Source organism: Bos indicus x Bos taurus, chromosome 7, assembly GCF_003369695.1.
Source record: "Bos indicus x Bos taurus breed Angus x Brahman F1 hybrid chromosome 7, Bos_hybrid_MaternalHap_v2.0, whole genome shotgun sequence".
Classification (NCBI taxonomy): domain Eukaryota; kingdom Metazoa; phylum Chordata; class Mammalia; order Artiodactyla; family Bovidae; genus Bos; species Bos indicus x Bos taurus.
The window spans coordinates 48,877,257-49,020,395 of record NC_040082.1 but is presented as its reverse complement, the minus strand read 5'-3'; the positions used below and the strand labels follow the sequence as shown (position 1 = coordinate 49,020,395).

General features: G+C 47.8%; 1 protein-coding gene and 1 long non-coding RNA gene across 3 annotated transcripts; one reads left to right on the top strand and one right to left on the bottom strand.

Annotated features, from left to right (window-relative positions):
- The first annotated feature begins 31,991 nt into the window (after positions 1-31,991).
- NDST1 (N-deacetylase and N-sulfotransferase 1) lies at positions 31,992-120,127 on the top strand. Of its 2 annotated transcripts, none has more exons than XM_027545947.1 (16): positions 31,992-32,184; positions 33,051-33,109; positions 61,464-62,350; positions 70,708-71,202; positions 74,060-74,147; positions 91,493-91,647; positions 92,304-92,489; positions 94,247-94,375; positions 95,198-95,380; positions 99,400-99,496; positions 100,888-101,011; positions 103,134-103,308; positions 108,181-108,351; positions 108,940-109,049; positions 110,416-110,518; positions 115,421-120,127. In XM_027545947.1, exons 3-16 carry the CDS (start codon positions 61,838-61,840, stop codon positions 115,538-115,540), a joined length of 2,649 nt encoding a protein of 882 aa, XP_027401748.1. In that variant the 5' UTR covers positions 31,992-32,184; positions 33,051-33,109; positions 61,464-61,837; the 3' UTR covers positions 115,541-120,127. The 2 variants fall into 2 exon arrangements, with proteins under 2 accessions (XP_027401748.1, XP_027401749.1); XM_027545948.1 differs by lacking the exon at positions 31,992-32,184 and adding an exon at positions 32,519-32,616.
- On the bottom strand, positions 41,026-44,883 carry LOC113895155. Its single transcript, XR_003511768.1, has 2 exons — positions 42,985-44,883; positions 41,026-42,247 (listed from the first exon to the last, which is right to left on the bottom strand). It is a non-coding gene; the product is annotated as an uncharacterized LOC113895155 (long non-coding RNA).
- Positions 120,128-143,139: the final 23,012 nt, after the last annotated feature.

Sequence of the window (143,139 nt, the reverse complement as noted above, 5' to 3'; positions counted from 1 at the left end):
GGGGCTGCTCTCTAGCTTCAGTGCTCGGGTTTCTCATTGTGGTGGCTTCTCTTGCTGGGGCGCACAGGCTCTAGCGGGCATGAGCTTCAGTAGATGTGGCTCCTGGGCTCTGGAGCACAGGCAAAATAGTTGTGGCACATGGGCTTAGTTGCTTCATGGCACATGGGCTCTTCCCGAATCAGGGATCGAACCAGTGTCCCCTGCATTGGCAGGTGGATTCTTTATCACTGAGCTGCCAGGGAAGCCCTACTACTTCTTTATTCATTCCCCTGTCAATGGATATTTGAGAGGCTTCCACATCTTGGCTGTGGTAAACAGTGCTGCAGTGAACACTGAGCTGCATGCATCCTTTTGAACTCTAGCTTTCTCCAGATACATGCACAGGAGAGGCACTGCTGGGTCATATGACAGCTCTGGTTTTAGTTTTTTAAGGAACGGCCATACTGTTCTCCATAGTGGCTGCACCAATTTATGTTCCCACCAACAGTGTGGGACGGTCCCCCTTTCTCCACACCCTCTCCAGCATTTATTGTTTGATGATGGCCATTCTGACCAATGTGAAGTGATACATCATTATAGTTTTGATTTGCATTTCTCTGATAATTAGTGATGTTGAGCATCTTTTTATGTGCTTTTTGGCCTTCTATATGGCTTCTTTGGGGAAATGTCTATTTAGATCTTCTGCCCATTTTTTGATTGGGTTGTGGTTTTTTTTGACATAATTCCTTGTTGGTTACTTCATTTGCAAGTGTTCTCTCCCATTGTATCAGCTGTCTTTTCATTTTGTGAATGGTTTCTTTTGCTATGCAGAAGACTGAATTTAAGGAGGTGCCATTTTAAAATTTTTGCTTTTATTTTCATTATTCTAGGAGACAGATCCAAAAAGTATTGCTGTGATTTATGCCCATGTTCTGCCTATGTTTTCCTCTAAGAGTTTATAGTGTCCAGCCTTACGTTTAAAGAAGGCGATTTTAACTGAAAATACACATTTGTGGGCAATTTGGAATTCTGACTTCAAAGTCTGTGTTTAATAACAACTTCCATATATCCCTCTAATAACACCATTGAAGGACCCTGAAGGATTGGAATGTATAGATGGAGACATGAAGAAGGGACAAAAAGTAGGCCATGGGTTGTGCTCTGTGTGTGTGTATATATGCAGAGGTGTGTGTATATTAATATATCAATACATACATGTACATATAAAGCCTACATAGAGAAATATATATATAATTTTTTAACAAAATAGCAATTAGTAACATAGCACGTGGCTCTTTGTGTACTGTAATTGATGCCATTGAACAACTTGGGCTTGATTTCAGGAAGAGCTTTTTTTAAATTTATTTATTTGTTTCTGGCTGCACTGGGTTTTCGTTGCTGCACATGGGCTTTCTCTAGTTGCAGTGAGCAGGCCGGCTCTGTAGTTTTGGTGTGCGGGCTTTTCATTGCGGTGGCTCCTCTTCCTGAGGAGCGCAGGCTCTAGGGTGCTCGGCCTTCGGTAGTTGCGGTACACCAGCTGAGTGGCTCTGCTGCATGTGGAATCTTCCTGCACCAGGGGTCAAACCCGTATTGGCAGTTCCTCTTAGCCACTGGAGGAAAGCCCAGGGAAGAACTTCTTTTTAAAAATGTAATGCCCTCTTTCCCCTCTATGAAAAGTAATTAATTAAAGAAAACCCATAGAATAGAAATATTCAGAGTGGAGAGCAAGAAGAAAAAAAGAAACGACAGTCTTACCCACCACTGTTAATACCTTGGTGTGTGTTCTTTCCAAACACCATCTCTGCACACGGGTTGGCCAAAACATTAGTTCAGGTTTTTCTGTAAGATACTGTGGAAAAACCTGAACAAATGTTTTGGCCAATCCAAGCATACAGAAGAGGCACATTTAAAAAAAAAAAAAATTGGGGTATAATTGATTTACAATGTTGTGTTAGTTTCAGGTGTACAACAAACTGAATCTGTTATACAAATACATGTGTCCACTCTTTTTTAGATTCTTTTCCCATATAGCCCATTGCAGAGTATTGAGTAGACTCCGCTGTGCCAGATAGTAGGTCCTTATTAGTTATCTATTTTATATACAGTAGTGTGTATGGAGGTACTTCTTTTTTAAAAGAAAATAACTTTACAACATTTTTCCCTGATAGTATTAAAAAAGCATGCTCATTATAAACAATCCTCACACTGCAGAAAAGAAATAGCAAAAAGTAAAAATCGTCTCTAAATTCTTTCTTCTCTAGATATCACTATTATCAAACTGGAGGATCATTCCAGAAATAATTTTGTTTACTTGTATCTGTACCTATAATATACAGTCTTATGTAAATGAAATTGTGTTCTGTATGCCATGTGGTGACTTTTTTTTCTCTCTCAACATTGTGGACATCCTCCCATAACAACAAATAGAGATCTACAACATTTTTTCACAGATATTTAATATTTCATTTATTATTTTGAATATTAAGTGCATTCATACAAATTAAAAAATTAAACATACCAGAGCTCTTCCCCTGGCATCGCCCTCTCCACTCTGTCCTAGGGCCCAGGGGGCTGAGCTGTCCTGAAAACCTCAGACTATGTCCCTGCCCTCTGGTTCTGGTTAGAACTCAGAAGAGACCAGAAGGGAGAAGCAGAGGGCAGACTTATTTCCCTGGTCTCTGTCTGCAAGCTGGCTGGGTCCTGTGACTTGGGCTTCTGTGGGATACCCCTTCTCTGTCTTCAGGTCTAGAAATACTCCCTCCATTCTCAGGAGGTGACATTACCTGCTGTTAACATCCCAGGGGCTTGTGGTTTCCCTGCATTCAGGCTGCTACAACTTTATGCCTAATTTGAATATTAAACTCTTCTCCCTTTGCTTAAGAAAAACCCTACTCCTCTCCTGTCCTGAGAAACCCAGTTCTCTTCTTTGCAAGCAACCAGGAATCGCTGTAGGTCTTCTCTGTAGCTCAGTTGGTAAAGAATTGGCCTGCAATGCAGGAGACCCTGGTTTGATTCCTGGGTTAGGAAGATCCCTTGGAGAAGGATTAGGCTTCCCACTCCAGTATTCTTGGGCTTCCCTGGTGGCTCAGCTGGTAAAGAATCCACCTACAATGAGGGAAACCTTGGGAAGATCTCCTGGAGAAGGGAAGGGCTATCCACTCCAGTATTCTGGCCTGGAGAATTCCATGGACTGTATAGTTAATGGGGTCGCAAAGAGTCGGATACGACTGAGCGACTTTCACTTTCAGGAATCCCTGTATCACATTTTTTTTTACTACCATATGATATTCCTCTCTATAGCTGTCCCACTATTTATCTAACCAGTTATGTATTGTAGGACATTTATTTCCAGAATTTTGAAATATAAATAGAAGTGTCACGAACACACTTGTGATATTCTTTCGTCGGCGTAAACTGCCAGCAGTCAAAGGCAGTATGTACTTTAAGTTTTGATATTTGTAGCTAAACTGCCCTCCAGAAAGTTGTTATCAATTTTCACTTCTGTTAAACTGAGACTCTAAATCTACCTCCTTACTGTATTGTATTTCTTCTGTAATTAGTAAAGTCAGACATGTCTTTATGGATTGTTTTGCACATTTGCATCTCTTTTGTGATTTGTCTGTTTATATCCTTGGAAAGAAAGAACCATTTTGTTCTGTAGTATTGAGTTCCCCAGTGGAGGAGGTATGTTAGCAGAGACTGGAGCATTATTGAGTAAGTTTCTGCTTTGGATAGAGTTGTCTTAAGCATGTCCCTGGTGGTCCAGTGGCTAAGAATTTGCCTTACAATGCAGGGGACATGGGTTCGATCACTGGTCAGGCAACTAAGATCCCATCTGCCGGGGATCAACTAAACCTGTGCAGCACAGCTACTGAGCTTTTGTGCCACAACTAGAAAGTTTGTGCCCTGCAACGCAAGATCCTGCATGCTGCAACTAAGACACGATTCAGCCAAATAGACAAATAAAAGAGATGTACTGAACAAACAGATCTCTAAACCTCAGTGAGGGAAGGCTTGATGAAGGGAGCACGGCTTCATATTGTGGCTAGAGGCAGCCCACAGTCACCTCAGGACAAATCTTTCCACAGGAAAGTGCCAGAAGCCTTCAAAGTCACTGTTTTCAGATTCCACTGTCATTTTATAATCAACATGTTTATTACTTCAACAGAGAGTTATTGGTTGTGGGTCCTTGGGCAAAAACTGTAACCTCTCTGGGCTTCAGCTTTGTCATCTGTGGAGTGGGATAATAACAGTATTTTTTAAAAAAGAAATGTATACTGAGACATATTTTTATAGGGGACTTAGTGCCAAGCTCTGAAACACAGCAATAATGGCTCTAAGGTAAGACTTGAGAACAGAGTAGGAATTACCTAAATGAAGGCAGGAAGAATGGCCTGAGCATGGACCCCAGTATATGAAAAGGTCCTGGGGTGGGAAGCATTTCGAGAGTTGAAGATTTAAAAACAGCTAGGCTGTTGTGTGTGAGGGCAGACGGACAGGAGGTCAGGCTGGAGGAATGTCTGGAGCCACTGTCTGAGGGCTCTCACCTCCCTTCTGCCGTGTCTGTTTTCCCCATCCCAGCCCACCCCACGTGCCGTCAATACTGTGAGCACAGGGGCTATGTCTGCCAGCACCTCCCTTGCTGATTCATGCGTTCGATGAATGCTTATTGATCACGTAGTATGTATCTCGTCCTGTTCTAGATAATGATCCATTCTATCTTGGAGTTCACCTTCTGGCAGGAAAGGCAGACATACTGTCTAAGGTAATTTTCTGTTGTGTTAGAAGATAACCAGCACTATGAAAAAAGAAGTCCAGCAAGGAAAAGTGTGTCAAGGTGTCTGAGGAAAGGGGGTGGGACAGGTAGGAAAGCGGATGGGGCATTTGCAGAATTAAATAGAGAGCCACTGACTTCCCAGGTGGTCCAGTGGCTAAATACTCCATGCTCCCAACGCAGGGGGCCTGGGTTCAATCCCTGGTCAGGGAACTAGATCCCACACGCTGTGACTAAGACCTGGCACAGCTGAGTAAGTAAAATTAATTTTAAAAATATTTAAAAAAAAGAGAGAGAGAGAGGGCAGAGTAGCCTCGTTGAGAGATTTGAGCAGAAGCATGAAGGAGGACAGGGGCAGGCCTTCCCTTTATCATCAGTAAACTAAGGGAAGATCATTACTGGCAGAGGGAGCAGTGTGTACAAAGACCCAGAGGTAGAGAAGTACCAGTGACGTACTGAAGGACGAGCAGGGCCAGGTGGCTGGATTTGGAGTGAATGAGTGAGGGGAGGTGGAGGTGTAACAATGTAACGATGAGGAAAAAAATGGTGGAGGGACCTCCCAGGCGGTCCTGGGGTAAGAATCTGCCTGTGGATGCAGGGGACATTGGCCCCCTGGTCCGGGAAGGTTCACATGCCATGGGAGGACAAAGCCCATGCGCCACAACCAGTAAGTCTGCACGCCGCAGCTACTGAGGCCCCCACGCCTGGAACCTGTGCTCCTGCAACAAAAGCAGCCCCCACACCTCAACGAACAGTAACCCCCCACTCACCACAACTAGAGAAAGCCCTTGCACAGCTATGAAGACCCAGCACAGCCAAAATTTTTTTTAAAAAACTTAGAAAAAGAAAAGAGAATGAGTGGCAGGGGCAGATTATATAGGCCTTTAGGTCATTGTAAGGATTTTGGCTTTTGCTCTGAGTAAAAGCACTGGAAGGTTTTGGGCAGAGAAGTGATGGAATGTGACTCATGTTTTAATAGGATCAGCACGGATGCTCTGTGGAGGCTAGTCTCTCAGTGGGGTGGCGTGAGGGACTACAGTGGAAGCAGGGGTCGCGGTTAAGAGGTGAAACATGGTTGGTCGGTGAGACCAAAGTGGCATTAGTTGAGATAGAAGGAAGTGCTCAAAATTTGGTTATATTTTGAAAGGGGATCCAACAGGATTCCCTGGCAGATGAAACCCGGGCCATGAGAGAAAGGGCTGGCAAAGCTGCCTCCAGCGTTTAAGGCTGGAGGAACTGGAAGGACAGAGTCGCCATCAGCTGGGATAGGGAGGCTGCATGCACACATGCTCCGTGGCTCAGTCGTGTCCGACTCTCTGTGACCCCGTAGAGTGTAGCCCGCCGGACTCCTTCATCCATGGGATTTTCCAGGCAAGAATACTGGAGCAGGTTGCTATTTCCTTCTCCAGCAAATCTTCCTGACCCAGGGATCAAATCCACATCTCTTGCATCTCCTGCATTGCCAGGTGGATTCTTTACTACTGCGCCACTTGGGAAGTCCTGGGGAGGCTGAGGGTGGAGTAAATTTTGGGAGGAATATTAGGTGTTCAGTCTTAGGCCTGAGTTTGAGATGTTTGTTATATATCTTAAGTGGAGATGTCAAGAAAGTTTTGGGGGTAGATGAGTCTGGAATTTAGGCAAGGCTTTCGGATGGAGGTGTACATTTGGGAGTCTTCTGCATCCTGATGATATTTAAAATTATGAGACTGTTTGTGACCACTCAGGAGCTGAGTGTAGATAGAGAAGAGATCCAGGGACTGAACTTCAAAGTGTGGGGATGAGGGAAAGAGATAGCCAAGGAAGAAGCAGCAGGGAGCAGTGAGATGGGAGGAAAACCCAGCCAGGGAATGCCCAGAAAGCTGGGAGAGGGAAGGGAGGCCAGGAGGAGGGAGTGGGGGCTATGTCCACATGAAGAGAGGTTGAGGGAGATGTGGACCGAGAGTGACCACTGGTGTAGCAGCTCGGAGGCCACTGGGGACCTTGGCGAGTGGTCAGGGTGTGTGTGGCAGGGGCAGGGGAGGGGAGTGCAAAAGCTTGAATGGAGTTGATTGAAGAAAGAAAGAGACGGAGGTACAGACGGTGCTTAAATTTTACTGCGAAGGTGTGCCGAAGGGCAGAATGAACAAGCAGGATCAAGAGGTTCTTTTTCTTCTTCCTACTTTAATAAAACAGAAAAATATCAGTAACAGATATTTGTATGCCAGTGGGAATGGTCTAGTAGAGAGTGGAAAAAGCTGATGGAGCTGTGTCCCTGAGTAGGAAGAGGTGACCGACTCTAGTGCACAGATGGAGGTAGCAGCTTTAGAGAGGAGCGTGGATAGCCGATCTGTGCAAACGGGGAGAGGGGTGGGGCTGGAGGGTGAGCACGTGGGAGTGGAGCCTGACAATGTTCTAGTCAGGGAAGTGGGGCGAGAACAGATGTGAGGCTGGGGGTGGGCGAATATTGAAGTTTGGTGGTGAGAGAAGGTTTGAAACTTCACCAAGAGCTAGAGGGAAGAGAGGGTGATTCTGGGCCTTGCTTAAAGGTCCACTCGATGTTTTCTCAGCCATGTTCAGCTGCTTGGATGTAGGCAAAGGGTCAGCAGAGGGTTGGATTTCACTGGGGTTGCAGTTTTGCCAAGAGAAGACAACTTGGGAGAGGAACAGGGGATTGGAAGGTGAATGTATCAAAACTGTGACTGCCACTGAGCAGGTGCTAAAACTGGGGTAACTGGGGTAGAGAGAGCATCAGGGGTGAGGGACAGCAGGAAGATGGTGGGAAAAATGGATTTGAGGGCCCAATGGGGCAAGGGAGGGCTGAAGTCCAGGTACCAGCTGATACTTTGAGATGGAGGTCAAGGATGGGGGTGCGGGGGGCATGAGATTGAGATAACAGTTTGGGGCGGAGTTTCAGACCTTGGCAGTGAGTGGTTGACATTGGGGCGGAGGGGATAATATCCTTAGGGACAGGTCAAGGGACCAGAGGCCTGGGTGATGGCAGCAGCATCTCTGTGAATATTGGAATAACCAGGAACTACAACAGGAACAAACTGGTTGAGGGTGGTACCGCGGCCAGGGGCAAGCCCTCAGAGACGGGAGGCTGTGGCCCAGAGGGTGGAAGACGTCTGCCCCGAGGTGGAGGCCTGGGTGCTGCAGTGCGGAGACAGGATTCAAAACGGGCATCCTTTGGGGAGGAGGGACAGAGAACGGCCTGAAAGGGACAATGAAGAGCAGGGAGAACAGCCCGTGGTTTCTCTCTCCCCTCTTCCCTTTTCTCTCCTGTCCCCAGGCTGTAGAAGAGAAAGCCACTGGGAGGCCTGCAGGGGAATGCGTTGTCCTCAGAGGAGAGCAGACATCCCAGGGCAAGACGAGCGCTTTCAGAGAAGGGTTCCGCTGTAGGTGTTCTGTCGACGGGGGCGCTGGGGAGGGGCTGCCTAGGGCCCATAGGGAGCAGAGTGCTGGGCCAAGGGAGGCCCTGGGTGCCAGGTGGAGGAGAAAGGCAGCGTGAGACCAGTGACCCAGCACTGCAGCTATTCCATGAATGACGGCGGCACCAAGCCCTTCCATCAAAGACGCACTAAAGTCAGACCCCGTGCCCATGACTTGCATGTATATTCTCATTGAATCCTCCCGATAACTCTGCGAAGCAGCAATGTTTGTCCCCTCATTTTACAGCTAAGGAAACTAGTTAGCAGCCAACAGCCGTCAACAGTGGTACTGGGACTGCGGCCCAGACAGTCTGACTCCAGAGCCCCAATACTTTTAATCTCAGATCCAGGCTTTTTTTTTTTTTTTAACGTATTTGTCGAGTGGATGAAAGAGGAACTGGGAATTAACCTCGAGAAATCCAAGCCTATTCCTGCACCCTGGAGCACAACCTGGAAGCCCCCCTGCTTCCCTTTCTTCGCAGCAGAGTGTATTTTAATTTGCCCGTGGGCTTCATTCTTTGGAGGGAAGTTCTGCTGGAGGGAGCAAGGGGGATAGTGGGCAGAGGAAGCTGTGGCCCAGAGAGGGAGTGTTAGCTCACCAGAGAAACATTGCCGGACGTCAGAGAGTAACTGCAGCTCAGTGGGAGCTGGGGCTCAAAGATGGGGCCCAGCCTGAAGCAGCACCCTGAATCCTTCCTGGAAACCCTCAGTTTCCATCTTCCACCGGTTGTGACCCACCTGCTTTGGATTTTTACAGAACTCACCTGAGCTTATGGGACTGAACTCTGCCAGTACTTAGCATACAGAGGGGAGAGTTACAGGGTCTGCTATCATTGTCTTTGTCTAGGACTTCCCAGGGGGTTCATTGGTTAGGACTCCATGATTCCACTGCAGGGGGCCTGGGTTTGATCCCTAGTCAGAGAATTAAGGTTCCCACAGCACAGAAAAAAATATTGTACAAAACAAATGCTAAAAAAAAGTCTTTGTCTAAGGAGGAATATAGATGTGAGAGTTGGACCATAAAGAAGGCTGAGGACCGAAGAACTGATGCTTTTGAACTATGGTGTTGGAGAAGACTCTTGAGAGTCCTTTGGACAGCGAGGAGATCAAACCAGCCAATCTTAAAGGAACTCAATCCTGAATATTCATTGGCAGGACTGATGCTGAAGCTGAAGCTCCAATACTTTGGCCACCTGATGCGAAGAACTAACTCATTTGAAAAGACCATGATGCTGGGAAAGATTGAGGGCAGGAGGAGAAGGGGGCAACAGAGGATGAGATGGTTGGATGGCATCACTAGCTCAATGGACATGAGTTTGAGCAAGCTCCGGGAGTTGGTGATGGACAGGGAGGCCTGGTGTGCTGCAATCCATGGGGTCACAAAGGGTCAGACACGACTGAGCGACTGAACAGTAACAACAAAGGATAAATACGGGCAAGAAACAACAGTGTGTGCATCAGGTTTAGCAACAGGCGGTGAGGGGGCCTATGGGGTCCCCGGGGGCAGCTCTGGCTTGGTCAGGGGCCTCCAGGCAGGTGCCTAGAGTAGGGGTGCAGAGGACGAGCAAGGGTCAGCCAAGACAGAAAGAAGAAGGTGGGGAGAGCTCCCAGGCTGAGATAACAGCCTGTGGGAAGCTTGAAGTGTGGGGAGGTGGGCCCTCAGGGCTTCGGGGTTAGGCCTCTGTGCTGTTGGGGAGAGGCTGAGGGCCTTGACGGGCAATGAGCAGCTCCTCCACTCCTAGGCCTAGCCATTTCTGCTGGGTGAGGATGGTCCCAAAGAAAGGCAGTGCCAAAGAATGCTCAAACTACCGCACAATTGCACTCCTCTCACACGCTAGTAAAGTAAAGCTCAAAATTCTTCAAGCTAGGCTTCAGCAATACGTGAACCGTAAACCGCCAGATGTTCGAGCTGGTTTTAGAAAAGGCAGAGGAACCAGAGATCAAATTGCCAACATCCGCTGGATCATGGAAAAAGCAAGAGAGTTCCAGAAAAGCATCTATTTCTGCTTTATTGACTATGCCAAAGCCTTTGACTGTGTGGATCACAATAAACTGTGGAAAATTCTGAAAGAGATGGGAATACCAGACCACCTGACCTGCCTCTTGAGAAACCTGTATGCAGGTCAGGAAGCAACAGTTAGAACTGGACATGGAACAACAGACTGGTTCCAAATAGGAAAAGGAGTACATCAAGGCTGTATATTGTCACCCTGCTTATTTAACTTGTATGCAGAGTACATCATGAGAAACTCTGGGCTGGAAGAAGCACAAGCTGGAATCAAGATTGCCGGGAGAAATATGAATAACCTCAGATATGCAGATGACGCCACTCTTATGGCAGAAAGTGAAGAGGAACTCAAAAGCCTCGTGATGAAAGTGAAAGAGGAGAGTGAAAAAGTTGGCTTAAAGCTCAACATTCAGAAAACTGAGATCATGGCATCTGGTCCCATCACTTCATGGGAAATAGATGGGGAAACAGTGGAAACAGTGTCAGACTTTATTTTTTGGGGCTCCAAAATCACTGCAGATGGTGATTGCAGCCATGAATTAAAAGATGCTTACTCCTTGGAGGAAAGTTATGACCAACCTAGATAGCATATTAAAAAGCAGAGACATTTCTTTGCCAACAAAGGTCTGTCTAGTCAAGGCTGTGGTTTTTCCAGTAGTCCTGTATGGATGTGAGAGTTGGACTGTGAAGAAGGCTGAGCACCGAAGAATTGATGCTTTTGAGATGTGGTGTTGGAGAAGACTCTTGAGAGTCCCTTGGACTGCAGGAGATCCAACCAGTCCGTTCTAAAGGAGATCAGTCCTGGGATTTCTTTGGAAGGAATGATGCTAAAGCTGAAACTCCAGTACTTTGGCCACCTCATGCGAAGAGTTGACTCATTAGAAAAGACGCTGATGCTGGGAGGGATTGAGGGCAGGAGGAAAAGGGGACGACAGAGGATGAGACGGCTGGATGGCATCACGGACTAAATGGACATGAGTTTGAGTGAGCTCCAGGAGTTGGTGATGGACAGGGAGGCCTGGCGTGATGCAATTCATGGGGTCACAAAGAGTCGGACACGACTGAGCGACTGAACTGAACTGAACTGAGGATGGTCAGGGTGGGGTCCCAGGGAGCTGCCCCGCCCACCGTGAGGACTGCAGAGGGCTGGAATGATGTCTTTCCCCTGGGTGTCCACTAGATGGTGCCCGATCACCAGGCCTCTGGGGGGACAGAAAGGCTTTGGCTGGGGCTGGTACACTGGAGTGAGGAGTGGGGCGGCGGTAAGCTTTGTAATATCCGAGCCCCGAGCTTGCTTGGGGAGTGTAAACGTAAGTCAGCGTGTGTGTAAATCTTCACGTTTGTCAGGATATCTACTTGGGACACGGCTGTGATTCGGCTTTGGTGTACATTCTCCCTTAGGGCCTTGTCACAGCTCAGGAGCTCAGACTATTACTTCTCCAAAGTGGAACTGAGACAGAAGAAGGTTAGTGCCATGCCCAAGGTCACTTGGCTGGTTCAAAGTGGAGTAAATAGTGATTGCCACCAGGCGTCCTAGGACAGATACCAGCCACGTGGCAGGACCCACTGGTGAAGGACTTGCTCTGAGTCACTCTGAATGGAAGAACAGAGTCCAATGGGTTGGTGGTACCGGGATACGAATCCTGGGCATTTATCCATTTAGCATGTTTGTTGAACACCTACTACCATGTGCCAGGCACCGTGCTGGGCATTGGTGAACAATAAAGCAACTGGTAACAGACATGGAGGCTGTCAGGGAGACAGCCGGAGTTAGCCAGCTGATAAGCAGACCCAAGAAGGTTGGGGGGTTGGTGAGGGAGCCTCAGTCTTAGAAGGGCAGCAACAGGACTCAGGGTCAGAAGGTGCAACCATGAGGCGGGCAGAGAAACAGTTGAAGCAGAGGCTACAGCTCATGCAAAAGCTGCCAAGGCGGAAAAGTGTTGAGCGACTGCAGGGAGATGGGGGGCTTGGGGGGAGAGGGGAGGGAGGGGAGGTCATCCCTGGGGCGGAGTTGGGGGGTGGGGGGAGAGGGTGTCTGACGACTCTGGTGAGGGGTGTGTATTATCATCTACATACCGTAAGAAGGGAGAGGAGCTTTAAGTAGGGCTTGCACAGTGTGATTTGCGTTTCAAAGTCCACTCTGGCTTTGTTTAGGATTCGGGTGAAGATGACCACACAGGTGAGAGAAGATGGTGGCTCAGAGCATGCTGGCAGCTGCAAAGGTGGAGGACAGTGTCTAGGTTTGAGAGGTACTTTGGAAGTAGAATCAGCAGGATTTTCAGATGGATTGCATGCAGGGGTGAGGATGATTCCAGGTTCCAAGCATGAGCAACGGGTGGACAGTGGGGCCATTTCCCAAGGTGGGAGAGCCTGGGGGAGGGCCTGAGCTGGGTGGAAGATGGGAAACAAGGTCAGGCTCTGTTATTTTTGAAGCCATCCCTGTGAAATCCTAGTAGAAAGATGGGGCAGGCAGTTGGGGCTCGTTGGAAAGGTTGAGGCCGCTGAAATAATCTCCAGAGCCTCTGTTGTTCATTGTTCAGTCGCTAGATAGCGTCCGACTCTTTGTGATCGCATGGACTGCAGCACACCAGGCTTCCCTGTCCTTCAGTATCTCCAGGAGTTTGCTCAAAGTCATGTCCCTTGAATCAGTGATGCCATCCAACCATCTCATCCTGTCACCCCCTTCTCCTCCTCCTGCCTTCAATCTTTCCTGGCATCAGGGTCTTTTCCAGTGAGTCAGTCAGGAGTCTGTATATTGTGCTTATTACTTATTAGTTTAAAAATATTTATTTATTTGGCTGCACCTAGACTTAGTTGCAGTGCTTGGGATCTGTCTTTGTTGCAGCACGCACACTCTTAGTTGCAGCATGTGGGATCTAGTTCCCTGACCAGGAATTGAACCTGGATCCCCTGCTTTGGGAGCATGGAGTCTTAAACACTGGACCACCAGGGAAGTCCCTAGATTGAACTTAATGTCAAGGGACTGGATGAGCTCACTCAGCCCAAAGTCCAGGCAGCTCAATAATGGGAGACTGTGAGGAAAGCCCCATGGCTTCAGGTGTGATGGGCAGCCTTCTGGATGTATTGATGACTGGTGGAGAGGGGCGGCCTCTGTGAGGGTGGTGCAAGGAAATGGCCCCTGAGGATGTGAAAGACCAGGATTCAGGTGGCCCTGGGGCCACGTGGAGGAGCCGGACTTGCTGACTCTGCCTCTTTGTCTGCTGAGACCTTCCTTCCCAGGAGCGCTTCCCCCACCACCATCTGGCAGATGGCCCCGGGGACACAGACCCTGGTCCCGGGCTAGGGGGGAGGGCGGCTTCTGGGATGGGGCTGTAATTTCAGTTGGGGGCCGGGCTCCTGGGTTTCAGTGCCACCTGGTGTGAGGTTCCTCTTTCTGGCACCTCCCCCACGACTGTCTCTGCTGACCGCCCCACCCCCCTGCTGCAGTTAGTGAGCCTCCTGCAGAGGAGGGGAGGCGGGCCAGGCCCAGTGAGTGCTCCCACCTGGAAGGGGCTGCCAAGTTTAATTAGTGCTTGTGAAGCCTTGGTATCTGCCTCTGAGAGCACCACCTCCCTCTCCCTGGACTTTCATCTTTGAAATTTCCCCACCAGCCTGGATGAAAGGGCCAGGGAGGGGCCAGGTATTAATAGTAATTATTAGTTTCACAAATAAAGAGGAGAAACGGGATTATCTCCGAGCCCAGCCAACTCGTTCGCCCCTCTTTGTGTGCCTGTCTCTCCTTCCTCTGGCTCCATTTCCTTTCTCTTTGCACTTTTCCTCCTCTTCCCCTCTCCTCCCTGCCTCCGGGCCTTGCCTCTTCTGTCTGTCCCCATCTCAAGGCCTCAGGATCCGCTTGCCCCCCTCAGTCTCTCAGCTCTCTGTGTTGGGATATCCGGAGCACCAGGACATTCAGGGAGCACTCCTGTGCTTCTCTGGGGTGCAGAGGCAGAGGGAGAGGCAACGTAGCGGGGAGATGGGGTAGAAGGGTGTCTGTGTCCATTCATTTATTCACTCACTGTTTTCCAAATAGCTACTGAACATCTGCCATGGCCAAAGCACTGGACTGGGCCCTTAGGACTCAGTGCTGGACAGGACAGACACGGCCCTGCCCTGGGGATCTCCCGGGGAGGCTAGGTAGTAAACAGTAAGCTGACAAGTTACACTTGAGGGCATAGATAGATGCCTGCTAGGAAGGGATAAACAGCAGCTATGATGCAGAGCTAAGGGTGGGGGCCCCGTGAGGCTGGGGGATGAGGGACGCATCCCCCTGAGGAGGTGGCGTTCCAGCTGAGAGCTCAACAATGAGAAGGACCTCATGAGAGAATTGTTGAGAAAAGTGTTCAGGGCAGGGAGAACAGCCTTTGCAAAAGCCTGGGGTGAAGACCTCAGAGGTGGACCTTGTGAGAATATGAAAGGAGGATGAGGTGGCAAGAGGTGGGGTCCAGAGAGCGAGGCTGAGGTGCGCTGGGGCGGGTGGGCCCACAGCCGGGCCCCTGTGCACTAAGCGGGGCTCTGTACCTCACTGAATGTCCTGCTGTCCCTGGTTTGGAACTCTTAATTTACTAATTTATTTGGCTTCATCAGGTCTTAACTGTGGCATGCGGAATCTTTCACGTGGCTCATGGGCTCCGGAGTGCTCAGAGGCTCAGTAGTTGTGGCACGGGGACTCAGTTGCCCTACAGCATGTGGGACCTTAGTGAAAGTGAAGTCGCTCAGTCGTGTCCGACTCTTTGCGACCCCATGGGCTGTAGCCTATCAGGCTCCTCCGTCCATGGGATTTTCCAGGCAACAGTGCTGGAGTGGATTGCCATTTCCTTCTCCAGGGGATCTTCTCGACCCAGGAATTGAACCCGGGTCTCCCGCATTGCGGGCAGACGCTTTACCGTCTGAGCCACCAGGGAAGGCCCGTCCCCGACAAGGGATGGAACTTGTGTCCCTTGCATTGGAAGGCAGATTCTTAACCACTGGACCACCAGGGAAGTCCCTTTGGAGTTCTTCATTTTTAAGCAAGGGGTTCTTCTATGTTTGCATTTTGTACTGGGCCTCATCAATATGTAGCTGTCCCTGCTTGGGGAGGTCAGCAAAAGAAGTGACTTAAAAAAAAAAAAAAAGTAAACGTGTATAGAAATATGAAGGCTGGTGGGCTGGTGTTTGGTGAATGAATGAATGAACGGAGGAATTTGGGTGCACATGTGTGTGAGCTTACCTATGAGGCTGTCACCGGGCCATGTAGGCCTGGCCAGGAACGCTGCTGACACACAGCCGTGGCCCTGTCGTGCTCCCGAGTCCTGCAGCGCCTGCTACATTTCTCAGGGCCGTTGCCAGAGAGGCTCCAGGGGCTAAGCCCAAAGCGGCACCAAGCCCAAAGTGGCACTGTGAACAGGGCTGGTGTGGCCAGGCTTCTTCCAGGCCCCGTTTGGGGAAATAAGGTGACTCCTCTACCCCAGCTGGAGGCAGCCCTGTCTTCCCTGTGAGACCCGAGACTTTGGAGCCAGAAAGATTTGAGTTCAAATTGCCTTCACATCCTCACAAGTGGGTGTGTGGATGCAGATAACTGGACTTTGGGCAGGTGATTTGCTTCTTCAGTCCTCAGTTTCCTCATCTGTAGCATGGGGATCACTACTTAGAATTTCTGAGACGATTCAATGTGGTAACGAAAGGGAAGATTTTGGCAGAGTCAGAGCTTGGTGAATATTTGTAATAATAATAGTTTTTATACCCATACAGTCTCTGGAGACTTGGGTAAAGATTTGCTTCTGCCGCCAAATGTCTGCATAATCATGAACAAGTCTCTGAATCCTCCTGGTCCTCAGCTTCCTCTTGTGTTAAAATTGGGGTGATAACAAGCTAACTCGTCTCTAAGCAGGGTGGTCAGGACGATCCCACACATTCACTGCGGAGCTTGTTTGAGAACTGATGTGCCCATATGACTTGTTGGCACATTCCCGACCCCTGCCTCCCCCATCTCAGGGCAGATTTTCTCCAAATACGCCCCTTCCTCGGAGAGAAAAGTGTCCCCCCTCCCCACACCTCACCCAGTTCTTGGCAGTGCATGGAACCCAGTCCCTGGATTCCCAGCCCCGAGGGTGGTTGTCCTCAGGCTAGAAAGTCTGCCCGGGAGTGACCCTCCAGGTCAGGGTCTGAAGTTGGGCAAGGAAGAGGAAGGTCCACAGCTGGGGCAGTGTTGGCTCGGGGGAGGGGGCGGGGGGGTGAACTAAAGGCAGACAAAGGAGCTGGAGCCCCAGTCCCCGCGGTCTGGCTTCCTGCCTGCCTCTGGGCAGGAAGCAGCCAGAAAGCTGTGAGAATCAGTCTCTGACTAAGGGCCCAGGCGACAGTCTTGGAGTGGGTAGAGCCCCGACTTCATCTCCCACGTTCACCACCAAAGGCTGATTTTGGGGAGCCTCCAGAACCCATGGGAAGCCCTGAGCAGCACCCAACACCAGCCTGGGAAGGCGAGCCTCTCCTGATAGGAGTCCTGGCCAGAGGAGACAGGAAGGGAGAGCTACAGGGTCCTTGGCCACCCGCGAGTGCAGACCCGGTGGGCGGGAAGGTTGGGTCCATGTCCAGCTGCTGCGGTGAATCAGCAATGTGACCACAGGGTCACTGAGCCTCTCTGTGCCTCAGGCTCCTCATTGGGAATGTGGGGGTAATAGTCACGCCTTCTCAGAGTGTTACTGGGAGAACTAAGTGCCCTGAGGTTCTTAACAAAGCCTGACACATAGTGAGTGCTTTGGAGAGGGTAGTTATTATTATGGGCTTTTAAAAAATGAGGCCATGCCGTGAGCCACGACAGATTCTGTCGGATCTCTGGATGGACTAGTTTGATGCCTTCCCCATTTTGATTTTGAGTTTTTGGACGTGCTAGGTCTTCCTTGTTGTGCACCGGCTTTCTCTAGTTCTCTAGTTGTGAGTGGGGGCTACTCTTTGTTGCAGTAGGTGGGTGGGCTCCTTGTTGCAGTGGCTTCTCTTGGAGCACAGGCTGTAGGTGCACAGACTCTAGAGCGCGTGGTCTTCACAGCCACTAGAGTTGTGGCGCATGGACTTAGTTTCCTCGAGGCATGTGGAATCTCCCCTGACCAGGGATCAAACCCGTGTGCCCTGAGTTGGCAGGTGGATTCTTAACCACTGAAGCAACAGGGAAGTCCAGCCTTCCCCTGTATTTTGCTCTACTCTTCGCTGGCAACAGTCATTCATTCGTTTATTCAAGAAGAATTTATGGAGCATTTTTGTGGCAGCAAAGTGATGGGGGACCCCAAAATGGAACGGTTCCTGGACGGGGCATTTGAGCGAGAACTAACTGTGGGCTTAGTTTCTGTATACTCAGACGCCCACTGCCCTGGAGCTGTGTGTCAGCCAGGTCACAGAGCAGGGAGCCCAGGGGAAGGCACGGACACACGATCACACAGCTACTGCTAGCAGTAATGGAACCGAACCCTGGCCCACATCAGTCCAAAGCCAGTGCCTTTCCAAATCAAGGTTCCAGGGCTGCCTCCCTGCAACACCCTTTGACTGCTGCATCTGCACCCCCACTTTGGCAGAGCCAGAGGCCACCCCCACTCCCTGGAGGCCAAAGGTTGGGCTGTATTCTGCAGCCCTCTCTAGCAGGATTTTTGTCATTTCCTCCCTGGTTCTCCTGACCATGCAGAACAACCTTGGGGCTTTCCCCAGAGGGGAAACCCAGCCTGGAAGCAGCCCAGCCTGGAAAATGTGGCTGTGGGTAACTCCTGATCTCCTTAGTTGCAGAGCATCTGAGTGCCTGGGAGTGGAGCAGGACCAGGGGCGGGAGCACGGTGGGGGGTGCTCCCTGAATGGGTGCTGAGCCAGTGATTCCCCTCTGGCTCTGTAGCCTAAGACAGGTCACAGCCCCTCTCTGGGCCTCAGTTTCCCCACCTGTGAGAAGTGGAACAGTAACAAAGCTACAGCACCAGGCCCTTGCATGGCCTTTGTGCTGGGAGTTGACAGGCTGATGGCAAGTTCTCCCGCCCATCTTTCCTCTTGGGCTTTTGTGAGGATAAAGAAGGCTGTGGCTACAAAAGGACTTTGAGACAGAGGACAGAACTGGATACCAGCTGATGCAGAAGCTGATGGCTGTTGACGGAGACCCTCCCCCACCAGGTCCAGCTTCTGCCTCACCCAGACTCTGCCTATGCCCAAGCTCCCATTCCCCAGATCCCCTGTAGAACCTGGGGCAGGAGGAGCCTGGGAAGAGCCTGGTTGGAACCAGGAAAGCCTGGGCCTGACACAAGCATCCACAAGCTATGGGGTCACCCACTTGGCTGCAACCCCGCCATGGACCTTCCAGCAGCCTCACTGACACCTTGCCATGCCGGGTTTGTACCTTGACTTTCCCACAGGTAGAGGTGGGGCAGGGAGAGCAGGAAGAGGAGGCCTGTGGCTAAGCAGGAGGCCACCTTCTGGCAGATCACCACACTCACCTTATGCCTGGGTGGGCCTCAGTTTCTCCACCTGCATTGTTCAAACATACATCACAGGACCTCACAGCCTTCTGAGGTGCAGTGGGTGGGTCTCCGACTTCTGCCGTCCTCAGACCTCCAGGCCCTAGCCTCGAACAGATGGAGACCAGTTCCACCCTCAGGGCCTTCCATCTGGGATCTGAACCACAATTCCCAACCCCATCTGCTTGCAGCAGCCTCCCAAAGGCTCTCCAGAGTGGACGGAAACCAAGGGTGGGGAGGCAGGGGCATGCCCCCTCCCCAGGAGGACTCAGAGGCAGGAGTCTCACTGCCAGGCTTGTGCACACGGATGGAGAGCTGACGAGCCGGAGGGATGGTGGGAGAGGCAGCACCATGTGGAGAGGCCAGCGCCCTGGGCACACAGGCCCGCCCACCCCCGCTTCCTCCGGCTGGGCCAGATGGTGGGGGCGGCCGAGGAGAGGGATCCTCGCTCCTTTCTTCCCCCACCCAGGGGCTCTGCAGGGGCCTGGATTTCTTTCCACATAGAAGACACATGGGGAGAAGCCTTACCCACACGCAGACTTGGGGCAACACATTAATCTGGTGGAATCACATTTGAAGCGTTACAGAACCTGAGTATGCTGGAGAATTCTAGAATCTCAGAGGCACAGCATCTCAGAATTTTAGAAAAGTGAGTCATAGATTGTAGCTTTCTAAACTGTGCTGTGCCAACATTGTAGCCACTGGCCACGTGTGGTTATTGAGTCCTTGAAATGTAACTAGTCTGAATTGAGATGAGCTGTACATTTAAAATACATAGTAGATTTTGAAGACTTGGTACAAAAGAAAGACTTTTAAACATCTCATTAATAACGTATTAATTACATGTCAAAATGATAATATTTTGGATATACTGGGTAAAATACAATATTACTAAAATGAATCTCACTTTTTTTGTTGTTGTTGTTTTTAAAACATGACTGCTAGAACATTTTAAATTTCATGTGTTTCATTTCAGAATTTTAAAGAGATGGAATTTCAGAACCAGGTCTCCAGATCTTTACATCACCAGCTGACTTTGAACCTTAGATATTAACTCCCAGAGCCTGGGAGAATCTGAGAAGAATCCTGGTCCTTCTCCCAGCACAGGGATCCTCTAGCCCACCCTGACCAACACTGACCAGCCTTTGCCTACCCATTCCCTCCTCCAGCAGAGAACTCAACTGCCACCATGGCTGCCGGGCTTTTAGAATGGCTACAGTTTCCGGGTGTCGGGTGGCATCTACTTCCCACAGCTTTTTCCACCCTCATGGTTGGTTTCCAGAGCCTCTTCCAGGGCTTCCCAGAACAGGTCTGCATCCTTCTTCCCCGTGAAAGGTGTGGAATTTGAGTTCTGACCCTACCCCCCACCCCAGGCCGCGTCCTACAGGCTGCAGGGTTTACCTCGACCCCTGTTCCCCTACAGGTGAGCTTCAGGGAGTTTCAGCTCCTGATGCCCCTATCTCTTAGCAGAACCTGGGACCCCAGTGATCAGGTGAGGGTCTTCCAGCCTCTCTCAGTCTATAGACTATCCTGTTTGTCTGTCTGGGGAACTGCCTTCCCTGTGCAGTCTCCAGGCCCTGCCCTGTTCCCAGCTCCAGAGGATGTATGATGGTGACTGCTGGTGCTGGGATGTTGGGGTGACACAGGAATCGGGGAGTTGATTCAGGGTGCCTTAAATCTGCCTGGAAAATGCTTTTTCTGATTTTAAGAGATGTTGGGGAGGAAAAAGGAAGAGGCTTTCTTACTGACAGACTCAGGAATTCCAAGGCAGTACTAATAGGTGACTCACTCAGCATCTGAGCAGTTCTGAGAAGGAAGATCATAGGTCAGTCAGGGAAGGCGTCCTGGAGGAAGTGGGATTGGAGCTAGGACTTGAAGGAAAGGAGGGGGTGTTAGAGTTGCGAAGAGGTGGAGATGAGGGCATTCTCCTCGGCAGGAAGAATGCTGGGCACACATGGCCGGGACCCAGGCCTTGAGGGTCCCAGGTTGCCTGGAGTAGAAGGGTGAGAGGGCAGTAGGGCTGTGAGGATGGGTCAGCTGGCTGAGGGCCTCTGGGGAGGTGTGTGTGTACAATAGAGAAAGGGGGAGTCCCAGTTAGCTGTAGGAGGACGTTGGGTAAAATAACAGTAACATCTGTAGCAGCTATGCCAGGCACGGTGCTAAGTGGTTTCCTAATATTTCATTTATTCTTATCAATAACCCTATGATGTAAGTACTGTTATTCCCATTCTACAAATAAACAATTGAAGCCACGGTAAGGGACAGTAAGTGATGACTGACCTTGGATTTCCACACAGGATAGTCTGGCTTCAAAGCTCTTAAGCATTGGATGGGGGGTTGTGGGGAATGGAGATTGGTGGGGTGAGTGGTATGTGCAGCGGGTAAGTGAATGGGTGTGACTCTGTTGTGTGTAAATAAGCGGGGGGGTGATCCCCACCGTTTCCCTCCTGCTTCCCTCACCCAACCCCAGCTCTGTCTCAGGATAGACTCAGCCCAGACAGGTCTATGTGAAGATGGGGCCTTGGAATGATAAGAATTTCCATGCCTGTTGGAACAGATCACCCAGACAAGAGTCTGGTCACCATGGCAGTTTTAGAGCCAGCTTCCCACTGGGGTCAGCACTGCCCTTCCCTCCCCTCCTTATGTGCTGGTGCAAGTCCAGGACCCGGGAGCGGTGTCTAGACTTGACCCTGGGGGCCACCTCCTTCTCAGCTTCTGATGCACACACAGCCGGGCAAGTGGGAGAGTTACAGGCAGGCGCCTCCTCCGGCTGTCCTGGCTTGGCTGCATCGCTGGTGATGGAGGCAGGCCCCTGTTCCTCTCTGGGCCTCAGTTTCTCCATTTCTGTAAGCAGGCAGATTGCATTCATTCAGGAATCATAAACTAAGGTGACAAGGTGGCCCAGGAGGAGAATGCAAACGAATGAGGTGAGGTGGGCAGGGGTGTGGATGTGTGTGTTAGGGGTTGAGGACCCAGGAGAACTGGAGGCAACCTCCCGACCAGGTGACTTGGCCCATCCTCCCTGTTTCATTTGGTGGAGCCCCCAGGACCCTGAGACACAGTTTCTTTAACTGGGAGTTGTGGTGCCCACCCCATGGGAGTGGTGAGAATGAACTGATGAGAATAATTGATGGGAATCTTGAGGAGAAATGCCCGCTCCCCTTTGATGAATGTAATCTTTTTATTTGAGTCATATTAAAAGTATTTATGTTTAAGCTCATATAGCTCAGTATCAAAAAACAAACAATCTGACTAAAAGATGGGCAAAAGACCTAAATAGACATTTCTTTCTCCAAAGATGATATATACATGACCGATAGACACATGAAAAGATGCTCAGTGTCACTGATTTTTAGAGAAAAGGAAATCAAAACCACAATGAGGTATCACCTCACAATGGTCAGAATGGCCATCATCAAAAAGTCTATAAATAATAAATTCTGGAGAGGGTGTGGAGAAAAGGGAACCTTCCTACACTGTTGTTGGGAATGTAAATTGGTGAAACCACTATGGAAAACTTCTCAGGTGGCTAAGAAGGTAAAGAATCTGCTCTCAGTGTGGGAGATCCGGTTTCGATCCCTGGGTCAGGAAGGTCTCCTGGAGAAGGAAATGGCAACCCACTTCAGTATTGTTGCGTGGAGAGCTCCATGGACAGAGGAGCCTGGTGGGCTACAGTCCATATGGTCAAAAAGAATCGGATACGACAGAGCAACTAATACACACACAACATGGAAAACAGTATAGATGTTCCTTAAAAAACTAAAAATAAAGTTTCCATATGATCCAGTGATCTCACTCCTAGGTGTACATCTGGGAAAAAATGAAAACTCTAAACTAAAAAAGATACATGTGCACCAATGTTCATAGCAGCACTATTTACAATAGCTAAGACATGCAAGCAGCATGTGTCCATCACAGATGCCTGGATAAAGAAAATGTGGTATGCACGAACTGTTGAATATTACTCAGCCATAAAAAAAGAAAGATTTGGGAGAATGGCATTGAAACTTGTAAAATATCATGTATGAAACGAGATGCCACTCCAGGTTCAATGCACGATACTGGATGCTTGGGGCTGGTGCACTGGGATGACCCAGAGGGATGGTATGGGGAGGGAGGAAAGTTCAGGATGGGGAACACATGTATACCTGTGGTGGATTCATTTTGATATTTGGCAAAAAAAAAAAAAAATTACATAAAAAAAAAGAAAGAAATAATGCTATTTGCAGCAACATGGATGGACCTAGAGATTGTCCTACTAAGTGAAGTCAGAAAGAGAAAGACAAATGCCATGTTATCATTTATATGTGAAATCTAACAAAATAATACAAATCTAAATAAAAAAACAAACAGACTCACAGATATAGAAAACAAATTTATGGTTATCAAAGAGTAAGGTGGGGGAGGAATAAATTAGGAGTATAGGATTAACAGATATATACTACTATACATAAAATATATGTTGTTGTTCAGTTGCTCAGTCGTGTCCAACTCTTTGCGACCCCACGAACTGCAGCACGCCAGGCTTCCCTGTCCTTCACCATCTCCTGGAGCTTGCTCAAACCTATGTCCATTGAGTCAGTGATGCCATCCAATCATCTCATCCTCTGTCATCCCCTTCTCCTCCTGCCTTCAGTCTTTCTCAGCATCTTGGTCTTTTCTAAGGAGTCAGCTCTTCTCATCAGGTGGCCAGAGTATTTAGGCTTCAGCTTCAGCATCTGTCCTTCCAGTGAATATTCAGGACTGACTTCCTTTAGTGTTGACTGGTTTGATCGCCTTGCAGTCCAAGGGACTCTCAAGAGTCTTCTCCAACACCACAGTTCAAAAGCATCAATTCTTTGGTGCTCAGCCTTCTTTATGATCCAACTGTCCCATCCATACATGACTAGTGGAAAAACCATAGCTTTGACTAGACAGACCTTTGTTGGCAAAGTAATGTCTCTGCTTTTTAATATGCTGTCTAGGTTTGGCATAACTTTTCTTCCAAGGAGCAAATGTCTTTTAATTTCATGGCTGAAGTCACCATCTGCAGTGATTTTAGAGCCCCCCAAAATAAAATCTGTCACTGTTTCTCCTAACAGTCTTGATCCCAGCTTGTGCTTCATCCAGCTCGGCATTTCGCATGATGTACTCTGAATATAAGTTAAATAAGCAGGGTGACAATATACAGCCTTGATGTACTCCTTTCCCACTTTGGAACCAGTCTGTTGTTCCATGTCCAGTTCTAAGTGTTGCTTCTTGACCTGTATACAGGTTTCTCAGGAGGCAGGTAAGGTGGTCTGGTATTTCCATCTCTTGAAGAATTTTCCACAGTTTGTTGTGATCCACACAGTCAAAGGCTTTAGCATAGTCAGTGAAGCAGAAGTAGAAGTTTTCCTGGAATTCTCTTGCTTTTTCTATGATCCAACAGATGTTGACAATTTGATCTCTGGTTCCTCTGCCTTTTCTAAATCCAGTTTGAACATCTGGAAGTTCTCAGTTCACGTATTGTTGAAGCCTGGCTTGGAGAATTTTGAAAAAATTTGAAAAATATATGTAGCAATAACAGTTTACAGCTCAGGGAATCATATTCAATATCTTGCAATAACCTACAATGGAATATAATCTGAGGAAATATATATAACACTTTCTGTACATCTGAAACTAACACAATATTGTAAATCAACTTTACTTCAATTAAAAAAAATGTTTTTAGCACCTGGGGATCAAATGAAGAGAACTGAAGAATGTGGAAGCCAGATAGAGGAGGAAAGTGAAAGTGAAGTCGCTCAGTTGTGTCCGACTCTTTGCGACCCCATGGACTGTAGCCTACCAGGCTCCTCTGTCCATGGGATTTTCCAGGCAATAGTACTGGAGTGGATTGCCATTTCCTTCTCCAGGGGATCTTCCTGACCCAGGGATCAAACCCGGGTGTCCCACATTGTAGACAGATGCTTTACCGTCTGAGCCGGAGGAGTGGATGAGAAATGGCCTGGGGGTGAAGGCAAGACCAGTGCAGAGCCCCTCTGGAGAGGCTGGCCAAAGAACAGATTGCTTATGACCTTCGGCTTCTGCCCCCAGATTGGCAGGCTGGAACTGGGCCCTGCCTCACCCTCAGAGGACTTTGAGCCTATTGCAGTTACCAATTTATTTACCAATTTATTACAGTTTAGAGACCACAAGTACTTGTGAGTTTTTCTTTTGCCAGGTTGTAACTGGTGCATCACAATGAACACAGTAAAAAAGGGAAATTAACCGATTTACATTTGTTTGCAGAAGCCATTATCTTCTCTGTGTGAAGATTCTGAAGACCTTTCACCCTCCATCCCTGTTCTCTTGGTCAAGTTGAATCCTTTAAGGACTTGGAAGACTGCGGGCCAGTGGCCTAAAATCCCGTTCAGCTGCAGCTCAGCTCTTTAAACAGCCGAGGGTTATCTCCCACAGGTTGGCCAAACCTGCGTTTTCTCCTCTTTAAAATAGGGTGAAAAGTCCTCCACTGTGAAAAACTCTCAGGACTACCGTGGAGTCACCAGAAACTGCTTTACAGAATGGGAAAATGCTTTAGAAAACACGGGGAAAGTGCTGCACCTGCAGAGGATTGTGCTAGCCGCGACCTCGGCTCAGGCCGCTCCTGGGAGTGAAGGATGCGCTGAGGAAAGCGGGACACACATCCTTAGGTGGGCTCTGCCTGAAACAGGAAGCCTGGCCCCAGGGTCAGGACTCCTTTGGAAACCAGCTGCAGATGCTCTTCAGCAGCAGCAGCGTAGATGAAAGTGCGGGTGCATCAGGGAAGGGTTGGGAGGCCCGGTGAAGTGAGGAAGTAGGGCACGGAACCCAGGTGGTCCTGCACAGTTTGGGGACTCATTGCCCCTGGGCAGTGAGGGGTGGGTTAAATGGTAAGAATGTAGCCTTTGAGTTGGGTGGACCTGGATTTGAAAACTCCTCTGCCACTCCTGTCCGGGAGACCATGGGGCAGTTTTTTTTTACCTCTTTGAGCTACAGCTCTCTGGGCTGCTCAATAACAAATGGAAAGCAGGTAGCATGCCCCAGAGTGAATGATTAAGTGCTGTTAATTGCTCCCATCTCCCACCTCTGACCATCTTTTGTTCCATTCCAGGACAGTTTATATCCATTTTCCATCTGATAACCCGCCCATTTCACAGATTTTTTTCCTTCATTTGTTTAACAGAAAGCAAATAGTCCCCATACTTGAAGAAGTGTGTGACTGTGTGTAGGAGAGAGAGAGAGGGAGAAAGACAGGAAACTCTTACAGCATGTGGTCAATGCTGTAATTACGGTGACCATGTTCTCCAAACCACAAATCAGGTCACGTGGTCAGACAGAGGCTATTTTCTGCCTCCACTGAAGTCCAAACATGAAATCACACGTAGTTACACATTCATTGAATGACCTTTTACTTTTTTAGAGAAGCAAATGACATGAAATTTGGATTCTCTGTGACAAATCCCATCATCGTCCCAGAAAATCACTAGACCTGTGACTAAGTCCCATACAGAGAGCCCTGGCAGAAGCAGGAAGACTTCCTGTAGGAGGTGCTGCTTAAGTGGGGTCTTGATGTCTGAATAGGAGGTCTCCAGGTAGAGAAAGATGGGGTGACCTTAGTGCCCTTGGGACAGGACCTACCCTTTCTGTTCTATAGAAAACCTTGTTAGAAACTGGGGGTGGAGGTAAAGTAGGCAACAGTGTCTGTTTTTAGTTACTTTTCGCTTTCATGTTCCAAAGATCTCCTGGGAAATAGAATTGTTACAGGCCAGTACAACACAGTTATAGTGCGTCATATCTTGTGATGCATTTACATGTTTGTCTCTGCAGTGGACTGTACATTTCTTAAGGACACGGGCCACATCTGTCTTGTTCATCTCTGTGTCCCTCTACTTCCCCTCCCCCACCAGGATGGTGTGAGGAAAACTCTAGGAGAGGTGCTGCTGCTGCTGCTGCTAAGTCGCTTCAGTCGTGTCAGAGTCTGTGCGACCCCACAGATGGCAGCCCACCAGGCTCCCGCCGTCCCTGGGATTCTCCAGGCAAGAACACTGGAGCGGGTTGCCATTTCCTTCTCCAATGCATGAAAGTGAAAAGTGAAAGTGAAGTTGCTCAGTCGTGTCCAACTCTTAGCAACCCCATGGACTGCAGCCTACCAGGCTCCTCCGTCCGTGGGATTTTCCAGGCAAGAGTACTGGAGTGGGGTGCCATTGCCTTCTCCGAGGAGAGGTACTAATCAATGTAAAATGAAAAAAAAAATGTACAAAATGCTGAAAATGGGCATTTTGTAGGCAGACATTGTTCTTTGTTTTGTGATGAATCTGTTGACTTTTATTTTATTTAGTTAGCAAATATGTGCCGGTTGCCGGCCTGCCCTGTGCCCTGCACTGTGTGGGGGTCCAGAGCTCAGCTGGGTCTGAGACAAATGTGGTCCTGCCCCTGCACAGCTTGCCCTCTAGAGAGAGGCAGCCCACAAGTAACTACGAGGGTGATGAAGAGGGACTATGACAGGTAGACCTGGAAGTAGTTTTGGTTAGGGGCACAGGGAAAGCCTCAGGAGGAAGTGAGATTTAACCTGATGTCCCTCAAATAAAAATTAACCATTTAGCTAACATTTTCAGTTCAGTTCCATTCAGTCGCTCAGTCGTGTCCAACTCTTTGCAACCCCATGAACCGCACACGCCAGGCCTCCCTGTCCATTACCAACCCCCAGAGTTTACCCAAACTCATGTCCATTGAGTTGGTGATGCCATCTAACCATCTCATCCTCTGTCGTCCCCTTCTCCTCCTGCCTTCAATCTTTCCCAACATCAGGGTCTTTTCAAATGAGTCAGTTCTTCGCATCAGGTGGTCAAAATATTGGAGTTTCAGCTTCAACATTAGTCCTTCCAATGAACACCCAGGACTGATTTCCTTTAGGATGGACTGGTTTAATAGAGCTTATTATGTGACAGGGGCTTCCCTGGTGGTTCAGTAATAAAAGAATCCTGCCAATGTAGGAGACATAGGTTCAATCCCTGGGTCAGGAAGACCCCCTGGAGAAAGGAATGGCAACCTAGCCCAGCACTCTTGCCTGAGAAATCCCCTGAACAGAGAATCCTGGCGGGTTACAGTCCATGGGGTTACAAAAGATGTCAGACACGACTTAGGGACTACACAACAACACCTTCCTGTGACAGGCACCATTCTGAGGGCTTCTTTACATGTTTAACTCATTTAATTCTCACAATGGCCCTGTGAAGTGCAGACTACCATTATCTCCTTTTAGAGATGAACACAGAAAGTTTGAAAAACTGGCCCATGGGCACACAGCTTGTAGAGCCAGAATTCAAGCCCAGTTAGTCCACACACTTAACAAGGAATTAGGTAAAGGGGAAGGCCAGGCATATCATTCAGGACAAGAGATAAGGCTGGGCAACAAGTTGGAGAATTTATCGTGAGAGCAATGGGAAGCCATCGATGGCTTTAAGTAAGAAATGAGCATGGTGAGGTTACCTTAGAGGAGGCAAAGTGGGGGGCAGGGAGCTGTTAACACGGGCCAAGGCAGACAAGATGGTGACTTGGACTAGAATGGTAGTGATGAAGAGAACGGGATGGGATTGGGTTAGAGAAACAACTGGAGGCAGAACCAATGGAACTGGCTCATGGATGGGATGTGGGGAGAAGAGGCTTGTGTCAGATTTCTGGGATGGACATGTGAACTGGACATGTCCATGGAGGAGGGGGAGAAGCAGATTTGAGCAGATGCAAGTTTGGAAGTTCAGCCTTTGATTTATGGCGTTGGATAAAGGGGACCTTGGGACAACTGAGGAGCATGTCAAGTGGTCAGTGAGGGGAACAGTTGGACTGAGGAGAGGGTGTGAGCAGTGGGGGTTATCAGAACAAAGAAGGTCCCCAAAGCTCTGGGAGATGTGGTGGGTCCTGAGGGGATGGAGAAGCAGGGCATCTCTACAGTCCTCCTCAGAACCCCCCAGGGTATGGTCAGAAATGGGAGTCCTCGGCTCCACCTAGACCCTCGGCCCAGGGAGGCCAGTTCCCTGGGTGGGGCCTGGGCGTGGCCTTTTTGCAGGCTTTCCAGGTGACACTAAGCAGGAGGGCCTTGGGCCCAACTTGGTGAACAGTAACTCTGAGGACTTGAGAAGAGTCGGAAGAACTGTCAGGGATGGGGAGTTACCCCAGCTGACAGCCTACCTCCCCCCAACCCCTCAGCTCCATTGATGAGATGCTGGCCTTGCCCAGCTTAGGCAGGAGGATAGCTGGTGGCCTGACCGGCCTCACGTAGCCTGTCTCCTATCACCTCCTTCACCTGCGTACAGCCTGCTCACTCCAGCTGGCCCTCAGGATAACATCCCTTCCATTGGACCCCTCATAGCAGGTCACCCATAAAGCGCTCCCAATCCACCTCTCCAGCTTTCTGGCTCATTCCTTCCTTCCTGTTTCCTCCCCATTCCCCCTACTCCTGTCCATGCAACACTCAGCTTTTCCTGAATGCTTTCCATGTGGCCTGTAACAGTTGTTCCTTACACGAGGAATGTCATCTCCTCACCCCGATCCCTTCCGGTTTCTCTGGATCCTGCTCAGAGGCTGCTTCCCCCTCAGAGTCCGTTGTTCTGCTCCCCTCTTACTGTGGGCCATAGCACTTGCCCTACGTTTGAGGGGATGGAGGAGCAGGGCATCTTGACAGTGTCCCTCAGAACCTCCCAGGGTATGGATTAGAAATGCGAGTTCTCAGTTCCACCCAGACCCTAGACCCAGGGAGGCCGATTCCCTGGGTGGGGCCTTTTTGCAGGCTTTCTGGGTAACAGTGAGCTGGAGGGCCTTGGGCCCTCAGCTCAGAAAGCCTCTGGACACAGAGAGGGACATGCAGATCATCTCCAGACACACCCGGGCACTTCTTGAGAGTGCAGATCTATCTATGTCCTTTCAACCCTGTATCTGTCACCAAGAACACAGGGCTTGACGCAGGGAAGACGCCTGCAGGACCTCATGTGGATGAAAATGGCCTTCTAAAGCAGATTTGAGCATTAGATTTTGGGGCTTGTTTAACCTGCCCAAGACCCAGACAGTATTCAGGGATTTTAGATCGTTGACTGCAGGAACATGGATCATAAAAGAGAATGTGCTGGTGGATGCTGATTTCCCTGGCTGAACTGATGGCCTGGCTGGAGTATGCCCTAGGAAGTCACAAGCCTGTCTTTGAATAAGGCCTGCGGTTTGGGCCTGTGGTCACCAACCCTAGGCTAAGTCCTACTGACTGTGCTCCATCTAAACCTGTCACATGGACATGACTGATCTTGAGCCTGGTCCCACCCCCCAGCAGCATACCTTGCTCAGGCCTTTGAGTCTTTCCCTCTCTGAGACACGAGTGGGCTGGCTGAAATCCTTCCTCCCTCTCAACCCCCCCACCAGCACAGGGAGGTTACTCTTTAGGGAAATTGGGGTGAGTCTGTCTTACTCTTAAGAGTCCGGCTTAATTTTTCTACCTCTCCTGGCTTTGCAATTTTTTTTTTCACTTATATTTTTTGTTTTATTGCAAGATATTCACTTTACAGTATTGTGCTGGTTTCTGCCACACATCAACATGAATCAGCCACAGGTATATATTTGCCCCCTCCCTCCTGAACCTCCTTCCCATCTTCCACCCCATCCCACCTCTCTAGGTTGTCACAGAGCGCTGGGTTGAGCTCCTTGTGTCACAAAGCAAATTCTCACTGGCTGGCTGTTTCACGTAATGGATATGCTTCCATGCTTCTCTCTCGATCCTTGCCACCCTGTCCTCCCACACCATGTCCACAAGTCTGCTCTCCGTCTGTCTCTCCACTGCTGCCCTGCAGACAGGTTTCTTTCTAGACTCCATACATGTGTGTTAATATAAAGTATTTGTCTTTCTCTTTCTGACTTACTTCTCTCTGTAAAATAGACTCTAGGTTCATCCACCTCATTAGTACTGACTCAAATGCCTTCTTTTTTAAAGCTGAGTAACATTCCATTGTATGTATGTACCACAGCTTCTGTATCCATTCATCTGTCAGTGGACATCTGCTGCTGCTGCTAAGTCGCTTCAGTCGTGTCTGACTCTGGGGTCACACAGAGACAGCAGCCCACCAGGCTCCCCTGTCCCTGGGATTCTCCAGGCAAGAACACTGGAGTGGGGTGCCATTGCCTTCTCCCAGTGGACATCTAGGCTGCTTCTATGTCCTAGCTACTGTAAAAAGTGTCGCAACGAATAATGGGGTGCATGTGTCTTTTCCAGGTATGGTTTTCTCAGGGTATATGCCCAGTAGTGGGATTGCTGGGTCATATGATAGTTCCATATATATTTTTTTTTTCTTTAAGCTTTGCTCCTACAGTGAGGTAATCTTGAGCCTCTGAAGGCCCTTAGGAAACCACCAATCTACTGCTTTCCAAATTTGCTTTAGTCTCACTCCAGGCCTATGAGTCAGACCTGTAGGGTAGGGTAGGGGCCTGGTGATCTACATCATTAAACAAACTCCTTATGGCTCCTAATCAACCAATCAACTAATGACCCAGCCCCTCATTTTACAGACAGGCTCATGGATGGCAAAAAGCTCTACCTGGAACAAACACATCTGCGTGCAGGCTCCAGCTCTCAGCCACTTAGGAGACTCCCAGAAATCATTTTGTCTTTCTGGGCCTCAAGGTTCTCATCTATTTAATGAGGATGACCACTGTAATCCTGCCTAATTTGCAGGGTCCTTGAGATCCTTGAAATAACACTGGAGGTGGGAAACTGAGGCTCAGTGGGAGAAGAGATTTGTACAATGTCATCCATCTCTTCATCTGCCTGTTATGTGCCAGGCGCTGGGAATTCAGCTGGGAACAACTTGTTGGGGGAGATGACATTCTAGTAAACAATGAAACCAGTAAATGAACAAGATAATCACGGTAAAGGGAATAAAGGGGTTTTCGAGAGTAAGGGCAAAGGGGTAGGGGGTGCCGGGAAGAACTGCGCACGCAGGAGGGGTCCACTCCAGCGGAGACCTGGTTGTTGGGGAGCCATCAGAGGAGGCCCTGGAGGGCTGTCACAAGCCTAGTGGCGGCAGAGCCACGAGGCCCCCTCGGGCCCGGCGGGCCGCCCCCAGGGCCCTTGGAAGCATAGCCGGCGCGGGTCTTTGTCTCCCTCGGTCTCTCTGCAGCCTCTCCGACCCCTCAGTGCTGTTCCCTCCTTGACCCCGAATAACTTGTTGGCTTCACTCAGGCTTTGTTTCCTCGAGGTCACCGCCTCCGGGACTCCCGGCAGCCGCCTCGGGCCCTCGTGGGTCCCGCATCTGACACCCCCTCCCGCCCCCGCCCCCTACCCGCTCCGAGACTGGGGTCAAAGGCAGCCCGCGTCACGTGGTCGCCGAGCAGCACCGAATCGGCCGGGAGAGCCGAGGGAGAATCCGGGTGGAAGCCGAGAAATCCAGCCCCGATAGCAGCGCCCAGTCCCGCCCCGGCCCCCGCCCCGGGGTGCTCGCCGCACGCCCGCCGGCCGCTCGGGCCTCCGGCGCCGATCTCCGGCCGGCACCCACGCTCCACCCAGGGGATCGAAACCCGCCTCCACCGCCGAGATTCGGGGAGGTAGGCGCTGGGGCCGGAGGGTGTAAGGGGAGGCAGGTGGGGGGGTCCCTTGGCGCGCGGGTTCACCCCTCTGTGCTCCGCGGGCCCGCGCGGGGGCGAGGTGGCGCGCCCCAACTTCCAGTCTCCTGGGAGACCCCCCCACCTCCCACCGCGGGATGAGGGGGGAGGCTGAGCGGTGCCCAGCGCACTGCCGGGGGCCGGGACTGGGGGCTGGGCACCGGGAGGGAGGGCCTGGGGGTGGAGAGCCTGCGGAAGGCGGGGCGGCGGCGGCGGCGGCGTGGAGCGGGGGTGGGAGCGGCGGGAGGCGGCCGCGAAGGGGTTAACCCCGGCCCGGGCCAGAGCCCCGCGGCGCGCGCTCGGCCCGGGGGACCCAGGCGTCCGGCGGCTCGCCGGGAGCGCCCCCTCCCCCGGGTGGCGCCCTAGCCGAGGCAGGTAAGAGGCTGGAAGAGCCGGGGCCGGCCAGTCCCCTGTCGCCGAGCCGGCGGGGCCCGAGTCGAGCCGGGCGTGCAGGCCGCGCGGGGCCCGAGTGGCTGCCGGCTCAAGTTTGGTGCGGGCGGGCGCCGGCCGGGCTCGCAGCGTCCGCGGGGCCCCGCGCGCGGGGGTGGGAGGACAAAGGGGTGGGGGACCGCGCGGGGGCCAGGGGCAGGCCGGGGTGCGGGCGAGGGCAGCGCGGCAGCTGTAGGTCACGGATAATGTCACTCACGAGGAATGCCCCCTCCCCCTCCCCACTCCCGAACAGGGGAAACTTTTGTCTGGCGAGGGAGGGGGTTAGAGGCCGGGTCCCCGTTTCGGGAAGGGTAAGGCAGCCGGACCGGTTTTCCCTGGGTAGTGATCTGTCTGGTCTCTTAACTCCCCTCCTCCCTCAGGTTCTCGGAAGCAAGGACACCCCCGCTTTGAACGCTGCCCTTTAACAACCTGGGACGAGGTAAGAAGGGGGCGTATGTGGACGCGAGGGCTCGGGGACAAACTGGGAAATTGGGGACTGGCCTCCTGGCTCTTTCCCAGACTCAGGCTCCCGTGGGTCAGCGAGGAGCCATGCCAAGCCCAGGGGATACAGAGCCCCACCATCACACCCCGGTGCTGTACCCACCCGCCCAGAGCATATGGAATGGCCTGGGCATTATTTTCCCTGGTTTGAGGTTCAGATTGACCCGAGTGCCTGTCATACAGCCCAGCTGTGTAAGCTTGGGCCGTTTCCTTACCTTCCCCTAGCCTCAATTTTCTCACCTGTAGAATGGGCAAAGTGTAAGAACGGGCCAGGATAAGAATGAAATGAGGTACCTTAGTAAACAGGAGCATGCTTATATTCAACAAGTATGTGTCCTATGTGTACTATACGCCGGGCCCTGGGCTAATTGCCTTATATACTTCATCGCGTTTAATTCTACCACGTGACTATCAGCAACATTTTACAGAGGGGCAAACTGAGGCACAGAAATTGGGAAGGTTACACAGGTGAGAAACAGTGGAGCTTGGATTTGACTCCCCTCCCCCAGCCTGAGTCTCAACTACAGGGCTCTATAAGATATGCTGTAACTGATCTCATTTTCCTTTGAAATTATCAGGACACCCTCGGCCTTTCCCTTACCCCCAGGTGTTGCTCCTGCCTTGGTTCTTATTATTGTGGGGGGCTGGAGCCTGGGCCTGGCGCTGGATAATGGTCCAAGTTCTGTTGCTGGCTGGGACCATGGCAGCAAGTCGCTTGTCGTGCGGGTGGTGCAGGGAGGTGCTCTGCCCGGCTCTGGCCGGGGACAGCTGGCGGCTGTCTCTTCCCAGCACCCGGGGGACCGAAGAGCTTTCCAACTCCATTCGGACCAGGTCACTTTCAGATCAGCAAGGGGCAGAGGTAGGGCCAGGAGCGGAGCCCTTGGGGTGATGAGAAACCTATGGCCAAGGGACTTACGTTCAAGGTGTCCTCTGGTGTGACTCATTGGCAGGGTCCTCATTGCAAAGGTGGTGGGCTGCTTTGGAGCCCCAACCCCAAGCGTCCTTGAGGATAGTCATGAAGGGTGGAGTTTGAGCCCATGTCTCGATTGCAGAATTCTCGTGGAAACTGCATGGGTTTCTGAGCCTAGAGGACCCTGTAGGCCCTCAGTAAATAGCCCAGGAATGAATGTGGGGTGGCCTAGACTTTGACTTGCATAAGTGCTCTGTGCTAGCCCAGTCTTCTAGTGGTGGTACCATTCCATGACTATGGATCAGGCTCTGAGCAGGGACCTTGAGAAATTTATTTAAAAATGGAAAACAAATTGCTGGTTAGTAAATGACATATTAAAACAATAGAGTGGGAGTAGATAATGAATAAAGTTTTGGGGAGAGGAAAGTTTGTGCATTACTGTTCTAACTGCTCCAAGGGCTGTTCCAGCACTGAGTCTGGGATTTGCAGTGTCAATAGGCTTTTCCTGGACCCTGAGAGTAGGGGGTCGTCTTGGACTGACAGTTCATTGCCAGTTTGTAGGAACAAGACTTCTTAGCTAGACTTTAAGGGCACTCAGAAATGTGGGGGATTGAAAAGAGTCCTGAGGGATGGGAATGACCCTTGGTGTGTGGTCAGATTCTCCTTGTCATGATCAGAACAAGAGAATCAACAGGTGAAAGGAGAAGAAGCCAGCAAGAATGAAAAGATGGATGGCGAATCTCCAGCCACAGGGGTATGCAAAGACAGTTTTACAATCACAAGTTGAGGATGCGGTTAAAGGTATGAAATCATAGGCTGGGGGTTGACCTAGGGGCAACTGAGAAACCCTGCATGTGAGACACTTAGGAATGGACTCTGGTTTTTGCAGCTTAGAGCTTTCTCTGCCCTGGGCTGTGGACCTGCGTGACCCGTCTTGCAAACTTTGAGGTCAAAAACAGGCCTGTAAGTCCCTGGAGTCTGGGCAGACTTCTGCTGGCTTGGGATTTGGTTTAGGATATGGCTTGAAATATCTGGACTGTTTGGAGAACTTGGACATTCTTTACTTGAAATGGAACGTTCGGGTAATTTGTTAAATATGTATGGAAAATGTGGATGGGGGTGACTGGGAAATGAAATGGGGTGAGGTGCTGCTGCTTTCTGACTGGAGAGTCTGCTAATCTGATGGGGGAGGGAAGGCAAGGATCAAGTGATGGCGAAGAGGCAGGATGTGATCAGTGATAGATGGGCTTTGGAAGGTCAGTGGAGGGGAAAAGCTCTTCTGGTTATTAATGTCGACAGGGCTTCCTGGGGGAGGAAGTGCTTGTGAGGGTGCAGGCAGCGAGAAGGGGGGCAGTGGGAGGCAAGATCAGGTCATGGGGAGCTTGCAGTATCTTGCTCAGGAGTTTGGATCTTATTCTGTGGCTGGTGGAGAGGACAGAGGGTTGTAAGCAGCTCATTGAGTTGGTGCCTGTTACTGTGTCTTGTGCCAGGCTCCTTACAGACGCTTCATTGAAATCTCACAATACCCCTGCAAAGTAGCTGCTTGCTGCTCACCCCCAACCCCACCCCATCTTCAGATGAGGAAATGGAGGCTCAGAGGGGTTGAGTCACTTGCAGACCTGTGATTGAGCCCAGGTTTGAACTGTTTCTGCCCTCTTGTGCTGCTTCTCTTGGGCATTTGGCTGGAGATGGTGGCAAGACTGGCAGGGTTGAGACCAGCTCAGAGATGATGCTAATTGTGGTCCAGCAGAAAGTTGACCGGAGTCTGACTCAGGCCACAGGATGGACTGAGAGGGAAGGAGGGGGAGGCTACAGGACTTTGTAGGTGCCTTGGGGATGGCGTCATCACAGGTGGCCTAAGGTTTGGGGAAGGACCCATAAGTGGCCGTGTCACTGCTTTCAATTCCCTACAGGGCTGTCTCTGGGCAGAGGGCATAATCTTGTCCTGTGTGGCTCTCAAAGGCAGAGACAGCACCGAGGGTGACAGTGACACTAACGGGCATAAACTGCCTGGGAAGACAGCAAGGTCCCGTTGCTGACAGCACGCAGAGAATCTGGAGAGGGTGCAGAAAGCATGTGCCAGGCCGGTCAGGCCTGGGTGACTTCTCTCAGTTCCCTTTTCACCCGAGAATCTCAGCGTTTAGGGTGTGCTTGACCCACTTCCACTTCATTTTTCTCATTGCTTTTCAGAACTGCCCCTTCTGTGCGTTTCTAGAAGTTCCTCTGCGGCGCTCTGCCTGGGAGAGCCTTTGCCCCATGGAAACCCTCAGCCCAGCTGCCCTTTCGGAGGCCCCTCAGGATTTCTATCTAGATCAGCCACCAAAGCCTGAATTGCCAGGGCCTGTGGTTTCACATAGACTTGGAACCTTCTGCCTTCCTTTCTCAGTCTGTGAAATGGGTTCAGTCTGTCTTTCCTCAAATATGAGGAAATAAGGCTGAATCATGAATCAGGCTGACTCAGTTAGGGGTTGGTTTGAAAGTGAGGAATGGATGGGGTGGGATGTGTGTTGAGGGGGCCAGGGGTATCTGCCTCCTTCCCCTCATTAGAGGTTAAAGTAGAGTCTCCCAGTCTCAGGGCTCACCAGCCAAGGTACTTTCTTCTGCCTGCGGGGCTGTCACAAAGCTCTGTCAGCTTCAGCTTGGAGGTTGGGAGCTTGGAAGAAGGGGTGGATGGGGGTGTTTTGGACTGTGTGGTGTTGGGGGTAGAGTCAGTCTGTTACCAAAGGGATTATAGAGGTCCCCAATGGCTCAGCGAGCGGTAAAGAATCTGCTTGCAGTGCAGGAGATGCAGAGCTTTGGGTTCGGTCCCTGGGTCGGGAAGATCCCCTGGAGGAAGGCATGGCAACTCACTCCAGTATTCTTGCCTGGAGAATCCCATGGACAGAGGAGCCTGGCAGGCTACAGTCCATGGGGTCACAAAAGAGTCAGACATGACTGAGCGTACACACACACACAGCCTAATGCTCTTACCTCAATGAAGAAAAGTTTGTGTCCAGTTGCCTCCCGCACCTTTTTATTCCTGCTTGTTTTATTTGTTGATACAGATTGGATTAGTCTAATTTTAAATGTGCACTGCAAATGAACACTTATTTGAGGGCCAGGCATGGGAGGTGGGTGGCTTGCTATGTGACCACAGTGCCCTATCTCCCAATCCCCCTTGACCCTCACAAAGAAACTGTCCCCTTTCCCTCCCTGTGTGCCCAGTCCCTTCCTGTCTCCACATCTCTGCTCACAGAGAGGACGCTGCTCCCCAGTCACTTCCGCTCACCCACCCCAGAGTCCCTCCCCAGCCAGTACCCAGCTCCAGCAGAACCTCTTTCTAAATCCACAGAGCTGGCACTGCCTGCTGCCTGCTTTCCATGCACAGTCTGTTATCTGGGCCTCTACAGGGACCTTCATACACCTGGTTTTGAATTCTGGCTCCTTAAGGACATGTCTCCTCTCCTCCAGGCTCCATGCTCTGGAGGCAGTAGCTGCAGGCAGCCCCTTTCTGCCCCAGTGGATTTGGACAGCTTTGCACAGTGGAGTCAGAAGTCCCAGGTTCACGTCCCAACTCTGTCATTGTTAGCTGTGGAATATAGATCACATTATCTAAATCTCTCTGGGCATGGTTTTCCTCAACTGCAGAATGAGGATAGCAATAGTCCTGTTTTGCGGGGAGATGGTGTAGATCTGTGCCTGACCCAGTGTCAGAGCCCAGTAAGTGGGAGCTGTTCGGAGATAACAATGGTTATCATAATTATTGTGAGGTGATCTCTCTTTCCAGAGATGAAGGGAAGAATCTCTGGGGTTTCTAAGCTTTCTGTCTAATGACTTGAGGCTTGTATGGATGAGGAAACTGAGACTGGAGAGAGAGGGCAATTTGCATGGGGTATGGCAGCTGCCCGTCTCATTCTGGAAGCCTCGCAGGATCTCACTCTCTTGGTTACATCTGATTTTCCTTTTTTTTTTAAACTAACTTTATTTTTTACTGTCCTGGGTCTTCATTGCTGCACAGGCTTTTCTGTAGTTATGGAGAGGGGGGGCTCCTCTCTGGTTGTGGTGTGTGGGTTTCTCATTGTGATGGCTTCTCTTGTTGTGGAGCACAGGCACGAGGGCCTCAGTGCTTGCATCTAGGGGACTCAGTCATTGCAGTTCCTGGGCTCTAGAACACAGGCTCAGTAGTTGTGGTGCATGGGCTTTAGTTGCTCAGTGACATATAGGATCTTCTCAGGGGATCGAACCTGTGTCTCCTGCATTGGCAGGTGGATTCCTTATCTCTGAGCCACCAGGGAAACCCGTTCTTCTCTTCTTTCATCATTGAGATGCTCAAGTTCTATAGTCCCAGCCTCCTCCTTGGTGGCCCTGTTGAGTGGTACCTGAAACTTGTGCCAGATGGATTGGCCCAGCTGGCAGGCCTCCTGACCGCCCTCAAGACCAGGGGCCCATACCCTAGACTGCAGGCCACTGTGGAGGCTGCAACCTCTGTAGGCCTTCTGCCCAGCCTCTCTGTGCCCCAGGAAGGGGGAGAAGATGGTGGCAGGGAGAGGTGACCTGGGCTGGATCTCAGGGTGGGCTGACGGGGACACACATTGAGAAGAGGCTGGAAACCAGGCTCTGGAGCAGGATAAGCTGGGTTCACATCTCTGCGGGGCCACTTCCTACTTGGTGGGACCCTGGGCGAGCTGTTGTAGGTTCTCATCTGTACAAAGGGGATAACTGTCCTCATCTCACGGCATTTAGAAAGAAAACACAAGGAGGATGCTTAGCTGCAAGCCCAGGCCAGAATAGATATGGTTATTGTAGCTGATGATGTAGCTAATGACCAAGGACCCCATTTTCATTCTCGCAACAACAGAAGGAGGTGGGCACTGTTATCACCCCCCTTTAGCAGATGTGGCGACTGAGGCCCAGCGAGGTGGGTGACTTGGCCTGGAGAGGTTCAAACTTGGCAGGTCTGTCCTTGCTGTCTGGTAGTTTCTGAGGAACTGCTCCGGTCAGATGAAGCTGACTTGCAGGAGGCACTGGAGATGCGGAAGCAGTCTGAGCTGGCCAAGATGGAAAGGGATGTGTCTGGAGGTGTGGAGCAGAATCCTGCTGCTCCTCGCTGAGAAGTAGTGGAGACCTGAGAGGTCTGGCTCCATGAGGCGTAGCATGGATTCTCTTCACTTGTGGGCCGGCCAAGGATGGGCCTGTCAGGGCAGGTCTGGGGTGGCGGTCGGTAGAGGTTTGCTGTGGTTATTACGCAGCCACCTCTGGTTTATGCTGCCTGCCCAGGCAGAGGCCAGGTGAGGCGAAATGAAAGTCGTCCTCGCAGGGCCTTCTCTCTGGCTGCACCGTCTACCCAGGTCCCCTTTCTCCTGCCCTTACCCTGGGCAGCTCCTGCTAGTGTGTTTACAGGACTGTTAGCATCACCTGTTCACAGACGCTTTCCCTTATTCACCTGCATGTTAAGTCAGTGGTTCTCAAAGTTGGTTTCTGGACCATTGGCATCAGCATTACCTGGGAACTTATTAGAAATGCAAATTATCCAGCCCCACCCCAGACTTACTGAATCTGAAACTGATGAGTTAGGGAGGGGGGAATCCAACAATGTAAGTTTCTCAGGTGATTCCGATGCATGCTCACCTTCCAAAAGTACTTGGTTGGGTAATTAAAAAAAAAAAAAATTGATGCTTCTCTGGGCTCTGAACGTATACAGACACCAGCAAATGCAGGGGACCCAAAGGAAAGCCCAGTTTCTCTCTAGCCTGACTTCAGAGAGTCTCCATCTTGGAACAGCTTCCTCTGCCTGGGAAACAGTCTTGTGCCACATGTTTACAGGAGACAGTGCCGGGGCCACTTGGGAGGTTGGGGGACTTGCAGGTGGCAGACTCTGTGGGTGGCAAGGATGGGTGCCAGGGATAGGCTGGCTGACTGTGTTCTAGCACTGGGGGCAGAGAGTGGTTCCTGCTGCAGAGAAGGGTGTGTGCTGGGGTCGGGGGCACATGCATGCATGTGTGGTCACAGTGACCAGATGCGGTCCAAGAGGGCCACGAGGCCTTAGCTGTTACCAGTCCAATGGTTTTAAAGTGTCTCAGTCATTTTAATGATGGTGATCGTATAATTGCCACTCACATTTGTGGAGAGCTTGTCAATGCTTGCTAGGCACATCCATGTTATCTCTGGAGTAATCCCCAGAGTAATCTTATAAGGTTGGCATCATTATTGGCCCCATTTTACAGATGAAAATACTGAGGGCACATAGTCATAGGTGGTAGAAATCTAGGAATTTTATTGTGGGGGCCTTAGAAGCATGATCTCCTTGGAAGAGAGGCTATGGAGGATTGTTTTGGTGTGTTTGTGTAGCAGGCTTTATAGAGCTGCATTCTATCATAGGAGTAAGTCAGGCTTTACTGAGGAGGGGTGATGGGATTGTGTGGGGGTGGTTAGGGCTCAAGCCTCCAAATCATGGCCTCCACTACAGACACTGTCATTCTCCCTGTCTCATGGATGGGCCATTTGAGGCTCAAAGAGGCGCTGAGCTGAGTTCCAGGCCCCATAGCTAGAGCAGGAAATAAAATCAGAGAGAAAAAACCCGGGTCTCCTCTGGTTTTAGCAGGAGGGTTTGGGGAGTTGTGATCAGAGAGCCCAGTGTGCACCCTGCTGTTCTCATCTGCCTCCATGTCTTTGGGTGCAGTGCAGGAGCATCCCTGACACAGTATAGGAAACCCTTCATCTCTCAGTGGGGAGCAGGGACCCACACAGGGCCACCCACCGTGTCAGTTCTGACCAGGGGAGGCTTTGTTTCCTGAAAACTGTCCCTGCCCCCCACCCCTCCTTTGGCAGGCTGGGTAGCCATAGCCCTCAGGCTGGCCCAGACCAGTGCTGGGCTGGGGGTAGAGAAGGGTGTGTCCGGAGGAGAAAGCTGCCAAGGAGGGTGGGGCGGCATCCAAGGGGAAGAACACCAAGAAGCCCAGACCCCAGACGGAAACCAAATGTATTTTCTAGGTCCTGAGAGGATATTTGAAACAATGGAAGTAGAATGGGGGAAGTCAGACTATAAAAAGGGCTTCTTGATATCCTTACAGGAAAAAAAAAAAAAGTCTTTAGGTTTGACTTTTGTTTCTCCGAAGGATGTTTATGTAACTTCCTGAAAGCAGGATCCCAAGGCTCTGTGAAATTTGTCCAGTGCTGCTGTTTATAGACTCGGGGCTGTGGCGCTGGGTAGGACTTGATACGTTCGTCTTCCCACTTTATAGTTGGTGAAACTGAGGCTCTGACAGGTGGGGGTGCTGCCTGAGGTTGCACAGTGAGGCAGCGGGAGACTTGGGACGGGAGCCCAGGTCTTGCAGTACCTTGTAAGGGGCAGTTGTCGTCACCTCTTGCTCCCATGGCACCAGCTGGCCTGGAGCCCAGTGGAGACTGTGGAGGGTCCCCTCTTGGAAACAGAGCCGCTAGATCCTGGGCAAGGCCAGGTCTAACCTGTAGACAGGTGACCCATTGAATGGTGACTCTCAGGGTGGGGAAGCATGGTGGTAAGCTTGGCGATGCCACCCCCGTCCAGATGCTGGGGCCCAGCTGTGCACTGTCTGCCTAGCAGCTGGGAGCTGTGAGTCACTCCCAGTGGGTGCAGAGGCGGGGGCTATTGTATATCGTGATTCATTCTCTTCTCCCAGCCCTGAAGAAATGACTAGGCCCTGGGCCCTAATGCATGCCCACGCCTGTGGACTAACGTGGCTGTCCATCTGGGCTCCAAGTTTAGAGATGAGGGGCTCAGAGAGCCTTGGGGAGTCCCCTTCCTCCTCTTCCCCCCAACTTTGGAGTATTCCATGCTTTGGATCCGCTTTGCTCCCCAGCTCAGGGCTGTGTGAGCCCCTCAAATCTCCTGCAGTGTTTTGTAGGCATTTCTGTGGATTATTTTTCTGCAGAGAGAATCTGTAGGTTTCATCAGGTTGTCAGAGGACTCGGTGGCCCCCAAAGTGCTGACAGGAGGGCAGGGGGCTGCATGCATGCCCTGAGGGCTTGAGAGAAGGAAGCTGAAAGCCAGTATGGTTCTCGCAGAAAGTAGCCTGATGGCAGTGTAGTTTCATGGTTCGTTGTGTGGTCTTGGAGGCCACTGTTGGGTTCTGAAAACTGGCTCCTCCTCTGAGCCAGCTCTGGCATCACCTTGGGTAAGTTAGTATGCCTGTGCTTCAATTCCCCCATCTGTAAAGTGGGAAAAATGAGAGTAGTTATCTACAGGTGTTGTGGACTTTTTATATAAGATAAAGATAATATGTGTAAAGGATTTGTGCTCTGCCTGGCACAAAGTAACCACTTGGTTAAAGTTTGCTGTTATTATCAGTTTCAGCTTTGCTGCTAATTTGCTGTGTGATCCTGTTAAGTGCCTTATCTTGGGGTCTTAGTCTCCACCCACAGCTCTGTTGGGCTTTTCAGGAGCTGCGGGGCAGGGTTGAAAAGCAGCAGTGGGCAGGGGGAGGCGGGGGAACCTTCTGCATCCTGGGTCTCCCCAGCCCAGGCCCTCACAGGTGCCTTGAGGCAGGATTATGTAACAGGTGGGGCCTGGCCAGGCAGGATGGGATTCTCAGCCTCATTTTGTCCTCCATTGTCTCTTCCTCTCCCTTCCCCCCCACCGTGGGGCTGTTACATTAGCTGACCTGTTCCTCAAGCTCCAGGGATGAAATCAAACCCGTGCTATTCTGCCACCGACTGGTTTAGTTAGGAGGTTTGCTGGGCAAGTGGCCCCTCCCGCGGCCACCTAGGGACAGACAGAGATGATGCCTCTGTGCTTGCTTTGGGGATGGAGACCAGGATTTCTTTTTAGGGGGATGGGCAGGCTATAGGCTGGCGGGTGGTGCCCTTGACCCATGGTCCTTATGGCTTGAATTGGTACGCCGCCTGCCCCGCACCCCGCTATGACTCCCTCCCCAGGAGTGACCTACCCGTTCCTGCAGCCCAGCGCCAGGCCTCCTCTCCCAGGAAGCCTTCCCTAGTATCTCGGCTACAGGAAGCCGCCTCTTCTGAGCTTTGCATTCTGTTCTCTTTAAGAAAACAGAGGCCGCAGACTGGCAGGCCACATCCACCCCAGGGGCAGATTTTACTTGGCCCACACCAAATATTGGGCTAGTTGCCAACAGGAGATTTTACGTAAGATCTCAACTTCTGGCTTTACTTCAAAAATGAGAAGATTGTAAAACTTTGAGCCTAGTTCTCCAATGGCCACTACTGGAGATGCAGCACGTAAGCTCCACTTTGCCCCATCCCTCCCAAGCCACTTGGCACACTTGCACAGTCTTTCTAGCCTCCTAGGCATCTGAGTTTTCGACCCTGTCCTGTAGGCACGGCTGGCTCGCTCTCCTGTGCTGTGGTATGGTGCCCTGTCTGTCAGCTTTGTGGGCTCTTTGAGGGTGGTGGGGGGTAGCTGACACCTCTCTCTGTCCCTTCAAGCACTGTGCTCAAGCTCAGGACTGCATACACAGCAGGAGCATAATAAATGTTTCCCTTATGAATGAAGGCGGGGCATTGCTGAGCCTCACCAGCTGTGAAGATTCCATTTAATGGAAGCCTCTGGATCAGCCTGCCCCGTGGCCTGAGAATCCTCCTCCCAGATAAGCTGTGACTGCTTAGCCACTGACCCCGGCAGCTTCTTAAGCTGGGGATAAACAGTCACTCAGAGAGTCATCCCCATGCTGCAGTATAAGCAAGGAGAGGGACATTTCCCCTGCAGCTGTCTCCACCTTCCACTCTCCCCCAGGGCTTGGAGGAGCTTCGGGGCAGAGGGAGGCTGGGATCAGCAGCCTTTGGATGGCATCAAGTGCAAACCTCTGCATCCTGGGGAGATGGGAGATGGTGGGGGAGAGTCAGTTCAAGTGTTTACTGGACTGGGTTTTCCCTCCTTCAGGCCTTTCTCTGCTTTATTCTTCTCCTAGAGAATGTGCTTTAACCCCCAGCTTCTTTGTTCAGCTATCTATCTGTGTAAGGCTTATTTTACTCTCTTAATGGAAATCCTAACCTTCCCTGGAGACCAGCTAAGATGTCCCCTTTTGGAAGAGGTCTTAGCTGAGAGGTCACAATTGTTCTGGGTACAAGAAAAATCTGGGAAGCTTTTTTTTTTTTTTTAAAGAAAAAAAGCATGCAGGTTTCTGACCCTCATCTTTGAGTCCTTCAGTACAGAGTATAGTATCCCCCTCCTAGAGGATTTAGATGCGAGGCTCTATAGACATGCCTTGAAGACCCTATCTTGGCTTAGGGAGCCCAGGGCTGGAAGGGTGGACCTCTGGGTATGTTTGTGCTATGTGACATCTCGTGCCCCTTTCCCTTTCTGGGCTGCTTGTTCACCTTTTGTGCACTGACACACTGGGCTCCTCTGGTGGTTGTGACTGAAAGTGTCTAGAGCACCATCCTGGGAGAGGTTCACGGGGGGATCTGGGCAGGTGTCAGAGTCTGGGCCAGGCCCAGAGGGATTCAACACTGCTCAGGTGACAGACAGCTCAGGAGAGGAGGGCCCTGATGGCAGGGGAGGAGGCAGGCTGGAAGCCCGGGTCCCAGTGGGCAGGGCCTGTGCCCAAGAAGGTTGGAGGACTGTCCTGGGCTGCCAGTGACCTGGCCACAGGCTCAGAGGTACCTCGCTGGGTGGTCTGGTGGCAGACAGGCTGAGGCTTCAAGCACAGGCCAGCAGAAGTCATTTACAGGTGGGTACATCAAGATACGCGGAGGGAGGGACATCCCCTCCCTCCCACACGTCTCATGTGGTTATGTGGAAAGCCAGGCTTGGACCCAGGTCTTCTGACTCTCAGGCGAGGATCCACTCCTCTGTCCTCACCTCCCTCCTCAGGGTCAGTGCCAGCCCCCCCCCACCCCCCCCCCCCCCCACCCCCCGAGCTGGGACAATCATCTGGTTGTCTGTGACAACCTCGAGGCTTGGCCTGGAAAAGCGAAGCCACCATCGTCATAGCCACCCTGGAGGCATGAAACCGGTTGGGTGTGCAGATTACCCCTCAGACATCCTCCATCCCATTTTTTTTTCATTTTTCCTTAAACTGTCTCCAATGGGCCAGCTGCCTCTGTGCCCGTTTCCGCCTGGCACTGGGATTCTTGCTCTTTATTCTGAGAACAAAGCTTCCTTCTGAAGGTCCTCCTGCTGACAACAGGAGAAGGGCAGGCGTGGCACTGGGCCTCCCTCCTCCACCTCCCCTGGCTGGGGGCCTGGGGCAGCCTTTGTCAGATGCCAGACCCCGGCAGCACTGGCAGGCTGGCGGGGGGGAGCCCAGCTGCAGCCCAGTCCGTGTTCCCGCTGGGATGGGAGCTGCCCCATGGGCCCAGCTGTCAGACCCAGAAGTAGCCAGAAGAGTGGGCACAGGCATCGATAGGGACCAGTGTAAGTCCTGTTCAGGTTCAAGGAGTTACTTGTTCCAGGACTGCCCATGTGACAACTGTCAAGATTCCAGCTGGTACAGGCCGAGTCTCACTTCACCTCCAGGCTCTCCTGGTCTCCTCGGGGCTGAAGAAACCAACAGATGCTCAGATGAGGGCAGTCATAGTCCTTCCGCCAACACATTTTTATTGAGCATCTACTTTGTCCCGGGCACTTTTCTGGGCACAGCAGTGAACAAACAGACCGGTCCCTATTTTGGACTTGGGGGTGACATTCTAGTGGTGAGAGTGAGTCAACAAACTGATGAATAGTGGCTATTAGTCAGGTGGCCAGAGTGCCTGCCACAAAAACAAAGCTGTGTTGAGTGAGTGGCTCTGCTGTGTTAGGGGTGGGGGTCATGGAAAATCTCTGGTGAGGGGACGGGAAACTCCAGGAGGGAGCTAGGGAGCCACAGGGTGTGTGGGGAAGAGCATTCCAGGCAGAGGGCGCAGCTGCGCAAGGCTTCGCGGCAAGAGGGTTTGGGATGTGCTTGAGGAGCAGAAGACTGGCGTGGGGAGGGGCAGAATGAGAGCGGCCCTAGGAGGAGAGGCGGCCAGCGCGGGCCGGGGAGGACCGCCTAGGACCTCTTGGGCCTTCCAGAGGACTTTGCTGTTGAGTCTGAGTTAAGGGGAAACTGCTGAGGGGCCAGGGCCGGGGCCGAGGGCTGACTCACGTTTGCGGGCGGGGAGAAGTCAGGAGGGTGGAAGCAGGACATGGCCAGGCCGGGAGGGAGCGAGGTGTGACGGTGGCAGTACAGCTCAGCGTGGCAAGGGGTCGGACTCCGAATGGGTGTCTCAGGATGGTGTGCTGATGGATCAGATGGGGGGCGTGGGAGGAAGAAAGTGTCAGCGGCAAGGTTTCTGGTCTGAGGGACTGGAAGGACATTTATGGAGATAGGGAACGCTGCAGGATGGCAGGTTTAGGGAGAGAAATGGAGATTTCAGATCAGATATGCTAGTTAGGGGCACGCCTGGGGGAAGGGAGACGCACGGGTAGAGGTTTGTCCTGGGCATTCCTGTTGTTGGAGGGGTGTGGGGGTGCCCTGGAGGACCTTCCAGACTCTTGAGAACCTGTCTGTAAAAGCAGCATTTTCTGGGCCTTTCATGTGCTTTTTCTTTCTTTGTAAACCTGCTCCTTTCTCCCCCTTCCTTCTGGACAGAGGAAGAAGGCAGATTCTGAGGGCTCATTGTCTTGGCGGTGGTCCTGGCCTTTCTGCCTGGTGTGTTTCCTTGGGTGGGGGTTCCTCCTAGGGTAGGTGGCGTGGGGGGAGTCCTCGAAGAGGAGGCCAGAGGCCTCAGGCCTTTCCCTGCCTTGGTTACCAACAGAGAGAGGCTTTTCTCTGTGCTTTGGTTTCCCCTCAGGCATATAGAAGTGTTAAGCTGGCCCCAGGGTTCTGAGGGTGGCAGGGAGCACTTGAGTAGGCTGAACTCAGAGGTTAAGAACCTGGCTTAAAGTCCAGTGTGGATCAAGTCCTTGTTCTGCCACCTGGCTGTGAGACTCTGGGCCACTGGCATAACCTCTCTGAGCCTCAGTTTTCTCATCTGTGGAAACAGGCCAACCATAGTACCTGCATCCTGCATCAGAGTTTCTGTGAGGGTTAAACGAGAAAACGCACACAGCCACGGCCTCGGCGGACACCACCCGCAGTGAACAGAGGCTATTAGTAACAGTGGCTGTGCAGTGGGTAAGGTTAAGGGGCTTTAGGTGGTGGGAGCCATGGCAGGCTGTAGAGCAGGAGACGTTCACACGTGCTCTGAGGAGGCAGCTGTGAGTTTGGCTGAACCCCGTCCACCTGCAGGAGTGACAACTGAGGGCCACCCCAATGGACTCTCCGCCCTTCCTTTAACTGGTGGTCTTCACTGACGTGGCGTGGGCAGCTTCTGCCTTGCGCACGTCCCGTGGGAATGGAGGTGGTCATTTTCCCTAAGATCTCCTACAGAACCCCTTGTCTCTGCATCCCAGTGGCTGACCTTGGGGAATGTGAGTGTGGGGCTTTTAGAGGTGGGTGACGTTGAGTGTCCTCAGGTTGTCTGGACAGGATCAGGGCAGGGCAGGCCTGGAGTGACATTCCACTGGGCGCTTGGATGTGACCTCGGTTCCTGGTCTGGGTCCAGCCCGGCTGCTTACTCCACTGGAGCCATGGAGGGGTTGACAGTGGGTGGAATGTGGCCCCCTTAGGACCCACACTTCAGTGGTGCCCAGGCGTGCTGACCGAGCCCTGTGCTTTTGCAAGCCTGTTACCCAGCAGTTGAATCGTGCCAGGACAGCCAAGGACATTTCAGATTCCCCCGTGGCTGGCAGCCAGGCTGTCACCAGGCATTGCTTGTTTTCCCAGGGTCCAAGAGTTTTTCGAGGTGGAGAGGGCTCTGGAGATATTCCAGGGACTTTTCTTAACAGCTGGGTAAATTGAGATCCAGAGAAAGCAGGGCACTTGACCAAGGTCTCACAAGGCCGCCCCCCTCCCATCTGTCACCTCCCTCTGTTCCCATGTGCCCTGCTCAGACTCCTGGCCTCCTGCCTGGACGTTTGTAACAGCCTGCATCTTCTGGGCTCTCCAAGAGCTTTGTTTGTCTTCCTGTTATCCTAATCTCGCCATAACCTGCAGGCACACGTGCTGTTTGAGTGTGTCTGCTCTCCTTTCCCCTCTGGTCCCAGAGCGAGCACAGAGATTCCAAGGGCAGGCCTCAGAGCCAGACTGACTTCCGGTTGAATCTCCTCTCTGCCCCATTCTAAAATGGTGAACCGGGGAAGATACGCCATGTTTCTGAACTGCAGTGTCTGAAATGAGAACAGTGGCAGTAGTTTGTGAAGCTGTGTTGATGGTTAAATGAGATAATAACGTGAAGTGTGGGTGTAACACCGACTCAATGGACACGAGTTTGAGTAAGCTCCGGGAATTGGAGATGGACAGGGAGGCCTGGCGTACTGCAGTCCATGGGGTTGCAAAGAGTCAGACACGACTGAGTGACTGAACTGAACTCAATACCTGCACAGAATGAGCTCTCAGAAACGTTCGTTAGTGGGAGCTCCTTGGTGGTCTAGTGGTTAGGAGTTAGTGGTTTCAGTGCCATGGCCCAAGTTCAGTCCCTCATCAGGAAACTGAGATCTCACAAGCCATGCAGCATGGTTAAAAAAAAAAAAAAAAAAGCCTTTGTTACATAGGCCCATCAGTGCTGGTTGAACTGAAAAGGGCATGGAGGAGTAGACAGAGCTCCAGACCTGAGGCAGAGGGTGTGGGCTTCAAGTTCACTGCCAAACATTGCCTCACTGTGTACTTCTTGGGAAGTCACTCTTCCTCCAGGAACCCCACTTTCCTCATAGCAGAAAGAGGGAAGAAATCCCTGCCATGATCTTAGAAGCTTGTCATGTGATGCCAAAGCAGCATCTGTGAAAAAGCTTTGCATTTGTGTGATGATTTAAAAATGGCACAGTGGTGGCGGTGGTGTGCTGGTGGTGACGAGGACTTTATGGCCACAGTAGTGGACAGCTGGCCAGGCTGGAGGCTGGTCAGTCTGCAGATGCTCAGCACCCACACAGGCTTCCCGTGCCTGCCTCTGCTCCCGCCACCTCCGGCAGCCCGCCTTTTGCATTAGCCTCAGCATTGCACCCTCAAAGACGTGGGAGGTGCAAAGACCCAGTAGCATCTTCTGAGCCGTAGTGAGTTCTGGGTCATCTGGCGGATCCCGTGGAATGCAGGATTACAGCCAGGCCCTGGTTCGAATCTCAGCACTTCCCGACTGGAAGCTTGAGCCAGTTGCTTTACTCCCGTGAGCCTCATTTTCCACATTTGTGAAACGAGGGCTTGATGAAGCAGAGGCCAAGCATATAGGAAAGGACAGAGCACACGGTTACATAGAGGTGTTATACCATGCTTTCTGCCTGGAGCATGGTGCCTGATGGGCTTCTGGATGGCGGGAGTGGCCGCCACTGTGCCCGTTTCTGGGGCTGAGAGGGGAGGTCGGTTATGCTCCCTGCAGAATTGCCCAGCTTGGGGTTAGGTTGGCCCATGGAGTCATCTGGCACCATTCCATTTTACTGGTGAACACAGCAAGGAGAGAGTGCTTGGCTGGGCTCACTGGCAGGTTAGTGGGAGGCTGGGCCTAGGGTGAGGTGAGGGAGGCACTTAGAGGCAGACTGAGAGGAGCACTCAGGTGCCGCAGTGAGACTCCTGGTGCCGGGCAGGTGCCCGCCAGCACCGGAGAGCGGGCGCATGCTGCCTGGATGCCTCGTCCTGGCTCAGCAGAGGACTAGAACACCAGTCTCCCGACCCCAGGAATCAGCCCCCAAGCCTTGGGGGTGTGCGGACACCTGCAGGGTACTTTGTAGAGCCTCACCCAGGCCCCTTGGCCTCTTTAAAAGGGGCCTTGGATAAGTAGTCACCTGCCCGGTGCTGTTTACTCTGTCTCTGCTCTCTAGCTGTCTGTGATCCAGAGAGAGCAAGGCCCTCCCCCTCCCCCACCTGCTGCCCCTTCCCCTGCCAGCTGCGCCTCGTGTGAGCATCGAGCCCTCACCCGGGAGGGGAGGCATGTTGGCAGTAGACTCCTGTCGCGGTGACAAGCCCCAGCGAGTCTGGAGGGACGAGGGCGCTTTCATGTGGGCCCTGATGAAGCCTCCTTGGTATCAGCAGGCCTGGCTGGTACCCACCAGACCTCCAGGAGATTAGGGGGCTTCTGGGTCTCCAAGTGCCTCAGGCTTTCCTTTCCTCTTTGTTGACCCCAGAGCTCCTGGCTTCCCTCCACTCTGGCCACGGGGCCCGGAGGCTTCTCAGCATCCCCCAGGCTTTTGTGCCTCTAGGCCAGTCTCCCCATCACTACCGCTGAGCCACAGGTGACTTGTTATGAGGTGGCCAAGGCTGCTTATCCCTGCAGGAGTTCCTGGGATCACTGCGGGCTGGCAGGAGCTTGGGCCACCCTTGTGGTGTGATGTGAGTAGCCTTGGACAGTCAGCAGTGTCAATCCCCGGACCCTATACGTTCAAACATGTCATTAACGCCCCCCCACCCAACTGCTACTCTTGGAGCCCGAAATTCTATCCTCTCGTGCTCTCCTTGGCATCCTCTAAAAAGGCAGATATGTTCGCAGGTGGATGCTCTTACATGTTTGCAGCTGAAGAGCAAACCCAGGCTAGCCTGGCCCTTGTCCAGCTGCCTATGTGACCATGGCCCAATTGCCTCTCCTCTCTGGGCTTTGTTAAGGCCCTTTTCCGCTCTAGAGCCTCCGCGCTCTGGCAGTTACCCTTCTTTCTCCTCTGTTGGGGTTGGTGGGGGCAGTGACAAGGGCCTAGCAGCTGGGGTGGGGGCCAAAATGAGGCACTTTGACCACCTGCTGGCCCTGTAGGGGCTATCAGTCCTGCTTCCTCTTCATCTCAGGACAGGTGGGGAAACTGAGATTTGGATTGGGGGACGGGCCCTGCTTTGATCACATAGGAAGTCAGGCAGAGCTGCAGTCAGAGCCCAGTTACCCTTGCTGACGGCAAGGGCTCATCCACTCCGGGCTGCCACCCTTGAAAGGAACGTGAGGGCCATCGGCATAGGGTCAGGGACATACTTTCTCCTCTTCTGTGGAAGCCACCTCTCTCAGGGCGGGGGTGAGGGTGCGGGGTCCCTGCCTGCTGTAGGGTCCCCTGGCGTGGGATGGAGTCAGACGAGGCATCCTCTTCCTGAGGTTCAGGATGGTAGGGATTGGTGGCCTCTGGCAAGGGATGCAGTATGGGGGAGGCCTGGAGGCTTCCGGGAATATGGTTGGTGGCGCGGGGTGCCCTCGGGCCACCCCCTCCCAGGGAGGGGACTGGGCTGACAGTAATGCCATTTGTCCTGGCTCTGGGATTAGGCGCGGCTGTGTTAAGTGAGGAGCAGGGAGCCATTACAAGGACACGGCGACATAAAGCGGAGCGGAGCTGAGTGGCTGCCTGGAGCTCTGGTGGGTGCTGTCATTTTCTCCCGGCCTTCCTGCCCCATCTGACCACAGCCTCGTGTGTCCGCCCTCCTGTGCAGTCCTCCCCGGTCTTTCTGATGTGTGCGTGCCCACAGTGTGTTCATGCTCATACCACGCAGGACGGGGCCTGGGGTGCAGCAGTGGCCCCCACGCCTGGCCCTGGGGGTCCTGTCTGCATACAGGACCAGAAGCGGGTACCTCAAGGATCTCCACTACCAGGACTGCCCCAGGGAGACAGCCCAGGGCCAACCTGGCAGACTCCTGACTGAGGAGAAGGAGACTGTGGCTGAGGGGTGGAAAGGACGGGCTCAGCTTCTCTCTGAGCTTCTCCTGACAGCTCAGCAAGTCCACAAATCCACCTGAGGCCAGCAGGTCTGGGAGTTAAAGATTTACCACAGGCCCTGCGGGCGCTGGGGTTGTGAGGTCCCCGGGTGCTCTGACGATACCTTCGTGGCTTCAGTCCTGTCTAGATGGTGAGGATATGGCTTGTCAGAGTCAAAAGGCTGCTGCAGACTTTCTGTGTTCGTTCTTTGTTTTGGCTGTGCCAGGTCTTAATTGGGGCATGTGGGATCTAGTTCCCTGACCAGGGATCGAACCTGGGCCCCCTGCATTGGGAGCACAGAGTCTTAGCCACTGGACCACTAGGGATCCCTCTATGTTCTTAACTTGACTTTTGGGGAGAGGGTCGTTCACAATCTCTGTGAGTTTGTGTGGAATGTGGCATCTGTCTGCAGAGAGTCTGCTGACAGTCTTCATGAGATTCTCAAAGGGTGCCGTAACCCCCAGAGGTCACAAACTTCTGATCTAATCTGTACCCCTTGCTGTCCAGTTGAGGAACAGGCTCAGAGAAGGAAAGATATTGCCCAGAGGGAGCCGGTGGACACACTGGGATGCTGATGGTACTCCAGGCCCATGTGGAGTTTGCTACTTCCTCCAGGAGTTGGAGGCCCCCATCCCATCCTGAGTACACATGTTTCTCAGGATCTGTCCAGGGGTCATATGGCAACCTGGGATGGGCAAGAGAAGGTGGGCAGGGGCTGGGGTTGGCCAGCGTTTCCCAGCTCCCCTGCAAGGCTGGCAGACGGGGAGGAAGGAATAACGGTAAACTCGTATGTACTTCCTTGAAAGAAAACGACGAATAACTGAGATCACGGTTGGGCGGTGCTTGCCGTAGTATCTGGTGTGTAGCAGACCTGTGAGGCATGCTGGTCCCCATGATCCTTCGAGTTGGCCTTGTTAACTCAGATCTCCTGCTTCTGACCCTCACCACCCAGCTCTCCTCTTCCTCAACACGAGGCCTCTGCCTGGGGCATGGAGGCAGCCTTCCTGTCTCATGTTGTGGGTTCTCTGCCTGTCTGGGATGGGGCAGGGGATGGTCAGGACCCTCAGGCTGAGGTCCTGCCTCTCTGGGGACCTGTGGTGCCTCATCTGTCCATGAAGGAAGGCTTTCCTGTTGCTAGGGATGCCGATCAGCCTGCATTGAGGCAACTGGGGCCGGTCACCTGCAGGGAGCAGGAACCTACCCGTCCCTGTGTAGGTTCTGGGCTGCAGATCTAGTTTAGGAATGGTGTGGAGTGCTGGGCAGCTGCACAGAGGCTGGGGCTCCAAGTGGGCCGGCTTCGGGTAGTCCTAGCTCTGCCCTTGCCCAGCTGTGTGACTTTGAGTCAGTTGCTTCATCCCCTCTCTGAGCATAGATTTCCCCTCTGTGAAGTGCACGTATCAGTGACACCACCTCTCAGGGTGTGAGGATTGGGTGTGATGAATCAGGGGAAGCCAGCGTCTGGCTGGCAGGGTACCAGGAGTTCAGTCAGTGTCGGCTGCCATCAGCGAGGGAGGTTAGGATATTTGCAAAGAAATATCTTACTGTTTTTTTTTTTTTTTCTTTCCCCCAAGTGCCAGTGATCCAAGCCTAAGAGAAATAGCTGGGAATGAATTTGACTGCATAGATGGATTTGGGCGTTGGGTGGAGACAGCCCTATTTTGAGGAGCTCTGTGGGCTAATGAAGAGCGTACTCCGTGAGGGTCCTGCCCGCCTTGGTTTGCCTGAGAGCTCCAGTGGGGCCAAAGGGCAGCTGCTCCTGCGCCCTCTCACTCCCCACTTTGCTGCCCTGCTGTCTTGTTTGTTTGCTCAGTAAACCCTATTTTCAGAGCTGGTGCAAAGGTAGACTCTCAACTCAGGCCTTGCGGAAGAAAGACAAATTCTCAACAAGTAGGAGGTCTTGGTTCTTGAGATTTTTGTTGGGCATTCCCCTCTGGGGAACCCAGAACAGATCCCAGGTTGGGTGCTGGGGAGTGAACCAGTGCTTTATGGTTTGTTTGCTTGTTGATTGATGCGTGATTTGTGGGTCTGCTTGCAGGCAGGATCGTGAGAGGCTGCTTTTGATGTTAAAAGACACATAAGATGCTTGAAAACAAAAACAGAAAGTGCAGCATTTGAAGGGAACAGAGGACGGGGTGTGCAGGCGCTGGCCTGTGTCAGCTGTCCTCAGTGGACTTGGAGGGCACGTGCTACTGAAGGATGGATGGGCTGGGGAGATTCCCAGTTGCCACTCGTTAGCAAGCCCCAGACTGCTCTGGGCCTTGGTTTCCTCATCTGTCAAATGAAGGGAATGTTGTTCATAGTGGTGTAGTGAGGGGTAAATAATAGCATGTAGTACAGGCATATCATGTCTAATACATGAGAGTTCATGCTTTAATACGTTTAGCTTGGCAGTTCCTTGTAGCAGATTGAAAAAGGGAAAGGTCATTGGCAGGGGTTCTTCACTCTTATGTACCTACCATGGGTGGGTGATCACTTCTGTCTTGGAAAGCTTTTGGTGAAGTTGGGGCCCAGTGTGCTAGTCTTGATTGCAGCTGACATCTCTGGCACATCAGTCTGGCCCTGCATGCCCTGCCATGGTACAGGGCAGGAGAGCTCATCCAGGACTTCTGAAATTCAGAGCTGGTAGAGTCAACTCTCAGCTGAGGCTGGCCTTGGAGGAGGATGTGTAGGCTTTCTTTGTGGATAAGAAAATGGGCCAAGGCAGGTGGGGGTGGGGCAGGCCTGGCAGGGCAACCCGAGGTGGTCCTTTCATCTCTCTGGGCCTCCGTGTCCCCGTGTGCTCACTGCAGGGTGGGCCATACACTCTGCAATCCTGAGACCCTTCAGCCAGACTGCCGACCGTCCCTTGGTGGCAGCCGTGGACTCCAGGGTGACGGATAGGCAGCCCTTTGGCCCCCAGCCAGGCGGCACTGCGGGGGCTGTGGGGGGTGGGGCGTGCGGCAGATTCCAGCAGAGGAAGGGATTTGCTTCTGGTCTCGGCCTCCCAAGGGTGTGATTGCGCCAGAGAAACTCCTGCACAGCTGGGAAGCAAATGTGAAGGATTTTCTTTGCTATACATGTGGTGGGTGGGGCAGGCTGGGGCAGGGTAGCTGGTGGAACAGAGTGACTGTGGGGTGTGGCTGGGTAATGGGTGGTGGTGTGACTGTGCTGGGGGTGTGACAGGCTGGGAGGGGCCGAGTCAGCTGTGGGGAACGGCCCTGGGATTGCGTGTGGGGCTCCCAGTGGCCAGCCAGCAGCCACTTCTCCTCCCTGAGGCTGAATGCCCATTCACATACTTTTGAGCCTGTTTGCGGGCTCTCCCCGCACTTCTTCTCAACTCCCCACCCCATCCTTGTGCCTGTGGCCCAGAGGCCCCTGTTGACCCATTTGAACATCTCAGCACCATGTAAGGTTGGTTGGCCATTCATGTGCCTGTGAGTGTGGAGGAAGTAGGGGGCATGGTCAGGAGTGACCCAGGCAGGAAATAAAATCTGGGCTGGGTGAGCGTGCGGGGCTCTGGGTCCTGGCCTCCATTCAGCCCGCAGCAGCAGCAGCACGCCAGAGACCTAGGACCGTGGAGCCCAAAGGCTTGCACCTTCAGTGCCCAGTGCCCTGCTTGGTACCTGTCGGGGCTCGGTAGGAACCAAATGAGGAAGCAGAGAATGGATCATCTGCTTGTTCCCGACTTCCAGTGTGCGCCCAAACCTGACCTCTCTTCCTGTTTCTGGATCCACTATCAATTTGATATGTGGTCTTTGGCCAGTTCTTTCTTGAGTTTCAGTTTCCAAATCCATTAAGTGAATAATCATCTTGTTAGCCTGTAATCACCATGTGCCAGGCACTGAGCAGTTTTACACAGATCATCTCTCTCAGTCTTGGCAATAGCCCTGCAAGATAGATAAGTAGTATAAACCCCATTTTACGCTGGGGAAACTGAGACTCAGAGAGGTGGAGAGATTTGCACAAAGACCTTTAACAAGGATGCTAGCAGCTACTGCATCACTGCCCCGCAGATGTTTGGGATGACACAGCATGATGCATGCAGCTCTTCATGGGAGGCTGCTGCACATGGAGGCAGCAAGTGCACAGGAGCTGGGTTGTTAGGTGCACTTCACCGTCAAAGGCTCAGGGGGCTCTTGGTCTCACTTCAGAGCCCACCTGTCCATCCAGGGCAGAGCTCAACCTCCTCCCCAGTCCTCCTCTCTAGACAACTTGGTTTCTGAGAAGTTCCTTGTAGCTTCTGCCTCTTTTCTCTTTGCGTCCTAGAGAGGATTCTGGGGGCACCTGAGCATTTTGGAGTGGGGGGTGGGGTCATGAGTGACTTTCAACAGAGCAGTGGCCACAGTTACCGTGGTATTTCCCGAAAGTGCAGCGTTGCCATGGCATCTCCATGACAACCAGAGCATCTCATTCATTATCCCCAGCACCTTGGCAGGGAAAGCTGGGCCTAGGGCTGAAAGAGCACAGTTGGAGGCTTGGTTGAGGGCTTGGTAGCTGAGGTCCCCTCATGCTCTCCCCTGTCCCTGCCAAGATTCCCCTATAGGCTCTGGAGCCATCACCATTTCATGGGGTTTGGGTTCAGATTTCATTTCTGCCACTGACTAGCTGTGTGGTTTAAGTGGCTTAACATCTCTGAGCCTTATTTTCTGCAACTGTAAATGTGAATGACAGTATTAGTTGTAAGGATTAATTGAGATAAGGTATGTAAAAGTGCTTAGCACACTGCCGGGCACAGGTCATAAGTTCCGGTCCTGCTGCCATCTGCAGGCTCCAGGGTACAGAGCCATGTGTAGAAACACTCAAGTCTGCTTCTCCTGGACTGCATGCTCGGGTGTGCTCAGGGGTTGGTATGTGTGTGTGAGTGTGTGCACTTAGTGCTTAATTGCTCAGTTGTGTTCCGGTCTTTGCAACCCTTTGTTGCTTTTTACTTTTTATTTATTATTTTATTTTTGGCTGTGCCGGATCTTCGTTGCTGTGTGTGTTTTTCTCTAGTTGTGGTTTTAAGGGGCCACTCTCTAGTTGTGGTATGAGGGCTTCTCATTGTAGTGGCTTATGTTGTTGCGGAGCATGGGCTTTAGGGCTTGCAGGCTTCAGTAATTGAGGCATGTCGGCTCAATTGTTATGGCTCCCTGGCTCTAGAGCACAGGCTCAATAATTGTGGCACACAGGCTTAGTTGCCCTGACTGTGGGATATTCCCAGATCAGGGATTGAACCTGTGTCTCCTCCATTGGCAGGTGGATTCTTTACCACTGAGCCACCAGAGAAGCTCTTTTTGTGACCCAGTGGACTGTAGCCCACCAGGCTTCTCTGTCCATAGAATTTTCAGGCAAGAATACTGAGTGGATTACCATTTGCTTCTCTGGGGATCTTCCTGACCCAGGGATTGAGCTTGCATCTCCTGTGACTCCTGCATTGTAGGTAGATTCTTTACTTGTTGAGCCATCAGGGAGCTAAATGAGGGAGGGAGGTCAGCTATGGGACTGTGTTCACCCACCTGAGGCCGGAGCTTGAAGTATAAGCTACAAAGGTAGCCAGTGGGTGTGCATGCCCCATGCTGAGTTCAGCCATTCAGTCGTGTCCAACTCTTTGCGACTCCATGGACTGTAGCCTGTCAGGCTCCTCTGTCCGTGGGATTTCCCAGGCAAGAGTACTGGGGTGGGCTGCCATTTCCACAGGCGTAGTGTCACTAAAACGTGTTTTGTTTTTTAATGGACTTTTTCTTTTTTATTTTGCCACACCATGCAGCGTGTGGGATCTTAGCGCATCAACCAGGGATTGAAACTGTGCAGAGTCTTAATCACTGAACTGCCAGGGAAGTCCCTCAAATGTGCTGTTTTTCAAGAAGTTGGAAGTTCTTTTTTTTTTTTTTGCCAGTAAACAACTTAGTCTTCTATTTGCCTAAGGCCAGCTGTTGCAGGCGCTGAGGCCCCAAGACTTCCAGAAGGGATGAGGGGTGGGGTGGCGAGCCATCCTGCCTCCCAGCTGCTGCCTGCCCCATCCTGCTTCCTGCAGGAGATGGGAGAGTGGATGAAGTGTACCCTTTTGCCATCAAGTATCTCCTCAATTTTGTGTGTGTGTCAGTAGCTCAGTCGTGTCCAACTCTGCCACCCCATGGACTGTAGCCCATCAGGCTCCTCTGTCCAAGGGATTCTCCAGGCAAGAGTAGTGGAGTGGGTTGCCATTTCCTTCTCCAAGAAGTTGGAAGTTCTGACTTTTATATGAAATCTCCTGATTTTAAGATGCTGATAGCTAGTCTCAAAGAAAAATGCTGTCAAAGAATTTTGTATCCTGTTTTTGCTGGGGGGTCCTGGTTCTCAGCTTCTATGCTATAGAGTAGGGATGGGGCGGGAGCCCGAGGAATGGGACGTGAGGGCAGGAAAGGGGTTGGTGGGTGGAGATGACTTCAGAGACATGATGATATTGGAACTGGGGTCTTGAAGGATGAGTAAGTGTCCCAAGGGGTAGGGGAAGACATTCCAAGCAATGGGAACTTCATTAACAAAGGCCTAGATGCATGACCAAGACTGGTGACTGGTTGGGCGAGGCTGGAGTTTAGGAAAATGGCTGGTGATGTCGGCAAGGCCCAGGCAGGCCCAGGGCAGGAGGGAAGTGTTGAGGCCTCAGCCCCTAGATGTCCCTGAGGCCTGCGTGGCTCCACAGAGGTTTGAAAGCTTTGGTTGGCATCCCTTGAGCCACAGGAGTGCAGGAATTCAGGCAGACATGAAGGGCCTTGGATGGCTGGTGCCAGGCCCTTGAGGGGTTGCAGTGGGGGCCGCACTGGAGGCCCCCGTGGCCAGCTCGATGGTGGTCAGCGATTTGCCAGGATACTCGGCCTTCTCTGGGGCCAGGGGCCAGTCGGTCACCCGCTTTCCCCCTTTACCCTCTCTTGGGCTTGAGCTTTGCATGGCCTTCTCTCTAGCCTTATGGCTTCTATATGGCCTCTGTTCATCCATCCAGTTCCCCAGCAAGGCATGGCTCCTGAAAGTGGGGATTTGGGATTCCAAGGGCCGTTAGAGACTTAGAGAGTGCCCGGAGCTTCACGGTGCTTTGTGGGCTCAGGTGTTACCCACGTTATGAGTACGTTAAATAGGAATACATGAAAACAGCAGCTGGGCCTTCCTCAGGGTTGTGTGCCAGGCTTGACACTTCCTATGTATCCACTCATTTAATTTTCACAACTTCGGAAAGTATGTCAAGTTTTCCAGTTTTACAGATTAGGAAACTGGGGGCACTTAAAGAACTTGCCCCAGATGACACAGTTACTGGGTGGTAGGGCTTGGGTTTAAACGAAGCTGCCTAGCTCTAGTCTGCTCGTTAAGCTCTATTGACCTAGGGCTTTAGGGGTTGGAGGCCCTGGGTTTGGACTATGAAGTTGTTGCAACATTTCCCAGCATACGTGCATTTTTTTAAATAGGGAAATGTCTGATTCCCACAGGGGTCGGTGACCCCAAGACGCCTGAGACCGCTGGTTGTGTCATTAGCACACATGTTGAAAGGCTGTTAATGCAACAGGCTGAAGGCCGGTGACCAGAGCACCCAGGCCAGCAGGGGAGGTGGGGTTAGATGGCCTGAGTAGGCAGGTGCCTCCCCACCCACTGTGCTCCTGTCCTGGCCCTGGGCCAAGGGGTGGGGCTCGCTGTGGCTGCAGGGCAGAGGGCTGCCCTTATCAAAGGGGATCAGGACATGGGTGCACCCTGGGAATAAGCTGGACCAGTCGCCCCAGCTCTCTTGGCCCCACCCAGGAAGCCTGTCCCGCCTTGCCCTGCCCTCAGCTGGAATTGCAGGGACTCCCTGGAAAGCTCTGCCTGTTCCCTTACGTCTGAGCTTCGCTGTGTGTCCCTCCCTCTTCCTACCCTGGGTCAACCCTTGCTTGGCTTTCTGGCCAGTTCAGGTACCACTTCCTTCAGGAAGCCTTCCTTGATCCTCCCCCTTCCTCCTCCAGGGGGATTAAGTGCCCCTCAGTTCCCTCAGATACCCTCCCTGCTGTCACACTCGCCTGTTTTCTTGGCCGCCTTGGGTTCCCTGTGATGCTGGTACATCGTAAAAGACTGAACTGTAGAATATCAGAGGTGGAAAAGTCCCCAGACGTCATCTGGCCCAGGCCCCTCGCTGACCAACAAGAGGCCCAGAAAGGGGCAGAGTGTGCCGAGGCCACACAGCGCATTATGGCAGAACTGTGAGCAGACCCGGCGTCTGAGACACGTCCTCGTTTCATACCCCTGCCTCTTTGCTGAGCACATCTCTTAAAAATATTTGTTTTCACGTATTCACAAAATAACAAATGATTATTATAGGAAATCTAGGAAACAAAGGAAAAGAAAAGTCAGAGATAATTGTTACTGTTTTTTGTTTTGATTTTTGGATTTAGTACCAGTTTCTGGCTTACGCGTAAAATTTTTCACAAAAATAAGACAGTATGGTCTTATAAAAATGTTTTCTACTTTAACAATATATATGGTAATTCTATTTCTGTGTCAGTAAATGCCCTTCTTCAACATACTATAAATGGCTGCCTGGGATTCCATCACATGCTTGCATTATAATTGCTAAAGACAGTCCCCTATTGTTGGGCATTTGCTATTATAAACAACACTCTGGGCTATTATGCAGCGCGGGGATTCGTTTTCTTCTGGGGAAATCTTTGCACACTTCTGCAATTACTACCTCTAGGATGAGTTCCTAGAAGTACAGCTTTAGGGTCTCTGGTAGACTGTACCCACGCTGAGCAGACCATATAGTCTGGGGGCTGGGAACGTTTTTGCGGGATCTTCATCCCTGCCTCTGGGTCTGAGACTCACATTCCCCTCCGGGCTGCGCCAGCCCAGTCCCTCACTCCTGTCCTTATCCCCATCTCCCATCCTGCATGGGAGCTCTCCTGCCAGCTTTCAGCAGCTGCCTCCACTTACGTTTAAGGGAGACTAGAGGGCCGTGGTCGGGGTGCTGTTTGGGTGAGGATGTTGGGCGAGCTTGGGATCCTCAGGGCAGGGGGTTTGGTCGCCTGCTGTGCTGGGCTGGTGTGTGCTGCTGCGGGCTTGTGCCCTGAGGATGAGAGATGCCTGTTGTATTTGGGGCAGATAGCGGCAGCTGCCATCTCTTACATGTGGCTTACTCTGTGCTCCTCCAGTAGGTTTCCTCGGTTACCCCTCGGCCCCAGCCTGGTGCAGCAGGCCTGGCGATGTCACACGTGAGATCGCTGATGCTTGAGAGGCCTTCTCGCACAGCCAAGCCGCTGATGCCTCACAGCCTAAGTCTGAATCCTGGTCTGAGCCTTAGGCTTTAATCTGTCAGATGGCGCTGCTGGGCGCATTCCGAGAGAGAAAGGGGTGGGAAGCACGCGGGTAAGGGAGTGGGGGAACGCGGTGTTGGGTCGTGATTTAGAATTCCACCTCTAGCTGCCAGGCCTTGCGAACGTTTATTGTCCCGCTTTATTCTTCCTGCTTCTGGAGTCTTCTTGGTGCAGTCTTGGGCTCTGGTAATCATGATAAACAGCATCTATCACTGAAGACACCATATGCAGGTAACTGCTCAGCGTGATGTATACATTATGGGATGAAACCTCCCAGCCTCTGGTGAGGCAGGGACTGTTGTTAACACATGGAGAGACTGAGGCTCAGAGAGATGGAGAAGCTTGCCCCAAAGCATGCACCCAGGTCGAGCGGCAGTAGTCGAACTCGGGCTGGCCTAGATCAGGTCCTGTGGGTCCACAGTCGGTGGAGACCCCCAGGGCCCACACTCCGACTTTCTACCTTCTGACTCTCCTTCTCTCTCCACAGCCTTGGCCCCGGGGGCCCCACTGAGCGAGCGGCATGTGGCCCCCCCAGGCCTGCCCAGCATCCTTCTGCCCGCTGCCCAGCCCCCCCAGGAGGCCCTGACGCCCTGGGGCACTTCTGCTGTGCACAGGACCACGTGGGGGTTTGCCATGGTGACATAAAGGGGTGCGGAGGAAGGAAGGAGCGCAACCAGCCGTGGACTGCGCCCCTGGCTGGGAGGAAGGGCCAGGGCCCGGATCCTCCTCTCCCCTGCCCACTGCGGGCCTCACTCACTGAGTCTCTGTGAATCTCTTGGCCAGTGGACAACTCGGGCATCTCCTCCTGCGTGGGGCCTTGGGGCAGGCCGGGGCCCTGGTGGCCACGGTCTGGGGGCCAGGATGCCCGCCCTGGCGCGCCTCCGCAGGTTGTGTCGGCACGTGTCCCCGCAGGCCGTCCTTTTCCTGCTGTTCGCCTTCTGCCTGTTCAGCGTTTTTGTCTCGGCCTACTACCTTTATGGCTGGAAGCGGGGCCTGGAGCCCTCGGCGGACGCCCCCGAGCCTGACTGTGGGGACCCTCCTCCCGTGGCGCCCAGCCGCCTGCTGCCACTCAAGCCCATCCAGGCGGCCACCCCTTCCCGCACGGACCCTTTGGTGCTGGTGTTTGTGGAGAGCCTCTACTCGCAGCTGGGCCAGGAGGTGGTGGCCATCCTGGAGTCCAGCCGCTTCAAGTACCGCACGGAGATTGCACCGGGCAAGGGCGACATGCCCACACTCACTGACAAGGGCCGCGGCCGCTTCGCCCTCATCATCTATGAGAACATCCTCAAGTACGTCAACCTGGATGCCTGGAACCGGGAGCTGCTGGACAAGTACTGCGTGGCCTATGGCGTGGGCATCATTGGCTTCTTCAAGGTACGTGGGGGCAGGTCTGAGCAGTGAGGAGCTCCAGCTGAGCTCGATTCTCATCCCACACTCGCTGGCTGAGTTCCTCACTTTCCCATCTGTACAATGGGGGTAATGACAGCGCCTCCTCCCAGCTTGCTGGTCGTGAAGGGTGAGCGGGTGAGTGTAGATAAGGTGCTTGGGGCACATGGTGCCTCGTGCCTGGTAGGTGCCTTTTAAGTATTAGCTTTATTAGGAGCATTGCCTGCGTTGCACAGGCCTTGCACGCTGCTGGCCCACTCTTAAGAGTGGCCCTAGGGATGGGGTGCAAGGGAGAAGAGCATGTGCTCTGCTGGGTCATTCAAAACCTGTCACGGCAGTTCTCCCAAGGGCGGGGGTATGTCCCTGTTTTGCAGATGGGCAAACCAAAGCTCAGGAGGGTAAAGTTAGGTTACAGGAAGCTGTGCTGCCTGTAAGTGAGAGAGCCAGGCTCTGAGCCCAGATTTAGATGGTTGGGGCTCTGGGTCCTATACCCTTTCCTCTTGGCTGTGGAGGGGTATATGGAGTTCATGCACCCCTTGGACCAGAGCCATTTTGCGTTGGAAGAAGGAGGGGAAAGAAATCCCAGAGGACAAGTGAGCTACTCTGGGCTTGGTGGGGTACCCGGAGCGACTGCTGGGACCACGGTCCTTTCTGAAATTGTCATGGAGAAGCTGTCCTTGGGGAGGAGGTTGGGGACAGCCGGATAGGAGACCCAGAGGCTATGGCCAGAGAACTCTGAACTGCAAGGTGGGTGACTGGGACTAGCTGGGTGCTTGAGGGTGTTTGTTCCTTCATTCAGCAAATATTTACGAAGTGCCTACCATGTTTGTTCTTCGGTGGACACTGGGGACACAGTGGTGATCGAAGTGTGCCAAGTCCTTGCGATTGTGCTGCTGACATTTCTGTGCAATGGGTGGGGTGGGTGACTAGACAGTGAGCAAATGAACATACCAGGTGGCAGGTGGTGATAAGTACAAAAAAAAAAAAAAAAATAAGCAGGAAAGGGCACGTGGATGATGGGTATGGGCAGTGATGCTGGTTTTGATAGACTGGCCAGAGACGTTTTCTTTGATTAGGTGACTGGAAGGGCATGAGAGGAGCCCATGGCTCTGTGCAAAGGGCCTTCCAGGCAGAGGAGATAGTAAACACACAAGCCCTTGTGTGGCGTGAGTGGAGAGAGGAGCAGGAGATGGGTCAGAAGTAGCAGTGTGCGCCGGTGGCTACTCGTTTGTGCCCAGGCGTTGGTGGCACAGCCACGCCCTGGCCCTGTGCCCTGTGCTGGGAGGACTGTGGTCTAGATGAGGGTGTCTTACGGTGTGTTCTTTCACGCACTAATGGAGCAGGATGCTCTTCCACTAGAAAAGGTTTTGTGGGCCAAGAAATTGAAGGCCCGTAGAAGTCCTGCAGTGGACCAACCCGGTGAGCTTTGTTCCCCAGCTGGCTTGATGACAAAACCCTTTATTTCACATCTCAGCATCTGGGAAACGCTGGCCTGGTTTATGGCTGGGCAGTGGCGTAGCGTCAGACGGCTTCATTGTCTGCTTTCCCTTTGCTCCTGGACTGTGTTCCGTTCCTGCCACGAACTTCATTATGCTTGATGCAGAGCCCCACGCCTGAGAAACGTCGGCGTGGCTGACAGTTATTGAGTGCTCATGCACAGCCCCACACATGCTGTGCACTTTATGTGAGCTAACACATTTGGCACTCATAAACCATCCTCCAAACCAGGCGGAGGTCATCCTGATTTGAGAGAGAAGAAAACTGAGGCACGGAGGGGCAAAGCAATGTCCCCGCACTCAACACCTCTAATGAGCATAGGTGTAGGATTTGAACCTAGGTGATCGGGTTCTACAGACTTTATTCCCAACACTGGGATGGGTCCAGGAGCATTGAAAACCACGTATTTAGTAGCATTTGCACCAGAGCCCACGCCCAGTGCCCAGAGCTCCCCTGGTTTCTGGGGACCAGTCTATGGACTCTGGTCATTGGGCGCAGTGGGTACAACAGAGCTGGGATCCTCTTAGGCCCTGGTTCCTTGCTATACAGAAGGTGAACATTTGGCCCAGGGAGGGGCAGTGGTATGCCGAGTCTCCTGTGGGGGGCCTGTGGTCGCTCCAGTGCTCCATGCTCTTTCCACCCTTCTGTGTAAGACAAGACCCCTCCTTGGTTTTCATCAGGGGCCGGTGACTTTCCATTCCGACTGGAGCCATCTGGTGGTCAAGCTGCATGTTTCTGCTCTTCTGCAAGAAACATGCAGGTTGGGGGTTGGGACTCCAGGGGTCTGGAAGTGCTCACTTTCTAATGCCCACAGCACTGGACTCCGTGGTCAGTGGGAGAGCAGGGGCTGGAGAGTCCAGACTGTGGGTCAGTTCTTTCTGTCACTTACAGACAGAGTGACCTTGGGCAGGATATTCAGCCAGTCTGTGAAACGGGGACAATCACAGCACCCGCCTTTGTTGCACCACATTGAAGATAGGACAGTGGACAGGAAGCACTAGCACAGTGCTTGGTACCCAGAGCCACCAGGAAGTGGCAGCTGGCTGGCCTTGCACACACGACTGGGGGTGGCTGTCTGTCTTGTGGCTCAGCCAACATGTGCCCCTGAAGTCACTGAGGGCAGAGTCGGTCTTCGTCCGTAGCCCTGTTTCCTGGCTCAGCCTGGCAGCTCCAGGTTCCCCCGGGGTTGAGCACATCCTGGCAGAGGCCTGACAAGGGCCACTAATGCTTTCTGTGCACACTTGTGTGTGTGTGTGTTAAGTTACCTCAATCGTGTCTGACTCTTTGCAACCCCATGGACTGTAGTCTGCCAGGCTCCTCTGTCCATGGGGATTCTCCAGGTAAGAATACTGGAGTGGGTTGCCACGTGCTCCTCCAGGGGACCTTCCAGACCCAGGGATCAAACCCCTGTCTCTTTTGTCTCCTACAGTGGCAACTGGAGTCTTTACCACTAGTGCCACCTGGGAAGCCCTGTTTGTACGCTTACTCTGTGCCGCACCCTCAGCTCATTGCCTTGCAGGCCTTGTTGTTCAGTTGCTCAGTCATGTCCAACTCTTTGTGACCCTATGGACTGCAGCACACAGCACGCCAGGCTTCCCTGTCATTCACCATCTCCCAGAGATTGCTCAAACTCATGTCCATTGAATCGATGACACCATTCAACCATCTCATCCTCTGTCACCCTCTTCTCCTCCTGCCTTCAATCTTTCCCAGCATCAGGGTCTTTTCCAAAGAGTCACCTCCTCCCATCAGGTGGCCAAAGTGTTGGAGCTTCAACCTAAGCGTCAGTCCTTCCAATGAATATTCAGGGTTGATACCTTTAACATTGAGTGGTTTGATTTTCTTGCTGTCCAAGGGACTCTCAAGAGTCTTCTCCAGCACCACAGTTCAAAAGCATGAATTCTTCAGCGCTCAGCTCTCTTTATGATCCAAAACTCACATCCATACATGACTACTGGAAAAACCATAGCTTTGACTAGACAGACTTTTGTTGGCAAAGTAATGTCTGTGCTTTTGAATACCATGTCTAGATTTATCATAGCCTTATTTCCACAGAGCAAGCGTCTTTTAAGTTCGTGGCTGCTGTCCCCATCCCCAGTGATTCTGGAGTCCAAGAAAATAAAGTCTGTCACTGTTTCTACTTTTTCCCTATCTTTTTGCCATGAAGTGATGGGATGGATGCCGTGATCTTAGTTTTTCGAATGCTGAGTTTTAAGCCAGCTTTTTCACTCTTCTCTTTTACTTTCATCAAGAGGCTCTTTACTTCCTCTTCGCTTTCTGCCATTAAACTGGTACCATCTGCATATCTGAGGTTGTTGATATTTCTCCTGGCAATCTTGATTCCAGCTTGTGAGTCATCTAGGCCAACTTTTCACAGGATGTACTGTGACAGTATACAACCTTGATGTACTCCTTTCCCAGTTTTGAGCCAGTCCATTGTTCCATGTTCGGTTCTGTTGATTAAAGGTGGTCTGGTATTCCCATCATTTTAAGAATTTTCCACAGTTTGTGATCCACACAGTCAAAGGCTTTAGCATAGTCAATAAAGCAGAAGTAGCTTTTTTTTTTTTTTTTAATTCCCTTGCTTTTTCTAAGATCCAACGGATGTTGGCAGTTTGATCTCTGGTTCCTCTGTCTTTTTTGGATCCAGCTTGAACACCTGAAAATTCTTGGTTCACATCCTGCTGAAGTCTAGCTTGAAGAATTTTGAGCATAATCTTGCTAGCATGTGAAATGTGCAGTTGTGTGGTAATTTGAACATTCTTTGGCATTGCCCTTCTTTGGGATTGGAATGAAAACTGACCTTTTCCAGTCCTGTGGCCACTGCTGAGTCTTCCAAATTTGCTGACATATTGAGTGCAGCACTTTAACAGTATCATCTTTTAGGATTTGAGATAGCTCAGCTGGAATTCCATCACCTCCACTATCTTTGTTCATAGTGAGATTTCCTAAGACCCACCTGACTTCACATTCCAGGATATCTGGCTCTAGGTAGGTGATCACACCATCGTGGTTATTTGGGTCATTAAGACCTTTTTTGCACAGTTCCTCTGCGTATTCTTGCCACCTCTTCTTCTTCTCTTCTGCTTCTGTTAGGTCCTTGCTGTTTTTGTCCTTTATTGTGCCCATCTTTCCATGAAATGTTCCCTTGGCATCTCCAATTTTCTTGAGATCTCTAGTCTTTTTGTCGTATTCCTTTATTTCTTTGCATTGTTCATTTACGAAGGCTTTCTCATCTCTCCTTGCTATTCTTTGAAACTTTGCATTCAGTTGAGTGTATCTTTTCCTTTCTCCTTTGCCTTTCTCTTCTCTTCTTTTCTCAGCTATTTGTAAGGCCTCCTCAGACAACCACTTTGCCTTCTTGAATTTCTTTTTCTTAGGTATGGTTTTGGTCACTACCTCCTGTACAGTGTTACAGACCTCCGTCCATAGTTCTTGAGGCATTCTGTCTACCAGATCTAATCCCTTGAATCTATTCATCAGCTCCACTGAATAACCAGAAGGGCTTTGATTTAGGTCATACCTAAATGTTCTAGTGCTTTATCAAATATATCACTTTATCAGATATATCACCTATCACTTCATAGGTCCTGTGAAGTGAGTACTTTGTTTTTAGGTGAGGAATTGAGGCTCCAAAAGTAACATGGCTGTCTAGACTGACACAGCTCATAAGTCTGAGCCAAGATTGAGCCAGCATGCTCAGTTCTTCTAACCCACTTGTAGGAGCAAACTAACCGATAGCTGTGAGACCTGAGGCCCTAAGAAGTAGTGCCTTGGGAAGCAGGGCCCTGAGGTTCCCAAGGTCATGCAACCAGTTACTCTCAGTCGGTACTGCTGCTGCTGCTGCTGCTAAGTTGCTTCAGTCACGCCCGACTCTGCGACCCCCTAGACGGCAGCCTCCCAGGCTCCCCTGTCCCTGGGATTCTCCAGGCAAGAATACTGGAGTATTGCCATTTCCTTCTCCAATACATGAAAGAGAAAAGCAACTCTTAGCGACCCCATGGACTGCAGCCCACCAGGCACCTCTGTCCATGGGATTTTCCAGGCAAGAGTACTGGAGTGGGGTGTCATGTACTAGGCCTTCCCATTCCTGGGTCAGGGCTATTCCTTCCTCTGCCTGGTGACCCCACTGGAAGACTTGGTGTCTCCTGTATGGGTCCCCAGTGCTGAAGAACAGGAGGGATTCCCCTCCCTTGGGGCGAGGCCCACAGTGGGAGTTCAGTCTCTGCCATGCTTATGCTTACTTTCCCTTCCCTTCCCAGATGGTTGCTTTCACTGCAGGCTGGGGTGGACAGCCAGTGACTTGGCTCTCTCCCTTCCTCGCCGTGTCCTAGCTGGCCAGCTGCCTGAGCTGCCAGCGCCTGGCAGTCAGTTCAGGATCGGGGCTTTGAAATGGGATCCCCCAGTGCCTGTGGTCCACTGTGGCCTCCCCGGCCACAGCAGGTGATAGACAGGGTCTGAGATGTCACTGGCCCCCACTGCCTTTGTCCCCGGTGCTGGCTTAACAGTCCTGGGGACCCTGGGGCTGGGGGAGGGGCCTCTCAATTTGGGACTCTCATCACAAGGGTGGGGAGTTGGCAGGTGTTCCTGGTGTGTGGAGAGTGGAACACAGGCCCCTTACCTCAGCTTGTGAGGCCAGGGCCCTCCAGAGCCTTCACGGGAATTACAGAAAAGCAGTTTTGCATGGAGGTTATTACTGAAAGGTGCCCTGGCACAAGGCTTGGCCCTCAGCAAGTGTCCTTGCACGGCGCTCACAGGCCAGCTCTCCAGGGCGGCCCAGCGCACCACCCTGCCTCCCTCTCCAACCTCATTTGGCGCCCTTTGTCCACTCTTGCTTTGTCCCACCCCACACAGTGGCCAGATGGACCTTTAAAATGCAAATAGGAACCTGTCATCCCTCTGTTCAGATCCCTTTGATGGAGTCTGTTGGCTTCCCAGTGCCACTTCCAGCCTCCAGGGTCCTGCAGGTCTGGCCCCAGCTGACCTTTCTGCCTCTTCTCCCTGTTGATCACTCTGCTGGCCTTTCCATGTTCCTTGACTGTGCCACACTCTGTCCCATCTCAGGACCTTTGCACTTGCTGTTCTTTGAACTTGGCTCCCACTTCTGCCCTAGTTGACACTTACTCATTCTTTAAATCTTAGTTCAGAAGTCTGTTTCCTAGCGAAGCCTCTCTTGAGCTAGCTGACTATGCTCAGTTACCTACTCTTCTAGAGCTCTGAGCCTCTTCTGTGTAGTTGTGCCACATTGAAGTTTTATGTACATTTCTGCTATTTTGATTTCTCTCTCTCTTCTCTGCTTGCCTTTATAGTTCATAAGGGCAGGAGCAGTGTCTGTTTTTCTCACCACATGCCTGTTACTTAACACAGTGCCTGGAATAGTGAATAATTGTGGGATAAACAAATGAAACGTGTAATGAATAGCTGTCATGTGCCAGGTATTCGGGATCTGTTCTTTCTTTTTAAAAATTCAGTTACTCATCAAATATGCCTTTTCTCCCACTGGGTGTCAAGCCTGTGCTGGCACCAGGAATCCAAGGTAGAAATGACATCGTCCCTGCCCTTGAGAGGGCGTGGACTGGCAGGGAGACTCTGAACAGATAGTGCTGCAGCCGAGGTGAGAAGTGCTGCAGCTGAGGCTTTAATGTGGTCCCAGGGATGAGAAGAGAGGAGATGCTTTGGGTTTTGAAGGATGAGCAAGAGTTTGTCAGGCCAAGAAGACTCAAAGGAGGTGGCACAGGGACAAAGACAGATTGTACTACAACCAGAGGAATGTGACTGGGAGGGTGAAGGACAAGGGGCAGGGGCTGTGAGTCCAGGGAAGAGGAAGGAGAGGGTGCTTTGGGTACTGTCTGAAGGTCCCCAGAGAGCTGGCAGCGGTGGATCCTGGGAGGAGACAGAGGCACCGGGAGCTGGACTCCTGTGGGGCATGGCCTCGGGAGTGCTGGGGCGTCTAGGGGTTGGGAGCACTCTGCGGCGGAGTGTCTACTCCTGCACCCCCAGCAGTTTCCTGCTCCTCCAGCAGTCTCCTGCTCTCTGATCTCTTCTCCATGGGCATTCGCCCAGGCTTTCTCCTGAAGAAAAGATGGTGTGGCAAAAGCCAGCTTGGAAAGCCCAGGCAGGAAGCCTGGTGGTCAGGTGGGTGGGCTCTGGGGTCAGCCATGTGGCTGTGCAGTGCGGCTCATCCTGACCACTGTGTGACCCAGGATGGCACCGCGCTCGGAGCCTCGGTGTCCTTGCCTGTGAAGCGGGATGACAGAGGCTGATGTGAAGACTGAAGGCGCGATGGTGATGCTGCCAGTCCTGTTCTGATCACTTTGCCAGGATTAATGCTCACTCTCCTCCACCAGCCCTGAGGGACTTGCTGCCATTCTTGGCCATGTTTTATAGCAGAAGAAACTGAGGCGTGGGGAGGTTACATAACTTCCTCAAGGTCAGGCAGACTGGTGGCAGAATCTGTGCGCTCCACTGCTAGCTTTCCCGTGTGTGATTTTGGACAGGTTACCTAGCCTTTCTGGGACTGGTCTCCTTGTCTGTATAACGGAGATGCCTCCATCGTGGGGCTGCTGGGAGGATTACAGGGCCTCTTCACGTGAAGTATGCGAGCCTGGTTCCTGGCTTTGGGAAGCCGTCCCGTGTGTGAGCTGGTGTGGTACTGAGATGGGCAGAGTGGGGTGTGCTATGTTCACAGAGGCTCAGGAGTGTGATGAGGCCTCCAGGAATGAGAGCGGGTACTGCTGACATTACTGTTCTCTGCCCATCTCAGTATTACACCTGAGATTCCATGGTCCCGGGGGCTGTGGATCTGATGGCTGTCTTTCCCCTCCCCTCCTTTCCCCTCCCTGCTGCAGGCCAATGAGAACAGCCTGCTGAGCGCACAGCTCAAAGGTTTCCCCCTGTTCCTGCACTCGAACCTGGGCCTGAAGGACTGCAGCATCAACCCCAAGTCCCCGCTGCTCTATGTGACCCGGCCCAGTGAGGTGGAGAAGGGCGTGCTGCCCGGCGAGGACTGGACCGTGTTCCAGTCGAACCACTCCACTTACGAGCCGGTGCTGCTGGCCAAGACGCGCTCGTCTGAGTCCATCCCGCACCTGGGCGCGGACGCCGGGCTGCACGCCGCGCTGCATGCCACGGTGGTCCAGGACCTGGGCCTGCACGACGGCATCCAGCGTGTCCTCTTTGGCAACAACCTCAACTTCTGGCTGCACAAACTCGTCTTCGTCGATGCCGTGGCCTTCCTCACGGGCAAGCGCCTCTCACTGCCTCTGGACCGCTATATCCTGGTGGACATCGATGACATCTTCGTGGGCAAGGAGGGCACACGCATGAAGGTGGAGGACGTGAAGGTATGGCTGGGGTGCCAGCGGGGGCAGGGGAGGCCTCACCACCATCAACCTCTGCTGTCCCCACTGTGACTTTGCTCTTTGTACTCCTTTATGCTGTCCGTCCCCCTCCCTTGGCCATTTGGTTCTATTGTCTTCTTCGCAGCAGGTAGCCATTTAAAATTATTTGAAGTACTGAATATAGAGGAATTTTGCATCTGGATATGTGGGGCTCAGGAACATAACTACTGAGAGATGGGAGCTGTGCGGAGTTGTTTACCTACCTCTTAATCCAGACATGATTTTTAACTCTCAAAAATGTGTATGTCAGTATCAAAGCTCCTCCAAAACTCATAAAACAAGAATTAGAGCTTAAATCATACACAAGGCATACTTTAACTGAGCTCTGTATAGATGGTGGAAGGCATGTATTTAATTCAAAAAATGTTTACCTAACTTAACTAACTATATGTAAAAGCATTTTGCAAGCCATGAAATTTTACACATGTTTCACTGTAAAAGAGACACCTACAAATTAAGACCGTTAAGCATTCTCTAAAAGACAGCTTCCGTCTACTCACTATTTTACTCAGGGTTATATGCAGAGGGAACAACATCACTTGTGTAAATGGGGAAATCAGTATCACATGCCATAAATAGAGGGCAACCATAACAATAGATCCAGTGAAAACAAAACAGGGGATTAAATTCTACTGAAGTACTGCTGCCTACTGACCGCCTGTCCTCTCTTATGTGAGATTAGTGAGAGTTAGAAATGTATTAGCACCAAACCAAGACTTTTTTTTTGATGTTAGGAGGAGGAGTGAAAGAGACTTTACAGCAATGCTTTCCTCCCATGGGTGCTATGTTGGGATTGGCTGTAGGTCCTGAAAGGGCCATAGCGGGTGGGGCCCCCGGGTGAGGAGCAGGGGGATGTGTTGACCTTTCCTTGGTCCAGAGTGAACTCTCTGCTCCTCCTTACACCTCCAGAGGAGAAGAGCAGAGCAGAGGCTTCTGGGGAGCAGGCAGTGTCTGGGGAGTCAAGACCTGGGTTCAAGTCCCAGTCTGCCCCTAAGTGGGTGACCTGAGCACACCCCTTCCCTTGTCTGAACCTCAGCAGTGAAATGACAAGATGGGGTGGGTGGGAGGGGCCTGGATGGCTGGGGTTGGGGTCGGGGGCGTGTGCAGGTGCCAGGCTCTGAGCCCTCTGCCCCACTTTTAGGACAGGGCAGTATTGCTGTTTTATGTGTCTGCTTCTGAGATTTCACCTCCTCAAGGGCTCCTCTGTTGGAAGAAAGTTTTGCGACAGCTCCTCTTGAGCCTTCCAGCTGAGGCTTCATACGATGCCACGATCCACCTCCAGCAAAGCAGATTACTCTGTTTTCTACCTAGGTCATTCTTCTGGTGGCCCAGCCTTGCTCTCTCCTCTGTAACTTAGGTCTTTGCTCCCTGTCCAGGATGAGTCCTTGAGAGGTCCAGTGTTGGCCCCAGAAGGAAATCAGGCTGCCAGGCTCACTGTGTCTCCCATGAACCCCAGACTTGGCCTCTTGGTTCTTATTTTCCCCATTTTTAGAGTGAGAAGAATGCTAGCAGTTTGGAGCTGTTTCTGTAGAAGAGTACCAACAGAGATGCCCTCTTCCATGCATGCAGCTCAGTGGAGACTGCCGAGCCCTCCAGCAGCCAGGTCCCATTTGCCTTAAGCATCCTTTTTTGAGTCAGAATGGACAGTTAAAAAAAAATTTTTTTTTCTTCAGTCCCAAGCACTGGCGACAACTGAGCTTTTCTTTCAGAAACATGAATGTTGCCTCATTAACTTGTACAGTACGGGCTGTCCAGTACAACTTAAGTAATACCAACAGCAGCTTTTATTCAAGGCTTGGCAAGCGCCAGGCTCTGTGCTCAGCCCTTTCTATGTGTTGCCTCATCTGATCCTCACAGCAGCTTTGTGAGATGGGTATTGTTTTAAATCCCGTTTTATGGAGGCAGACACTAAGATTCAGAGAGGTGAAGTGACTGGCCCAAGGCAGCACAGCTAGGGCATGGATGTCCATGAGGTAGTGCATGGCCCCAGGAGAGCCAGGACTTTCTGTTTGCAAAGTGTTCTGATAGCAGGCTCTTCTTGCAGGTTTCCCAGCAGCCTTGCACATCATGCCTGGTAGGGACTTTTTCAGTCCCCACTCCAGAGGACAACTGAATGTTTGTTTCACAAGGGTCAGCATCCCTTCTCTGACATGCAAAGCACTGAGTGTGCCGTGCATGGAAACGCTGCATTGCTGGACACACAGTATATCTTTAGAAAAGTTGTGGTCCTTTGGTATCAGCCTTTTAGTCACCAGTGATGTGAAATCCCCCTCATTTGACAGATGAAGACATGAGGCTAACAGTGGCAGTGACTTCAGACATGACAATGCTACCATTTTTCATCATTTGCCAAAATGCCAGGCTGTTTTACATGTAGTATCTCATTTAGAGTCCCGTGAGAGAGCTGTTGTTAACCCCATTTCACACCTAGGGAAACTGAGGCCTGGAGAAGTTGCTAAACTTTCTCAAGGACACAGCAGTATCAGGCTAGGGTCTAGGCCTTGTCTTGCCGGAGGCCTGGTGGAGGTGGTAGCACAGGCTGGCTTCGTGGGAATGGGGCCTGCACAGTCACACAGGGCCCCATGCTTGGAAGATGCCCACACAAGGTGATCCTCCGCTGTTCCCTTCCTGACATTTTTAACAATTTTTGTGCAGACATCCCTATTCTTATTTTTCCTTGGGCCCTGCAGCCTTTGTAGCTGGTCCTGTAGGAGCCAGACCCTTGATGTGGGCCCTCATGGGAGGAGCAGGGAGCTCCTGGCTTCCTCTCACCGCACTGTCCCCACTCTGCCTATCCTAGGCCCTGTTTGATACACAGAACGAACTACGGACACACATCCCAAACTTCACTTTCAACCTGGGCTACTCAGGGAAATTCTTCCACACAGGTAAGTGGGCCTGGCTCTGCCCCTACTCACAACTTCCACGGGCCCTCAACATCCAGACCCTCGGAGTGCAGTGCCGTGGGGACAACAGGAGGGTGCATGGGCCCACTGAGGGTCACATTTGACCTGACCCCTGTGGCCTCTGCCAGAACCAGATAGCCCACAGAGCAGTCGCAGCCCCAGGTAGAGGGCACTTGGGGGTAGCAGTGACGCGACGATAGCCCCCAGTTCGTCCCCGGCGCTCAGGCTCTGCTGCCCTGGGGTTGGGCATCTTCTCCCTCTTGTCTGTCTCACCCCCACCTTTAATATTCTTTGTACTACTTCTGCCTTACAAAGGAATTGTTGAATTATAAGAACATTACAGAAATATATAGCAGAGAAAGTGAAAAGGCACTATAATTGTACCCCCCAGAGACGAGCACTGTCATGAGTTTATTTTCTTTCTTTCTTTTTAAAATTTTATTCATGTATAGTTGATTTACAATGTTGAATTAGTTTCAGGTGTGCAGCAAAGTGATTCAGTTATACATATATACGTGTTCATTCTTTTTTAGATTCTTTCCTCATATAGGTTACCACAGAATATCGAGTAGAGTTCCCTGTGCTGTACAGCGGGTCCTCGTTGGTTATCTGTCTTATTTATGGTCATGTGTACATGTTAATCCCATACTGCTGATTATCCCTCCCCCTCCATTTTCCCCTTTGGTAACCATAAGTTTGTTTTCCATATCTGTAACTGTTTCTGTTTCGTGACTAAGTTCATTTGTGTCATTTTGTAGAAATCTGATTCCGCTTATGAGTGATATGATATTTACTTTGGCTTATTCAGTATGATAATCTGTAGTATCCCTGTGGCTGCATATGGCATTATTTCGTTCTTTTTAATGGAGCAGTAGGTACTGTCAGTTGCTCAGTCGTATCCGACTCTCTGTGATCCCATGGGCTGTGCCCACCAGGCTCCTCTGTCCATGGGATTCTCCAGGCAAGAATACTGGAATGGATTGCCATTCCCTTCTCCAGAGGCTCTTCCTGACCCAGGAGTTGAACTTGGGTTTCCTGCATTGCAGGCAGATTCTTTACCGTTTGAGCTACTACATGTGCCTCTTCTTTATCCGTTCCCCTGCTGGTGGACGTTTAGGTGGTTTCCTTGGCTCAGCTGTTGTAAATAATGCTGCAGTGAACATTATGGTGCATGTATCTTGTCAAATTATGGTTTTCTCTGAATATATGCCCAGAACTGGGATTGCTGGATCATATGGTAGTTCTATTTTAGTTTTTTAGGAACCTCCATAACATTCTCCCTAGTGGCTATACCAGTTTACATTCCTACCAACAGTGTAGGAGGATTCCCTTTTCTCCACACCCTCTTCAGCATTTATTGTTTGCATATTTTTTCGATTTTTTAATTGGAGGAGAATTGTTTCAGTGTTGTGGGGATCTCTGTCTTACATCAGTGCAAATCAGTCATAATTATATATATATATCTCCCCTCCCTCTTGAGCCTCCCCACTCCCTGACCTGTTCTCCTCCTCTGCATCATCACAGAGCTCCCTGTGTATGGTTCGCATGTTTTTTGATGATGGCCATTCTCACTGGTGTGAAGTGATGCGTCACTGTATTTTGCTTTCCTTTTCTCTGATATTTAGTGATGTTGAGTATCTTTTCATGTGCTTTTTGGCCATCTGTATGTCTTCTTTGCAGAAATCTCTGATCTTCTGCCTATTTTTTTTATTGGGTTGTTTGTTTTTTCGACCTAGAGCTTCATGAACAGTTTTGTGTATATTTTGGAGATTAATCCCTTGTCAGTCACTTTGTTTGCAAATATTTTCTCCTATTTTGTGGATTGTCTTTCTGTTTATGGTTTCCTTTGCTGTGCAGAAACTTTTGAGTTTGAATACCATTTGTTTATTTTTGTTTTTATTTTCATTACTCTGGAAGGTTAATTCAAAAAGATCTTGCTGCGATTTGTGTCAAAGTGTTCTGCCTATGTTTTCCTCCAAGAGTTATAATGTCCAGCCTTATATTTAGTTTTTGATCCATTTTTAGTTTATTTTTGTGTCTGGTATTATTTCATTCTTTTGCATGTAGCTGTCCAGTTTTCCTAGCACCATTTATTGAAGAGACTGTCTTTTCTCCAATGTGTAGTCTTGCCTCCTTTGTTATAAGTTAATTGCGCATAGGTGCGGGGTTGTATTTCTGGGCTTTGTGTCCTGTTCTATTGATCTATATTTCTGTTTTTGTACCAGCAGCATACGTCTTGGTGACTGTGGCTTTGTAGTGTAGTCTGAAGTCAGGGAGCCTGATCCCTCCACCTGCATTTTCCTTTCTCAGGATTGCTTTGGCTATTCAGTTTTTTGTGACTCTGTACAAATTTAAATTTTTGTTCTAATTCAGTGAAAAATGCTATTGGTAATTCAGTAGGGATTGCATTGAATCTGTAGATTGTCTTGGGTAGTGTAGTCATTTTGACAGTATTGATTCTTCCAATCCAGAAACATGGTGTATCCCTCCATATGTGTCATCTTCTATTTCTTTTCATCAGCATCTTATAGTTTTCATAGTATAGATCTTTTGTCTTCTTACATAGGTTTATACCTAGGTATTTTATTCTTTTTGATGTGATAAATGGGATTGTTTTCTTAATTTCTGTTTCTGACCTTTATTGTTCGTGTGTAGGAAAGCAAGTGATTTCTTTGTATTAATTTTGTACCCTGAAACTTTATTTACCAAATTCATCGATGAGCTGTAGTAGTTTACTAGTACCATCTTTAGGATTTTCTGTGTATAGTATCATGTCATCTGCAAAGAGTGGCAATTTTACTTCTTCTTTTCAATTTAGATTCCTTTCATTTCTTTTTCTTCTCTGATTGCCGTGGCTAGGACTTCCAAAACTATGTTGAATAAAGGTGGTGGCAGAGGACATCCTTGGCTTGTTCCTGATTTGTAGGGAATGGTTTCAGCTTTTCACCATTGAGAATGATACTAGTGGGTCTCCCACATTGTAGGCAGATGCTTTACCGGCTAAGCCACCAGGGAAGTCTGAGTTTGTCATATATAGCCTTTATTATGTTGAGGTAAGTTCCCTTTATGCCCACTTTCTGGAGTGTTTTTTTTTTTTTTTATCATAAATGGGTGTTGGATTTTGTCAGAAGCTCTCTCTGCATCTGTTGAGATGATCATATGGTTTTTGTTCTTCAGTTTGTTAATGTGGTGTGTCACATTGATTTGTGGATATTGAAGAATTCTTGCATCCTTGAGATAAATCCCACTTGATCGTGGTGTGTGATCCTTTTAATGTATTGTTGGATTTAGTTTGTTGCTATTCTGTTGAGTGTTTTGTGTGTCTGTTCGTCAGTGATATTAGCATGTAATTTCTTTTGTGTGTGTGGTATCTTTGGTTTTGGTGTCAGGGTAATGGTGGCCTCATAAAATGAGCTTAGGAGTATTTCTTCTCTGCAATTTTTGGGAATAGTTTCAGAAGGATAGGCGTTAACTCTTTAAATGTTTGATAGAATTTGCCTGTGTAGCCCCCTGGTTATGGACTTTTGTTTTGGGGAGTTTAAAAATCACTGTTTCAGTTTCAGCACTTGTGACTGGTCTGTTCATATTTTCTGTTTCCTCCTGGTTCAGTCTTGGAAGGTTGTGCCTTTCTAAGAATTTGTCCATTTCTTCTAAGTTGTCCGTTTTTTTTGGCAAATGGTTTTTGTGTATGCGTGTGTGGTCATCTTATGATCCTTTGTGTTTCTGTGGTGTTCATTGTTACTTCTTCATTTCTAATTTTATTGATTTGCACCCTTTGCCACTTTTTCCTTATAAGTTTGGCTAAAGGTTTATCAGTTTTGTTTTATCTTTTCAAAGAACTAGGTTTTAGGTTCATTGATCTTTTTTTATTGTTTTCTTTGTCTCTATTTCACTGATTTCTGCTGTGATCTTTATGATTTCTTTTCTTTTACTAACTTTGGGTTTTGTTACTTCTTTTCACTAGTTGCTTTAGATGTAAAGTTAGGTTGTTTATTTGAGATTTTTATTGTGAGGTAAGATTGTATTTGCTGAGTCCCATAGGTTTGCTATTTTTTTATTTGTCACTTGTCTCTAGTTATTTTTTTATTACCTCTTTGATTCTTTCATTGATCCATTGGTCGTTTAGTAACATATTGTATAGTCTCCACATATTTATGTGTTTTATATTTTTTCCCCAGTAATTGATTTCTAATCTCATAGTTTTGTGGTCAGAAAAGATGCTTGATGTGATTTCACTTTTCTTAAATTTACCTAAGCTTGATTTTGGCCTATGGTGTGATCAGTCCTGGGGAATATTCCATGAATACTATAGAAGAAGATCTTTTCTGTTTTCTATAAATATCAACTAAGTCTGTTTGGTCTAATGTTTCTTTTAGGGCCCGTGTTTCCTTGTTGATTTTTTTCGTCTGGCTGATGATTGATGAAAGTGGGGTTTAAAGTCCCCCACTGTTGTGTGTCACTGTTTCTGTTTTTATGACTATTATCATTTACTTTACATATTAAGGAGCTCCTGTTTTGAGTGCTTATATATTTACAACTTAAAAAAAAAGACAAGAAACAAGGAAGGGGGCACCATGTAATAATGATCAAGGGGTTAATCCCAAAACAATGTATAACAATTGTTATATTCACATGCCCATTATCCTCTAAACTCTTTCCCATCCAGGCTGCCATAGAGCACTGAGCACAGTTCCATATACCATACAGTAGGATTTAGTGCTTATCCATTTTAAATATAGTGAGTGTGTTCACATGTATCCCAGACTCCCTGCAACCCCTTCTCCCTGCCCTTCACCCCTGGCAACCATAAGTCATTCTTAAGTCTGTGAGTCTATTTTGTTTTCTAAATAAGTTAGCTTGTATCCTTTCTTTTTAAATTCCCCATACAGGGAATATTATGTGGTATTTCTTTCATCTCTGTCTAATTTTCCTTACTCAATAGGAAAATCTCTTGCTGCAAATTGCATTACTTCATTCTTTTTAATGGCTAAGTAATATTCCCCGAATAGGTGTTGCACTTTTCTTTCTCCATTCCTCTGTCGATGGACATTTAGGTGGCTTCCCAGTCTTGGGTATTGTAAACAGTGGTGCAGTGGACCTGAGGTGCAGGTTTCCTTTGGAATGCTAGTTTCTTCTAGATGTGTGCCTTGGAGGAGGATTGCTGGATCATAGGGTAGTTCTGTATATGGTTTTATAAGGAACCTCAGTGGTGTTCTCTGTAGTGGGTGTACCCATTTACACTCCCTCCACCAGTGTAGGGGGCTCTATTTTCTCCACACTGTCTCCAGCATTTATTGTTTGTAGATTTTTTTTATAATGGCCATTCTCACCCATGTGCAGTGGTATCTCATTGTAGTTTTAATTTCCATTTGTTTAATAATTAGTGATGTTGAACATCTTTTCACATTCTGTTGGCCATTTGTATGTCTTCTTTGAGACATGTCTGTTTAGGTTTTGGGTCCAATTTTGCATTCTGTTGTTGGCATCTTTTATATATTCTGAACATTAAACCCATAGGAGGCCTATGGTGTTCCAACATTTTTGCCCTCCTCTAGGTTGTCTTTTCACTCTTGTGAGAATGTCCTGTGATGCGTGGAAGTTTTTTATTTTTTGTTTTTTTTTAAGGCCAGTGTCTGATTTTCGTTGTTTTCTGTGCCTTAGGTGTCAAATCGGAGGTTCCAGCACCAAATCGAAGGTCAGGGAGATATTCAGCCTTTTTTTCTTCTACAGTTCTATAGCTTAGTTCCAAAATTTTAGGCCTTGATTCATTGTGCATTAAATTTTGTCTATGGTATGAGGGAAGATCCACTGTAAAGGTTTTGCACATGCCATTTGTTGCATCTGCAGTTCTTGCCTGGCAGATCCCATGGGCGGAGGAGCCTGGTGGGCTGCAGTCCATGGGGTCATTAGGAGTCGGACACAACTGAGCGCCTTCACTTTCACTTTTCATTTTCATGCATTGGAGAAGGAAGTGGCAACCCACTCCCGTGTTCTTGCCTGGAGAACCCCAGGGACGGGGGAGCCTGGCAGGCTGCCAGAGTCTCTGGGGTCGCACAGCGTCGGACACGAGTGCAGCGACGTAGCAGCAGTAGCAGTGCCATTTGTTGGATCTGTTCTTGGCCCATTGACCAGTCTTAGCACTTCTATCAGCAATCAAGTGAAATTAGAAGTGAGGGTTTGTTTCTTGGTTCTCAAGTCTATTCCATGGTCTGTATGTCTATGCTACTGCAGTAATACACATCTGGAATACTATTTGGCTCTTCAGTGTCCCTTGGAATTCCATGTGAATATTATGATGTTTTTACCAATTCAGAAAAAAAAAATCAGATTGAGTAGGAATGAAATGAATCTCTATTTTTACTGAATAGTATTATTATTTGAACATTACTAGGCATTCTAATATATTTAAACATGTTGTTTTCCAATTATTTAGGTTTCTTTAAGCAGTGTTTTAGAGTTTTCAGGGTAGAAGTGTTTCACCTCCTTGACTGAATTCTGAAATATTTTGTATTATGTTTAAATTTTTTTTTGGAGTATAGTTGGTATTCAGTGTTGTATTAGCTTCAGGCATACAGCAAATTGAATCAGTTAAATTATTTGTATATCTACTCTCTTTTAGATTCTTTTCACATAGGGGTTAATGCAGGGTACTAAATAGAGTTCCCTGTGCTGCATAGTAGGTTGTTACTAGTTATCTATTTTATGTAGAGTAATGTGTATATGTTGATCCCAGTCTTCTAGTTTATCCCTTCCAGCCACCCCTCACTTTCCCTACTGGTAACCATAGGTTTGTTTTCTGTATCTGTGTTATCAATAATGGCATTTATGGCAACATTTTAGATTTTGGATATAAGTGACATCATATGATATTTGTCCTTTTCTATCTGACTTACATCACTGGCTGTGAGAATCTCTATGTCCATCCATATTTTGTTCATTTTTATGGCTAGTAATACTCCATTGTATATATGTACCACTTCTTCTTTACCCATTTGTCTGCCAGTAGGTATCTGTGTGGCCTCCATGTCTTTCCTATTGTAAACAGAGCTGCCATGAACCCTGGGGTGCATGAATCTTTTTGAATAATAGTTTTCTCTGGATATATGCCCTGGAATGGGATTGCTGGATCTTATGGTATTAGTAGTTCTGTTTATTGTTTTTTAAGGAACCTGTATTTTCTTCTCCATCATGGTTATACCCACCTACATTCCCACCATTCGTGTAGGAGAGTTCCCTTTTCTCATTACCCTCTCCAACATTTATTTATAGATTTTTTTTTTTAACTTTTGTATGCATTTATTTTTTGCTGTGTTTATTTCTGGACTATCAATTTTTATTTCTTTACTTTCTTCTGGGATATCTTTTTCTGCTGCACAGCCTCCTCTTCTGGTTTAGGAACAATGTTTTCCTCCAGTTAGCATCATCTCAGTGTGGCAGGGAGGGCTCACTTGTGGGTCGATCTGACCATGAGTCTCTAAGTCCTGTGCTGCCTCCTGGGGTCTTTGTTCACCTGAATGTGCTCAATGACCAGAGAATCTATATCTTTGCCCTTAAGTTCAGCACTCTCTGCATGTGCGTGAGCATGTGCAGTAAAAATTCGGCACTTTTTTTGGGTCACTGACCCTGCGTCCAGCCCCACTGTTTGGCTTGTGGACACCGACCAGCTCCACACTGGAATGATGGAATGGCACACATCGCTTGTTTCCTGTGACATCCTTCAGATACTTGGTGGCTTTTCAGATACGCATACACTTAATGGCCTGGAACCTCTTGATCTGCATGATTTGTGGGGTTTTCTGGGTCAAGTGTATTGTGCTCCATTTTTAGAGATCACTTCAGACCCCGTTGGTTTTATGATGATGGCCATTGTGACCTGTATGACAAGACATCTCATTGTAGTTCTGATTTCCATTTCTCTAGTATTGGTGGTATTGAGCATCTTTTCATTTGCTGTTGGCCATTTGTATGTCGTCTTAAGAGAAATGTCTGTTCAGATTTTTGGACTACTTTTAAATTGTGTTCTTGGCATCTTAAACCCGTAGCAGGCCTCTGGTTTGTAAATATTTCTGCCAACCTCTAGTTGTCCTTTCACTCTCATGAGAATGTCCTGTGACACATGAAAGTTTTTAACTTTTTTGATGACCACTGTATCTAATTTTCATTGTTTTCTGTGCCTTTGGTGTCACATTTTAGGACCCATAACCCAGGCCATTGTCATGGAGATGCGTGTCTGTTTTCATCTGTGGTTCTTAGCTTAGGCTGAGGGTTTCTTTCTGTGTTCCAAGTAAACTCTTTGGTTTGTATGTCTATTTGAATGCAGTAGCACACTTTTGCAAGGTAAATTTGACTCTTGAGCATCCCTTGAAATTCCAAATAAATATTAGGAATTTTTCTTCCACTTCAGGGGAAAAAAAAGTCTCTGATTGAATAGGAATGAAATGAATCTGTATATTGGGCTGACTGCTGCTGCTGCTAAGTCGCTTCAGTCGTGTCCGACTCTGTGCGACCCCATAGATGGCAGCCCACCAGGCTCCCCCGTCCCTGGGATTCTCCAGGCAAGAACACTGGAGTGGGTTGCCATTTCCTTCTCCAATGCATGAAAGTGAAAAGTGAAAGTGAAGTCACTCAGTCGTGTCTGACTCTTAGCGACCCCATGGACTGTAGCCCACCAGGCTCCTCTTTCCATGGGACTCTCCAGGCAAGAGTACTGGAGTGGGGTGCCATTGCCTTCTCCATATTGGGCTGACTAGTATTGTTACTTGAGCAAGAGTAAGCATTCTAATATTTAAACATGGGTTGCTTTCCATTTATTTAGGTCTTCCTTAAGCAATGTTTTTGAGTTTTCAAGGTAGAAGCTTTTCATTTTCTTGATTGAATTCTGAAATATGTTATATTATGTTTAAATTTTTATTAGAGTTTAGTTGGTATACTGTGTTGTATCAGTTTCTGGCATTCAGCAAAGTGAATTAGATCTGTACCTGTATGCACTCTGTTATAGATTCTTTTCACATAGGGATTAATGCAGAATACTGAATAGAGTTCCCTGTGTTATATAGTAGGGCCTTATTGGTTATTTGTTATACAGATATAGTATAGATATATTAGTGTGTATATGTTGATCCCAGTCTCCTAATTAATGCCTCCCAGCCACCCCTCACTTTCCCCTCTGGTAACTATAGGTTTATTTTCTATATATGTGACTCTATGTTGTAAATAAGTTCATTATACCAACTTTTTAGATTTTGCATGAGTGATATCACGTGATACTTGTCATTTTGTGTCTGACATATCACTGACTGTGAGAAGCCATGTTGCTGTAAATGGCAGTATTTCGTTCATTTTTATGACTAAGACTCCATCGTGTATGTGTACCGCTTCTGCTTTACCCATTTGTCTGTCAGTGGATACTTAAGTTACTGCCGTATCTTGGCCATTGTGAACAGTGTTGCAGTGAACCTTGGCATCCATGTATCTTTTTGAATAATGGTTTTCTCTGTACTCTTGCCTGAAAAGTCCCATGGACGGAGGAGCCTGGTGGGCTGCAGTCCATGGGGTCGCTGAGTCGGACACGACTGAGCAACTTCACTTTTCACTTTCATGCATTGGAGAAGGAAATGGCAACCCACTCCAGTGTTCTTGCCTGGAGAATCCCAGGGATGGGGGAGCCTGGTGGGCTGCCATCTCGGGGGTCGCACAGAGCCGGACACGACTGAAGCGACTCAGCAGCAGCAGCAGCTGGATATATGTCTTTGAGTGGGATTGCTGGCTCATATGGTAGTTCTGTGTACAGATTTTTAAGGAACCTGAATATTCTTCTCCATCATGGTTGTATCCATTTACATTCACACCAGTAGTGTAAGAGAGATCCCTTTACTCCTCACCCTCTCCAGCGTTTATTGTTTGTAGATTTTTTGATGATGGTCATTCTTTGTTTTTTTTTTTTTACCTTTTTATTTTGTACTGAATTGTAGCCGAATAGCAATGTGATAGTTTCAGGTGGCTAGCAAAGGGACTCAGCCATACATATAAATGTATGCATTCTCCCCAAACTCCCCTCCCATCCAGGCTGCCATGTAACACTGAGCAGAGTTCCATGTGCTACATTATAGGTCCTTGCTGGTTATCCATTTAAACTATAGCAGCGTGTACTTGTCTATCCCAAACTAGTCATACCCTCTATCCTTCCCGCCTGGGAGTTACAGGTTCATTCTCTCAAGCCTGTGATTCGGTTTCTGTTTTGTAAATGAATTCATTTGTATCATTTCTTTCTAGATTCCACATACAACAGATGTTATGTGATATTTCTCCTGTGTGTTACTGTATGACAGCCTCTAGTTCCATCCATGTTGCTGCCAATGGCATTGTTTCATTCTTTTTAATGGCTGAGTAGTATTTAATTGTACATGTACCACATCTTCTTTATCCATTCCTGTCAGTGAACGCTGCAGTGCATCTGTCTTTTAGAGTACTGTTTTTTTCCCGGATATATGCCCTGGAGTGGGATTGCTGCATCATATCGTACATAGTTCTATACATAGTTTTTTAAGGAACCTCTATATTCTTCTTCACCATGGTTGTACCCATTCACATTCCCACCTGTAGTGTAGGTAAGGTCTCTTTTCTCCGCATCCTCTCCAGCATTTATTGTTTGTAGATTTTTTGATGATAGCCATTCTGATCCGTGGGAGGTTGTATCTCATTATAGTTTTGATTTCCATCAGTCAGTTATATTCTGCATCTTTTATGTGCTCTGGGCCACTTGTATTTCTTTTCTAGAGAAATGTTTTTTTTAGTTTTTTGCTAATTTTTAAATTGTGTTGTCGACATCTTTTACCTATTCTGGATATTAATCCCATAATCAGTCTGTGGGTTTGCAAACATTTTTTGCCATTCTCTTGCTTGTCTTTTCACTCTTTTGAGAATGTCCTGTGATGCGTGAAGGTTTATTTTTTTGAAAGCCAATGTATCTATTTTTCATTGTTTTCTGTATTTTGGGTATCATATTTGGGTATCATATGAACTCTGAACAAAGCCAAGGTCATGGAGATGTTCACGTATGTTTTTCCTACATAACTGTAGGTTCAGTTCAGTTCCATTGCTCAGTCGTGTCCGACTCTTTGTGACCCCATGAACCAAGCACGCCAGGCCTCCCTGTCCATCACCAACTGGAGGGAGTCTACTCAAACCCATGTCCATTGAGTCGGTGATGCCATCCAGCTATCTCATCCTCTGTCATCCCCTTCTCCTCCTGCCCTCAATCTTTCCCAGCATCAGGGTCTTTTCAAATGAGTCAGCTCTTCACATCAGGTGGCCAAAGTGTGGAGCTTCGGCTTCAGCATCAGTCCTTCCAGTGAACACCCAGGACTGATCTCCTTTAGGATGGACTGGTTGGATCTCCTTGCAGTCTAAGGGACTCTGAAGAATCTTCTCCAACACCACAGTTCAAAAGCATCAATTCTTCAGCTCTCAGCTTTCTTTATAGTCCAATTGTCACATCCCTACATGACCACTGGAAAAACCATAGCCTTGACTAGATGGACCTTTATTGACAAAGTAATGTCTCTGCTTTTTAATATGCTGTCTAAGTTGGTCATAACTTTCCTTCCAAGGAGTAAGCGTCTTTTAATTTCATGGCTGCAATCACCATCTGCAGTGATTTTGGAGCCCGAAAAAATAAAGTCAGCCACTGTTTCCCCATCTATTTCCCATGAAGTGATGGGACTGGATGCTATGATCTTAGTTTTCTGAATGTTGAGCTTTAAGCCAACGTTTTCACTCTCCTCTTTCACTTTCATCAAGAGGCTCTTTAGTTCCTCTTCGCCTTCTGCCATTAGGGTCATGTCATCTGTGTATCTGAGGTTATTGGTATAGCTTCTGTCAATCTTGATTCCAGCTTGTGCTTCATCCAGCTTGGTATTTCACATGATATACTGTGCATATAAGTTAAAACCAGAGTGATGATATTCAGCCTTGTTGTACTCCCTTGCCAATTTTGAACCAGTCTGTTGTTCCATGTTTGGTTCTAACTGTTGCCTCTTCACCTGTACACAGGCTTCTCAGGAGGCAGGTAAGTTGGTCTGGTATTCCCATCTCTCTAAGTGTTTTCCATAATAGGTTTGTTTTCTATATCTGTGACTCTAATTCTGTTTGTAAATAAGTTCATTTGTATCAACTTCTTAGATTTTGCCTATAAAGAGATATCATATGGTGCTTGTCATTTCTGTTTGATTTAATCACTGACTATAAGAGTCTCTTGGTTTATTCATGTTGCTGCAAATAATATTATTTTGCTCATTTTTACTGCTGGGTAATACTCCATTGTATATATGTACCACTTATTCTTTACCCATTGGTCTGTTGATAAGTTGCTTCCACGTCTTGGCTGTTGTAAACGGTGGTGCAGTGAACCCTGGGGTACATGTATCTTTTGAATAATGGTTTTCTCTGGAATATGGCCTGGAGTGTTATTGCTGGATCATGTGGTATTAATAATTCTGTATATAGTTTTTTAAGAAACCTCTGTATTCTTCTTCATCATGGTTGTACCCATTTATATTCTCACCAATAGTATAGGAGCATTCCCTTTTCTCTGCACCCTTTCTAGCCTTGATTTTTTGTAGATATTTTAATGATGGCCATTCTGACCTTGTTGTTGTTCAGTTGCTCAGTCGTGTCCAACCCTTTGTGACCCATTGGACTGCAGCATACCAGGCTTCCCTATACTTCACTGTCTGCTGGAGTTTCCTCAAACTCATGTCCGTTGAGTCAATGATGCCATCCAACCATCTCATCTTCTGTTGCCCCCTTCTCTTCCTGCCCTCAGTCTTTCCCAGCATCAGGGTCTTTTCCAGTGAGTCGGCTGTTGACATCAGGTGGCCAAAGTACTCGAGCTTCAGCATCAGTCCTTCCAGGAAATAATGAAGGTTGATTTCCTTTAGGGTTGACTCGTTTGATCTCCTTGCTGTCCAAGGGACTTTCAAGAGTCTTCTCCAGCACCATAGTTCGAATACATCAATTCTTTGGACCTCAGCTTTCTTTATCGTCTAAATCTCATATCCGTACATGACTACTGGAAAAACCATAGATTTGACCAGATGTATCTTTGTTGGCAAAGAGATGTCTGTGCTTTTTAATACAGTGTCTAGGTATCATAACTTTTCTTCCAAGGAGCAGGCATCTTTTAATTCATGGCTGCAGTCAACATCCACAGTGATTTTGGTGCCCACAAAAATAAAATCTGTCATTGTTTCCATTTCCAGCCCCGCCCGACATCTATTTGCCATGAAGGGGTGGGACTGGATGCCATGTTCTTTGTTTCTTTTGGTCTTGAGTTTTAAACCAGTTTTTCACATTGCTCTTTCACCTTCATCAGCAGGCTCTTTATTTAGTTCCTCCTTGATTTCTCCTGTTAGGGTGGTGGTGTTATCTGCATATCTGAGGTTACTGATATTTCTCCCGGCAATGTTGATTCCAACTTGTGCTTCATCCAGCCCGGCGTTTCACATGATGTACTCCGCATATAAGTTAAATAAACAGGGTGACAGTGAGCAGCCTTGACGTACTCCTTTCTCAATTTTGAACTAGTCTGTTGTTCCATGTCCAGTTCTCACTGCTGCTTCGTGACCTGCATACAGGTTTCTCAGGAGGCAGGTAAGGTGGTCTGGCATTTCTGTCTCTTTTAGAATTTTCCACAATTTTTTGTGACCCACAGTCAAAGGGTTTACTGTAGTCAATGAAGCAGAAGTAGATGTTTTTCTGGAATTCCCTTTCTTTTTCTATGGTCTAATGGATATTGGAAATTTGATCTCTGGTTTCTCTGCCTTTTCTAAATCCAGCTTGTACATCTGGAATTTCTTGATTCATATACTGTTGAAGACTAGCCTGCAGGGTTTTGAGCATTACCTTTTAGCATGTGAAATGAGTATAATTGTGTGGTAGTTTGAACATATTTTGGCATTGCCCTTCTTTGAGATTGGAATGAAAACTGACTTTTTCCAGTCCTGTGACCTCTGCTGAATGTCCCAAATTTGTTGGCATATTGAGTGCAGCACTTTAACAGCATCATCTTTTAGAATTTTAAATAGTTCACCTGGAATTCCGTCACCTCCACTAGCTTTGTTTGTAATAATGCTTCCTAAGACCCTTCCTAAAAGAGTCTGTTGTAAATAGCATGTGTGTATATGGGTCTTATTTTTGTATCTATTCAGCCAATTTATGTCTTTTGGTTTGAGCATTTAATCCTTTTACGTTTAAGGAAATTATCAATATGTATGCTCTTAATGCCATTTTGTTAGTTGTTAGATTTATTTCCAAAAATTTTTTTTCTTCCTTTCCTCTTTTGTTCTTTTCTCTTGTGATTTAATGTCTATCTTTACTGTTGTATTTGGATTACTTTTCCTTTTTTGTGTCTTTACCTTTTGTAGATATTTTGTGTGTGTGATTTCCCTGAGGTTTTGATATACTAGTCTACATATGCACAAGATTGTTTTAAGTTGTTGGTCTCTTACTTGCCAATATTCTTCATTTGTACTCTCCTCTTTTCTAGATTTATGGTTTAATATCAGATTTGTATATGAATGATTTCCTGCCTTTTGTTTGCCTTTACGGTGAGCTTTCCCATTTTGTACTTTTTCTGATTCTCATTGTCCGCCCTTTATTTTCTGCCTAAAGAAGTTCCTTTAAGATTTGTTGTAAGGCTGATTTGGTGGTACTGAATTCTCTTAGCTTATGCCTGTCTGTAAAGCTTTTGATTTCTCCATTGAATTTTAGTGAAAGCTTTGCTGGATAGAGTGTTCTTGGCTGTGGATGTCTCCCTTTTATAACTTTAAGTATATTGTGCCATCCCTTCTGGCCCCCAGAGTTTCTGCTGAAAAATTAGCTGATAACTCTGGGGAGTTCCCTTGTATGTTATTTGTTGCCTTTTGTTTTCAATGTTTTTTTGTCTTTAATTTTTGTCTGTTTTATTAATATGTGTTGGGGATTTATTCAAAAGCAGAGACTTTTACTTTGCCAACAAAGGTCTGTCTAGTCAAGGCTATGGTTTTTCCTGTGGTCATGTATGGATGTGCCTTTTGTTTTCAATGTTTTTTTGTCTTTAATTTTTGTCTGTTTTATTAATATGTGTTGGGGGTTTATTCAAAAGCAGAGACTTTTACTTTGCCAACAAAGGTCCATCTAGTCAAGGCTATGGTTTTTCCTGTGGTCATGTATGGATGTGAGAGTTGGACTGTGAAGAAGGCTGAGCGCCGAAGAATTGATGCTTTTGAACTGTGGTGTTGGAGAAGACTCTTGAGAGCCCCTTGGACTGCAAGGAGATCCAACCAGTCCATTCTGAAGGAGATCAACCCTGGGATTTCTTTGGAAGGAATGATGCTAAAGCTGAAACTCCAGTACTTTGGCCACCTCATGCGAAGAGTTGACTCATTGAAAAGACTCTGATGCTGGGAGGGATTGGGGGCAGGAGGAGAAGGGGACGACAGAGGATGAGATGGCTGGATGGCATCACTGACTCGATGGATGTGAGTTTGAGTGAACTCCGGCAGTTGGTGATGGACAGGGAGGCCTGGCGTGCTGCGATTCATGGGGTCGCAGAGTCGGACACGACTGAGCGACTGAACTGAACTGGGGGGTTTATGGTCCTCCTTGGGTTTATGTTGTATGGGATTCTTTCTGGACTTGGGTGATTATTTTCTCATGTTAGGAGACTTCTCAGCTATAGTCTCTTCATATATTCTCAGTCCCTTTCTCTCTCTCTCTCCTCCTTTGGGACCCTATAAAGCGAATGTTGGTGTATTTAATATTATCCCAGAGATTTCTGAGACTGTCCTCATTTCTTTATTTTTTTTTCTTTATTCTGTTCCATGGCTGTGATTTCTATCATTTTGTCTTTCCACTCACTTCTTCTGACTCAGTTACTCTGCTATTGATTTCTTCTAGTGTATTTTTCATTCCAATTATTGTATTGTTTTCATCTCTGTTTGTTCTTTACATCTTCTAGCTCTTTGTTAAACATCTTTTGTATTTTAATGATCTATACCTCCATTCTTTTTCCGAGATTTTGAATCATGCTTACTATCGTTACTCTAAATTCTTATTCCCTGGTGGCTCAGAGTAAAGTATCTGCCCACAATGAGGGAGACTTGGGTTTGATCCCGGGGTTGGGAAGATCCCCTGGAGAAGGAAATGAAAACCCACTCCAGTATTCTTGCCTGGAGAATTCCATGGACAGAGGAGCCTGACAGGCTACAGTCCATGGGGTCGCAAAGAGTCAGGCAAGGTTGAGCAGCTCATACTTCAGCATCTTTAAATTCTTCTTCAGGTTGCTTGCCTATCTCCACTTCATTTAGTTGTTCTTGTGGGGTTTTATCTGTTCTTTGCCTGGAATGAGTTTATTTTCATGTCCTAAGGGTTGAGGTTGAAGGCTGAGGGCTGTCTGGTTCATACTTGCCCTCCTCTTGGTGACTTTCCCTTGTTCCTCACATGCTACCCTTCAGGACTGGGCAGGAGGGAAGAGCCCATGAGTGGTCATCTGTAGTGAGTATTCACTTGAGCTGCCACCTGCTTGGGCCACAGTGAGGACAGCCTCTCTTAAATCCTAGGCAAACCCTCCTAGTCTGCAGCTCTGGGAGGAAAGTCTGCAGCTTAGCGCCAAAGCCAAAGAAGAGCAACACTGCGTTGTTTGTCAGCATTTTTATGTTCTTAACCCTTAACGGGGCTTCCCGGCTGGTACTAGTGGTATAGAATCTGCCTGCTCATGCAGGAGACACAAGAGAGGCAGGTTCCACCCCTTCGAGTAGGAAATGGCAACCTGCTCTAGTATTCTTGCCTGGAAAATTCCATGGAGAGAGGAGCCTGGAAGGCTGCAGTCCATTGGGTTGCAAAGAGTCAGACATGGCTGAGCCATACACACACAACCCTTAGCATATCAGAGGTAGTTGTGGTGATATACACAAGACAGCTTAAACATCCTGTATATATATATACAAGAAACATCTATAAGTTAATAAGTAAAAGATAGCCCAACAGAAAAACAGGAATAAAATCACAGCAAGCAAGTCAGAGCTAGAGGAAACCCTTGGGATCATTGTATCTGAACTGCATATCACACAGACAGACCTTGAGGGCCCAAATACGGGGAGAACTTGGCCGAAGTCATCCACTGACTCAAGGCCACATGGTTCCAGGACCTGGACTGGGGCTCTGTCTGTGCTGCCCTGTAGCTCTTAGAACTGCTTTGAGCAACTTTTGGGTGGGCAGTGGCCTTCCACGCCCATCCCTGGGCCTTGAGGCAGGTGGGCTGGGCTGAGCAGCCTGTGCTTGGGCTATAGGTACTGATGCTGAGGATGCGGGGGATGACCTGCTACTGTCATACGTGAAGGAGTTCTGGTGGTTCCCCCACATGTGGAGCCACATGCAGCCCCACCTTTTCCACAACCAGTCCGTGCTGGCTGAGCAGATGGCCCTGAACAAGAAGTTCGCTGTCGTGAGTAAGATTCCCTACAGGGCAGAGCCGGGTGGGCTTGGGGCTGGACTGGGGGTCAGAACTGCTGGCCTCCCGCTGCTTTTGCAGTTCCATGTGACAGCTTTTTATTAACATCTTTATAGCCACTGTCTCATTGAAGACTCATTGATACCCAAGAGCCTGGTATCTCGATAGCATCATTTTAGATAAGAAACGGAAGCTCGGGGAGGCCACCCCAGCTTATAAGAGGTCTAACCAGAACTTAAACCCAGGACTGTTGGCTTCCAGAGCCCAAGCTCTTGTCTTGGGCTAGACTAGGAGCCCTGGACAGCTCCAGGACGTGCCCAGCAAGGAGAGAATAAGGCCTGGTTCTGGTGCCCCCTGAGCTACCAGCCAGTCATAGAGACCACGAAGGCAGAAGGGTGCCCATCCTTGCTTCTCACTCCTGGAGCAGGAGGAAGTGAGTGCTGGGCTGAGAGCTCAAGCCCCGGCTCGGCCGGTTTCCTCCTAGACTCTGGGCCCTGAGCCTCAGCTTCCCCATCTGCACCTCGAGGTCTCGGACCTGCCGCCTTGCCTTGCCTAGTCTCTGATTTCTCTCCCCTGCCCTACAAAGGGGAAGTAAGGCCCAGAGGAGCAGGAACCCTGTGCTCACCCTGCCCTGGGCCTCCTCTCCCCAGGAGCACGGCATTCCCACAGACATGGGGTACGCGGTGGCACCCCACCACTCGGGCGTGTACCCTGTGCACGTGCAGCTCTACGAGGCTTGGAAGCAGGTGTGGAACATCCGCGTGACCAGCACGGAGGAGTACCCCCACCTGAAGCCAGCCCGCTACCGTCGTGGTTTCATCCACAACGGCATCATGGTGAGTGTGGCCCGGAGCCTGAGAGGCAGGACTTTGGGGAACTGGTTAGGGGTTTCTGCTGTCCTCTCTGTCACCTGAGGCTCTCTATCCCAGGCAGGGAGGAGGCCAGTCTGCCTCTTTAGTGAGCGACTCTTATGCTTTTGTGACAGGATCAGGTGGATGAACATTTTTTAAGAGGCCTCTGGTGAGGCCCTGGGACAGGCCTCTGTCTCATCCATTTGTTGGCTTACGTGAAATGTATCTGTCCCTTTTTTACACACTGGGAATACTGAAATGCACAAAGTCAACAGAAGTCCCCACCTTTGTAGACCTGACATTCTAGTGACAGGAGACAGTGCATTCATAAGTGTGTAAAGTGTATAATGGTCAGATGGTATAAGTGCTGTGGAGAAGAATCAAGCAGGGGGATGGAGACAGGGTGTGCTCAGAAGAGGAGAGGGCTTCCCAGGTGGTGCTAGTGGTAAAGAACCTGCCTGCCAGTGCAGGGAGACGTAAGAGGCACGGCTTTGATCCCAGGGTCGGGAAGATCCCTGGAGGAGGGCCTGGCAGGCCAGGCCAGTATTCTTGTCTGGATAATCCCATGGACAGAGGAGCCTGGAGGGCTGTGGTCCGTAGGAATTACAGAGTCGGACACGACTGAAACGACTTAGCATGCGTGCCGCAAGAGAAGACACTTAAACAAGATGGTTAGGGAGAGCCTTTTGGGGATGGAGCCGTGCTGCTGCATGAGGAAGAGCATGCATGGCAGAGAAAACACACGCAAAGGCCCTGAGGCAAGCTTATGCAGGTGGTTTTGAGGACCAACCAGCAGGCGACTGTGGCTGGAAGACAAGTTGGGAGGTGGCAGGAGATGAGGTCAGAAGGGTGATTGGTGGACCAGGTCATGTAGGGCAATATAACACCCCTGGATGGACTTTAGCTTTTAGTCTGTGGTGGGAGGGTTTTGAATGGAGTGCTCTGATGACTTGACTCATATATTAAAAGGATTTCTATCATTCTGGCTGCTAGGGGATAAAGTGGGGAGCAGGTGGAAGCTGCTGCAGTCTTCCGGTTGAGGTACAGTGGATGGCCCAGGGTGCGGTGCTGGAATGTGATCAGATTCTGGACTTATTTAGTAGTTAGAGCATACAGGAACTGCTGATAAGTTGGATATAGCAAATAAGAGAGAGAAAGATTATTCCCAGTTTTTGACCTCAGCCTCTGGAGTGGCTGGATAGTTCTCATCAGTCCAGATGGGCAGCTATGGGAAAGCCAGAGTCACACCTCCATCCATCTGTCCACTGACCTCCTCCTTTAAGGCATTCCTACTGACTCTGGGGATGAAGGTGGTGATGGAGAGGGTGGATCACATAAGAAACAGCTAAATCAGTGCACAGCCAAGAGTGCCATGAGGCAAGTGCTAAAGCCAGGAAAGGAGTCACAGAGCATGCCTGGGGGTGCTGCTCTAGAGAGGGAAGGGGCCCTTGCTGGGCACACAGGCCAGGTTGCCAGAAAGAGTCTCCCTTGCCAGTCCCTATTACCTTGGAGTCTGCTCATTTTGTACAGAGAAATATGAAAAGTATTTACGTATGTAAACGGGCAAGGCCGGGTGGGCTCACTTGGGGGACTGTCACGGGCGGCAGACGTTCTGTGGTGGGGAAGACCCCCAAGGGTGGGGGCTGTGTGGTCACACAGGAGGCTGCCTCTCTGAGGAGACACCCTGCCTGCCACCGCGCGGACCTGGAGAAACCATAGCTCCTCTCCCGCCCCATCCCCAGGTCCTCCCGCGGCAGACCTGCGGCCTCTTCACACACACCATCTTCTACAACGAGTACCCGGGTGGCTCCAGTGAGCTGGACAAGATCATCAATGGGGGCGAGCTCTTCCTGACCGTGCTCCTGAACCCTGTGAGTGCTCCCCAGCCCTTGGCTGGCGGTGAGGAGGGGCTGCCGGCCCCCATCCCTGGGGGAGCGCAGGAGCAGGTGTGCAGCTGGGAGTTAGAAAGCCCGCCTTCCGGCCCCGGCCCTGCCCCCACTTGCTGTGCGACCTTGGCAGAGAATCTGAGCAGTCTTAGTTTCCTTCTATCACCTTGCATTTCTGTACAGTAGTGTTGGCATTTTTGTTCATGTTCTTTTTCCAATCCTTGTGTGTATAAATATATAAATATTGCATATTAACATACATAATAAACTGAGTATGTTAAACTATATATCACTATCCATCTGTATACATTTATATATATGTACTGATATATATAGAGATTAAAAGGCACTCGCTATAGATGTAGAGTGCATTTTAAACTTTTCACCTCTTTTCCTAGGCCTCTCTTTCCTTATCTGTAAAATGGAAATAATCGTCCGTGCTTTGATAATGTTAGATAGATATCAAGTGGTGGTCTTATCAGCTTTGTGGGGTAACTGTGTATTCCTCATGGTTCATGTACCCCCTCACTTTCCTGCCAAAAAAGTACAAAAGAGCACCCACGTGTCTGCACAGGAGGTCTGCTTCCCTCTCGGGGCTGCTGTGCTTGGTGTCAGACTGGATTCTCCTGGTGCACATAGTCCAAGGTCACGTGGCAAGTTTACTGATGACCCTGGTGAACTGTGGACTGGTCATCGAGTGGCACCATAAGCTTAAGCAAGGCCAGCGGGTCAGAAGTGGGGGTGAAGGTAGTGAGGGAGGCTCAGAGGCTGACAGCCCGTGCCTCCCATCTTCCCTCCCTGGAGCAGATCAGCATCTTCATGACACACCTATCCAACTACGGGAATGACCGCCTGGGCCTGTACACCTTCAAGCACCTGGTGCGCTTCCTGCACTCCTGGACCAACCTCCGGCTGCAGACGCTGCCCCCGGTGCAGCTGGCCCAGAAGTACTTCCAGATCTTCTCCGAGGAGAAGGACCCGCTCTGGCAGGTGAGTGGGGCTGGTGGTCTGGATGCCTCGCTGCAGGGAGGGAAGGCCCACCACCCACAGGCCTGCACTCCAGGCACAGGCTCAGGGACTCAGTCCTCAGGCCCTCATACTCCGGTACACTTGCTCACCAGGTGTATGCTTGCTCACCAGGGGTACACTTGCTTACCGGGTGTACACTTGCTCACCGGCTGTACACTTGCTCACCAGGGGTACACTTGCTCACCGGGTGTACACTTGCTCACCAGGGGTACACTTGCTTACCAGGCGTACACGTGCTCACCGGGTGTACAATTGCTCACCGGGTGTACACTTGCTCACCCGGTGTACACTTGCTCACCAGGGGTACACTTGCTCACCGGGTGTACACTTGCTCACCGGGTATACACTTGCTCACCAGCGGGGGCACTGTCACTTGTTATTGTGCACGTGAGACCTCCCATGCAGAACCTATGTGAATGCACACTCACACACAGCCTGTGAAAAACAGCATCGTAGAACTTCTCAATCCAGCAGGCTCTGAGCCTGGGAAAGGGAAAGTTAGAGAGCTTAAGGGACAGTCCTTTGGGAAGTCTGCCCCAGTTGTTCAGTTGCTTAGTCGTGTCCAACTCTTTGCAACCCCATAGACTGTGGCATGCCAGGCTTCCCTGTCCTTCACTGTCTCCTGGAGTTTGCTCAAACTCATGTCCATTGAGTCCATGGATGATGCCTTTCAACCATCTCATCCTCTGTCACCCCCTTCTCCTCCTGCCCTCAATCTTTCCCACCATCAGGGTCTTCTCTGATGAATCTGCTCTTTGCATCAGGTGGCCAAAGTATTTGAACTTCAGCATCAGTCATTCCAATGAATATTCAGGGTGATTTCCTTTAGGATTGACTGGTTTGATCTCCTTGCAGTCCAAGGGACTCTGAAGAGTCTTTTCTAGCACCACAGTTCGAAAGCATCACTTCTTTGGCCCTCAGCCTTCTTTATGATCCAGCTGTCACATTCGTTCATGACTACTGGAAAAACCATAGCTTTGACTGTATGGACCTTTGTTGGCAAAGTGATGTCTCTGTCTTTTAACATACTGTTAGGTTGTCATGACTTCTCCCAAGGAGCAAGCGTCTTAATTTCATGGCTGCAGTCACCATCCACAGTGATTTTAGAGCCCAAGAAAATAAAGTCTGTTTTCCATTTTTTTCCCTATCTATTTGCCATGAAGTGATGGGACTGGATGTCTTGATCATAATTTTTTGAATGTTGAGTTTTAAGTCAGCTTTTTCACTCTCCTCTTTTACCTTCATCAAGAGGCTTTTTAGTGCCTCTTTGCTTTCTGCCATTAGGGTGGTGTCATCTGCATATCCCAGCAATCTTAATTCCAGCTTGTGCTTCATCCAGCCCAGCATTTTGCATGATATACTCTGCATGTAAGTTAAATAAGCAGGGTGACAATATACAGCCTTGACATAATCCTTTCCCAATTTTGGATCAGTCTGTTGTTTCATGTCCAGTTCTAACTGTTGCTTCTTGACCTGCATACAGGTTTCTCAGGAGGCAGGTTAGGTGGTCTGGTATTTCCATCTCTTTAAGCATTTTCCACAGTTTGTTGTGTTCCATACAGTCAAAGGCTTTAGTGTAGTCAGTAAAGCAGAAGTAGATGTTTTTCTGGTTTTTCCTTTTCTTTTTCTATGATCAACAAATGTTGGTAATATGATCTCTGGTTCCTCTCCTTTTCTAAATCCAGCTTGTACATCTGGAAGTTCTTCATTCACGTACTGTTGAAGCCTAGCTTGAAGGATTTTGAGCATTGCATTGCTAGCATTTGAAATGAATGCAATTGTGTGGGAGTTTGAACATTGTTTGGCATTGTGCTTCTTTGAGATTGGAATGGAAACCAACCTTTTCCAGTCCTGTGGCCCCTGCCGAGTTTTCCAAATTTGCTGGCATTTTGAGTGCAGGACTTTAACAGCATCATCTTTTAGGATTTGAAATAGCTCAGCTGGAATTCCAAGACCTCCACTAGCTTTGTTTATAGTAATGCTTCCTGAGGCCCACTTGACTTCACACTCCAGGATGTCTGGCTCTACATGAGTGATCACACCGTTGTGGTTATTGGGTCATTAAGATCTTATTTGTACAGTTCTGTGTATTCTTGCCACCTCTTCTTAATATCTTTTGCTTCTATTAGGTCCATACCATTTCTATCCCTTATTGTGTCCATCTTTGCATGAAATGTTCCCTTGATATCTCTAATTTTCTTGAAGAGATCTCTAGTCTTTCCCATTCTATTGTTTTCCTCTATTTCTTTGCATTGTTCACTTAAGGCTTTCTTATCACTCCTTTCTATTCTTTGAAACTCTGCATTCAGGTGGGTGTATCTTTCCTTTTCTCCTTTGCCTTTCCCTTCTCTTCTTTTCTCAGCTATTTATAAGGCATCCTCAGACAACCATTTTGCCTTTTTGCATTTCTTTTTTCTTGGGGATGGTTTTGATCACTCTCTCCTGTACCGTGTTACAAACCTCTATCCATAGTTCTTCAGGCACTCTGTCAGATCTAATCCCTTAAATCTATTTGTCACTTGCACTGTATAATCATAAGGGATTTGATTTAGGTTATATCTGAATGGCCTAGTGGTTTTCCCCACTTCTTCAACTTAAATCTGAATTTGGCAATAAGGAGTTCATGATCTGAGCCACAGTCAGCTCCTGGTCTTGTTTTTGCTGCCTGTATAGAGCATCTCCATCTTTGGCTGCAAAGAATATAATCAGTCTGATTTTGGTATTGACTTTCTGGTGATGTCCATGTGTAGAGTTGTCTCTTGTGTCGTTGGCAGAGGTTGTTGGCTATGACCAGTGTGTTGTCTTGGCAAAACTCTGTTAGCCTTTGCCCTGCTTCATTTTGTACTCCAAGGCCAAACTTGCCTGTTACTTAAGGTGTCTCTTGACTTCCTACGTTTACATTCCACTTCCCAGTGATGAAAAGGACATCTTTTTTTGGTGTTCTAAAAGATCTTGTAGGTCTTCATAGAACTGTTCAAGTTCATCTTCTTCAGCACTAGTGGTTGGGGCATAGGCTTGGATTACTGTGATGCTGAGTGGTTTGCCTTGGAAACGAACCGAGATCTTTCTGTTGTTTTTGAGACTGCACCTAAGTACAGCATTTTAGACTCTTTCTTTGACTATGAGGGCTACTCCATTTCTTCTAAGGGATTCTTGCCCACAGTAGTAGATATAATAGTCATCTGAATTAAATTCGCCCATTCCCATCACTTTAGTTCACTGACTAAGATGTTGATGTTCACTCTTGCCATATCCTGTTTGACCATGTGCAATTTACCTTGATTCATGGACCTAATGTTTCAGGTTCCTGTGCATTGTTGTTCTTTATTGCATCAGACTTTAATTTCACCACCAGACACTTCTGCAACTGAGCATCATCTCCACTTTGGCTGTCTGCCCCAGTGGGGATTGTCAAAAACTAGGAGCAGAAGCTTGAATTGATGGTCTCACAGTTCAGACCAGGAGTCTATAACCTAGCTTTTAAGTCAGTATGGCCTGTGGTCTGTTTTTGTAAATAAAGTTTTATTGGGACATGGCCATGCTCATTCTTGTACATACTGTCTGTGACTACTGTCAAGCTCCAATAGCAGAGTTGAGTGGTTGTGACAGACCGGATAGTACCCAAGCCTAAAATATTTAATAAACATTTCAAAACATTTACTATACTTGATAGAAAAAGTTTTCTGACCTCTTGCTGAACTTTTAAATTCAACAGTAGGAGCCTGTGAGTTCCTGTTATGTGCCAAGTGCTGGGGTGAGCATTTTTTAAGGCTTTGTCTGGGAGCAGGAGACTGACCAGAAATCGTTGCTGCCTACCAGTAGCTCAGTGTCCTGAGGGGGGGATGTGGCAAGGACATGTGCAGTTACACTTGTCACTCAGGGCTGTGAGAGCCACACATCCATGTGCAGCGGGAGTCTGGAATCCATTCACTGAGTCCATTCTTCCGCCCGCCCTGACGTCTCTTCCACTGTCATTTTAGGATCCCTGCGAAGACAAACGCCATAAGGACATCTGGTCCAAGGAGAAGACGTGTGACCGCTTCCCAAAGCTCCTCATCATCGGCCCCCAGAAAACAGGCAGGTCTCTCCACTCTTGACCAGCTTCCCCTACTGTCTTGACGGCTTCCCCTACTGTCCCAGCCACAGAATTCTGGAGACCATCATGCCCTGGTCCCACTCCCCAGTAATCTACACGCTGTTTCCCAGGAAGTGGGACCGAAGCTGGGGTGACCATGAGTTGCCCATCACTGTGGAGGTGGGAAGGGTAGAGGTTGGGCATTGAATTCTCCTGTTGTGAACCACAGCCTCAGGGAGCTCTCTTGGTGTCCTCTTGGGAGTTTCTGAGTCCAAGCAGAGAAGCCCAGATCAGATGCTCTGCAAGACTGAGCAGTGCCTGGCAAAACTGGGTCAGGGCAGAGAGGCTGTGACAAGTTAGTCATGTCTTCAGTGGTGACATGCACACCTTTGGTATGGATGGCTGTTCCCACGTTACAGACAAAACACTCGAGGCTCACAGAACTTGTCACTTTCTCTAACACATTTAGTTAGGAGATGGTATATCCAGGTCTGGAACTCTGGTCTCTGTGCGCCCAAAATATATACTGTGAACCACCGAACTCTGTAGTCTCTTCTCTTCTGAAACCTCTCATTAGAGCATGTTAATTGTAGATCCGTGTAGGAAAGGAAAGGGAGGGGGTCAGCCCTGTACTGTCAATTGGGGAGGGAGTGTGAGTGAAGGAAGGGTACTCAAAGAGGAGGCATCTGGGCCAGATTTCTTAGCCCTTCAAGAATTTCACACCAGCAGACTGGTGAGTCTGGAACTCCCTTGTCCTTGAGTTCCTCCCAAGTGCCAGAGAGGACCAAGGCCCAGGGCTTGAAGGGGCCAGCAGAAACCATCTTCTTCTGGGGTTTTGAGGGGACCGTAATCAAGTGGATGTGAATGCCACAGTACAGTGCTGAGAAGGATTCTGAGGCCAAGTCTTTGTGATGAAGAGTGCTGTGATAGGCTTGTGATGTCTGCAGTGGTGATGAAGAGTGCTGTGGTGGGCTAGTGATGTCTGCAGTGGTCTGAGGCCAAGTCTTCGTGATGAAGAGTGCTGTGGTGGGCTAGTGATGTCTGCAGTGGTCTGAGGCCAAGTCTTCGTGATGAAGAGTGCTGTGGTGGGCTAGTGATGTCTGCAGTGGTCTGAGGCCAAGTCTTCGTGATGAAGAGTGCTGTGGTGGGCTAGTGATGTCTGCAGTGGATTCAAGAGTTGGGGCGCCCACCTGCAAGCTCTGTATTTGCCTGTCCTGAGTTTATTATGTTTCCCTCATGGTAGATATGAGGAAGCTAAACCCAGAGAAGAGAAGGGACTTTTCCAGTGTCTCCCAGTGAGTAACGGAGAGCCAGGACCAGAACTCAGGATTTTAGACTCTGTCTTTTCGCTGGGGGCCTGGGCCCAGGTCTCACCCGCCTTCCTTCCCTGCAGGCACCACTGCCCTCTATCTGTTCCTGGGCATGCACCCCGACCTCAGCAGCAACTACCCCAGCTCTGAGACCTTTGAGGAGATCCAGTTTTTTAACGGCCACAACTATCACAAAGGCATCGACTGGTGAGTGGGTCTTTCTGTCAGCAGTGGGACAGGACGGCCGCCATGGAGGCTGCCAAGGAGGAGGTCTGCTGAGGCCACAGCAGGAAGCAGCTGGCGCTTGCTCACACGCAGCCAGTTCCTGTAAACAGGGACAAAGTCCAGTGACCCTTGAGTCATGATGTTGGAGCCTGCACACAGATGGGACACTTGATGAGGAAGCCCTTTGCCCCTTTATATTATTGCCTGGACTCAGGGAATACTAGACGTTAGAGTCCATCCCCTTCCTTGCCTTCACGAGTCCAAGAAGAGAAGAGGGACACGACTGAGGCCCTGAGAGCTGAGGACAGAGCAGGGGTTAAAATCCAGGTGTTCTGACCAGAAAGCTGGCCCTTTCCACTGTGTGTGAGCAGGAGGCGTTCTTGTGAGCCCTTCAGAGGTGGCTCGTTAAGTCTTCAGGGAGTCTCCTGGGAACGTGGCTGGAGTTGCAGATTCCTACCAGAAGCTGTCCCCAGAGGCTACCCCAGGGTGTGGGTGCTAGGGGGATGCTTTCACACCGTGTTTCTTATGTTTACCTCTCTCTTATTTGTCTTTTCTAACCTTATACATGTATTACTCTTGTTTATTATTTTTATGTCTGTGGTTTACCTGAGTAGAGACCTCATGGGCGTTATTCTGTTTGTTTTCTGGTACTTCTCTGTGTATTTCCATCAGCTTATTTCTATTTCTATCCTTCAGTCTTCTGTCAGGCAATCTAGCTGTCTTTTTCTCTCTCCGATATTGCCACAATCTCTTATCTAAAATCCACTGTAACCAGATGCATGATTGGAAGTCACCTCTCTCTGGATTTAGAGAAACATAAAGCACCTTCACCAAGGTCTGGGGCAGCACCCATTAGCAAGTCTATTAATATATCTGTAGCAAAGTATGTGAACATTTATGCCAAGTAAGATTCTTAAGTCAGGGTTTGCTGCCAGATGGCTTTGCTACAAGCTTAGCAAAAAAGCTTCTTTCTCAGAGCTTTCTCCCTTTAGGTACAACCAACAATGAATTGTGAACATAAAGGTGCTGTTTTGTAAAGAAATTTTGGAAATGTGAGAGAACTAACAGTTTCTCAGTTCCACTCCAAATATTTTGTTTGTAGGGGTACAGAAATCCCCTAGGCCCCCAGGTAACTCTGAATTCTGATAAATGGGTCCCTGGGACCACCCAGGAGAAACCTCACCTCACAGGGTGGAGTAGGGCTCCTATGCCCTTAACTAAGACGGGCTCTGTGGGCTTTGATTCCCAGAAAGTTCTGAAGCTGTAGCTCCGTCTTGCATGAGTAGGTGCCCCTGGGAGGGTCTGGAGTGTTTGTTTTCTGCTGCTGCTGCTACAGCTGCTAAGTCGCTTCAGTCGTGTCCAACTCTTAGTGACCTCATGGACTGCAGCCTACCAGGCTCCTCTGTCCATGGGATTTTCTAGTCAAGAGTACTGGACTGTTTTCTGAGGGGCCCTCAACCTAGAGGTGATCTCAGAGGACTGGTGTGGACAGTCACTCTGGGCGGGATGTGGGAGGTTCATCTGGGAAGCTGTGAGGTTCACCCATATGAGGCAGGCGGAGTCGGGGGTGCACAGATGGTAGGCAGTCAGTCGCCTCCCCTCCTTGTCTGCTGGTCTACAGTAACAGCTTAGAAAGTACTATCAGGTCAGGAAGGAAACCCTGCAGCCTGGAGGCAGCAGAGGGCGTTCTTCCCCTCAGTGCTGGGGTTCCCGGGTCAGAAGCGTCCCCGCTCGCCCCCTAGTGGCAGTAAGGGTTAGGGCCCTGTCAGTTTCACTCTGGGAGCATCCCATTTAAGAGAAGACACAACCCCTTCCCATGCGTACACACCTGCCCCCCACCCCCCACCCCCGCCCCACCCGCCACATACATCTTCAGATCCTCTTGATCCCAAGTCTCCCCGAAAAAGGAGCTGATTCATAAGATGGAGTCTGCCAAGTGGCCACTCTGTCTCGGATCCTGGCAAGTAAGTCCTTGTCAGACTGAGAGCAGTGTGCCTGCTTGCTTTCTCACGTTCCACGCCCAGTGAGCCCGGCCCTCCTGGCTGCGTTCCTCAGGCCCCTCCTGAATCTTGCCTGTGAGCCCTCTTCTGTGGGCTTCCTGCAGGTACATGGAATTCTTCCCTATCCCCTCCAACACCACCTCCGACTTCTACTTTGAGAAAAGCGCCAACTACTTTGATTCGGAAGTGGCTCCCCGGCGGGCAGCTGCCCTGTTACCCAAGGCCAAGGTCCTGACCATCCTCATCAACCCAGCGGACCGAGCCTACTCCTGGTACCAGGTGAGCTGGGTGGGGCCCTGGGCAGTGGCACAGGCTGTGTCTACCACTCAGCCACTAATAAACATCAGCAAACATTTATCCTGTGTCATCTTTGCGCTCGCCCTCAGCTGGGCTCCTGCAGTGCACTGGTGGGTAAGAACAGGGTCCCCTCCACTGTGCGTCCAGCCCAGAGGAGCAACCGGGCAGAAATCCACGCTGAGTCCCAGCCAGGTTACCTGCTCCCCCTCCCAGCTTCATCTGGGGACCTGTTCTGACTCTGATTCTCCAAGTAGAGGTGGAGGCTGGTTTTGTCTTGCTGAAGCCAGGATTTGGTGAATAGTGATCTGGGCTTCATGCTATCTGTGGCCTCCTCACTGGGCTCTGGGTGGGGGTGGGAATTCAGAGAAGGACAGAACACAGGACCTGCCATCCCTAGTGGAGGATGCAAACGCCTGATCAGGTAAGGAAGTTACCTGGACTGTGGTTTGTGTGAGGGAACGCAACTTCTAGTTTCTACTTGACTGTGAAAGAACTAGAATTTTCTTTAATATCAATGACCTGACTTAATTTTTTCTGAGCACCTTTCCACTGGGCTTATAGGAAAGCTTAGGCTTAGGTCTTTTGGGGGGTTTCCTCCCCTACCTTCCAGTCTTGCTGGAATTATGCTTATGCCAGGGTGGGGGGCTTCCTGCTGTAGAGCTGGTCCTACTGTAGGCCTGGCCACACTCTGAGCTTCCTTTCTGGGGCTTCGTTGTGACCACAGGCTGGTAGAAGTCCGGGTGCAGATCCCCCCACAGACCTCTCCCCCTCCTCTCCCTCCCAAGCCTGGTTACCCTCCTCATCTGGTATGCAACCCCACTCTTCCTCTCTTCTCTAGGACTTTCTGTCTATACCCCAATATTCTCCTTTCCTCTGGGCTTTGATCCTGGGGGAACGGAAGCCATTTCTCTTGCATGCCCTGCCGCCCCCTACCCTGTGCCCCAGCAGAGACTGACCATCTGTATTTATGGGGGGAGGAAGGAGGAAGGAGAGGGAGGCAGAGGGAAAGCAGCCCTGGGTGGAGGCGTCCGGGTTCTGTCCTAATGCACCTCCTCCTCCAGAGGGCGGAGATGTCTCCTCTCACAGACAGAAGACCAAGGTTCATCAAGCCGGGTGACTAGCTCAAGTTCATGTGCTGGCGTTTTGAACCCAGCTCCTCCAGGTCTAAGCCCCTGTTCTTTCTTCTGTCTGTGGCTGAGGCGGGATAAGGAGAAGGGGAGCTGATTCCTCCCAGGATGGTCCAGGGAGGGGCTGGAAGGAAGGGAAGGGTGATGGCCTGCCTCAGAGGGGAGATCAGGAGGAGGGGGGCTGTCCCCCCCACCCCTGGCCCAGGCTGTGTGTGATGCTCAGTGAGGGTGTGGGGGCTCCTGAGGGTCATCCCTGGTGAGCAGGCTCGTGATCTCTGGACTTTGGCTCTCTGCAGATGCTGACTGCCCGGGGCGTTATTTCAGGTGCTTCAAACCTGGTGTTTTCCCCTTTCCAGTTCTTCCCCAGTCCTTCTGTTTCAGTCTGCTTGGGCTGCCACAGCAAATATTATAGATTGGATGGCTTAAACAGCAGCATTTTTTTCTCACAGTCCTGGAGCCTAGAAATCTTAAGTCCAAGACTGAGATACCAGTCGATCTGGTTCCTGGTGAGAGCTCCCTTCCTGGCTTTTAGACAGCCACTGTCTCACTGTACCCTCATGGCAAACCACCTCTGTGGTGTCTCTTCTTACCAGGACACCAATCCTATCACAGGGGCTCCACCCGCCTGACTGCATCAAGGCTTAGAGCAGATATTTGTAAATGCCTGGTGTGCGAACATATAGCTTTATTTTTATTGTGAATGATTTTACTTATTTTTATGAGTAATTACCTTTATTATCTTTATATATGACAGCTGATTCTAGTTTTCTGTCTGTGAAGGCAGTATTAAGTTTAATTTTGAAATACATTTACGTGAATAAGATGTGTCCACATAAAGAAAATTCTGTTGATTTGGCATGCACAGATGGACATGGCAGAGACCACAGAGATGGTGCAGAGTGACCAGCATTTGGAAGCCCTGACCTAGTCTGACTCCCATCTTGCAAAGACGGGGAAACTAGGGCTCCAGGGGCTGTGACTTCCCTGAGGTCAAAGGGTAATGACAGGTAGAGCCAGATCTTGAGCCCAGGCCTCCTGGTTCCAGCTCGGTGTCTTCTGGCCACCTCCTAGTTCAGATCAGATCAGATCGGTCGCTCAGTCGTGTCCAACTCTTTGCGACCCCATGAATCGCAGCACGCCAGGCCTCCCTGTCCATCACCAACTCCTGGAGTTCACTGAGACTCACGTCCATCGAGTCAGTGATGCCATCCAGCCATCTCGTCCTCTGTTGTCTCCTTCTCCTCTTGCCCCCAATCCCTCCCAGCATCAGTCTTTTCCAATGAGGCAACTCTTCTCATGAGGTGGCCAAAATACTGGAGTTTCAGCTTTAGTATCATTCCTTCCAAAGAAATCCCAGGGCTGATCTCCTTCAGAATGGACTGGTTGGATCTCCTTGCAGTCCAAGGGACTCTCAAGAGTCTTCTTCAACACCACAGTTCAAAAGCATCAATTCTTTGGTGCTCAGCCTTCTTCACAGACCAACTCTCACATCCATACATGACAACAGGAAAAACCATAGCCTTGACTAGACGAACCTTTGTTGGCAAAGTAATGTCTCTGCTTTTGAATATGCTATCTAGGTTGGTCATAACTTTCCTTCCAAGGAGTAAGCATCTTTTAATTTCATGGCTGCAGTCACCATCTGCAGTGATTTTGGAGCCCAGAAAAATAAAGTCTGATACTGTTTCCACTGTTTGCCCATCTATTTCCCATGAAGTGATGGGACCGGATGCCATGATCTTCGTTTTCTGAATGTTGAGCTTTAAGCCAACTTTTTCACTCTCCTCTTTCACTTTCATCAAGAGGCTTTTTAGTTCCTCTTCACTTTCTGCCATAAGGGTGGTGTCATCTGCATATCTGAGGTTATTGATATTTCTCCCGGCAATCTTGATTCCAGCTTGTGTTTCTTCCAGCCCAGCGTTTCTCATGATGTACTCTGCATATAAGTTAAATAAGTGGGGTGACAATATACAGCCTTGATGTACTCCTTTTCCTATTTGGAACCAGTCTGTTGTTCCATGTCCAGTTCTAACTGTTGCTTCCTGACCTGCATACAAATTTCTCAAGAGTCAGATCAGGTGGTCTGGTATTCCCATCTCGTTCAGAATTTTCCACAGTTTATTGTGATCCACACAGTCAAAGGCTTTGGCATAGTGAATAAAGCAGAAATAGATGTTTTTCTGGAACTCTCTTGCTTTTTCCATGATGCAGCGGATGTTGGCAATTTGATCGCTGGTTTCTCTGCCTTTTCTAAAACCAGCTCGAACATCAGGAAGTTCACAATTCACATATTGCTGAAGCCTGGCTTGGAGAATTTTGAGCATTACTTTACTAGCGTGTGCTGCTGCTGCTGCTAAGTTGCTTGTCATGTCTGACTCTGTGCGACCCCATAGACGGCAGCCCACCAGGCTCCCCTGTCCCTGGGATTCTCCAGGCAAGAACACTGGAGTGGGTTGCCATTTCCTTGTAGTGCAATTGTGTGGTAGTTTGAGCATTCTTTGGCATTGCCTTTCTTTGGGATTGGAATGAAAACTGACCTTTTCCAGTCCTGTGGCCACTGCTGAGTTTTCCAAATTTGCTGGCATATTGAGTGCAGCACTTTCACAGCATCATCTTTCAGGATTTGGAATAGCTCAACTGGAATTCCATCACCTCCATTAGCTTTGTTCGTAGTGATGCTTTCTAAGGTCCCCTTGACTTCACATTCCAGGATGTCTGGCTCTAGGTCAGTGATCACACCATCATGATTATCTGGGTCGTGAAGCTCTTTTTTGTACAGTTCTTCTGTGTATTCTTGCCACCTCTTCTTAATATCTTCTGCTTCTGTTAGGTCCATACCATTTATGTCCTTTATCAAGCCCATCTTTGCATGAAATGTTCCTTTGGTATCTCTGATTTTCTTGAAGAGATCTCTAGTCTTTCCCATTCTGTTGTTTTCCTCTATTTCTTTGCATTGATCGCTGAAGAAGGCTTTCTTATCTCTTCTTGCTATTCTTTGGAACTCTGCATTCAGATGTTTATATCTTTCCTTTTCTCCTTTGCTTCTCGCTTCTCTTCTTTTCACAGCTATTTGTAAGGCCTCCCCAGACAGCCATTTTGCTTTTTTGCATTTCTTTTCCATGGGGATGGTCTTGATCCCTGTCTCCTGTACAGTGTCACGAACCTCATTCCGTAGTTCATCAGGCACTTTATCTATCAGATCTAGGCCCTTAAATCTATTTCTCACTTCCACTGTATAATCATAAGGGATTTGATTTAGGTCATACCTGAATGGTCTAGTGGTTTTCCCTACTTTCTTCAATTTAAGTCTGAATTTGGCAATAAGGAGTTCATGGTCTGAGCCACAGTCAGCTCATGGTCTTGTTTTAGCTGACTGTATAGAGCTTCTCCATCCTTGGCTGCAAAGAATATAATCAATCTGATTTCGGTGTTGACCATCTGGTGATGTCCATGTATAGAGTCTTCTCTTGTGTGTTTGGAAGAGGTGGTTTGCTATGACCAGTGCATTTTCTTGGCAAAACTCTATTAGTCTTCGCCCTGCTTCATTCCATATTCCAAGGCCAAATTTGCCTGTTACTCCAGGTGTTTCTTGACGTCCTACTTTTGCATTCCAGTCCCCTCTAATGAAAAGTAGGAAGTCCAGAAACCTCCTAGTTACTGCCCCACAAAAGCCTGTCCCTTTGGTGCCTCTGTGTGACACACTGACCCTGTCTCGGCTTGTCTGCAGCACCAGCGAGCCCACGATGACCCGGTAGCCCTGAAGTACACGTTCCATGAGGTGATCACTGCTGGGCCCGATGCATCCTTGAAACTGCGCACCCTCCAGAACCGCTGCCTGGTGCCTGGCTGGTACGCCACCCACATCGAGCGCTGGCTCAGCGCCTTTCACACCAACCAGGTAGGCCTATCCCTGACCCTCGGAAGGGCAGCCATAGCACTGACTTGGGGCAGTTAGCTGAGGACCTCAAGATCTCTTTTACCAGTGACAGGGCCAGAAATGTGGTTGTTGGACAGTTAGGTCTTTCCCAAGCCCTTGTCCCATCACAGCAGGCTCTGTAACCTTAAGGGGACCCAGAAAGCCCTGGGATAGGCCCTGGGAGGGAGGGAGAGCCCAGTTGGAGAGGTAAACGGCCAGGTTGCTAAGGCATTTTAGGAAACCCTTGGAGGGTTTAGGCAGGAGAGTGATATGTAGTGCAGAAACTTGGAGAGAGGCGGGGGGTGTCATAGGGGCAGGAGGGAAGGCAGAGTCTTGGTGATGGATTAAATGCTGGGAGAGGACGCATCAGTCAGAAGAAGCTGGCAGAAGGCAGGGAGAAAGACTGCCCAGCACTGAGGCACAGGGACTCCTCCTGTCCAAGGAGGAGGAGGAAGCACTCTACAGAGCGTAGGGGCCCCAGCCATAACCATGGCTGCTGAAGACTGGGGGCCTGCTGGCCCCTGGAGTGAAAACGGATTCAGATCACACTCTCCTTTTTCTTTTTTCCAGATTCTAGTCTTGGATGGCAAACTGCTGCGAACAGAACCTGCCAAAGTGATGGACACAGTGCAAAAGTTCCTTGGGGTGACAAACACCATTGACTACCACAAAACGTTGGCGTGAGTGTTATCTTGGCCTTTCAGCAGGGGGATGTCCTAAACAGGCACATGGGCCCAAAAGCCAGAGGCTGGAATGATTAGGAGAGAGACACAGATTAGAGTCAGCAAGTATGAGGAAGTATGCGTGGCCTTGAAGGCAGTTTAGCAGAAAAGTTAATATGACTTGAGTCATATAAACAAAGGTATTGACTCAAGAAAAAGGGAGGTGATGACTCTGTTCTCTTCTGGTAGTCCTTCCCCTAGGGTGTTCTTTTCAATCTGGACTGAACATTTTCAGAGTGTTTAAGTTAGACCAGCAATGAGCAACTCTAATACCCTTAAGGGTTTCTCAGCATTAGTTTATGACTTAAATATAATTTAAGGGAAAAGATACTATAAATATTGTCAACAGTTAATAATTTTCATCACTTAAAACCCCATCCAAGGACACTGAGGATGCCCTCCCAAGATGAATAAGTGCCCGCCTGTGTTGAGGGACTCAGGGCTGAGGAGAGGCTGTCTTCGAGGGTGAATCACAGGTGATGCACACAGCTGGATGAGGCAGTCTCAGGAGGAGAATAAAGTCTCCTTCCCCAGCTACCTTCTTCGGAAAGCCCTGCAGCAAGAATATCCCCATCTCCCTACTTTGGAGGATGAAGGTAGAAAAGGAAAGTCAGTCCTCTGCTCTGAGGGTAGAGAGGAGCAGCAGCTAAGGGCATAGCTGTGGCAGCAGAGATGCCTGGGTGAGGATTCTGGACCCATTACTTCTTTAACTGTGGGACTTTGAACTTGTGTCTTAGTTCCTTCAAGCCTCACTTTCCTCCTCTATAGGTTGGGGGTACAGATAATAATAATTCCTACCTCCCGAGGGTCACTATCTTGTGGAGCTCTTGGCTCAGTGCCCAGCATGTACTAATCTCAGTAAATGACAGCTGCCCTCAGCATCACCATGCCTACCCTGTGACCCATTCAGAAACCCCCATCTCGCTTTCCTGCCAGAAGGAAACTGTTCTCCTGCTGTTCTCATGCCCAAGAATCTCCAGATAGTTGCTGATCTGGGACTGAATTCTGATGTCATTATGCCTCCCCTCCCGGTAACAGCACCTTCTCTCCCCAAAATACCCTGGAAAGCCCAGCATGACTTCAGATTCTGAAGGCAGCCTTGCTTTGTCAGTTCTGGAGTTTACTAAACAACAGCAACTTTACAGTGATACACATGCTTAAACACAATTATAGATAGAGCATTTCTTGATAAAGATTGAATTTATTAAAAAGCAAAAGAACCCCTACTAAACGTTCTTCTCCTACTGGGTCTGGCCCCTGAGTTGGAGAGTGCCAGGAGGGTTTCCAGGCTGAGGAACGATGAAGCCTTTCCCCACCCCCACAGGTTTGATCCAAAGAAAGGATTCTGGTGCCAGCTGCTCGAAGGAGGAAAAACCAAGTGTCTAGGCAAGAGCAAGGGCCGGAAGTACCCGGAGATGGACTTGGATGTAAGTAGCAGACATGCCGCCTGTGGCAGGGGAATAAATGATGGGGGTCCCGTACTGGAGAGAAGCTTCTCTTTACCTGACACCCAGTGCTCAATGCATTGCCTTGACATTTCTTGGATAGCATTCTTAGGAGGAAACATGGGCTAGGATTTAGCGACTCAGAGTTGATTTAGTCAGAGTATTTCCTTTCGCAAGGGCTGAATGCTATGGGGCTTTGAGAATGAATCAGACATGTTCTTTGCCTTCAGGGAGCTCCTAGTCTAGGAGGAAAGTGAGTCACACATGCAAATAAGTAGAATACAAGGCAAAAAGTGCTTTGTGTAATTAGGTATGCATGTGTGTGATGGCACTTCAGAACAAGGACGTGCCATGTGAAGCTGGACGGGTAAAGGCTTCTCACATGAGGTGGGGGCTGACTCTGGAGTTGGGCCTGGAAGGATGGAGTAGCATTTGGACCTATGGCATGGATGGATGAGGCATTCTTGTAGGAGAGGACATCCTTTATGGTATAAATGAATGGTAAAACATACATAACTGTGACTGTGGTTATGTTTCCGAGTTTTTTCATTACCCCTTGCTCATTTTTTAAAAATCCAAGTGTAGTTGATTTACAATATTGTATGTTTCAGGTACACAGCAAAGTGATTCAGTGTTTATATATATACATATATATATATAAATTTTTCAGATTATTTTCCCTTGTAGGTTATTATAAGATATTGAATATTGTTCCCTATGTTATGCAGTAAATCCTTGTTACTTATCTATTATATATAGCATTGTGTATCTGTTAATCCCATACTCCTAATTTGCCCCACCCCACTCCCTTTCCCTTTGGTAACAAATAAGTTTGTTTTTTGAGTCTGTTTCTGTTCTGTAAATAGACTTGCTTTTTAGATACCACATATGAAGTGATATCATACGGTATTTGTCTTTTTCTGTCTGACCTCACTTAGTGTGATATCCTGTAGGTCCATCCACATTGCTGCAAAGGGCAAGAGCGCGTTCTTTTTAATTTTCTAGTGTGTATATACACGTGCGGCATCTTATCCATTCATCTGTTGATAGTCACATGGGTTGCTTCCACATCTTGGCTATTGTAAACAGTACTGCTGTGAACATGGGGTGCACACATCTTTCCATTGCACGTATGTGAAAAGATACACGCACCCCAAGGAGTTGCTTTCTTTCTGGATGTATGGCTAGGCATTGGATTGCTGGATCATATTCTAGATCTAGTGTTAGTTTTTGTTTTTAATCGGAGGAAAATTGCTTTATGGAGTCGTGTTGGTGTCTGTCATATATCAACATGAATCAGCCATAGGTATACATATGTCCCTGCCGTCTTGAACCTGCCTCCCACTCCTCACCACATCCTGCCCCTCTCGGTTGTCACAGAGCACCACACTGGGGTCCTGTGTTACTCAGCAGCTTCCCACTAGCTATCTGTTTAACATATGGTAATATATATGTGTTAATGCTACTCTGTCCCACCCTCTTCTTCCTCCACTGTGACCACAAGTTTGATCTCTATGACTGTGTCTCTATCCCTGCCCTGCTAATATGTTCATCAGTACCATCCTTCTGGATTCCAGATATATATATATATATGATATTTGTTTTTCTCTGACTTCACTCTGTATAACAGGCTCTGAGTTCATCCACCTCACTAGAACTGACTCAGATGCATTCCTTTTTATGGCTAATATTCCATTATATATATGGACCACAACTTCTTTATCCATTCAACTGTCAATGGAGATCTAAGTTGCTTCCATATCCTACCTATTATAAATAATGCTGCAATGACTAGTTTTTTAAAAGGAACCTCTCTATTGTTCTCCATAGTGGTTGTGCCAATTTTTACATCCCCACCAACAGTATAGGAGGGATCCCTTTTCTCCACATTCTCTCCAGCGTTTATTTTGTGTAGGCCTTTGATGTTGTCTGTTCTCATCCTTGTGGAGTGATCTCATTGTAGTTTTGATTTCCATTTCTCTAATACTTAGCCATGTTGACTGTCTCTTCATGTGCCTGTTGATCATCTGTATGTTCTCTTCAGAGAACTGTCTGTTTAGGTCTGCTCTTTCAACTGAGTTGTTTTTTTTTGATACTGAGTTACATGAACTATTTGTATATTTTGGAAATTAACTCCTTGGTTGCATCGTTTGTACATATTTTCTCTTTTCAGTTTGTCAGTGGTTTTCTTTGCAGTGGCTTTTAAGTTTAGTTTGGTTCCATTTCTTTATTTTTGCTTTTATTTTTTTTGCCTTGGGAGACTGACCTAAGGAAACATTGCTATGATTTATGCCAGAATGTTTTGCCTGTGTTACTCTTCTAGGAGTTTTGTGGTATCATGCCTTACGTTTAGGTCTTTATATCATTTTGAGTTTATTTTCATATATGGTGTTAGGGGGTGTTCTAATATGTTTCCTTTTTTTCTAAATTTTTATTTCATATTGGAGTATAGTTGATAAACAATGTTGTGTTAGTTTTAGGTACACAGTAAAGTGACTCATTGGTACATATGGATACACCTGTTCTTTCTCATCCCATTTAGGTTATTACAAAATATTAAGCATAGTTCCCTGTGCTATACAGTAAGTCTTGTTGGTTGTCTATTGAAAATATAGCAGTGTATATATATCAATCCCAAACTCCCAGTTTATTCTCCTCCTCCTTTAGTAACCGTAAGCTTGTTTTCAAAATCTTTGAGTCTGTTTCTATTTTGTAAATAAGTTCATAAATGCTGCAGTGTCCCCTGGGGTGCATTTTTTTTCCTTCTCATTATGGTTTCCTCTGGTATATGCCTAGGACTGGGATTCCTGGATCACATGGTAGGTCTATTTTTAGTTCTCTAAGGCATTTCCATACTGTTTTCCACAGCGGTTGCACCAGTTCACCTCCCATCTACAGTGTAGGAGGGTTTCCTTTTCTCCACATCTGCTCCAGTATTGTAGACTTTTTGATGATGGCCATTCTGACTGGCATGAGGTGATACCCCACTGTAGTTTCGATTTGCTTTTCTCCAATAATCAGTGATATGGAATATCTTTTCATGTGCTCTATAAGCCATCTTTGCTTATGTCTTCCACCCATGTTTTGACTGGATTGTTTGCTTTTTGATATTGAGCTACATGCGCTGTCTGTATATTTTGGAGATTAATCCCTTGTCATTGCTTCATTTGCAAAGATTTTCTCCCATTCTGAGGGTTGTCTTTTCATTTTGTTTATGGTCCTGTTTATTTTTGTTGTTATTTTCCTTACTCTAGGAGGTAGATCAAACAAGATCTTGCTGTGATTTATGTCAAAGAATGTTCTGCCCATGTTTTCCTCTTAAGAGTTTTATAGTATCTGGCCTTACATCTAGGTATTTTATTCTTTTCAATGCATTGGTAAATAGGATTGTTTCTTAAATTTATCTCTGATATTTTGTTGTTAGTGTATAGAAATGCAGTAGATGTCTGTGTATTAATTTTGTATCCTGCAACTTTACCGAATTCACTGACGAGCTCTAGTAGCTTTCTGGTAACACCTGTAGGATTTTCTTTGTATAGTGCGTCATCTGCAAACAGTGATGGTTTTACTTCTTTTCCAATTTGGATTCCTTTTCTTTCTTTTTTTTCCCCCTCTGATTGCCATGGCTAGGACTCCCAAAGCTATGTTGAATAAAAGTGACGAGAGTGGACATCCTTGTCTTGTTCCTGATTTTAGAGGAAATACTTTCAGCTTTTCACCATTGAGAATGATGTTAGCTGTAGGTTTGTCATTTATGGCTTTTGTTTTGTTGAGGTAGGTTTTCTCTATGCCCACTTTCTGGACAGATTTTAATCATAAATTGGTGTTGAGTTTTGTCAAAAGCTTTTTCTGCATCAATTGATGATCATATGGTTTTTATTCTTCAATTTGTTGATGGGGTGTATCACACTAATTGACTTGAAGATACTGAAAAATCCTTGTATCCCTGAAATAAATCCCACTTGATCATGGTGTATAATCCTTTTACTATATTGTTGGATTAGAATTGCTAGTATTTTGTTGAGGATAAAGATCAGAGCAGAAATAAATGTAATAGTGATGAAGAAAACAGTAGAAAAGATCAATGAAACTAAAAGCTGGGTCTTTGAAAAGATAAAGTTGATAAACCATTAGCCATGCTCATCAAGATAAAAAGGGGAAAAGGTGTAAATAAATAAAATTAGAAAGGAAAAAGGAAAAGCTACAACTGACACCACAGAAATTCAGAGGACCATTGGAAACTACTCTCAGCACTTACCTAAATACCAGCAAAATAGACAACCTAGACGAAATGGATAAATTCTTAGCAAGGTACAACCTGCCAAGACGGAATGAGGAAGAAATAGAAAATATGAACACACCAATCATAAGTACTTAAATTGAAATGGAAAATGTGATTAAAAAACTCCCAACAAACCAAAGTCCAGGGCCAGAAGGCTTTACAGATAAATTCTATCAAACATTTAGAGAAGAGTTAACCTTCTGAAACTCTTCCAAAAAATTGCAGAGGAAGGAACACTCCCAAACTCATTCTGTGAGGCCACCATCACCCACCCTGATACCAAAACCAGATGAGGATACTACCACAGAAAAAGAGAAAATTATCAGCGAATATCACTGATGAACATGGATGCAAAAATCCTCAACAAAATACTCTTGGCTAATTCTCTCTCTCTTCTCCCAATCACGAGTTTCGACCTTGTGCACTATAGTTTGGTGCTTCTACTATATGTTTTCTTTTGAAGGTTACCATTTTGAAGAAGGCTGTGAATAAATAATGGGAGTGGGGGATAATGGCAGCGGGGTGCTGGTTTTCCAGAGGCGGGGGCGGGGGTCACTCGAACCAGCACATGACCAACGTCTGAGCTTCCCTTCCTGTTGCAGTCCCGCGCCTTCCTGAAGGACTATTACCGGGACCACAACGTCGAGCTTTCCAAGCTGCTGTACAAGATGGGCCAGACACTGCCGACCTGGCTCCGGGAGGAGCTGCAGAACACCAGGTAGCTGCGGCCCCCACCGCCGGACTGAATGTGACGGCAGGGACATCCCGCCACACGCTGAGCCAGACTGACCTGCAGAGTGGGGAGTGGGGCCCGGCTGGCCAAGCACTCACAAGCAATACTCCGCCGTGGCCCGGGCCAGCCAGGAGGAGAGCCCAAGCAGGTGCCCACGTGCCTCAGAGCATCCAGCACGCAGTCGGTGGCCTCTCGGACCTCCCTTGCCACCTGAGGTCCATTCCGCTTACAGTCTTTCATGGAGAGGCCACTTCCTGTTGGTGGAGGACCACAGGCTGGTAGGAAGGAGTCTACAAGACTCTGTTCTCTGGCCCTCACTGTGTCTACCCACCGTGCTCTCTCTCCATCCATCACTCCCTGCCCCCGTCCACTCAGTATTAGCTGCCACATCGTCTCTGTCCTCCCGACAACAAGGACAAGGGTCCAGCTGGGGCCTCTGGCAAACCAGGGAGAGAAATTGGATGTTTCGCTGATGTTTCAAGCCAGGCTCTTCAGAAGGATCAGCTGGAAACCCAGAGGCAGCCATAGGCAGGGTGTGAGGGTGCCACCTTGAGAGAATGCTGGACCTCCACACCCATTGCAGCTCATACCTTTGCATCTCACCTTCCCGCTTTGGGGATAGAACCGCTGGTTCATACAGTACCCACCCGGTTCTCAAGGCCACCTTCAGGGCCCTGGGGGCACTGCCATGCCATTTGGACCCAGAGACCCAGTCCTCAACCCTGCTCCCTCTCTCCTCCTGGGACATGACATGCGTGGTGTTTCCTGTGGTAAGAGACTGAGGCGGTCATGGGGCCGGCTGTATACATGCTCCAGTGTACATTTGTTGCCCCCAGGCCCCTGCCTTGACCCCAGGCGGATGTTGGACAGAGTTGGTGAGACCACCACCTCTTCCTGATGCCAGCTCCCTGGGGCCGAGGGTACCTAGAGCCCCCCTTAACTTCCCAAGTACTAAGAAGCTAAAGTATTTTAATTTTTTTTTTTTCTTGGTGCCAGAGTTTATACCCTGGGTGCTGGGGTTGCACTGTGTTACATATATATATATAACTGTGTGTATATATATATATATATATATATATTATATTATATTTTTTTGGTTGGGTTTGTTTTTAATTCAGTCATACAGAATGGTGGCAAGCCCCAGTCCCAAAGGGTGTCCTATCTCAGTGCTAGAGCATGGGATGGGGGCGTGGTATGTATCTTCACGTGTGGGGGCCTCAAGGACACAGGATGGATGTGCCCTTGGAGAGGTCAAGTGCCATGGCTGCCCTGCAGCTACTCCAGAACAGGGGTGGTGAGATGCAGAGGGAAGACCTACTGTCTCCAGGAAGTCTGGCTTCATGAAGTGCGGTGATCCCAGGGGACTTCTGATCAAAGCAAACAGCCAGGCTGAGGTAGGAGACCCCGGGGCTAAATGCTGGCCTGTCCCCCTTCCCCTCACATGGTGCTAGGTTGGGAGCTGCCCTGGGAGCTTGGGGGCCCCCAGGACCCCCCAGAGCTGTCTCCAGGCCCCTCTGCAGACAAGGGGATCTCTGGGCTAGTTTCTGGTGGGGGCCTGCTCCTACCCTCCTCCTAACAATGTGAAGTGACTAAGGCTGGGGTGCCTCTTCCCCAGTCCCTCCCACTGCCAGTTCAGCTTTGAACTGACGCCTCGGAAATCCTTTCTAGAGAGCCTGGTCTTTGTTCATAGGATGTTGGGGCTGAGGGGTCCTTCAACGGGTGTGGACACAGCTCCAGAAAGGGGAGGTGGCCTCCTGGGCTGACGTCACAGAATTGACTGGGAGCAGGGCCAAGAAGCAAACTTGAGGCTCCCGCTTCCATGCCCAGAGCTCTTCTTCCAATGCCACACTGCCTCTGAGCCCATCCTTGGGACCCTGCTCTGCCAGGTTGCTGTCCCTCCCTTGGTCACGCCTTTGGTCATTCCAGGATATGGGGACAAACCACTCCTTCCCAGCTCGGTGCCTTCTCAGTCCCAGATCTGCATCCCTGTTGTGCTCGCCCCACCTCAGAAGGCCCTTCCCCAGCCTGGAAACCCGGATCTTGGTTCCCAGGGTCTCCGTGGAATGGAGAAGTGGAGTGTTCTGCGGAGCCGGCTGCATGTGGTTCTACCGTCCCCTAAGGGAAGTGTTCCCATTATGCTTTTCGTGGGGCCTTAGAACCTGGCGCTGCCAGCCCGGCGGGGGCTGAGGAGCGGAGTGTCTGAGGACTGGGTGGCATGCCTGCGTGCATGCTCGTGAGGACTTCCTTGCACCAGGAACCAGGCTCCCAGAGCTGGCAGCGGCTTCCGCAGTGCAGAGCCCAGCCTCCCTTCCCGTCCTTCAGTGTGAGGCTTGTGTTCTGTGATGAGGACCTCACAGCTCCCACCATCTGAGGTCTGTCTTCGAGGGGCGGGTGGGTCCGGTCCCCTTGTCCTCCAGCCTGAGGAAGAGACAGGCAGGTTTGAGACCCTGGGGGAGCAGAGGAAATCCCAGGGACTTGACCTGTCACGTGTTGTAAGTCTGTCTTGTCACTGCTACTTTTTCCCTTCCCACTAAAGGAATCTGTCTCAAGGACCCCCTGCCAGGACTTGGAGGTACTGGGGAGGGAAGAGAGCCCTAGGGGCTCTTTGGCTACTGAGTACACAGATCCCCCTGAGAGGGGAGAAAACCAGAGGTCAGTGGTGCAGCGTCCTCTGCATCCTCCATGTCACTAAGTCACTGTCTGGCCTGAAAACAAGGGCAGAAACTCTGTCCCCCTTCTGCCATCTCCTCTGCACGCCTGTGCCCCAGGCTGGGAGCAGGTGTGCTGTGTCCCCGGGGTTCTACAGCTGCCCACAGCAGGCGTCTTGCACTTGGAGAAAGAGTCTGAGGTGTAAGGATGGGTCTCTCCCGCACCTCTCAATAGGAGCAGCCAGTGCCTCTAGGGCCCAGCAAGGGAACAGTGGTCTGTTCCCAGCAGGTGGAAACTGCTGGGCTGACCTGCAGAGACCAGTTGGTCCCAACATGGAGCTGTCCCCACAGGTATGTTAGAAAGAGCAAGTAAATGTTGTACCAAATATTTTATAACTAACTCCCACTACCCATGGTTTAGACTTACAGTGAACATTTTGCCACGTTTTTTTAATCTTTTGGTCTGTACGTTTTTTCTGAACTAGTTTAAAAGTTGCAGTTATCATTAAGACTCCACCCCAAATACTTCAGCTTGCATCTTCTAAGAGGTAGGTCATTTTTCTTCAGTTGGCCCGCCATCACACCCAAGACAACAGTCATTTCCCAGCAACATCAGTCCCTATTTAAAGTTCCCCCAAATAATTTATGCCTGGTTTTAGAATTAGGACCTAGTTAAGGTACACAAGTTGCATCTTGGAAGTGTATTTTCTAAAATCTCTTTCAAGGCAGTGAAGTTTCCATTCTGCTCACTTTGGTTTTTTAAATGACGTTATTTCTGAGGCTTGACGTCCCACAAGCTGATCTGTTTCTTCAAGGCCCTGTACCGGCAAGGGCAATCTAGGCTATGGGGAGTGTTAGCTTCTGTTGCTGACTTAAGACTTCAGTCCTTTCGCTGTCACCTGTACCAAGTGCCAGGCCAACAGAGGGGTGGGGGAGGCAGCTTCACAACGGGGCTAGGGGAGTCTGGAAGGAAGAAGCTGCACGCGTGGAGGCTGGGCCTGTGGGAAATGAGGCATCTTGGACTCAGAAGGTCCTGTTCTCCTTCTGATCCTGGGACTGGACCACAGGGCACCAAGTAGTATCTCTTTCTCTGTTTCGCATCTCTGGGTTTTCGCTTCCTGGAGGCCCATGGTCTGTGTGCATGAGGGCAGAGCCGCAGGAACGCACCAAAGAAGGGGGGTGGGGCACCTTGCCCAGGCCGCGGTTGCGGAGAAAGAGCACTGGGCTGGAGGCAGATGTGAAGTTGTGTCCAAGTTGTATGCACTGAGTAGCTCAGTGACAGTTTTCCTCCCAGGGACTTAATTTCCCCATCTAGAACAAGCAGATGGGGCTACAGCGTGGGCTTTTCAGACATCAAAGAAGAAAGGGAGTCTGCTCTCGAGGTGGGGATGGAGGTCCCCCTGCGCTTGAGGCAGTGCCGGGCTTCCGGCTTGCTTAGCTGGCTGGGGCTGCCTGTCCCCACGGCTTCCCTTCGCCAGCTCCCACCAGGGAGAGCCGTGGGCCTTGTGCAGTCAGTGTCGAGGGCCCAGGGCAGACTCTGGCTGTGTTTCACCCTAATAAGTTCATCCCTCCCTCCCTCCTCTCTGTGGCCCTTGAGGAGAAGGAGGGCGGTGAGGGTTTTCTATGACTGTGCTAGCTTTTATTATCAGCAAGAGGGCTCCTTTTGTAATTTGTGCATGAAATTCATGTCATTTCCTGGGGAGAGAGGAGAGGGCTGACTGAGGGGCGGGGGGCAGGTTAGGGGAACAGGCAGAGGTTTCCTTCCTTTGTCAGTGGGGAGGAGAGAGGAGAGTGCTTCCCCACTCAGCTGATCAGGGCTCTCAAACCAGCCGTTTTGGGTTGTGTTGAACGTGAGAACCTTCCTCCATTAATGTACAATCTCGAACTAACTGCTAATAAAGTGGGGTTCTGTTTGTACACCTTGGTCACATCTGTCTGTCTGACCTTTTTTCAAGGCCCACAGGAGCAGTAGAGAGAAGGGTATTCACACGATGGCCAGTGTGGCCACCCCTGTACACACAGTAATGATCAGATCAAAGACCAATCCCACAGACGATAAACCGCAGCCTTTCTAGACGGTAGGGGCCTGTCCCAGGACAGCCAGATGGGGTGTCTCAGGTGACAGCTCTCAGGCACGCTGGACAGTTAAGTGCTAGAGTTCTGTAATGCGAGGAGCCTCTGTCTAGAGAGAGTTCTGCCATAAGCGTGTGATGTGATTGAAGACAAGTCACTCTTAGGCTTGGATCCTCAGTTTCTCTCACCTCTTAGGGGCGTGGAAGGTGTTGGGCTCAGCGGCCACTCTGGAGAGCTTGATTCAAATGCAGATTCCCTGGCTGTGCCCCCAAGTATTCCTCTGTGGCAGATGCGTGTGTGGCCCGAGCATCTGCATTTTAACAGCCTCTCCAGCACACCGAGGCGTCCCACTCAGGGAACCCAGGTTCAGATAGGTGGCTCCTGTGGGTTCTAATTAATGACTTCTAATTGATTGCTCCTCCTGCCCAAGAAATGAAAACTTTGGATGAAATGAATGACTTCCTAGTTCTCCCTGCTTGGTTGAGCTCGAGTTTGCCGGAGTGGGGCAGAAGTGGGGAGCAGAGAGGCGAAGCCGCTCCCTCAGAGGCCCCTGGGGAACTTGACAAAATGCACATTCCCAGCCTCCCCCAGTCCCATCCACTCAGAACCTCTGGGAGAGAGATCCAGAGATGTGGCTTTTAAACAGTCCCTGCCTCACAGGAAGGTGTGGGAACACTTGAGGCAAGCCACCAAGGGTCATCCTGAGAAGCTCCCCAGAATTGTGGATGGCTGCCTTGGGGTCTGCTGGGACACCGCTGGGAACATACGTGCTGCCTCGGTGTGGACACTGCCGGTAACAGCAGCTCGGCCCTGAACATTACAAGGCCTGCAGCCCCAGCTCTCAAGAAATATCCGGGGAGAGGTAATCAAAAAAGAATTCAAATCAGGATGACTCTCTGGAGGCCAATTTCAAGAGGTAAATATTAGTTTCACTATTATTTAAAAAAGAAAAAGCACAGGAAAAGATGGTTAACATGGCTAATGATTAGAGATAAGGGACTCAAAATTGCAACAAGGTATCACCTCCCACCAGTCAGTGATTATCTTTAAAACATCTACTAAGGATACATGCTGAACAGGATGTGGGGAAAAGGGACACCTACAGTGTCCTTGAATGCAAAGTGTAAAGAGCCACATGGAGAACAGTACCACGATTCCTCTGCTGCTGCTAAGTCACTTCAGTCATGTCCGACTCTGTGTGACCCCAGAGACGTCAGCCCATGAGGCTCCCCCGTCCCTGGGATTCTCTAGGCATGATTCCTCAAGAAACTGAAAATAGAGCTACCAGTTGATCAGGTATTCCCACACCTGGGGATGCATCCGGAGAAAAGACACAGGCACCCCAGCGTTCACCACAGCACTATTTAGAATAACCAAGACACCAGAGTGGCGAGAATGTCGTGGACTGATGAATGGATAAGGAAGAAGAGAGACAATGGAATCTTAGCCATAAAGAAGAAGAAAAGAAGACCCTTCTCAGCAACATGAATGGACCCAGAGATGATCATACTAAATAAAGCTAACCATCATGTGATGTCACTTACAGGTGGACTCAAAAACTCATCCCATATGAACTAATTTGCAAAAAAAAAATAGAGACTTGGACAAGAAACATGCTTACCAAAGGGGAAAGGTGAGAGGAAAGGATAAATTAGGTGAAAGAAACCTATACGCACATACATATATATATAATATGATAGATCATCAACAAAGACCTACTCTATATCACAGGAAATTCTATTCAGCATGCTTTAATAGCTTGTATGGGAACAGAGGCTGAGAAAAATGGCCATGTAGAGATGTATAACTGAATCCCTTTGCTGCACACCTGAAATAAAACATTGTAAATCAACCATACTCCTAGAAAAACCAAAAGTAAGAAACACCAACTCCATGAGAATTCCCTGGTGGTGCAGTGTGGTTAGGACTCCATGTGTCAATGCTGAAGGCCTGGGTTTGATTCCTGGTTGGGGAACTAAGATCCCACAAGCTGCATGATATGGCCAAAAATCCCCCCAAAGGACAGCAAAAACACCCTCGATGGCACGAGGGTAGCACTTTCAGACACTTGGGGTTTGTTGGCTGGGAGCTTGGTAAACGTCATGGAGCAACAATAAGAACATGGGTGGGAGGTTCCCTGGTGGCCCAGTAGCTAGGACTCCGCACTCCCATTGCAGGGGACCGAGGTTCAATCACTGGTCAAGGAATTAGATCCCACATGCTGCAATAAAGATCAAAGATCTTGTGAGCCCCAGCGCAGCTAACAAATTTCTATATATAAAGAGCATGGGTGTAGCATTAACAGGACCAGTGGGTATGCATGATACAGATGGGATTCCTGGGCCAGGTAATGAGTCAAGCCGTATCAGAGTTTTGAATTAAGAATTTTTTTTTAAAGAAACGTAATTGAAACCCAAGTAGAGGCAGAGACTTCTCATTGGATTTGGGGTGAGTATCCGGACTCACCAGCTCACCACCTCCATGTCCCTGCACTATTTTGGAACCAGAAGAATCCTTGAAACACCCCAGGGAAGCCCAGCCCAGGTATTCTCAGAGGTCCCAAGAGTCCTGCAGTTCTAACAGAACAAACGCATCGAAACCTCCTCATCTCCCACGTGAGGAGTCCTGACTCAAGCATCATGCCCAAGGGGCAGTGTCAGATCCTGAAAGTGGGTACTTCCCTCAGAAGCCCTGGATCTGGTGCACGGGGCAGTGTGTTTCATCGTAGCAAAGCCCTGTAAACAGCCTAGATGTCCATCCAGAGGGCATCGGCTAAGTAGCCACTGCTGTGGCCACGTGCTGGAACATGGTGATGGAGGAGAAAGTGAATAGCTCAGGCCCCAGGTCCCCATCCAGGGAAATTTGAAGAATGACTGACATCTGTGGAAAGAGGATGCCATACAGCTAAGTACACGTACATACTCTGCTGGCTCCAGCTACTTACGCCATTCTGCACTATTTTTCCTGGCAATGTAGCCAGCTCTCTGTCTCACCAAACTGATAACTGGCTACTTCTGGAAGAGGGAGAAGGAAATGGGGAGGGGGAAGATTTCAAAGGGGACTTTAGCTTTGTCTCAAATATTCTGCTAAAAACAAAAGAGATGTATGTATCATTTGTGGAATGAAAACATCATAAAGGTAAGAAACAGAAATGGGCAAAGCAGAAAATGAAGTCCAGAGAGCAGCTCTGTTGTGGGATGCTCACAGTGAAAATAGCCCTGCTGCTCTCCCAGCCCACAGGCACCCAACATGCAGGGCTGGAGGCGGCCCTGGCTGCGGGGGGAATTCTTGCCTTTCTGCAGGAATCCTGAGCACCTGTCAGGCTCCTGACCGGGGGATCCTGACTCGCTGTGTGACTGTGGGTGACTTGGCTCCACATGCTCACATGGGGGAGTTGGAGTGAACATCAGCCTAGCACCTGTGAAATTCATAACATGAATCTAACCAAGAAGAAACAGCTGCACATCCATGTTGAAGGACATTTTTGCAAAATAACTGGCCTGAACTCTCAAAATGGTTGAGGTCATGGAAGGTCAAGAAAGGCTGAGAAACGGTTCAGGAGATTAAAGGATACCAAAGATACTAAAGAGCCCTGGCAAATCAACCATCCTTTATAATCCAGGAGAGTTCCTAGACTAGGAAAGAGTTACTTGTAAAGAACACCATACTAACAGCTGGCAAAATGAGAATGTTTCCTGTGTGGATTGGATAATACTATTTACTTTATTATACTGTTATATAAGAGTATATCGTTGCTCTTAAGTAGTACATGCTGAAATATTGATGGGTAAAAGGGAAGAAATAAAGCTGAATTTTGACCCCTGCGCTTTCTCTAATGGGTCAAACTTATCTGGCACAGTTCAGAACATGTCCACCAGGGGACACTGTCGCCCCACCCTCTGACAAACCAGAGTTGGCTTGAACCTCCTCTGGGAAGACTGGGCTGGGGATCAATGGTGGTGAGGTAATGAGACTATAAATAGTTCAATGACAGGATTAATTAAAAACTTTCTCACTCTGTCAGGGAGGCCTTCTGCTCGTCAAGTGCTATCTCTTTTAATCCTTGCCACAACCGTCTGAGGTAGGTATTATCCTTACTCCCACTATGTAAATGAGGAGTCTGAGATTCGGAGAGGTCGAATAATTCTGGGAGTCCTTGGTCTGTGAGATTCCACTGCCTTCAGCCCCCTGAGTGGTCCTGCCTCCTGTCATGAGTCAGCGTGGGGAGAACTCACTGAGCCTGCCCCTGCCCGTCTGTAGGCTGAGCACTTAGAAGTGTGTGTGTGTGTCCCCACCCGTGAGTATAAAGCAGACACAACACTGTCTACTGTGAGATCTAAGTCCAGTTCTAAACAGCAACCCCTCCACCCCCACCTTTCCAAGGGAACGACTACCACCAGTTTCTCTGGGTCTTCCCAGAGATTATTTTTCAGATATGCCAGCTCAGTACATACACATCCTCTGCTGACCTGCCCTGCTCACGCATGTTCCGCACTGTGCTTCTTCCCTGGTACTGGGCACTGTGTGGCAGGTACTTGCTGCTTCTACAGCAGTGGATGGAGATTCTGTGGTGGAGGCACTGAGGGGGCTCCACTATCAAACCTGTGGAGGAGGAGGGAGGGAGGGATAAGCTGGAGCCTAAGCTCTCTAGGAGGTGTTCCCGTTCTAGGGAGCTGTCCCTTGGGAAGGGAGGAGGCTGTGTAGCATAGTTGCTGAAATATGCACAGATAGCAGGCCTGATTTCAAATAGGTCCACATTGGTTTTGTGACCTTAGGCAAGTACCTTATGTCCCTGAGGCTGTCTTATTGGTAAAATGGGAACAGTGATGGGTGGCAGGTGCCAGGGCTGCTGTGAGGAGTAAGGCCTGCTCCACACTGAGTGCTCGGTAAACCCTGGTCCAGTTCTAGGCACCCGACTTTGGCGGCTCCCATGCCTTGGCCTGGGGCTGGCGCTGCCACCTTTGTCCTGAGGCTGAGGAGGATGGGGCTGAAGAGCCAAGAGGAACACCCAAGGGGGAAACTCATCACGTGTGATCTCTCTGGGAACCCTGAAATCAAATCGGTTAGGTGATCTAGGACACTGAGAATGACCCCTCAAAATATACATCCCCTCAACTACCAACTTCACAGAAATGCAAAGGATCATAAAAGAATACTATGAACTGCATGTCAACAAATAGCTTAGATGAAATGAGCAAATTCCTAGGAATACCCAAGCTACCAAAACTGACTCAAGAAGAAAGAGAAAATCTGAATAGAACTGCAGGTCTAGAGATTGGACTTCCCTGGAGGTCCAGTGGTTAAGAATCCACCTGGCAATGCAGGGGACACGGGTTCAATCCCTGATCCAGGAAGATTCCACAAGCCGCAGGACAGCTAAGCTCATGCACCACAACGAATAAGCCCATGTGCCCTGGAGCCCATGCTCTGCAGCCAGAGAAGCCACTGCAGTGAGAAGCCTGCAACGAGCTTCTGAAAAACTGCAACATCCACTTACGATAAAAATTCTCCAGAAAGTGGGCGTTAGGGAGCCTACCTAAACACAATAAAGGACATCTACAAAAAATGCACAGCTAACATCATTCTCAATGGTGAAAAGTTGAGCATTTCCTCTAAGATCAGGAACAAGACAAGGATGTTTTGCCACTCATACAACATAGTTTTGGAAGTCCTAGCCACAGCAGTCAGAGAAGAAAACTAAAGAATTCAAACTGTAAAAAATAAAACTGTCCCTGTTTGCAGATGACATGATACTATACGTAGAAAATCCTAAAGATACTACCAGAAAACAGAGTGTCAATAAAGTCAGTAAAGTTGCAGGATACAAAATTAATACAGAAATCTCTTACATTCCTGTACACTAATGATGAAAGAACAGAGGGAGACATTAAGGCAACAATTTTGTTAACCATCACATCAAAAAATAAAATAATGCCATTTGCAGGAACATAAAAGGACTGAGAGATTCTCATACTAAGTGATGCAAGTCAAAGGAAGACAAGTTTCATATGGTATCGCGTATATGTGGAATCTAAAAAGATGGTACAGATGAACTTATTTACAAAACAAAAACAGTCACAGATGTAGAAAACGAACCTATGGTTACCAAAGGATGAAGGAGGTCGGCAGAGAGTGAAATTAGGAGATTTGTAGGGAGATCAACAAATACACAATACAACATATATAAAACATAATAAGGACCTACTGTACAGCACAGGGAACTCGACTCAATATTCTGTCTTAATCTATATAAGAAAAGAATCTAAGAGTGGATATACATAATGCATATGAATAATTCACTTTGCTGTATGCCAGAACTTAACAAGATATTATCAACTAACTTCAATAAAAATTCAAAATATAAAATATTTCAGAATTTATAAAGTGAAAGGACTGTACCCTGAAGCCTCTAAAAACATTGCTTAAATTAAAAGGACCTAAATAAATAGAAAACAACACATGTTTAAAGATTAGTATGCTTAATATTGGCCTTCCCTGGTAGCTCAGTTGGTAAAGAATCCACCTGTAATGCAGGAGACCCCAGTTCAATTCCTGGATTGGGAGATCCACTGGAGAAGGGATAGGCTACCCACTCCAGTATTCTTGGGCTTCCCTTGTGGCTCAGCTGGTAAAGAATCCATCTGCAATGCGGGAGACCTGGGTTTGATCCCTGCATTCAGAAGAACTCCTGGAGAAGGGAAAGACTACTCATTCCAGTATTCTGGCCTGGAGAATTCCATGGACTGTATAGCCCATGGGGTCACGAAGAGTCAGACACAACTGAGCGACTTTCACACACTCACTCATACTTAATATTGTTCAGATAATAGTATTTCCCAGAATAACATATAGATTAAATTCAATCCCTGTTAAATCTAAGAGTTTATTTTCAAGTTTGTATGTAATTTTTAAAAACATTTTGTGTTGGAGTATACTTTATTAACAATGTTGTGATGGATTCAGGCGGACAGCAAAGGGACTCAGCCATACATATCCATGTATCCATTCTCCCCCAAACTCCCCTCCCATCCAGGCTGCCAGATAATATTGAGCAGAGTTCATGTGCTATATTGTAGGTTTTTATTGGTTATCCAATTTTAATTATAGCAGTGTGTACATGTACATCCCAAACTCCATAACTATCCCTTCCCCCCATCCTTACCCTCCTCCCCGGCAAAAAACAAGTACCTTCACTAAGTCTGTGAGTCTGTTTCTGTTTTGTAAGTTCATTTGTATCATTTCCTTTTAGATTCCACATACATGGTATGTCTACAACATTTCTCCTTCTCTGCCTTACTTCACTTGGTATGACTATCTCTAGGTTCATCCATGTTGCTGCAAATGGCATTATTCCATTTTTTAAAAAAGACTTTGAGTAGTACTGCATTACATAATATACCACATCTTCTTTATCTATTCCACTGCCAATGGACATTTAGGTGAACTCCATGTCTTAGCTGTTGGAAACAGTGCTGCAGTGAATATTGGGGTGAATAGATCATTTTGGATCATGTTTTTCTCTGGATATATGCGTAGGAGTGAGACTGCTGGATCATCTGACAGCTCTATTTTTAGTTTTTCAAAGAACCTCCATACTGTTCTCCATAGTTCAGAGTTACTTTATTTTTTAATTTTAAAAATGGGGAAAAATCCTAATGTTCTTTGGAATTCCAAGGGACACCAAAGAGCCCCAAATCTTGCAAAACAGTGGTAATGCATTATTAGAATAGACTTACAGACCATGGGACAGATATGAGAATCCACAAACAAGACCTCACTTCTGTTTTCTCTTGATTTCTGATGTACTAAGACTGGTCCCTGGGCCAAGAACATTTCCAACAAATGACATTGCAAAACCTGGACCTCACGGGCAAAATCTTGAGGGTGGACCTGACCTCATACCATCCACAGAAGTTAATTCAGGATGAGTCACAGCCTAAATTTTGGAGCTAACCTATAGATACGTAGAAAAACATCCGTGAACATCTCCATGACCTGGGCTTGTTCATAGTTCATTAAATATGATACCAAAGGCACAGGAAACAATCAAAAATAGATACACTTGCTTAAAAAAAAAATGCAAAACTTCCATGTGTCACAGGACATTCTCAAGAGAGTGAAAAGACAACCAAGAGAATGGCAGAAAATGTTTGCAACCCACAGGCTGCCTATGGGATTAATATCCAGAGTATACAGAAGATGTCGACAGCACGATTTAAAAATGCGAGACAGCAAGAGACACAGAGATAAAGAACAGACTTTTGGACTCTGTGGGAGAAGGTGAGGGTGGGATGATTTGAGAGAATAGCATTGAAACATGTATATTACCATAGGTGAACTAGATCGCCAGTCCAGGTTCGATGCATGAGACAGGGCACGTGCACTGGGACAACCCTGAGGGATGGCATGGGGGTGGGGAGGTGGGAGGGGGGTACACCCATGGCTGATTCGTGTCGATGTATGGTGAAACCCACTACAATATTGTAATTAGCCTCCAATTAAATAAAATTTTATAAAAAAGAACATTTAAAAAATGAGCCAAAACCTAAACATTTCTCAAAAAAGATGTACAAATGGCCAAGAGCACATAAAATATGCAGGATATAACTGATTATTAAAGAAATGGAAATCAAAACTATGAGATACAACCTCACACAGGCCAGAATGGCCATCATCAAAAAATCTACAAACAATAAATGCTGGAGAGGATGTGGAGAAAAGAGAACTCTCCTACACTATTGGTGGGAATGTAAAATGGGTACAAGTGTGATGAAGAAGAATATACAGATTTCTTAAAAAACCATATATAGAACTACCATATGAGCCAACAGTCCCACTCCAGGGCATATATGCAGAGAAAACCATTATTTGAAAATATACGTGCACCCCAGGGTTCGCTGCAGCACTATTTACAATAGCCAAGACATGGAAGCAACCTAAGTTTCTATAGACAGACAAACGGGTAAAGACGAAGGGGTACATATATGCAATTGAGTATTACTCAGCCCTGAAAATGGGTGAAATACTACCATTTGCAGCAACGAGGATGGACCAGGGGATTCTCATAGTCACTGACGTAAGTCAGACAAAAAATGATATCATATGATACCACTCATATGCAAAAGCTAAAAAGTTGATATAAATGAACTTACTTATAGAGTAGAAAGAGAGTTACAGATATGGAAAGTAAACCTACAGTTACCAGAGAGGAAAGGGAGGGGTGACCAGGAAGGATAAATTAGAAGACTGGGATCAACATATAGACACTACTCTATGTATAATCGATAACCAATAAGACCTACTATAGCACAGGGAACTCTTCTCAGTATTCTGCATTAATCCCTACGTGAAAAGATCTAAAGCAGAGTGGCTATACGACATGTCAAACTGATTCACTTTTCTGTTTGCCTGAAACTGATGACCATTGTACACCAACTACACTCCAATAAAAATTTATAAATAACATAACATTTCAGAATTCAATCAAGGAAGTGAAAGGCTTCTACGCTGAAAACTCTAAAACATTGCCTAAGGAGGACCTAAATAATTGGAATACAGTCCATGTTTAAATATTAGAACGCTTCAAATAACAATACTAGTCAGCCCAATATACAGATTCATTTCACTCCTATTCAATCTGAGAGCTCTCCCTCCTCAAATTGGGGGAAAAAATCCTAATATTCATATGGAATTCCAAAAGACACTGAAGAGCCAAATTTATCTTGCAAAAGTGTGTTACTGCATTCAAATAGATATACAGACCATGGAATAGACTTGGAACACAGAAACAAACCCTCAGCCTAAGCTAAGAACACTGACGAAACACAGACACACATCATCATGATCTTGGCTTGGGTTTTGGGTCCTAAAATATGACACCAAAGGCATAGGAAACAATGAAAATTAGATTCACTGGTCCTCAGAAAAATGAAAAGCTTCTATTAGTCATGGAACATTATCATGAGAGTGAAAGGAAAACTAGAAAATGGTAGAAAATGTTTGCAAACCATAGGCCTGTTATAGGTTTAAGATCCAGAATATATAGAGGATGCCAAGAACACAATCAATAGTGATCCAAAAACCTGAACAGACATTGCTCCTAACAAGACATACAAATGGCCAATAGCACGTGAAAAGATGCTCAACACCACCAATTATTAGTGAAAATTAGAACTACACTGAGATATCATATAGGTCAGAATGGCCAACATCATAAAATTTACAGGGTCTGAAGTGACCTCTAAAAATGGAGCACAATACACTTGTCCCAGAAAGCCCCACAAATCATGCAGATCAAGAAGTTCAAATCTTCGTGTTCACTTTAAGAACACTCGAGAAACCGCCCAGACCATTAAGTGTATGCGTATCTGAAAAGCCACCAAGGTTCTGAAGGATGTCACAGTAAACAAGCGATGTGTGCCATTCCATCATTCCAGCGTGGAGCTGGTCGGTGTCCACAGGCCAAACAGTGGGGCTGGACGCAGGGTCAGTGGCCTGAGAAAAGTGCTGAGTTTTACTGCACATGCTCAGAAACGCAGAGTGCTGAACTTAAGGGCTTAGATGTAGGTTCTCTGGTCATTGAGCACATTCAGGTGAACAAAGCCCCCAGGAGGCGGTGCAGGACTTACAGACTCATGGTCAGATCCACCCACATGTGAACGCTCCCTGCCACACTGAGGTGCTAACTGGAGAAGAACATTGCTCCTAAACCAGAAGAGGAGGTTGTGCAGAAGAAAAAGATACCCCAGAAGAAACTGAAGAAATAAAAATTGATGGCCCAGGAATAAACGCAGCAAAAAATAAATGCATATAAAAGTAAAAATGTTGGAGAGGGTAATGAGGAAAGGGAACTCTCCTACACTAATGCTGGGAATGTAGGTAAGCACAACCATGATGGAGAAGAATATACAGTTTCCTTAAAAAAACAATATACAGAACTATTAATACCATAAGATCCAGCAGTCCCATACCAGGGCATATATCCAGAGAAAATGGTTATTCAAAAAGATAGATGCACCCCAGGGTTCACTGCAGCACTGTTTACAATAGCCAAGACATGGAACCACTCTGTCAATCAGCAGACAAATGAGTGCAGAAGAAGTGGTACATGTACACAATGGAGTATTGCTCAGTCATAAAAATGAACAAAATACTGGTATTTGCAGAAACATGGGTGGATGTAGAGATTCTCACAGCCAGTGATGTAAGTCAGACGGAAAATGACAAATATCGTATGATATCACTTATACGCAAAATCTGAAATGTTGCCATAAATGCAGTTATCAATAAAACAGAAATAGAAACACAGATATAGAAAACACACCTATGGTTACCAGAGGGGAAAGTGAGGGGTGGCTGGAAGGGATAAATTAAGAGACTAGGATCAACATACACATATTATTCTATATAAAGTAGATAATGAATAATGACCTACTCTACAGCACAGGGAACTCTATTCAGTATTCTGCATTAACCCCTGTGTGAAAAGAGTCTAAAAGACAGTGGATATACGAATATATTTAACTGACTGACTTTGCTGTATGCCTAAAGCTTATATAACACTGAACACCAATGATACTACAATAAAAATTTAAACATAATATAAAATATTTCAGAATTCAATCCAGGAGGTGAAATGGTTCTACCCTGAAAACTCTAAAACACTGCTTAAAGAAAACTTAAATAATTGGAAAACAACTCATGTTTAAATATTAGAATGCTTAGTAATGTTCAAATAACAATACATTTCAGTAAAAATAGATACTCATTTCATTCCTATTAAATCTCAGAGTTTATTTTTTTCTGAATTGGGAAAAAATTCATATGGAATTTCAAGGACACCAAAGAGTCAAAATAGTCTTCCAGATGTGTGTTACTGCATTGGGAGAGACATACAGACCATGTAATAGACTTGAGAACCAAGAAACAAACCCTCTCTTCAATTTTTACTTGATTTCTGATAAAAGTGCTAAGACTGATCACTGGGCAAAGAACACATTCAAAAAACGGCACTGCAAAACCCTGACCTCACGTGCAGAATCTTGAGGGTGGACCTGACCTGATACCATACACAGAAGGTAATGCAAGATGAATCAAGGGCTAAATTTTGGAGCTAAGCTATAGAACAGGGCAGGGCAAAGGAGCAGGCAAAGGCTAATAGAGTTTTACCAAGAGAATGCACTGGTCATAGCAAATACCATCTTCCAACAACACAAGAGATGACTCTACACGTGGACATCACCAGATGGTCAATACCAAAATCAGATTGATTTTATTCTTTCCAGCCTAAGACAGAGAAGCTCTATACAATCAGCAAAAACAAGACCGGAAGCTGACTGTGGCTCAGATCATGAACTCCTTATTGCAAAACTCAGACTTAAAGAAAGTAGGGAAAACCACTAGACCATTCAGGTATGACCTAAATCAAATCCCTTACAATTATCCAGTAGAAGTAACAAATAGATTCAAGGGATTATATCTGATCGAGTGCTTGAAGAACAACAAGCTGTGGAAAATTCTTAAAGAGATGGGAATACCAGACTACCTTACCTGCCTCCTGAGAAATCTGTATGCAAGTCAAGAAGCAACAGTTAGAACTGTTGCTGGAACAGACTCGTTCCAAATTGGGAAGGGAGTATGTCAAGGCCGTATATTGTCACCTTGCTTATTTAACTTATATGCAGAGTACATCATGCAAAATGCTGGACTCTATGAAGCACAAGCTGGAATCAAGATTGCAGGGAGAAGTATCAATAACCTCAGATATGTAGATGACACCACCCTTTTGGCAGAAAGCAAAGAGGAACTAAAGAGCCTCTTGATGAAAGTAAAAGAGGAGAATGAAAAAGCTGGCTTAAAACTCAACATTCAAAAAACTAAGATCATGACATCCAGTCCCATCACTTCAAGGCAAATAGGAAAACAATGGAAACAGTGACAGACTTTTTTTCCTTGGGCTCCAAAATCACTGCAGATGGTGACTACAGCCATGAAATTAAAAGACATTTGTTTCTTGAAGAAAAGCCATGACCAACATAGACAGCATATTTAAAAAGAGACATTACTTTGCCCACAAAGGTCCATTTAGTCAAAGCTATAGTTTTTCCAGTAGTCATGTATGGATGTGAGAGTTAGACCATAAAGAAAGCTGAGCACTGAAGAATTGATGCTTTTGAACTGTGGTGTTGGAGAAGACTCCTGAGAGTCCCTTGGACTGCAAGGAGATCAAACCAGTCAATTCTAAAGGAAATCAGTCCTGAATATATGTTGGAAGGACTGATGCTGAAGCTCCAATACTTTGGCCACCTGATGCAAAGAATTGACTCATTGGAAAAGACACTGATGCTGTGGAAGATTGAAGGCTGGAGGAAAAGGGAACGACAGGGGAGATGGTTGGATGACAACACCAACTCGATGGACATGAGTTTGAGTAAGCTCCAGGAGTTGGAGTTGGTGATGGACAGGGAAGCCTGGCATGCTGCAGTCCATGGGGTCACAAACAGTCGGACACGACTGAGGGACTGAACTGAATTGAACTGGTTTGGTGGTGCTGAATTCTCTTAACTTTTGCTTGGGTTGTGAGTCCAAAAGTATGACACCAAAGGCATAGAAAACAATGAAAATTAGATACACTGCTCCTCAAAAACTTCATGTGTCAAAGGATGTTCACACAAGAGTGAGAGGACAACTGAGAGAATGGCAGAAATGTTCACAAACCATAGGCTATGGGTTAAGATTCAGAATATATAAAGGATACCAGCAACACAATTCAAAGGTGGTCCAAAAACCTGAGCAGACATTTCTCCTAAGAAGACATACAAATGGCCAACAGCACGTGAAAGATGGTCAGCATCACTCATTATCAGAGAAATAGAACTTAGAACCTCAGTGAGATACCACATCACAAGTCAGAATGATCATCCTCAAAAAATCTACAAACAACAAATGCAGGATAGTGTGCGGAGAAAAGGGAACTCTCCTACACTGCTGGTGGGAACGTACATGGGTACAACCGTGATGGAGAAGAATACTGAGGTTCCTTAAAAAACTGTATACAGAACTACCATGTGATCCAGTAATCCCACTCAAGTGTGTATATTCAGAGAAAACCATTATTTGAAAAGATACACGCAGCCCACGGCTCACTGCAACACTACTCACAAGAGCCAGAACGTGGACGTTTCTGCTGACAGACAAGTGGAGAAGAAGCAACACTCAACAGGAAAACTTGTAATCACGCTTTAAAATCAAGACACAAAACAGAATTATCTTGGAATATTTTGAAAAATGCAAATGCTCAGGTAAAGCTATTTTTCTCCAAGGCTTCAGATGTGTTTCTAATGGCAGCCATGTTGAAAGGCTTCTGGACCACATGCTGGTCATTCACCTTTATCTAGTCTGTTTCGCTTTTTCTAGTTCATGTTCAGTGCTCCCGCTTCATTTATGTTTTCCAGTTTCTCTGTCTCTTTTTGTGTTGTTGCTCTTTCTCAAGCATTTATCAAGTGTAGTAGTAAAGCTTTTGTATACAAATACATATACAGTATGTATAATAAAATGGATATATGTCTTTAAAAATTCATGAATTTTTGCCTAGCTAAAATTTTTTTTGACATTTTGATTATACTTGTTTGACTCAGCATGACTAGAATGCTAGATTTTAATTTATATTCACTCAGAACTTTTATATAATTCCACGTATTTTGGCATCCAGTATTAGTGCTAAAAATTTCTTAGTGATTTAAAAAAATTTGAATGAGACTTGAAACTTCTAATCCAATTTTAGAATATAAAGATATATGATGTTAAAAAAATAGGAAATAAGTGATACAGTATTATTAACTAAAGTACAGATTTTGTTCAAATATTACAAAGTTTTATGCCAGTGTCCATTATATGTTTTAATCCTTATCAAGATTCCAAATTGTATTTAGCTGTACCTTCAGCTGGATGCCACAAATTCTGATAAATTCTCTTTTCATTTTTGTTTTATTACAAATATTTTCTCATTTTTCTTGTTTTGGCTTCTTAGATACAGCCATTATTCAAGAGTGGACATTTAATTTCTAAATACATGGGATTTTGTTTAAAGTATCTTTAATATTAATTCTCATTTTGATACTAATTTCTCATTTTAATGATTTCTTCTCTGCCATTACCCTCTGTTTTTCTCACTCAAACTTTATTGAGGCTTTGGATGGCTAAGTCAAAGATCTCTCTTGATAAATGTCATGTTTTATATGAAAATATGTGGGTTGCTTTCAAATATCTTTTGATATTCATTTCCAACACAGTTCTACAGTGATAAGAGAACATGCTCTCTACGAGTTCAGTACCTATAAGACCATGAGATTTTTGCACCTTATGCTTTGTCCCTGGACATGATCCAGGGTCTTGTAGTTTAGTCTATGGGAACTTGAGTAGAATTTTTATTACACTGTTGTTTGAAAATTGTATAAATCTTAACTATGTTGAATTGGTGTATAGCATTTTTCAGATCTACTCTATCCTTCTACTTCTCTATATATTCACTGTATTAATTTTGGGGAGATTGACTTGAGACTCCAAATAAAAATATTAATTTACTTAAAAGATAATTGTAATAAATTGTTGAACTGTATATAAACTTGTTCTGCATTTTCCAAGTCTTTTATAAATGTGTCATCATATTTCATAATTAAAAAATAAAAAGAAAACAGTGGTACATACATACAATGGGGTAATACTCAGCCAGAAAAATGAGTGAAAAACTACCATTTGCAGGTGTATGGATGGCCCTAGAGATTCTCATAGCCAGTGATCTAAGTCAGACAAAGAATGACAGATATCATATGATACTGCTTATATGCAAAATCTAAAAAGTTGGTACAGATGAACTTATTTACGAAAAGAATTAGAGTCAGAGATATAGAAAACAAATGTATAGTTACCAGAGTGGAAAGTGTGTGGTACTTGGATGGATAAATTAGGAGATGGGGGAACATATACACACTACTCTGTATGTAATAGATAACTAATAAGGACCTATTATACAGCACAGGGAACTCTCTTCAGTATTCTGCTTTGACCGCTTTGTGAAAAGAATCTAAAACAGAGTAGATACAGGTGTATGTCTAATTGATTCACCTAGCTATATGTCTGAAGCTGATACAACATTGATCAACAGCTACACTCCAATAAAAACTTAAACATAACATAAAATATTTCAGAGTTCATCAAGGAGCTGAACGTCTTCTATCCTGAAAACTCTAAAACATTGCTTAAAGAAGACCTAAGTAATTGGAAAACAACCCATGTTTAAGTATTAGAATGCTTAGTATTGTTCAAGTAACAATACTAGTTAGCCCAATATACAGATTCATTTCATTCATATTCAATCTCAGAGTTTCCATACTTTTTTTGAGAAATTGACAAAAACATCCTCATATTCATATGGAATTCCAAGAGATGCTGAAGAACCAGAACACTATTCCAGATGTGTGTTACTGCATTAGAATAGGTATTTAGACCACTGAATAAACTTGAGAACCCAGAGATAAACCCTCACTTCTGTTTTCACTTGATTTCTGATAGACGTGCTAAGACTGGTCACTGGACGAAGAACAGATCCAACAAATGGCACTGCAGAACCCTGACCTCACGTGCAGAATCTTGAGGGTGGACCTGACCTCATACCGTACCCAGAAGGTAATGCAAGATGAATCAAGACCTAATATTTGCAGCTAAGCTATAGAACAGTAGAAGGAAAAACAACTGCACATCTCCATGACCTTGGATTTGGTGATGGTGCCTTAAGTGTCCAACCAGAGGCACAGCATACAACAACAACAGCAAAACATAGATACAGTGGCCTTCAAGGAAAAGATGAACACTTTCCATGCATCGCAGGATATTCTCACGAGGGTGAAAAGGCAACCTAGAGAAGGACCAAAAGTGTCTGCAAACCATAAACCTGCATGGATTTACTCTGCGGAATATGTAAAAGACACTACCAACAATATAATTCAGAAATGGACCAAAAACCCAAACAGACATTCCTCAAAGGAGACATACAAATGGTCAAACGAACATGAAAAACTGCTGAACACCACTAATTATTAGAGAAATGGAAATTAAAACTACAGTGAGATACTACCACACAAGGGTCAGAATGGCCGTCATCAAAAAATCTGCAAACAATAACTGCTAGAGAAGATGCAGACAAAGTGGAGCCCCCCTACACTGCTGGAGGGAGTGTAAATGGGTACGCCATTTATGGAGAACAGTATGGAGTTTCCTTAAAGAGCTCTCTATAGGATTACCATATAATTCAGCAATCTTTCTACTAGGCATACATCTGGGGGGGAAAGTCAGGATTTGAAAAAAATACTTTCATTGAAGGGTTCACTGCAGCATTGTTTACAATAGCCAACATGAAAACCATCTATATGTCCATTGACAGAGGAATGGATAAAGAGAAAGTGGTGCATCTATGCAGTGGAATATTTCTCAACCATTAAACAGAATGTAATAATGCCATTTGCAGCAACATGGATGGACCTAGAGATTTGCATCCTGAGTGATGGAAGTCACACTGAGGAGAGATATTGTATGACATCCCTGGTACGCAGAATCTAAAAAGAAAGGATACAAGCGAATTTATTTACAACACAGAAGCAGACTCACAGACTTATGGAACGAGCTTATGGCTGCTTAGGGGAGAAGAACAGGGAAAGGGATAATTAGGGAGTTTGGGATCGACATGTACACACTGCTATATTTAAAATGGATAACCAGCGAAGTCCTACTGTGTAGTATGGGGAATTCTGCAGGAAGGGAGTTTGGGAGAGGATGGATACATGTATATTATGTATGGCTAAGTCCCTTTGCTGTCCACCTGAAACTATCGGCTATACTCCAGTATAATATAAAAAGTATATTAAAGTATAATATAAAAACTAAAAACAAAAAATAAATTAGATACTACCATTTGCAGGAACATGGATGGACCTAGAATTTCTTATACAAAGGAACATTAAGTCAGATAGAAAAGAGAAATATCATTTGATATCTCTTACATGCAGAATCTAAAAAGATGATACAAATGAACTTATTTACAAAAGAGAGAGAGAGAGGCATTTATATAGAAAACAAACCTATGGCTATAAAGGGGAAAGTGAGAGCTTGGCAAGGAGGAATAAATTAGAAGATTGGGATCAACATATATGGACTACTGTATATGTATTAGTAAGGTCCTACCATATGGCACAGGGAACTCTACTCAATTTTCTGTACTAACCTACATGAGAAAAGAATTTAAACAAAGTAGATATATGTATAACTGGTTTACTTACAGTGCTTATTCACTTATTCACTTCAGGTGCTGTACACCTGAAACTGATACAATGTTGTTCATCAACTGTACTCCAATAAAAGTTTAAAAATAATAAAAAGTATTTCAGATTCCGAACAAGGAGGCGAAAGACTTCTACCCTGAAGACTTTAAAACACTGCTTAAATTAAAGAGGACCTAAATAAATGGAATACGGTCCATGTCTGAAGATTAGAACACTTAACAGTGTCCAAAATAGCAATACTCTCCAAAACAAATACAGATTTAATTTGATCCCTATTTAGCTCAGAGTTTCTTTTTTTTCCTGTTGTTTCTCAAATTGGGAATAAATTCTAATATTCATATGAAACTCCAAGGGACACCGAAGAGCCAAAATTACCTTGCAAAAGTATGTTACTGCATTCCCATAGACATACAAACCATGGAATAGACTTGGAACCCAGAAATAAACCTTCAAATTAAGCTGAAAATCATAGATGAAAACATAGACACACATCTCCATGACTTTGGCTTGGGTTATGGGTCCTAAAACATGACTCCAAAGGCATAGAAAACAATGAAAATTAGATACACTGGTCCTCAAAAGAATTAAAAACTTCTGTGCATCACAGGACATTATCAGGAGAGTGAAAGGACAACCTAGAGAGAGGCAGAAACTGTTTGCAAACCATAGGCCTGCTGTGGATTTAAAATCCAGAATATGTAAAGGATGCCAACAAAGCTATTCAAATGTGGTCCAAAAATCTGAACAGACATTTCTCCTAAAAAGACATAAAAGTGGCCAAAGGCACAATGAGAGATGCTCAGCACCACTAATTATTAGAGAAATGTAAACTAGAACAGATGTTCAAGCTGGTTTTAGAAAAGGCAGAGGAACCAGAGATCAAATTGCCAACATCCACTGGATCATGGAAAAAGCAAGAGAGTGCCAGAAAAACATCTATTTCTGCTTTACTGACTATGCCAAAGCCTTTGACTGTGTGGATCACAATAAACTGTGGAGAATTCTTCAAGAGATGGGAATACCAGACCACCTGACCTGCCTCTTGAGAAATCTGTATGCAGGTCAGGAAGCAACAGTTAGAACTGGACATGGAACAACAGACTGGTTCCAAATAGGAAAAGGAGTACGTCAAGGCTGTATATTGGCACCCTGCTTATTTAACTTGTATGCAGAGTACATCATGAGAAACACTGGGCTTGAAGAAGCACAAGCTAGAATCAAGATTGCCGGGAGAAATATCAGTAACCTCAGATATGCAGATGACAGCACCCTTATGGCAGAAAGTGAAGAGGAACTGAAAAGCCCAGGTAATACTATTTTTTCCTGAAGCTTCAGATGTGTTTCTAATGAGCAGCCACGTTTAAAAACAACTGGACTATATGATGATCTTTTACATTTAACTAATTCATTTCACTTTTTCTATTTCATATTCAGGACTCCCATTTCATTTAGTTTGTTTTCCAATTTGTCTATTTTTGTTGTTGCTGTTCTTTCTTGAGCCTTTATTAAGTGTAGCAGAAAAGCATTTGTATACATATGTATAGTATGTATAATATTAGAAAATTTATGAATTTTTTCCTAATTATAAAAATTTATGACATTTTGATTCTACTTGTTTGATGTAGTATGACTAGAATGTTAGATTTCTAATTTATATGCACTCAAAACTTTAATATAGTTGCATGCATTTTGGCATCTAGTATTACTGCTAAAAGTCTAGAAAATTTATTATCTTAGTAACTCAAAATAAATTTGAATGAGGCTTGAAACTTCTAATCCAATTTGAGAATATAAAGAAATATTATGTTGTTAAAAAAAAACACCATGAAATTAACAAGTGATACAGGATTATTAACTAAAAAGTACTGATTTTGTTCAAATTTCACAAAATTTTATGCCAGTGTCCATTATTTGTTTTCATACCTCACTCAAGACTCCACATTGTATTTAATTACACTGAGCAGCTTCAGTTGCATGCAACAAACTCTGACAAATTCACTTTTCATTTTTACTCTATTACAAATATTTTCTAATTTTCCTTGTTATGACCTCTTAGGTATACCCATCACTTAAAAATGGACATCTAATTTCTAAATACATGGGATTTTGTTTAAAGCATCTTAATACTAATTTCTTATTTTGATATTAATTTCTCACTTAAATGCTTTCTTCCCTGCAATCAGCCTCTGTATGATTTTTTCTGGCTAACTTTGTTGAGGCTTTCAATGGTTAAGTCAAAGATCTTTCTTGGTAAATGTCATGTTTTGCACTTGAAAATATGTGTGGGTTATTTTCAAATATCTTTTGATACTGATTTCTAATGTAATTCTACAGTGATAAGACAATAGACTCTGTATGATTTCAGTACTTTTAGACCATGTAATTTTTGCACCTTGTCTTATGTCCCTGGATATGTTCCAGTGTCTCCTAGTTTACAGTCGATGGGAACTTGAATTTGTCTCCTACTGTTGTGTGAAAATTGTATAAATCCTAATTATGTTGAAATGGTTCATAATTGCTCCCAGGTCTACTATATCTTTCAACTTCTCTGTATATACATTCTATTAATTTTGGAGAGTATGATATTGAAACTGTAACTAAAAAAACTTATCTAAGTAAAAAAATTATAATATATAGTGGAACTATATATAACCTTGTTCTGAATTTCTAAGTCTTTTGTAAATGTGTTATACTTTCATAATTTAAGCACTAAATTACTCAGCCATAAAAATGAGTGAAACACTACCATTGCAGCAACGTGGTTGGACCTAGAGATTCTCATAGCCAGTGATGTGAGACAAAAAATGACAAGTATCATATGACATCGCTTATAAGCAAAATCTAAGGCGTTTATACAAATGAACTTATTTACAGAAAGAATTAGAGTCATAGATATAAAAACAAACCTATAGTTGCCAGAGTGCAAAGTGAGGGCTGGCTGGGAGGGATAATTTAGGAGAAGGGGATCAACATATAAACACTACTCTCTATATAATAGATAACTGGCAAGGACCTACTCTACAGTACAGGAAGCTCTATTCAGTATTCTGCATTAACCCCTATGTGATGAGAATCTAAAACAGAGTGGATATCAGTATATGTCCAACCGATTGCTTTTGCTGTATGCCTGAAACTAATACAACACTGAACACTAACTACACTTCTATAAGAATGTAAAAATAATATAAAATATTTCAGAATTCAATCAAGGAGGTGAAAGGCTTCTACACTGAAAACTTTAAAACACTGCTTAAAGAGGACCTAAATAATTAGAAAACAACCCATGTATAAATATTAGAATGCTGAATAATGTTCAAATGACAATACTATTCAGATCAGTATGGAGCTTTATTTCATTCCTATTTGGTCTCAGAGTTTCTTCTTTTCAGAATTGGGAAAAACATCCTAATATTCATATGGAAATTCAAGGGATGATAAATAGCCAAAACTGCCTTGCAAAATGTGTGTTACTGCATGAGTGTAGACATACAGACCATGGAATGAGAACTGGGAATGAGAACCCAAAAACAAACCCTCTCTTCTATTTTCACTTGATTTCTGATAGAAGTGCTAAGCCTAGGCACTGGTCAAAGAACGGATCCTACAAATCGTACTGCAGAACCTGGACCTCATGCTCTGAACCTTGAGGGTGGACTTGACCTCATACAATAAACAGAAGGTAATGCAGGATATCAAGGCCTAAATTTTGGAGCTAAGCTATAGAACTGCAGAAGAAAAAACAGCTGCACATCTCCATGACCTTGGATTTAGAGATGGTGCCTTAAATATCAGACCAGAGGCACAGAAAACAACGAAAAATAGACACACTGGCCTTCAAAAAAAAGAAAAACTTCCATGCGTCACTACAACAGAATCTTAGCCACTAAAAAGAATGAAATAATGCAATTTGCAGCAACACAGATGGACCTAGAGATTTTCATATTGAGCAAAGGAAGTCCAACAGAGAGGGAGAAATATTGGATGGCATCCTCTGGATACAGAATCTAAAATGAAAGGATATGAGAGTATGATATTGAAACTCCAACCAAAAATCTTAATTTATCTAGGTAAAAAAATTATACTATATAGTGGCTTTATATAGAACCTTGTTCTGTATTTTCCAAGTCTCTTGTGCATGTATTATCATACTTTCATAATTTAAACAATAAAAATTTTTTAAAAAGAAAAAGTGATACATACATACAATGGAGTATTACTCAGCCATAAGAATGAGTGAAATATTACCATTGCAACAACATGGTTGGACCTAGAGATTCTCATAGCCAGTGATGTAAGTCAGACAAAAAAATGACAAATATCATATGATAACGTTTATAGGCAAAATCTAAAAAGTTGGTACAAATGAACTTCTTTACAAAAAGAATTAGAGTCATAGATATACAAACAAACCTATAGTTACCAGAGCAGAAAGTGAGGGGAGGCTGGGAGGGATAAACTAGGAGACAGGGATCAACATATACCTGCTACTCTATATATAATAGATAATAAGAACCTACTGTACAGCATAGGGAACT

Bases quoted from the DNA above. Each gene is read 5' to 3' on its own strand.
- NDST1 (XM_027545947.1), top strand. From the start codon at position 61,838: ATGCCCGCCCTGGCGCGCCTCCGCAGGTTGTGTCGGCACGTGTCCCCG. The intron at 91,648-92,303 runs GTGAGTAAGATT...TCCTCTCCCCAG, and splicing joins TGAACAAGAAGTTCGCTGTC to GAGCACGGCATTCCCACAGA. The intron at 92,490-94,246 runs GTGAGTGTGGCC...CCCCATCCCCAG, and splicing joins TCATCCACAACGGCATCATG to GTCCTCCCGCGGCAGACCTG.